Here is a 121,896-nt window from a genome sequence, read left to right on the forward strand (position 1 = left end):
CCTATTTTCTTACCATTTTCGCGTCGGTTTAGGGTTAGATTACGCAAAATTAAACAGTGTACGCGAAATTAAACAGTGTACGCGAAATTAAACAGTTGTCACCTGGCGTTGGGGTTAGAGTTAGGTTTGGGTAGGGATGTCATTATGTAAATCTAACCCTAAACCGACGCGAAAATGGTAAGAAAATAGGAGAAGAGAATGCAACGGACGTAATAGTATTGAAGTCCCCAGTTCGTCTGGGTTGTAGTCACAGAGCAAAGAGTGCAATTATTTTATTGCAGCTTTATCACCATAATTGTGTGTTTTTGACTTGGTTTTATGAAGGGGTATCTATCTAAACTTGTGTTTTGAAAGCAGTTCTGCTTACCGCAACTCACTTCTCCCTCGTCTCTCTCTCCCTCTCCTCACTGACATTTTGCGTGCTGGTGCTGCCAGTGCCACGCGCCACCATCATCATCATCACCAGCGACGCGAGTTGAAGAAAACAGTTGTGTTATTTTCCAGCGTCTGCCTGAAGAGTCTGTTTCTTTTTGTCGCGCAGTTTTTCTGCACCTCCCTTGAGTTTTTTCTCCATCTCTCTCTCTCTATTTTGACACGTGAACTGACCGACGTTGCACGCTCGCTTGCACAGAGACCAAAGCGGTGATTGGGCCAGCTTTATGTCATTAAAAAAAATAACCAATTGGCTGCTGCTTAAATGTGAGTGGGCCGGTCTATTTAGGGTAAAAAAAGGACGATGCCTGGGCTGGTCCGTCATTGGGCCAGCTTAATGTCGTTTAAAAAAAATAACCAATGGGCTGCTGCTTAAATGTCAGTGGGCCGGTCTGTCTAGGAAAAAAAAGACGCTAACTGGGCTGCTGAGACAAAAATAGGATGAGATGGATCGGCCCAAAAAGTACGTCGGCCCACCGGGAAACTGCCCGGTCTGCCAGATGGCCAGTCCGCCCCTGAACGGACGTAATAGTATTGAAGTCCCCAGTTCGTCAAAAAATGACGCGAAAGGTATACCCTCCGCGTCACATATTGACGAATGGTCAAGTGTCGTCAAATATTGACGACATGGGGTGAGACTGTGTTAGTGACTACGAGAGTGTATCTGATTCGTAGATTTTTCATTGATTGTCTGTTTCAAAACGTGTCATTTCTCTTCAAGCAAAATCAAACAATCCAGGACATCTGCTTACAGACAAAATATATGTTTATTGTATATAACAACACAATTGACAGATAATGTTAAAAAGCTCTATTACTGTAATCACACAAGTTTAGTTCAGTGAATGTAGTTGTGAATACTTTCCTGTAAGTACTGCAAGTAATAATCAGGTTTTAATATTACTGTAAGCAGCACTTGTATTTTGTTAAAAGTCAGCAATTCAATGGCAAATTTTGCCAATTGCACCATCTCTGGTGTCCTGTTCTTCATCATAGGGTACTCTTCATCTGCCTCTCAGACTGTTTACAATCCACACAATTGGTAAAGAATACCATTAGAAAAAAGCGTGTACAATTTTGAGTTGTTGTGTTTGCTTGATGACAACTGAGTTGTAGTTGTGTTCATCTTTAGCAGCCTGCCTGTGTTTAGCATTTATAAAACAAGTTCATTGCAGTGTAAAATGTGTGTTTTACTCAGAAGTTTGTTTAGAGTTTAGCCAAAAGAGTGCATGACGAATGTGTTTACGCCGCTATGAATTTGGTTCAGAGATTGGGGTTTAGTGTTTTAGCAATTCAGAAAAACTGTAATCAACATATAATATGACAGTTAATCAGATAGGAATATTTTTGTTGTGTTCATTATTTATTATAGGCTACGGTGTGTAGTGAATAGTGTTTTTAGGACCTAACAAAAATGTTTACAAATGTTTGAAGGATGAAGCTTGTTTAAGGATTCATGTGGATTATACAGTTTTACTGCATTAATAAATAACACGTTCTAGAAGTGTTTGTTGTTTTATGGACTTGGAGTTGCTATTGCTTAAAGGCGTGCAAAGATTAGTGTGGGCCGGTTTGGGCCAAAATGCCAGGGCCGAATTTTTGTCCCAGTCCAGCCCTGCACACACGTGCATATATAAACCACAGGTTAATACATTAATGTCTTCCATTCTGCATCACTTTTTTTTATTTTGACAAGTGAAGATTATACAGACAGTTTAATATTTTTTAAAATCACATTCGTTGCCCTAAAGCATTAGACATTCATTGTGTGTGTGTGTGTGTGTGTGCGTGCGCGCGCGCGCGTGTGTTTCTTGTAATGACTTGCTCCGACATATTTTTCATGGGTAATTTGCGGCGTCTTTAAACTGTGTTAAAACCACATTATTGCATTTCCTACAAGTTCAAACCATATCAGATCCCCCAGGTCAAGAATTTTTACAAACGCCAAATTTGTAATGATTTCAAACTATGATTACCAAGTTTGAAGCATTTGTGAATCTGCTGTAAAGTCCATCAAATTTTGGAACCTTAAAGTTTGATTTTAATCTTTAAAGATATCAAGATGATATTTTCACAGAATTAATTATGATGATTTATGCAGTAAATGGTAAGCCACAAAAAAAGAATTCTATGTCTAGGTTTTCACAGACGTCGGGTCACACGTAAAATCTAGATATCATGATTACACTAAGTACGCAAATAGATACATCTAGATAATGCAGAGGGAAAAAACACATTCATTAGTAATATTATTATTATTAATAGTATTATTATCAGATTTTGTTTTCTCTCTACATGAATGCTATGCATCAAAACTCTCAGATAGGTGAAACTGTGGAAATGCCAGACTTGAGTCATTGGCCCAGCTGCAAACTTATATTGAGATATGCCTTGAATGCTGTAAAATTGTCTCCTATGACCACATGAGCCCCCTTGAGGACATTTAGTGTAGATGCAGTATGAAAAGCTCCACGTGAGAGAGATTACAGCACTGGGTGGAGTTCAGGTCAACGGAAACTCACAAGGGAAAGTCCAACTACAGCAACTTTCTATTCACGATTTTCCTTTTCAGATCGTGATGCAATACGTGGAAACAGAATGGTACTGTATGTCAGACACGCACATGTGAGGTTAAAAACAAAACGAGTTTAATAATCTAATATTATGTAATGTATTATAGCTAGTTTAATTCTTCAATAATACACTTAACATAAATAGTTTGAGTATTTATTTATTTAAATCAATATATTCTTTTTTATTTATTTACAGCTCACTTGAGACATGAAACATGTATTATTTGTGACCATGCCTGTGAAAATCCAGCTAAATTATTTTTTGTGATTTACTGCTTTCTCCATAAAATCATCATAAATAATGTAAAGAACATTCTATGTAAATATAACTTTGATATCTTTAATATTGATTAATAGATTTTGAATTAATCATGTTTTTTATGTGGTTGATTAAAAAAGGCCACAAATTGATTTTTTTTATAAAATAACCTGATCCTGTTTGATCAAAGAATGTGACTGCATACATTTTCAGCATACATTTTTCATCTTAATGCATCAAAATTGTATTGTATTTAACATAATTAGAATATTAGAGATGGGTTCTGTTTTAATGTACCCAAGTGCAGTGGTTTTCAAACTGGGGGCTGGGGCCCACAGGGGGGCCACGAGATGGTGTCAGGAGGCCCCCAGTTTTATGACATTTTATAAAATACATTAATTTATCATGAATTCTGTGTAATTAAACTTAAAAAAAAATAAAGCTACTAACCAAAAGCACAACTTTTTTGTATAATTTAAAGGAATGGAATGCACCGTACACAAGGTGGGTCGCACGCTGAAAAAATTTGGGAACCACTGCCCAAGTACCTAAAATAAAAAAGTGTAATATACAGGTTGGTGGCTCCTAATTTCTTTTTATTAATAACCCCCTTCATTGAGATGAATTGAGAATCATGTATAAAAATCGGTCTAAGAACCGTAATCGAACTGAGATCAATACCCACACTGTAAAAAATACTTTGCTGCCTTAAAATATTTTGTTAAATCAACTTACAAGTCATGTCAACAGAGGCGAGTTGTCACAACTTATAAAATATAGTTGAGAAAAGTCAACTTAATTTTATAAGTTATAACAACTCACCTGTAGTTATAACAACTCATATCTAGTCAAGATAAATAATAGTAAGTTTAAATCCGAGTTGATTCAACAACAAAAAAATTAGCAGCAAAGTATTTTTACAGTGCAGCCCTAATATTGACTGAGTAAGGTCATGTCAAAAGTTGAAATTAAAGTAAAATCATTGAGTGAAATCAATATTTGATGCTCCGAATATCATCATTAGATTATGAGACTGGATTTCACAGACAGGGTCACATTTTTGTTGTTTTCGTTGTTTTTCAAGACATAGGCTACTCAAAATTTCTCCTGCTTTTGCCTCTTGATCCATCTTCCTATCTATCTACGAATCTTAACCCCCTGGTTTCAAAGACAAGGCTTAGGCCTAAACCTAGTCCTATACTCCAAAATGTTTTAGCTGTCAATTAAAAATAACTTGCACTGACATATCTTAAAATAAGAGAGGGCCATTGATTTCTCTCACCGGTAACATCTTTTTCTAAGGCATGTTTATTAAAGATGCTTAAACATCTTCATTTTCTTGGCTTTAAGCCTTGTCTGTGAAACCAAGCTAAAATAAAGTATTTCACCGTATATCACAGATCGAGGTACAATGATAGTATAAAGCATTGCACGCAACTGTCACAAGACATTCCAGCGCTGGTTGTGAAGAGGTGTTTGTTGATGCTAGGTGTCCAATAGGACACAGGCTGGAGTCCATTAAGAGCACAGCTGCTTTGCCATTTTCGGTCAAAGCACATTCCAAAGCAGCAGAGGTTTTGTCCGGCATCCAGAAGCAAACTCTCCGTGCCCTTACTGTCTGTCCATATACATTAGCTCAGTTGGGAGAGCATTGCATTAGCAGCGCCAAATGTCATGGGTTTGGAACACACATACTTATAAAATGTGTTTGTAATACACAGTGGATAAAAGCATCAGCTGAATGCATAGGTAATATTACAGCTTTCTTCCAGGTCCAGCTTAAAGTATCTACATTTATTTAGATTGAAATGAGTTTAGGTTATTTTTTAAATCACTTCAGGTGACCTGGACTCTATTCAGGAAAGCACCGTTAATTTTACAAGGTGTGATGCGACTCGTAAAACAAAAGAAAAAAAAACAAGGAAATGTGTATTGTGTAATTAGTACGCAATAAAAGCTATATTTAGTTCAGTGTATATTGTACATCAGGCGTCAGCATACATTATATGAATTTCTATGACGCAAATGTGTTGCATTCAAATAATTATGCCGGCGTGCACTCCATGTTAAAACTTGTTATTCACATAAGGAGGAGGTCCTGGTACTTCAAATCCGCATGCTATTCCACGTCAGAGTCGGAAGTCACGGCATTGCAAGAGAACATATCTAAACATGGAAATAAAGCTGTGAGTAGTAAACCATAGGGTTGCATGAAGGATATACACAGCTAAAGTGGTCTTCCATCAGGCCCCTATTTGAGAATAAGAAGAAATTCCACTTTCCCCATTTGAAGGGCCTTTCCCTTGTGCAAACAAAGACATAAATGTTTTAATGCACCACAAGTTGTATTTCTCCAGAGCATAACTTGTTTTGTGTTATTTCCCAGCCAGACCACACCTTCAGCGGGGTCATTTCTTTCCTTACATGCCTCTAAGTGCATCGGCCTGCCAATACTCTCCTTATTTACAGAACAGTTCCTTTTTTGGTCTGATAAGGCCGCGCATACTACAAAAGGGGAAGGGAAAGCCGAGCTCTATCCTTCAGCTGAGCAAAAAAAAAAAAAAAAACGACCAGATCTGTTTACTGGGGAATAATACAGACTGAGGTTTTCCTAGTCCGGAAGGTAAAAAATATATATATAAAATATTTAACCCTACTTAAGGTGAACCGGTGCAACTGGTAGGGTGTGTGTGCGTGTGTTGCATCACAACCCGCCTTTCATTAAAGACTAATTGTGATCGTTCCACACATTTGTCTCGATGTGTCATAATTAAACAGAAGCATACCATGAATTGCTTTAATACTGGGCTAAAACTGTACTGTAGGATGTGGACAGATATATCTAAATATATTGAAACTGCGGTACAGTAGCAGTTAGTTCCTTTGAAGTTGATATCATACAGTGAAACTCAACTCTTGTTTCCTCTCGGATTATGTAACGCCGAAGAGGATACTGTATGTGGCCCTGTCAGGCTAAAGTCTCATAATCTTTCCTCACAATATTCATAATATTTTCTCACATTATAATTTTATGTAGCAGTAAATCACAAAGTTATGACTAGCTGGGTTTTCACAGGCAGGGTCTTTTATTATCATTGTTAAGTTCGCATGTAATGGTCAGAACACAATGACATGCCCGTCTTCAGTTGAAATATATGTTGAAAATGCACATTTAAAATTGGGCTTTTATTATATTCAGAGAGGAAACAAACAGATTTAATCACTCATTAATAATAGTGATAGCTCCACCACTGTTAAAATAACAGTATGACCATTTGGAAAATGGACCACATTTAGGTGTCATTTGTCTATGTATCCAACGCACCATAAATTGCATTCTTTTCTCATTTGACAATGATGTTAGAGACATTAGCTGCATCCGAAACTGCCTACTTCCATACTATATAGTAGGCGAAAAGCAGTAGGCGAGGCGAGTAGTATGTCCGAATACGTAGTATTTCAAAAATAGTATGCGAAAAGTACCCGGATGACCTACTACTTCTGGTTAGATTTTGAAGCGTGCATACGATGGACACTTCACTATCCCATGATGCCACAGGAGCGGAGTTATGCAACGAAGAAAGGCCCTGTCCCAAATAGGGATGCTTAACGATTAATCGCGATTAATCTATAGCAGAATAAAAGTTTTTGTTTACATCATATGTGTGTGAACTGTGTATAATAACTTTGTATAAATATATGCACACAACTGCATGTATATATTTAAGAAATGTTTACATGTGTATATACATTTGTATATTTATGTATAATCTATTTTATATATAAAAATAAATACTTAATATATAAATACTTTTTTTTCTTAAAATTATACATGAATGTGTGCATATTTATTTATTATACACAGTTTACACATATATATGATGTAAACAAAAACTCTTATTCTGCTATAGATTAATCGCGATTAATCGTTAAGCATCCCTAGTCCCAAATGGCGTACTTCATGTGGACTTTCGGTCTCGTGGCCTTAAATAACGCATTGCTCGCAAAGTCTACGAGTCCGTAGGGTGTCCCATCTGTCATTTTTATGCTCCTAAGTGTGCTCATCAGCGCTCCCTTTGCACCTTTGATGCGATCTTCAGCTGAGCCGGCATGCAGCAGGCTTCGTGCACTTTACCAACCCAGAAGTCCTTGCGAAAGAGCAATCAGACGACGGATGGGAGGAGTTCACAATGATGGGCAACTTCTCTTCCTGAGGAGGTCCACAAGTCTGGAGTGTGCCATTTGCGACAGGGCCAAAAAAGGCGAAAGCAGCGATGTGGCCGTTGTCGCGCTGGTATAACATGACATGATGATGATGTATGTCACATGATGTATCAACATGGTGGATGTAGTACGTCCGAATCGCATTCATACTACCAGGATTCATATTATACAGTACCTACTGTTTAAACGGTCAGTAAGTAATCTCATTCAGTACCTACTGAACAGTATGCGGTTTCAGATGCAGCCATTGGGAATGTAAAGAGGTTTAATATGACAATTTTTACCTTAAAATAACATTTCCAAAAAAGTTTCAGTCGTTCATCCACTCGAAACAGGGTGAGCGGCACTTTTACATCCGCTTTGCAGCCCTCTATCGGCTAAAACCGCACTAAAGAAGTTTCCAACCGTCGGGTCGCGGTCCTGTAGTTCAATTGAAAAATACAAAAACTTGCTTTACGGCAGACATACAATCCAATCAGAGCCAGCTTTGCTGCAGTAGGCTAAATTATTGGTAATGGACAATTCCGCTTCCAACCTGCAGGGGGAGCAAAGAGCAAAAACTCTTTAGTGTTGCTTTAAACAAAATATATCTCTTGACAGTGAACTTTCAGCTTTATCATTTTACATGTATTATTTACGCTCTAACAGTAACATTACACGCCAACTAAAGTTTGAAAAATGGGATTAGGAAGAACGTGACCTTTAACACAGATGTTATTTGTGTTCTGTCTTTGATACGGATTAATTGTTAATATGACAACAGACCTACACCAGTATTGTGTAATGACCCATAAGATTTCTTTACAAAGATTATTTTAGTCTGTTTGGTCCTGGATATGACTGGATCATATACAGATTTCAGTGTCTTTGTGTTCAACAAAACACGGACATTTATAAAGGTTTGTAACAACCTGAGGGTAAATGATGACAGAATTTTCATTTTAGGTGAACTGTCCCTTTAAAACATTTATTACATAATAACACACTCAAAAAAAAAAAAAAAATGCTGGATTGTTTTTCAACCCTGAAATGCTGGGTCAAAAAATTAAACAACTTTTAACCTACAGTATGTTGGGTTGTTTCAACCAAAAAATGTTTGGTTGTTTTAACCCACTGTTGGTCAAAAACAACACTTTCTTGGTTAATGTAACCCAATGCCTGGGTTTGTCCATTTTTGACCCAATGCTGGATTTAAAATAACCTAGCACGTCTTGGTGTTATCCAAATTCTATGCTATTTTGAATATTGTATGCAGGTCATGTAGGGCTATTCAAACATATATTCAAATTGAGGGGACGTGGATTTTGAATGTTTTAGTTTATAATTATGATTGCCATGATTTTTTCAGTTATTCTGTGGCAGAAATTGATCCTTTAAATGTCTAAATGTGGTGACAACTGTTGCATTAACCACCATCCAGTCAAAACTGAACCTTGTGAAACACAAAAAGCTGCTCTTTTACATGCAACATGAAACATTTATTCAGTTTTTGATTCACCTATTTTGTAGGTGGATGACACCCCTTGTTTTAATATAGCAAGGCCTAACTGTATGTTTATCTTCCTGCGTGGTGTGATCCCCAAATTTTCAGAAGAAAAAAGGAAAATGGCCATTGGAATGCCCTGTGATGAGGTAGGCAACCGCCCTGCAGACGCCCGGATTGGAGTGTTTCTCTCCCAGTCATCCCTATAAGGCTTTAGTGGAGTAAAGCTACGGATCTGAGTGCAGCCCAGGCTCCTTGTTTGGGATGTAGGAGGGTGTGGTGAGCAAGGATGGGAGCTACATAAGAACATCACAAACCAGTGAACAGCACACCATCACCAAGTGGCTAAATCCCCCCCGCCCCGGCCAGCACTGTCAGGGTAAGTGTCATCCAATATGTCTCAGATTATTGACAGCAAGTATTATACAATGCAATCTTTCCCATACTGCAGTAAGGTTGAGAGTTTAGTATGATTTAAGTATGGTGTGTGGGGTAAAATGGTAAGGCACAGGTGCATGCTGGTTTTGATATGTTTTGTAGATAGGGTCTGCATGTTTTTGAGTCAGGAAAAATTACTGTAATCTTTAACACTAAAAACCAAAGTTTCAGCATTACTGTAAACATTTGTGAATTTACATAATGTAAAACCATGCCTTAGGTTATTAGTAATGAAATCAAACTTTGATGCTTCTAATCTCATACTCATCTCGGATTTCACAGGCAGTGTCACATTTGATGTTTATGTGTAACTACTGTAGTATGCATGTATAGTACTGTATAAAGTTGTCTATGCTCTTTATATTGCTATCAAGCATGTGATTTTATGATGATGATGAAAGTTATCCCAAGAGTCTCTCTGAAGGCCGTTGTGTGTTTTAATATACAATGCAGGTGAAAGCTAAGAACACAGCAAGGCTGTGAATGACCATCTGATTTGTGTGGTTTATGACTAAATATGGTTCTTCTGGACCAGGGACCAATCCTCTCATTCCTCTCACTTTTTTATAAACTGTTGTAGACAGGACAGAGGGAGGGTGAGCTTGTGAAGTCCAAAGACTGACATGCCTCCCCATCATTTCCAAATTAGGAAGTTTTCCCATGGTGCAATGTTCACACAGTAGAGACAGCAGGACACTGGAAGATGACCTTTAGAAAAGACATCTTTTCAATATCAAGGGATTTATGTTTTATTCTAAATCTTAACAAGATAAATTTTTTAAATTATTGCATTTGAATTTGGAGATTCCAAAGGTCAGCAAAGGTTAAAATTAAGTTTTAAATCAAGTTCACTAACTGCACAAAAGGAAATAAACAGGTGAATATTAGGTACAACCTCATGAATGGACTTTCCAGATTCATAATGTACTTTTCACATTCATGTTTCTACGTAGTAGGGTGTGGTGCAGTAAATGCTTGCATCTCAAATACTTTGCACAGCATCACAACAATTCAATTCAATTTTATTTATATAGCGCATTTCACAATTTGGTAATTGTATCAAAGCAGCTTTACATAATAGATGCAGTGAAAAGCACAGAAAATCGACAGATAGCACAACATAATACACGATAGGACAAGCAGCTAAATTTGCTGTGGCTTTAAATCAACATTATAAGCGAACGTATTACTAATGTGACGTATAGAAGTTAAGCCCAAGAAGGCTGCCATCCCGGGTTGAAAAACCCCCTAGGAGAAAAAAACCCCGGATTTTTAGCCGGGGAAGGAAAAAAAGTCCTAGGAGGAAAAAACCCTTGGGAAATATATATATATATATATATATATATATATATATATATATATATATATATATATATATATATATATATATATATATATATATATACACATTGAAACGGATAAGGAGATAAAGCGCATAGCATATTAAGCGGGTTCTGCCGGTGGTCATTGGTCAGGCATCGGCTGGACATCACGTTGAAGAACAGCCAGTAGATCAGAGGTGTGCTGACTTTCACATTTACCGGAACTGGATCTGTTTGTCTCATTGTCCTCGGGATCGAGGACGAGACAGGGAGAGAGAAACAAAATCTTATTAGCGTAGGGGCCCATGCTTACACAAACACTTAAAGGTATTATTATTGTACAGTATTTATGTTTTTAATGTTTCTGGTTTATCAGATGCAGATGCTTTCTACAGACTGCTGCAAATCTGACCGAATGTGAAAAATTGAATATTGTCTAATGATGTGTTTGCAGTGATTGTCTCCTGTTGGAGTAAGGAAGGACATCCGAGTTGAAAATGTGTGACGACGAAGAAAGCACCGCCCTCGTGTGTGACAATGGATCAGGTCTGTGTAAGGCAGGCTTCGCCGGGGATGATGCTCCCAGAGCGGTGTTCCCCTCTATAGTGGGACGACCCAGACACCAGGGAGCATCGCTCGACCACTCCAATCACTCGAAGCAAACAACAATGATATTTCACAAAAATAAATGTTGCAAAAATGTACATTTAGGTAGTAATAAAGCATTTCTTCTCAACCAGAGGACCTTAAAGCGATACTCCAGCCAAATATTTTAAAATTACCCCATAATGCACTCACCCCCCTCAAGCAATCCGAGATGCATGTGTCCATCATCTTTCAAACTAACACAATAGGAGTTATTTTAGTAAATGTCCTTGCTCTTTTAACTATCTTTCGGTAACGACGCCATCTTGTACTAACACGATTCACAAGAGAGTTTTTAGCGTAGTGAGTGCTCATTGCCAGCCAGGGTACATTGAGTAGCCTAGTGTCTCCTGTCAATCACGTGAGTTCAAAATGGCGTTGTCACCGGCATCGTATCCCTTTAAGATGACATAAAAATATTTCAAATAAGACATGGCAAGCATTAAAATAAGCTAAAACAACAAAAATAGGTTACACTTAGTGTTTGTTTGTTTTTGCTTTACAAACTGTCAGAAAAAAAGATCCCTAGCTGTCACCTTTTCAAAAATTACACCTTTGCACCTAAAGATTTCATATTAGTACCTTTAAGGTACATACTATTAACATTAAATGTAATGTTAAATGTAGCCATTATCTGTACTTAAATGGGACATATCATTAAAATCTGACTTTTTTCATGTTCAAGTGCTATAATTGTGTCCCCAATGCTTCTATCAACCTAGAAAACGTGAAAAAGAACAACCTAGTAACATTATTTTGGTAAGCCATTTTGTGCGTGCATGTGAAAAATTAGGTCGTTCAGATTTGGCCTGTTTTGTGAGGTAGGTAGCAAGGCGAATTACAATAGTACCACCCCTTAATCTGCACTATCCAACCAGGGCACTGCCATTTAGTGCAGAGAGAAAGAAAGAGAGAAAAATAATTGACAGCACAATTAAGTTTTAATTGCAACAAAGCACCATTGCCATAAAGACCCAACACCCAAAAACGGCACACTTTTGCTCAGGCCTACAAAGTGACAATTTTAACACGCTATAGTAAATTATCTATGGGGTATTTTGAGCTAAAACTTTACATACGCACTCTGGGGACACCAAATAGCTGTTTTACATCTTTAAAAAAATCTCATTATATGACCCCTTTAAATTGTACATATTAGGACCTTTTAAAGGGTACTGTCCCAGTGACTTCCCATGACCATTTTTTCTGACAGTGTAGAGTAGAAATTGTGAGAAGGGTGACCTTTAAGGTTGTTTTCACATATAGTTCATTTTAATAGAACCAAACCCAGTTCATTTAAAGTGAACCAGAAAGAGAACAAGCCGAATATGACCTCAGTCCTTTTGGTGTTCACAATATAGTGGACTCAAAAGAGGACCCAGTTCTTGTGATCTCAGACCCTTTCTTGTTCACATCACAACTTCATAAAAACTCAGACCCCAGCTTTCTGTGCAGCAGTTGATTTTGATACAACGACACGCAAAATGGGCCGTGACCTCATTGATTTTACATCTCAAAAAGAAAACGAACCAAAAAAGAACCCAAAAGGGTCCTTTGGTTCCTTTTAGGGGGGTCTGAGATCACTTGGTTTGTTCACATATACACCCTGAACTGCTCTAAGAGCGTTTGGAGGGCTCAAACGAACTACGTGTGAAAACAGCCTAAAACTGTTTGTGGACGATGAAGTCAAAATAGTCCAGTGTAGAGTTTACATAGCCCAATTTATATTTTACATATACACATTTGGCAGACCCAAAGCAATTTACAGTGCATGCAAGATATACATCTTGTGTGTTCCCTGCTAATCAAACCTACAACCTGTGCACTGCAAACACAATCTTCTACCAAACAAACTACTTACAAGAACACATATTTGCCTTTCAAATTATGTCTTTAATCTCTTATCTTGATCTGACTCATGATATACAATGGAAACTGGACGGCTTCCCGGAGGTTGAGCTCGCCAAAAAGATTAGGATGCAATTTACGGGAAGCGAGGTTGTGGATAGGAAAGTCTTTTGACTGTGTTAATAACTCTGTCTTTAGGGAGTGATGGTGGGAATGGGGCAGAAAGACAGTTACGTCGGTGATGAGGCGCAAAGCAAAAGGGGAATCCTGACCCTCAAGTACCCCATAGAGCACGGCATCATCACAAACTGGGACGACATGGAAAAGGTATGAAGATCCTATCAACCAAGCCAACAGATAACAAACACAAGATACGGCCAAATGCGGGAGAATTCCAAACAGTTCACTTAAATGACCCACAATGGTCTTTTATTACGTATTATCCAAAGTTATACCAAATGTTTGAATACTGGCAGATAGCCTACTACTTTTCGGCACAAAGGAAATTAAAACAGCATTTCCTTTTAAAACGCCCTCAGGATCTTTGTGTAAGATACACCTGCAATAGTTTCATCATGTGCAATCTTTACACCTACATCCATCACAAATACTTTTCCGGATAAATCCGAACCGTGTTGATGATTCACACCTGAATGCAACACTCATATCAGGAATTTCAAGCCTTGTGGTGTCATCATTCAACAGATGCACGTAGCAGAAGGTGTTATTTTCTCTCAGCCGGCCCACACGAGACTTCATTGTATTTGTTTGTTTAACATGCAATTATGAGCATCAGCTTTCACCCTCCACAAAAGAGCGCAAAACTTTTCATCCGATTATCTATTACACAAATACACCTTTTGCCATAACCAAAGTTTGTTTGATTTGTTTTTGACAGATCTGGCATCATTCATTCTACAACGAGCTTCGTGTGGCTCCAGAGGAGCATCCGACATTGCTGACAGAGGCTCCTCTTAACCCAAAAGCCAACAGGGAGAAGATGACCCAGGTTGGAAACAGAACTTAAATGTCCTATTTCTTTAGTGTTTATTTGAGTGACCATAAAACAGGAAGACATTTCCTCTTTCCGATTGAAAGCAGAAGTACGAGGGATTTCTGAAGACATGTGTCTCATTTTAAATAGCCAAGAGCCTTTAGTTTACTTACTAGCCATACACGTGATGTGATAATGAGAAGTATAGACATACAGACAGCATTTACCTTGAAAAATAAAGTAAAAATAAGTTTCTGTATCAGCTGCACTGTAAAAAAATTGATTTGTTGGTTCAACTTATTAAAGTAAGTTACCTGGTTGCCTTCAAAATATTAGTTAAAGGTGTAGTGTGTACATTTTTAACGGCGTCTCGTGGTGAGGTTGCGAATTGCAACCAACGGCTCAGTCCACTGCTCACCCCTCGCTTTTAAAACACATAGAGAAGCTACGGTAGCTGCCACCGGACAAACATGTCATCGTCGGAGACAACTCAGTAAAAAAATTGTCCGTTAAGGGCTTCTGTAGAAAAATGGCGGCACAAAATGGCGACTTCCATGTAAGGGGACCCTCAGTAGATAAAAAGGTCTCGTGCTAAGGAAATAAACACATAACGGTTCATTATACACCCCTGATAATATAGTTTGTATATTATTTTGCATTTCTGTCAAGAGATCCTTCTAAAAATTACACACTGCACCTTTAACTAAAAAAAGTCAGCTAATATTTTTACAATGTGTAGTTTACATAACATACAGGTGACCTCAAAGCTACTATAGATATGACCTAAATCTTATAAAACATCAATTCTGATTTTATGAGATCTTGTAGACAGGGTACTTACTAGAAACACACCTACAAAGTATTTTTTACATAAAATGCTGTGTTGTTTTAACTGGGTCAAATATGGACATTTAGGTTTATTTAACCCAACGATTGGGTTTGACACAAACATGAATTAAAACCACCCAGCATTGTTTAAAGTGCATTTCACTTCATATCATCTTTATATGTAAGCAAAATGCATATGCATATGATGATGTGAGTGTACATTTCGATCGTAAAACTGAAATAGCTGGTTGATTCTGTCCAACTTTGCAGATCATGTTTGAGACCTTCAATGTTCCAGCCATGTATGTAGCTATTCAAGCGGTGCTGTCCCTCTACGCTTCTGGTCGCACAACAGGTTAGTAAACCCATTAAACAAACCATGCTTTTGACATAAACCCCTACCCATCAATAACATATTCTACGTCTCGGACAGGCATTGTTCTCGACTCTGGTGATGGTGTCACCCACAACGTGCCCATTTACGAGGGCTACGCTCTTCCCCACGCCATCATGCGTTTGGATTTGGCCGGCCGTGATCTCACCGACTACCTCATGAAGATCCTAACTGAACGAGGCTACTCATTCGTCACCACTGCTGAGTTTGGAGATGAATCGGACGTATAGATCCGGCATGTCTGGCACGTAATAGTGAGATAGATACCAGACACAAATCTTAAAAAAAAAACTCAAAGACACAATCTTTACTCTTTGGCAAAAATAAAAATAAAACTTTTCTTTACATTACTGGCAGATACAAATAATCACAAACTGGACCCTAGCTGTCACTGGTCCAAATATGTATCATTTAGGTATATACATATGCATATCTGAGTTACTAATATGAACTCTTTTTCATATAAATAAGTGCTAAGATGACAAATAGGTGCAGTTAGTGTATGCACTGTATAAACTAATCTTTATTACTATTTTTGACTTGTGTTCCAATACAAATGATCTATTCATCATCCTTAAAATGAGATTACAACAAAAAAGTGGCTTCTCAAATATATTTTAAGCATGCAGAGATCATGTGTCTGATTTCCATGGAAAGGCAAACTGATCAAATGTATATCTGGAATGCAGAGATTTTGAAAAACAAGATCAAAATACTGATTTAACTTTTTTATTTAGTCTAGTCTTAGTTTATTTATCTGTATCTATCTACCCTTTATAGCTGAAAGAGAAATTGTCCGTGATATCAAGGAGAAGTTGTGCTACGTCGCACTGGACTTTGAGAACGAGATGGCCACCGCTGCCTCTTCCTCTTCCCTGGAGAAGAGCTACGAACTTCCTGACGGACAGGTGATCACAATTGGCAACGAGAGGTTTCGTTGCCCTGAGACGCTCTTCCAGCCATCCTTTATCGGTGAGGAATCCGTCATCTGTTATCTTTCAAATGATGGATTTGTAGTTTATAGTACCTGCATGCTCACTGTTCTGCTTTCCACCTTAGGAATGGAGTCTGCTGGCATCCATGAGACCACCTATAACAGCATCATGAAATGCGACATTGACATCCGTAAGGACCTTTATGCCAACAACGTGCTGTCTGGTGGTACCACCATGTACCCCGGTATTGCTGACAGAATGCAGAAGGAGATCACTGCTTTGGCACCCAGTACCATGAAGATCAAGATCAATAAACTAAAATGCACTTACTGGGACTTCATTAACATTCTTGCTTCATATATTAATCACTCTTCATCAATCCTTTTTTGCATGTATTCAGATCATTGCCCCACCCGAGCGCAAGTACTCCGTATGGATCGGCGGTTCCATCCTGGCGTCCCTTTCCACCTTCCAGCAGATGTGGATAAGCAAGCAAGAGTACGACGAGGCCGGGCCATCCATTGTGCATCGCAAGTGCTTTTAAGCGGCACCTCTGACCCCTTCTGGTTCCCTAATTCTGCTATTGCTTCATAGCCTGTAAACTGTGAACGTACCTTTTACTTCCCCCTATTGTATTGTCTTTGCACTGCCCACATCTGTTTGAATGTTCAGATTTTATGGTGTCCTCATGATATAGTGTTATTTCCGATGGGTCAGAAAGCTTAATGCGCTGTCATAATGAAAGATTGGGGTGATGTAGCAAGACTCCAGAGATGAGTGGATCTTGAAGAAGTTTTACAATGGAGGAACAAAGCTTATTTAACCTCAAGTGTTAAAAAAATCTTGAGGTAACACTGCTGTGGGCTTTCAGGCAGTCTGTATGGATTTCGTATCATATGATAATGCCATGAAGGAATAAAGCTCTGCAATAATAAACAGCGTTCGAATCATTTCATTTTGGTCAATGGCACAGACTGAGCTGCTTTGAATTTGCTTTTGCACTTTGTTTTATAGCACATGCACTAAGCCCTTACAGTGTAATTACCTTACAAAAAACTGGTCAATCCATGTAATTAATGTGGGTTAGGATTAGGGTTAGGTTAAGGACTGGTATAGTTACACAATGAGTACTGTAGTATGGAATTGGACTGTAAAATAAAGGGCTACCAAAATAACAACTGAAACTAAATATGTAGAAAGGGATAATCCAGCCAAATATAAAAATTTCCCCATGGTTTACTCACCCCAAAGCAATCCGAGATACATGTCTATCATCTTTCAGACAAACACATTTGGAGTTATTTTAGTAAAAAGCTTTATAATTCAGTGATTCTTGGGAATTTGGATAAAACAGGTTTAAATTTTGAAAAAAAAGTTAAATTACAAAATCTGAAGTTATATCATTATAGACCAAGGTCTTGGCTGTTCAGAAATTTACTGGTGCAACGTCCTCTGTTCATATTTTTTTATAAAATAGGCGTTTTTCCAGTTATTACTCATACAACATTTACTTTAAGCCTAAATAGAAAAAGTAAGGATCTTTTTATTTAATAAACATATTTTTGTATTAATAGAGACTATTAATTTAATAACTCAACAGCACTGAAGAAACATTTTCATTTAAAACACCGTCTGACGGTGGTGACACTAATCTGACGGTGGTGACATTGGCCTCATTATTACAAAATGTATACCACTAAAGTCAATGGCTTCGTGCTTATACTTTATATAAATATTTAGTCCAAAAAATAAAAATCCTGAGCACTGTGATGAAAAAATATCAAATCATAACTTCCGAAAATACATAAAACCTGACAGAAAAGACGGAAAACCTGACGGTGGTGACATTGACAACACATGAAATAGATGAGTTGTTCACATTAGCCATCTTGTTTCCCCTCTGTTGCTCGCTACTTCAGACCTCTTCTTAAAAATTATACATTTATTTCATAATCTAATCTAATATTTTTTATGCAAAGATGACGGTGTTGACATGTTATGGTTGTCACAGTAGCAGTGTCCAAAAATATGAAGTTGTTTAAGAGAAAATAGCAAACATACAGGAGCTTGAGTCATCTTGAAGCAGCTGAAGGTTTGAAAATGGGGTCCTCAGGAATGCAGTTGACCCTGTAGTTGTCTGATTTTATTGCTTTTTATAAATATCTTGCGGTGGTGACGAATATGTGGGACACATTTTGAGCAATCACAAAACAATAGTAAATATCGTTCAAAACTCACTGTTTGTAGTTTTTAATACATATTACAATGTACTCTTTCATGCGGTAAATATATTATTCAATTCAATTATTACTTTTGGCTTTTTTAATCAAGTTGAAATGATTATCTCTTAACCGAGGACAGCTGATTTTGTAGGCAATGGGCCAGCTTATAATCATTAAATTAATAAAAAATTAAAATAAACCTATAAAAGAACCTTACATATGTGCAAAGGACCCCATGATTATAACATTGATTCTTTTTCTTCATGAAAATGTTTCCAATTTCCAACAGAATTAGCACTTTTCTTAGTGGGACATGTTTTTGCCAAAGTTTCAAGAATCAGTGAATTGTAAAAAACAGGTATCAAGGAACAACTTAACCCCCCCAAAAGTGCATTCATCATTCACTGAGATAATCCACATGGCTCCAAGGGGTAAATAATGGTCTTCTGCGGGTAATCGATGCAATTTTGTAAGAAAAATATCCATATTTCAAACTTTATACAGGGTTCCCACACCATAGTTAACTTCAAATTCAAGGACCTTTCAAGGACTTCCCAGGTCCAATACCCTCAAATTCAAGGACTAAATGTGGGGACACATTTTAAGTGAGAGCAAGGTTACATTGTGTTACCTTTAAGATACATTGTTACAGTTCCCTTTCAAAGGGAACTCACGCTGCGTCACTTCGGTGACGCCTCCAAACGTAAGTGCGTCCAAATGTGTATATCAAATTCAACCAATCGTGAGGCTTAATGACAAAGACAGGGTGACGCAGGAGCCAGGAAGTATATCGCTATCTGAAATATTGCCAAAGACGGCGTTACAGGGACGCAGGAAGTATGGCAAGAGAGACGCAGCGTCTCGTTCCCTTCTCAGGGAACAACAGTTACATACGTAACCCAAGACGTTTTTATGTGTCAAGCACACCTATGCAAAAAAAACATTTTGGTATGAATCAACATTTGCATAAAGAAGATACTGTATAAGCATTTAAAGCAAACAATTTAGCACGTGTGCTTAAAAGGCTAGAAATTGTATGATATTATCCTACACTACACAGGGAATAATATGGATTTTTCCAGAAAACTTGCATAAAATAGATACATGTCATTGAAAGTGCTTAAATCTATGCATGTATATTTTCAAAAACTTCCCAGGGCCTTGAATTATTTCCCCCAGATTCACAAACTTTCAAGATTTTCAGGGAACCCTGTTTAAAAACTATAATAGCTATTTTCCGGTAGCGACGCCATATTGGACTCACGTGGATTACTTCTGTGAAGGATGGATGCGCTTTTGGGGGTCCAAAGTCAGAAGTTGTTCCCCGATCCCGGCTTCCTACCATTATAAAGCTTGGAAGAGCAAGGACATTTACTAAAATAACTCCAAGGGTGAGTAAACAATGGGATCATTTTGATATTTGGCTGGAATAAGTTATTGTTGAACAGATTACTACACTGCTAGTTTCAGGTTTACAGTAAACAAAGGAAATGGTTCAATAATTAAATACACACTAGAGACTACATATCTGTAAAATGTTAAAACCATGAGTAGTCTATCATGCATCAGCCTAAAAAAACCTACAGCCTTTTATTATAACACATGATGTGCATACTGTAATGTAATGTACAGCAGCTGCATTTCTAAAACCTTCCATGAGGTGTTTCACTCTAAATCAAACACAGGTAAATCTTTAAACACAGGTTTCTTTAATGAACAAATGGGCCGATATGTTGCTTGTACAGACACATCCTTATAGTTTCCTGTGCACAAAGAGCAACAAGAGCACTGCAGATTTCAGAGGAACCAATGGCACACAGCCACAAACTTATGACACAATCCAATCCACATTTTACATGACACACACGGTTTACTGAACGCTATCTGAATCACACGTGCCAGCTCATAGCTCTTCACACATTTGAATCATCTGCTGGTGAGACAACTTCAACCGTCTCAAAACTAGAGGAGACCAAAATTCACATCAGTTTCTTAAAATGAGGAAATGTTACCCTGAGATGACAGCAGTCAAGGCTCTAATGGCAAAGTTTTGTTTGCAGTTGTGGGACCTTTGGTTTTTACTTTATTTTTAAGCAAAGATTCAGTTTGAATCAGATCCACATTTTACAAAACAGGCTTGAGTTGGTGAAGAAAATCAGCTCAATAACCAGCACAAATATATTGCCTTGTTGGATTTATGTTTGAAAGACTTAAACAGTCTCAATTGTATTGAAAGTCAGATTCTTTGTGTATTTTGCACTATTGTGAGTAAACCATTAACTATTTTAAACCATTATACTATACATTTCCTCACGTCCCTACTGAAAAGTAGCATGGTGTAGCAGGCTGGATTTTGGACACTTGGTCTTACTGTAGTTGGTCAGACCAGCAGACCCAACAGCTTGACCAGGCTGGAAGCTAAGCTGGTTGGCTGGTCTTAAGCTGGTTTTGATGGAAGTAGCTGGTCTTCCAGCCTGGTCAAGCTATTGGGTCAGCTGGTCTCCCAGGCCTGACCAACTAAAAAAATGGCCAAAACCCCTCTAAAACCAGCCTGCTACACCAACTTAAGCAGCTAAAACCAGTCAACCAGTTAAGGCTGGTTTTAGCTGGTCCTTTCAGTAGGGCTGTTATAATAGTAATTACTCCAAAGTCATTGAATCATATTTTAAACCGACTAAACACGACAAGAATTTTCTGTTATTTGTCATTTTAAAAAGCAATAAATCACTTTTCAGCATCTACTGTGTTACAGTGAGCACTGCAAATGATATAAGCGTTTATCAAAAAGGTGAAACTTTCTTACAAAAAGTCCAGGAAACAGTTGGCTGCAGTCTCGCACTATGCCTTGCCAAATGATGCCACCTTGAGGACAAAGAACCAAAAAAGCCATCTGCTCAGTAGAGACGAAACCTCTGACAAAAGGTTTTAAAAACACCTGGCCACAAACAAAAAGCCAACAATGATCTAAAAAACACAAAACAACATAGGAGCATCTTGATAGTTTCAGTTAACCTGCTCACAGCAAACTGCTCGGCTGAAAACTCCCATTCCACAGTACTTTTATGTGAAATAAATAAATACAAAAAAGCCTTCAAGTAAACACAGATCGTAGCAGATCTTCTCAATGGTTTTCGGAAGTATCCGATTCTCCTGTCACCTGAGGTCCAGCACTGTCGTTTTCAAGTCCTTCACCACAACGTGCTTGCAAATCTGCAAACAGAAACCGCCATCTTTCATTTCTCTAAAAGCGTTTCACTTTTGCGACAATGAAACAAGCCAAATGTGCTGATTTTCATGTTAAAGGAGACATCTGGGCTCTTACAGTGAACAAAGGCGGATCTTTCGAGTGAGGATGAAAACCTTTCAATCTGCAACCGGCCACTTCTCCCATTCCAGTGCTGGTCAGTCTAAATACTCCTGTGCTAAAAAAGCAAAAACATCACAATTGTAAACACATTATTGCCATTCTGTCATATTTCACTAACTTAGCTGCCTTCTTACATGCAAAACTATAATAATAGTACTGTTATATATTATTGTAAGCGTAATGTTTAATTCATGCAAATATGCATTTTAAAATGTGTAAACATTTTCTGTGGTGCTTTTAAACATTACTCAAGAGCCTGAAACCACAACACTAGCTCATCTAAGCTGTTCACCACAAATCCATAAATGGGATTGTGTTGAATTTCTAAATGTTATTCATGAACCCAGAGATGTGGTTCATAGGTGTATTAATGCATCTATTGTTAAATAATAAATTAATTATTAATCGCTGTAAATTGAAAAACCTTGAGGTATTATGGGCACAATGGAGGGTGTGGGAGGTTTGAGAGCATCATACTCATTGTGTTTAGGTGCACAAACAATAGCGATGGCCTCCGGTAGCATAAGCTGATAAGAGCTGTGTGTGTGAAGATCCACGCTGGATAGAAAGGCCGTCTGTGTCGGATGTGTCTGTGGGAGAAACAAGCAAATTTATTTAAATTATTATTATTTCTTCTCATTGCTGATTACTCCCATGTGGGCACCGAATGGTTTATTATGCCGTTTCCAAGTTGATGCCCCTTAAAGGAAAACACCACCTTTTTTTATATTTTATTATGTTCTTACCTCAACTTAGACTAATTAATACATATCTATCTTTATTCAATGCGCGTGCTTAATCTTTGTACAGCGCATTGTGAATGTGTTAGCATTTAGCCTAGGCCCATTCATTCCTTAGGATCCAAACAGGGATGAATTTAGAAGCCACCAAACACTTCCATGTTTTCCATATTTAAAGACATGAGTAGTTACACGAGTATGGTGGCACAAAATAAAACTTTTAAGCAGATAAAAACATCATCACTCCTGACTCATCCCCCTCTCGCTCAAACTTCTGTCAATATTACTGCGCCAAAGGTCGAAGTGCTGCAAACTAAGTGCTCCTCCACCATACAACACAGCTCTCACTTTTTATCTGCCCAAAAAAAATCGACATCTTTTATTTTGTGCCACCATACTTACTCGTGTAACTACTCATGCAACAATCTTTAAACAGTGAAAACAGGTGGCTCCTAAATTCATCCCTGTTTGGATCCTAAGGAATGAATGGTGCTAGGCTAAATGCTAACACATTCACGACGTCCTGTACAATGATTAAGTGCACGCATTGAAAAAAGCTAGGGATGTATTAATTAGTCTAAGTTGAGGTAGAAACATAGTAAAATATAAAAAAATGGTGGTGTTTTCCTTTAAAGGTGCTGTGTGTACATTTTAGCAGCATCTAGCTGTAAGATTGTGAATTGCAACCAATGGCTCAGTCTCCCTTACAAAATGCATATAGAAGCTACGGTAGCCGCATCGGGACAAACATGTCATCATCTGAGACAACATAGAGACAAAAAACATTCTGGTTTGTCTGTTTAAGGCTACTGTAGAAACATGCCGGCGACTTTCATGTGGTGTATGTAGATAACAACAACAGATTTCATTTTGTAAGGTCTTTATATATTACTGATAATATAGTTATGTATATTATATTGCATTTCTGTCAAGAGATTCTTCTATAAGTATATACACAATGTACCTTTAAAGGTATAGTTTACCCACAAATTAAAATTATGTAATTATTGACTCATCCTCATGTGGTTTTTCTTTCTGTGGAGCACAAAATGACAAATTCTACCAGATGTATTCTGAATCATGCAACAGCTTTGCGTGAGACACTGAAATTAAAGCTGTTATGGACAACTTTGTGGTTTTATAGTTCATTTGTGACCTTTTAGGGCATTCATTGTCATTGCACAGAAAAGAGTAATCAACATTACTGTCAAAATGTCTTCTTTTGTGCTCCATGGAAGAAAGAGAGGGGTTAGTCATGAGGGTGAGTAAATCAGAACAAAAAAATAATAATTTTTGAGTGAACTATCACTTTACTATTTGATTATGCAAAAAATAGATTAATACATTAAGCACATGGTCTACCACTCCTTAAAGGAATAGTCTACTCATTTTCAATATTAAAATATGTTATTACCTTAACTAAGAATTGTTGATATATCCCTCTATCATCTGTGTGCGTGCACGTAAGCGCTGTAGCGCGCTGCGACGCTTCGATAGCATTTAGCTTAGCCCCATTCATTCAATGGTACCATTTAGAGATAAAGTTAGAAGTGACCAAACACATCAACGTTTTTCCTATTTAAGACGAGTAGTTATAGGAGCAAGTTTGGTGGTACAAAATAAAACGTAGCGCTTTTCTAAGCGGATTTAAAAGAGGAACTATATTGTATGGCGTAATAGCACTTTTGGGAGTACTTCGACTCGGCGCAGTAACACCCTCCCTCTCCCATTATGAGAGGGAGAAGGGGAGCGGACTTTTCAGGCGAGTCGAAGTACTCCCAAAAGTGCTATTACGCCATACAATATAGTTCCTCTTTTAAATCCACTTAGAAAAGCGCTACGTTTTATTTTGTACCACCAAACTTGCTCGTATAACTACTCGTCTTAAATAGGAAAAACGTTGATGTGTTTGGTCACTTCTAACTTTATCTCTGATTGATACCATTGAATGAATGAGGCCAAGCTAAATGCTATCGAAGTGTCGCAGCGTGCTCCAGCGCTTACGTGCACGCACACAGATGATAGAGGGATGTATCAACAATTCTTAGTTAAGGTAATAACATATTTTAATATTAAAAATGAGTAGACTATTGCTTTAATATATCATTCACCAATTCAGTGCTTTATTAAAAATTGATCATCATCATTGTGTTTCAAGTGCAAAAGGTGTGAGAGGATACATTAAATGTACAGCTAAATTGTATTATAGAATAATAATATAGAGATAAAGAGAGACGAGAGACACCCACATGGATCCAGCCGAGGGTCAGAAGGTTGTGATGGTCCTGGTAACTAAACAGCTCTTCTACATTCTCCATGTCACAGTAATCTGGGCCAGCAGACTGCTTAGGGACAATCACATGGGTGAGCATGAACTCATTGTGAGTCTGTAAAAAAATGCAAAGATTTCAGTTCGGCAGGAAGCACATGTCGTCAAAGCTAGGCACAAATGGGAATTAGCAGCTATATCAGCCAGCCAGCCAAAAGCTTGTGAAATTTTAAAGTAGCTGTGGTAAATATGAGACAAATGAATATATAAGTGACTCTTGAATTTGTCCTTTAGTGGTTGGCAGTTTTCCTAGTTTTAAAACGAGTATCTTCCCTTGGCTTGGCTGCTATGTTAAGTGTATACGGATTATGACGTTAACACTCGCAGAAGCTTACGAGCAAGGACTAGTGTCACCGTGAATATGGACCCTTTTCAACAGAGTGATGATGATGCATTTTAACGGTCCTGGAAGTTTTTTTTATATTTTCAAAGTATGTATTTACATTTATAACAACATACTTTATATTACATCATCTTTTTATAAATGTACAAAAAACTAGTTAATGCTGCACTAGTGGTCCGCCAAAGCCCCCAGTGGTCCGCCAAAAGATGACCTAAATAAGGCAAGTGTTACTCCGTCACTTAAGTAAGTCGATTTTTAATGTTGATTAATTTAACTGTGATATCAGTTCTTGCCTTTCGGTTTTAATAACGTAAAAATGGATCGGTTGGCTAAACCAAAGAGGAGTCAAATTAAAAGATCAAGCGTCAACTGAAAGCAGCTAAAATCCACAGATCTATTAGTTTTGTAATGTACTAGTTTTTGTTGCATGTGTAAAATCCCTGTAATTTCAGTGATTTTGGACAATAAAGGGAACATAGTTACAACCATAGACTTCATATACCCACCACCTCAGTTTTAAACTAATTCCTCTTTGGAATGACATAAAGTGGGACCTAGGCTATTACAGTATGTTTAATTGCATTTTTTTTCCACATGTGCAGTTTGTTGTTCATATTAAGCTGTAACTCATTTCACATTTACTTTTTCAAATGAAATAAAATTCATATAATAATTTCTGAACATAGCATTGCATTTGTTTTTAAAAAATTTGTTTTTGACTTGAAACAGTTGCATATTAAACTTAAACTTAGCTTATCCTTCCTAATTTGTTGTTTTTTGGGGGAGTGTTAGAGTGGGATTCTGTTAGGTGGTCCTCAGAAAAAAAATGGAAGATAAAGTAGTCCTTGGGCTGAAAAAGTTTAAGAAACACTGACTTAGAATGACATTTACTGATACCAATAGACACCAATAGTTTTGCTTTTTACTCCTTGTTTCAAAGTATTATGTGAACTCCTAAAAGTGCAGAGAGTACAAACTGCAATTCGGTTGTCACCCAATTCAAAATCATCACACATAATGAGATATGATGCATTTTTCCATACCCATTGATTTTAATACTGATTTTAAGCCGATATATATCGGTGCATCCCTTACAAATACTATGCAACAATGTAAATGCATAAATGCATTTAATACAGTCTAAATGCAATTTGCATGCTTTCATGGCAGGGATAACACTCAGAAGTAAAATTCAATTCTGTTCACATTTACTTTATAAATCTGTGTGACTTTCTTCCACAGAATACAGGAAATATAAGACACCTCTTGCATTCCACTAAAGAAAGAGGGTGAGTCACAGATGAATAAACTTTCAATTCTGTGTAAACTGTAAACTGACACTTTAAGTAGGTTAAGTACAATATGAGGAATTCCTCTTCATGGGTCACATCAACACATCTTATTAACACCAATTGTGCAATGCTTGTGTTCTAACAATGAGTTTGAAAAGGCGATGATGCATGATAACAGGATAATAAATGACTTTTAAATACTCCACAACCCATATTCACACTTACTCCCAGAATCATGTCACAAAACCAGGAACTTCAGCTTAGTCACTGTTTGAAAGTCTATTCAAAAGAATATCACTCCGGCAAAGAGGTTTGTTTGCTTTAAGATCTTACCAGCTTTCCACAGAGCACTCCACACGTCTCAACCCCTCTGGCTGTGTTACTGTCAGCCAAAAGAAGAAACCTGTATGTCAGGTCTCGTGGGATTAAGACTCGCCTCAGGCCTTCCACACGCTGATCTAAAACCAGACAAGAATATATTAGTATGGCTAATAATGTGAAATAAATAAATTAATGAGCTACAAGCAGTCTGATATTTAGCAATAAATAAATACCCTGTGAAGCTAAAGGGATTTGTATCACACATATTGGTATATTTGGGGTCTTAACTGAGTGGCTTAATACAATAGTAACTATATTTATATGTAAGAAAAAGGTGATTTTCAATAAACAAAAATATTTGAACGCTGCGACTAAACAATAAGAATCAAGTGGAGTCGTATAATAAAGCAAAAAAAGGACATGTGAAGATGCTGATTTTGTACAGCTGCTAACGTTGCTGCCGGTTTAGGGACAGGGACGGCTGGTTTATTACGATTGGGGTCAAGGCGCACATGGTTTCTCTGGGTCTGGGATAAGCAGGACCCATCGGTTTGTTCAGGCACTTTGGGGACAGCCTCGTCCCTGCGACTGGCCAGCTCTTGTCTGCGCAACTGATCCTCAAAATAGCGAAACTGCTCCGACTCGATCTGCATCTTCCTGAGATGCGCCACACGTTGCCTCTCCTCTTCCAACAGAGACATCTTCTGTAGCCGATCTCCACACATCTCAACTGCCCTGGCTTGGCTCTGTCCACAAACACACAGTATAATGGTATAAACTACAATTTGTGATCCTGTTTGCGAAATCTAGGCTAAAGTCTTATAAAATTAAGAGCATCAAAATTAGATTTTACACTATCATGACCTTACGGTACATTCACACGAGGCATGAACATTAACGCTTCCCATTCACTTTTAATGGGTAACGTCATGCGTTGCCAAACTGAATTGTGGATCCATCGGCGCTGTGTCAGTGCTGTTGCTCATGGCAGAAGTTGAACATTTCTCAACTTTTCAAGCGGCAACGCGTGCGTCAGCCAATCAGATCGCCTTATGCAAATAACCTAGGCAGAGCCAGCCAATTACGTTTATGGAAGACCGGAGCATGGGTTGCGGCCACTGTGATTGCCTGTTGGCCACGCTTTAGACAAGCCTTCTGTCAAGCGCTAACGCTTTCGCCCCGTGTGAATGTACCGTTAGTCAATAATATAGATATCCAGGTTCTAATTTCACATTACATGATTTCATGTAGAAAACAGTAAATCACCAAAAAATGACTTTCACAGGCTCCCATTTTACTACATTTATCTAAACAAAATGAAGTGTACATTTCCATGCCAATTCAAAGTCTATATCCAGAAGTTTATTCAGTAACACATGAGTTTGATACGACCGACTAATATTACTGCAGTTGGATGGGTACCTGACTTTTCAGATATTCGCTGTGTTCTTTGTTGTATTTTTCATGGAGAAGTCGCTTCAATTGATCCTTACGTGGAAAAGCCACCTCCTGTAATTTCTAGAAATGTTGAAAGGATAATGGGGTAAACATTAGGGTTTGTGTTACAGCGAGTGCCGAATCAATAAGAGATAGCTAATGCTCTCGGGGAAAAATGTAATGATTCTTGAAGGCCGTCTGGATGAAAGACACTTAAGCCAATTACTCATATTTTGCATTCAGGGACTTCAGCTCACTCCACAAACATCATGTCAATGTGCTTAGACTTTCAGGTGACTGTTCAGATGACACTCAAAATGAAAGAGACAAAAGCGTTTTTGTTTCAAAAGTATAAAGCAAAAAAAATACTGGAAAGCCTTGACTTGAAAATCTTTACCCAAAACAAGAAAAATGACTGTAAAGCCTGAACTAAAATCTTTCTATATATTATAAACGTACGAATTGCCATGAGACCAAATTACATGGTCTATGTAATTTGTATTTTTTTGTATTTGTATTTGTATTTGTATATATATATATATATATATATATATATATATATATATATATATATATATATATATATATATATATATATATATATATATATATATATATATATATATATATATATATATACACACACAAATACAAAAATTATTTTATGCTCTGCAGTATAATTACAATTTTTGCAGAATTGGTCATGCCTGAATTTAATAGAATCATCTACTAACATAATTTGGAGTAAATTGATACAAATTTTATTATACAGAAAACTTTCTGCTCCACAACTTCTATATTTGGCAGGTCTGCAGAGTTTAGGGGGTTGAATATTGTAACATTTTATATCTTGAGTGACCAGCAAAAATGTGTTCTAGTCAAACCTGTTTTAATCAGGAATCTGATACATTACATAGACCAGAATGATCAATGCTATCTCATGGCAATTCGTATGTCCAATTCGGGCAATCCATATATTATAAGTTGGCTAATTTTTATTAATTTGTTTGTCCCCATGCACACATTTTTGTACGATTTGCTTTGGCACCTGTGATGTTGACATCAGGGGTGGGGTTTCTTATGTTTTTCATATGATAATCTTATGTTTTTGAAAGATTCACTTCGCACAAAAACGAATTAGCCAACTCGTAAAATGCATACGAATTCTTGTGAGATCAGGCTGGAATGACCCTTTGGGCCTCAAAGTTGGTTTCATTTCACGCTAAATGCCTAAATGAAAGCAGAACATGCGCCCAGACAAGGCAAACCCACCGTATGAGCAGCTGTGAAGCTGACAAGTCCTCTAGCCACCATAAATGAGTATGATGTTAATTAATTAGATTTACAGTACCGTGGCTAAGCGCCACAGGGCTCCATCAGAGTCATACGCCGAGGGCCTTACCTTCATAATCACTTGCTTTTCAGGGATGTTGCACTGCTGATAGTCCCTGTGAGTGGGGAGCTTCTCAACAAATAAACTGTAAGGATGTGAAATAGGAAAACACTTAGTATTGGTGGCACATAACTATACAATGGATATTATGACAAAGGATAGAGGAATACATTTTTTAGATGACTAAATGTTTTATAGAATAAATATTATTACATTTTTATTAAATGACAATAAAATGTATTTAAAAAATGACAATAAATTTAGATTTAGTAAATGTATACTACTGTACCAGTCAAATGTTTAAGCACAACTTACTTTTTTATAATATTTTCCATATATGAGAGTAATAAAACTCATCCAAACTAGGGCCTTTTAAAAGGGTAACGTTCCGGTGACAGCTTTTGTAATTTTTTTCTGAAGTGCAGGTATCTGAAATGCTACTGGACAAATCTGTTAAAATCCCCCTGTGGAGAAAATGTTTTAAGTGTTGTTTATATGTCTATGTGATGTTTTATTGTAACCAATCACATCAACGCAGTTAAATGTGTGGATCAGTAGTTCGAGTCATAGATATTATGTATTAATGCCGCATAAACTCAGCGCTGAAACGATTGCAGCACAGCTCTTCAGCTCTGCTTCTGTGCTGCTCACACCTGTTAGCATCAACGCTAAAAGATTAGTGACGCAAATGTGCAGTTCACAAATGCATTGTGTGAAACTGAACTTAGCAGTTATGTGTTTAAAACTGTAACATCTATTTATATATTTGGCTACTAATTTGCATATTTACAGTGAGGAAAATAAGTATTTGAACACCCTGCTATTTTGCAAATTCTCCCACTTAGAAACCATGAAGGGGTCCGAAACCGTCATCGTAGGTGCATGTCCACTGTGAGAGACACACTCTTAGAAAGGAAGTGTTAATTTTTTACACATCATTGTGCGGTAAGCTTTAAACACATTATGTGTCATTTTAACATTTTGTGTTGATTTTGTGTTAAAGTAACACAAAATGTGTTGTTTCAATAATAACACAGAGATGGGTGGATTCTGGGACAACGCATTTAGTGTGGGAAGGAGGTTGTTCTCCCAAAATCTCGCAATACATGGCCCCGGTCATCCTCTCCTTAATACAGTGCAGTCGCCCTGTCCCATGTGCAGAAAAACACCCCCAAAGGATGATGCTACCACCCCCATGCTTCACAGTAGGGATGGTGTTCTTGGGATGGTACTCATCATTCTTCTTCAAACACATTTAGTGGAATTATGACAAAAAAGTTCTATTTTGGTCTCATCTGACCACATGACTTTCTTTCATGACTCCTCTGGATCATACAAAATGGCAAACTTAAGACGGGCCTGGACATGTGCTGGTTTAAGCAGGGGAACCTTCCGTGCCATGCATGATTTCAAACCATGATGTCTTAGTGTATTACCTAGTAATACGCTAAGTGTATTGTATTACTTAGTGTATTGCTTCAACAGTGGACCTTTTTTCACCAAGCTGCTTGGCAATTTCCCCGTAGCCCTTTTCAGCCTTGTGGAGGTGTACAATTTTGTGTCTGGTGTCTTTGGACAACTCTTTGGTCTTGGCCATGTTAGTAGTTGGATTCTTACTGATTGTATGGGGTGGACAGGTGTCTTTATGCAGCTAACAACCTCAAACAGGTGCATCTAATTTAGGATAATAAATGGAGTGGAGGTGGACATTTTAAAAGCAGACTAACAGGTCTTTGAGGGTCAGAATTCTAGCTGATAGACAGGTGTTCAAATACTTATTTGCAGCTGTATCATACAAATAAATAGTTAAAAAATGATACATTGTGATTTCTGGATTTTTTTTAGATTATGTCTCTCAAAGTCGACATGCACCTACGATGACAATTTCAGACCCCTCCGTGACCTCCAAGCGGGAGAACTTGCAAAATAAAAGGGTGTTCAAATACTTATTTTCCTCACTTTATCTAAATGGCCTGAGCTATGCAATTGAGTAGAGGCGAGACTAATTCACATATTCATAGATCTGCATATACTAAATGAGGCAAGGGTGTAAAAATGAAGAAATTACTGTGACAGGTAAAACTTTTATATATATGATATTATGATACTTAAATAGGCGTTTTAGCTGATAAAATTCTTGACTACAGGGAGACTTAAAGCAATCCAAATTATTGATTTAAAAATAAATTCCTCTATGATCACAAAAAAAAGAATTCAATCAACCGTGTACAAACATTTGACTGGCAGTGTACACAAAAGGGCTTTTCACACTGGAAATACTTAATGGAATAATCTGGGTTGCCTGTTTCACATGGGTTAAGAAATAACCCTGGGCATTCACAATCCGACGCCCCACACTGCGCACTCCCAAACCCTAGGCCAGGCGTCCCCAACCCTGCTCCCACACCCCCGTCTGCCATTATCAATCATCCCTGAACACCTTCATTAGCTGCTTCAGCTGTGTTTAATTGGGGTCATAACATTCGAACCCTGCTTTGTTTCACACTGCGTGCATTTGGCACCGCAATACGAGCTTTACCCGACAAAAGCAGGGCCAACCCTGGGTTAATTTCAGGGCTAACCTCGCTTCTAAATTACAAGTGTAAAACGATCCTTAACCTAGGGTTAAAAGCAGGGTTTGAAACAAAGATAACTCAGGGTTAAGCGCAGTGTGAAAAGCCCTATAGAGTAACAATATGCTAAAAGACAGTACGTGATGAATTTGTTGTAGAGGACAAAGGCGTTCTCCAGACTGCCCTCTTCAAGATAAACGGCTGCCATACGCTCCATCTCCACTCCGGAGCGGAAGTAACGCCATGGCGTGATGTCTTCATTTATCTCGATGTTAAAGCCCATTTTGCTGAGGGCCCGAACTCGCTCGACCGCCGGTAGAGTGATGTCGGTGTAGTCCGGCTCGGCCGCTAGCTTTTTCTGTAAAACACCAAAGATGCGGAACGTCATCACAGGCCTCGGATACACACAACATAAGCTCTATTCATCGCCCAGCTTGAGCGAACCGGAACACCCGGCACCAATGGCTCTCATACTAATCACTACAGAGAGCCTCTGTTTTTTTGTAGGGTGACTGAAAAGAGTGGGCGTCTTATCAACATGCAGCAGGACACAGAAGGACTCCAATAAGGGCCTGTGGAGCTGTTACCATTGCTGACATGACAGTTTGCTTGACTTTCGAACAGTATGCGTACAAAAATCTGTGAATACTGGTGGAGGGCCAAACTTAATGTTTTTGGGTGGCCGGAATAAAAGACTGCGTTTGATCACAGGGGATGCATAGTGTATGTGTGTGTGTGTGTGTGTATGAGGGTTTATATCCGTTGCATCCCTCCCTCCCCTTCCGGGATCTGAATGACAGAGCAGCTGCAGTGGGAATGCTAATGGAAATGAGTCACAGGACCTTATCCATCCCTGAAAGTAAGATCAGCTGTCCCCCACCACCCCCTTCCTCCCACACTGCCACTCACCAGCGTGCTGAAACTGAAGCCCTGGTCCATGGTAAGTTTATGATGTTTGCTGGCAGGCTCCGATCCTCCCTAAGCATCCATCTGTCATCTCCCAAGACGATTCCAAGCTGAGGAGCAAGAAACATTGTATCTGGCAACACGGCACCACTTAATAGGCCACCGGGTCGATGCAGCCTTTCCATTTAAGAGCAGACAACAAAGACACGATGCTTTCTGCACATTCAACACTTTCACTTTGTTTTTATTTCCTACTAGCGTATTCATCCTAATCCATTTACACGGTTACCGTGCCTAGTGCATTTCCACAGGGATTATCAAATGAATTTTTGTATTTCGGTCCAAATAACAAGGTTATTCGGTCCAGAATCTGTGCTACAGTTGCTATGACAGCTTGTTACCATGCAGCAAAATATTGTGACTCATGGATATCTTCAGCTGTGAAAAAAATCCTTGGTCAGGGTTTTTTACCGAGCACAATGCTGGATACACATTGGACAGTTTCTCACTTTGAGGTCTATTACTGTTTGAAAGCTTACAGCCGTGGCACACTTTCGCAAATGAACAGAATTAAATGAAAAAGTCTCACCGCCATAGAAATAAATTCACAGATTAATGCTGCCATGGCAACTTAAATCAGATGCACTGTTAAAATAAAAGCATGGGGTAAGAGAGATGTGAAATTTAACACTGAGCAATCACTGATAATGAGGGCTCCAAATAAAAATTATAATGTAAATTATTTGCATTATGGAGAAAATAATTGCATATAAAATAACCATATAAAATATTTATATTAATGCCCCACGTTTTCTCATCAGTAAGTTTACTTGTTAAAAAAAAGGTGGTTCAATTAGATTATGAATTAGCTACTGTCTACCCACATCGATACTAGCAAAGGGATTTAGGCGTCATATATGATCCTGTCTTTGAAATCCAAGATAGTCTCCTAAACTAATTATGAAATTAGGAGCATTAAAGTTTGATTTCAATCATTGATTTCACTTTAATTTCAATCTTTAATTTGGTTTTACTCAATTACTATTAAAGATATTGTCTAGATCAAAACAATAATCCTGTGTGTAGATTAAGATTACTATAAGTGCGCTTTGTTGGAGTTTAAGGAGGGTTAATACAGTAAAATTTAAAGCATTTTCAAAAAGGGCTGAGTGGTTTTTCAACATTGTTGTGTAACTAAAATACAACCTGCAATTTGCAAACGTGTTTTTTTTGTGAAGTCAGATTATAAACTATCAACAAAACATATGACTGTTCAAATATACAGTAATAACAAATTGACCATTGTCCCCATTACAGTGTTTTTGTATGTGCTTAAAATATATTGAATATACAGTTATTTATCTCTCTACTGTAGTATGCCTGAAGTGTGTGATATCAACGTTCACATAGAAATCAACTTAATTTATATATACATATACATTTAACAGTTTTCCATCTTCTCTGGTTGAAAAAACTTTTCATGAGTTACATTGCATGCATAACGTTACTTTAAACATACACATACGATACAAGTAGCCTAGATCAAGATCTACTGTATTAATAAAACTAGAGAATTAATATTAGACATGATGCTTTTGACTAATGTGACAACATTCTTAAGTAAAACTGCGGTCCAATATTTAAAATAATATAAAAAAGAAACATTCAATGACATTGAGCAGGTCAAAGATTCATTTCCAATCTGTGGCTTCGTCGTATCCATTACATACCGTATAAGCAGGAAATAGCATTGATACAAAAACAACCCTAAGCATTATCTAGTTGTACAAACATGTAATGTGTAAATTTAATAAAACACTTACCTGTAGGTGATGGGCTGTTGTGAACTCATGCTCCACATTCCTACAATCACATGTGGCACATACTAGAAATCAGTGCGAAAACAAGCAACTCGCGGAAATGAAAGACCCTGGTGGTTTTTATTATTGTTTTAAACTGTCACCCTTTTGCTTTTGTTCCTCGTGATAGCTTTGTTGTTTTTGCATTGATATACACACAGGGCTAAAATGGCTGATTTGTTGCTTTTGTCAGAGCGAATAACCTGTGATGTCAGATGGTTTGCCCGGAGCAGATGAATGCTGCTGGAATCGGCCGCGGCTGTAGCGCTGCTTTCAGCGAGCGACGCGGGCGTGTTTTAAAAGCTCGTGAGCAGCCTATCTAGACAGCATTTCTGATCTCTTCCGAGTCAGATCAGTCACAGGATCCACAAATGCTGTCTAGCTTACTAGGTTTTTAGACACAACGGCCGTTTATCAATCCGAAGGCTGCAGCCTGCGGAGGTCGCATGTGCTGCCTGCATACGTCACCAAGCCTGGTTTATTTAAGAAGACTGAGCATTACATTCGCAAGTCATAAGCATATTACAGCAATATACGATTAACTAAGAAAAATAGTCAACTTTATAATTGTTAATATTCGGAAATAAGACAGTCTTGATGACGTATGCACCCTGGAAATGTTACCTTCGCAGGCTGCAGCCATCGGATTGGGAAACGGCCAACCTGTGACAGCTCAACGAGTTGGGATTGGCAAGTGTCAACCGAGCGCGACTGTAGGAATGAAAGTGTAACCGCAGCAAATCCCTACATATTTCTCAAATACACAAACCGATATCCGGATGAACCGACGTTTTTTAAACTGAAGATATACTCAGAGATTAGATACATTTTTAATCGACCATCATTTAAGATACGATTGTAATTTTAATCCACTAGATGGCGCACGACTCCTTTAAATCCCAAAAGACCCTTGTGAGGAAGTGAGGAAAAATAAATAAAATTGGAAAAAATAAGTCTTTTAAATTACTGCATTTTTACTATGCAAACGCTAGTATTCATAATAATGTTATTTTTTTTTTACATTTCACGAAACCAAACACTGTGCCTTAAAATGTTTTTTTTTTTTTTACGGGAGCTTTAAAGGTCCGTAACTATTTAGTATGCGACAAGTTTTTATTATTGGCAATCTGTTTTGTGATTTACGTTTTGAAAATGTTAATTGTAAAATATAAAAGAGTTTTGCAAACGTAATACTTAATAATAATTTTTCAAATATATGCGTCAAGTTTTCACATACAGGCTTTTAGGTGTAAATACCAACACCACTTGATAAAAAGAGGAAATGCTATTAAATGACACAACAAAGGTTTACGTCAATCGAACTGCACTTAACCGCTTCCTCGTATTTTATCTGTTTTAAATATTTTAATAGTACTGGTTTAAACTGGCATCGGGTCGGTCTGGTTTAAAATAATTAGAAATGAATGTGGTGACGAATCCACCGCAACACCTGAACAGCCGTGATGACGTCATTGCGCCAGCGTCATCATTAAATGGCCACACCCTTATCTGAGCTATGATTTGCAGACACACCACAGGCGGACGAGTCACGAGAGGATGTTAATAGTTTAATATTCCTAAATCGGATAAAGATTTTGAGTTTCATTTTGTGACGTATTGCTTAAAACAAGCCAAATGGGGATATTGTATTCGGAGGTGAGTAACGTGCTGTCTAACCCGCCTTCTGTGGCGACTGGGTATTTATTTACTACGCCAGTATCCTGTATTTACTGCTTTGTGTCATTCAGCCAAAACACCCACGTTGTCTATGTTCAGTTTGCAAACTGATAAAAACGTAAGAATAACAATCGAAGGAATACATTAAAATGGAGAGGATGTTTACTATTATTAGTACAGTAGTAATAGTTAAAGTAGTAGTTGTACTGCATTAGTATAAGTAACAGTTTTCATACACATCATCTTAAAAGATAGTTTACATAAACAAATAAAGGAGTTGTTGTTTGGTTTTTGCCACATGCTCTTACACCTTTATGTGCATTGTTATGTAAAATAAACTTGGCACTCTTTTGGTTATGTTTGGAAAGGGTGTGTGCATGTGTGGTGTCCTGAGTGTCTGTCAATGGGATGTCACCAGACCTGTTTTGCCTCCCACCTGGGTCGCATGTCACTCATATAAACTGCTAACTTTCATGGTTCACGGATGTGACACTGAAACACCTCTGTGCTTTTTTCTTTCTATAGCCCATGTGTCAAGCAGCATATGAAGATGATCTCCTCAAGGTACGAGAACTGATCTTGACCGAAGCTGGAAATGTAAACAGTCAAGATGAGAGAACGGGAGACACACCGATCATAGCCGCCTGTAGAAGTGGAAACGTCAGGATGGTCAAATACCTTCTAGATCACAATGCTAACGTATCCATTAGAAATAAGGTATTTGGTCAGTTTCAGGAAAATAAAAAGTACTGTCAAAAATTCACAGACCATATTGTTTTACCATTGTAATCCAGCACCTACTTTCAGAACCACATGCCAAATTCATACACCAATATATTTATGTTAAGACAACATGGGCAGGAGAATTAAATAAGGCTGTGCGTTGTTTCACCTCAATGTGCTGTTTTTTTTTCCTTAAAGTGTGACTATGTTTTATTGACGATTGGTTATTTTGTCTGCTTTTTTCATAAAAATATCTATGTGTGTATTCTTCCTTTTAGAAAGATAGGACTTGTTTGCACTATGCTACAAGGAGAACATTCACCTTCCTGGACTACCTGATGATCATTATTTTGATGCCCATTCTGTTAATTGGCTATCTTATAATGGTAAGTTACCCAGTTGAGCTACAGAAAAGCTTTTTGTGTTTTATTACAATAAAACAATGTACCTTTATTCTCCATTAAGGTAGAGAAGCAAAAAAAGAATGTGACCCTGATGGAGCTTCTGTTGACCAGTAAGGTGGACATAAATGCTGTAGACTATGTAAGTAGAATATTTAATGCTCATACAACACACAATGTTTTTTCCTTATATCAGGTTAAACTTGAGTATCTATAGAGTAGTATTACATCCTTTTATATATCCAAAGAGCCTTTAGTCTTATCAGTTTTTAAAAGATTTATCCCGAATAAACCTAAGCTCCTAGAGGCATATAACAGGTGGAGCGAGTCGCAATCAAGCAACGCACACAAAACATTATCCCACCATCTCTGGATAGCTTATGATTCACTGCATGTTCGTGTTGTTTACATTATATGCACTTACCTAACAAAACAGACGTTTGATGCAGTTTTACTTATTGTACTGCCTGCAACTCATGACCCGGTTGGGCACAAATGATCCCATTTTAACAAAATCCAGCATTACACAAACACACATGCACTCCGCTGCTCTCCCGGATCATCAACAAATATCCATTGTTTTCATAATGCTGAGTTCTTTGGAAAGCTGAACAAGTTTACATTTCCCTCACAAACAACAACACGCTTCTTCTGTGATGTTGATTTCTTGTCAGCACTATTCACTATTCCGGTTAAAGTGCCCATATAAGGACTTCCACTGTATTTCCTGCACTGAAATTGCCTATAAAAGAAATAAACCAAGATTGTTTAGTATAAATCTTTTTCCAAAACCTATACGAACCTTGGTGAAGTGCATTCGGCAAAGAAATACTCGCACGTCACACGTCCAACTTCTTTTTTGACACTTTGCCTATGTTTAGCATGAGGAATCTAACTCTTAAACGGTGTTAATAAGTCAGAATGCATGAAATAGCTTTAATCCCCCCCTTAACAGTTATACTTTATTTAAATCAAAAGTCCATTGTGCTGCCACAGGGGTTCGTCTAATAATTTTTTGACATTGCAATCTTTTTTTTAAAATGAAGAGTATTAAAGCTCACGTAACACACGCTGTTTCTGCATTTCTGATATCAATCTGGAGTACCTATAGAGTAGTATGACATCCTTTATATCTCTGAAGAGTCTTTAGTTTAATCAGATTTATAAAAGAAAGATTAGCTTTACCGAATCTTTCCGATAACGTACGAAAAAATGAAGAAGGAGGAGTTATAACACGGGAGGAGCGAGTACGAGTCATGCAACACTATACAACACTTATAACGTATGATTCACTACATGTTCGTGACATTTATATAATATACACGCGCCTATTTCCAACATAAGACAGAAGTCTTACTTACCACGTGTAACTCGTCATGACCCGGTTCTGAAAATCCACCGCATCAAACACACACGCAAAACTCCGCTGCTAATCCGGATAATAAACTATATCCATTGTTTCCATAAGGCTGGATGTCTTCTCCTTACATCCAAAAACACACTTCTTGTTGTGCCATTGTTGACTTTTGAAATTAAACAAAGCTGAGTGGCGTGATAAGCTGTTAGCAAGCTCTAGCGTCTCCCGCTGACTGACGGCTGGGCGGGGTTTTCCGGGGGAAGTTTTCCGGCGGAAGCCCATATAAAGAAGTGATACGTCTCGAAAACCCCTGAAACGTCAGTTAGAACCGTAATCGAAAAAAATTAGCCGAAACTTGTACGAACCCTGGCGAAGTGCATTCGGCACAGAAATACTCTGAAACACACCCAACTGCATTTTTGACACTTTGCCTACGTTTAGCATGAGGAAACAACTCTATAACTGTGTTAATAAGTCAGAATGCTTGAAATACCATTACACCCCCCCTTTAAAATCTATTAAAGGCGGAGTGCATGATCTCTGAAAGCCAATGTTGACATTTGAAATCACTTAAACAAACACGTCCCTACCCCAAAAGAATCTGGACCTTTTTTGATAGACCCGCCCCACACATATGCAACCCAGGCAACAATGTCTGTTAGTAGACGCGCCCCTTACTGCTGATTGGTTACAAGTGTGTTTTGGTTCTCGGCCCTACTCCCTTTTCCAAAGTGTTTTTCAAAAATCATACACCCCGCCTTTAAGTAAAATGACAATAATTGTAGTTTGTTAACTGTATATGACTTGGCATGACAAAAATATTTTTTTTATTTTGTAATGTAAGCATTATATCAAAATATTTAAACCTATTCATAGTGTACTATATGCATGTTACTATAGGCCAGGCTTTATACATGCAGTATATGCTGGGATTCCCTATCCATTAGCTATCCATCTAGGGGTCCTTGGCAAGCCCGGATTAACACAATGTAGTGCCCCAGGGTGACCACATTTGAAGTGCCCCCCCCCCCCCAAAAAATGTAAAACTCGTCATTTAGGGCTCCAGACTAACTTTTTGGTTATTAGGAGCACTGTAGCCCCTGATTAAAAATTTTAGGAGCACCAGCAGAAAATTTATGGCACACCTTAAATCAACCTGCAATGCAATTATTTACATTTTCCCAAAATAACTGCATTACTGAAAAATACTAAATCAACTTAATTCTATGCAGTTCCTGCACATGACATTATGCACAATTGATTAAACTTTCAGAATAGGAAGTTATGAACCATAATCAAGAAGCATAATCCCCTTAACTAAGTTATATCCAGATAGCATATTGTAATGAGTTGCATGGCAATATACATACTTGTATCCTTTACACGTTTCTCTTATACAGTTTTCCTTAACTGGGCACTGATGTAGACCTTTTATTTTCATATGTTTTTGATGTAAAGGTAGGCTAAAAGTTCTCCCACTATCTTTATCTCTCATCTCTGCAATGTCTAATTTTAAACACGCGTGGACGCGTCTTCTTGCGGTTCTGAGTGAGATGTGTTGACTTTATCCGGGCTGAGCAGTTAAAACCCGATTGTGCATTCCGTATTTTTGTCATGGGTGTCCGCACATGCGCAAGTAGGCCTACTTGTAAGAAAAACATTTTGGTCGAAGTCTGGAGCCCTTGGTGCCCCCCATTGCCTGGTGCCCCAGGGCACTCGCCCAATCCCGTCTATGGATAAACCTGCCCTGGTCCTTGGGCTGAAAAATGTTGAAGACCTCTGATTTACATTCATTTTCATGTCATTTACATTCCTTATCTTGCCAAAAAAGGAGGTTAATATCTTGTGTACATTTGCATATTTTCAGAAAGGGAACACAGGACTTCACTACGCTTGCCACAGAAAAAGTCAGAGAATCATTCCATTACTGTTGTCGAAAAATGCAGATGTTTCAATAAAGAACAAAGTAAGTAAATTAATTAGTTTAGTTTAAATATTGTCAAAAGTACTTTCGTTACTATGCATCAATAAATGCATGTTGTGTATATGAGTGATGTGTGAATTTTTTTTTACAGAAGCATGAAACACCACTAGATATTGCAAAGAGACTAAAATTCCACAAGATTGTAGCAATGTTAACAAAATCAATGTAAAAGTATTAAATGGTGATATTAGAAGGCTTGTATGTTACATGATGTGCAGCAGCAGTGTCCTTCTCATCTCCCTGGAGTTTTACATTGGATCAAAGTCAATACCCACATAAAACTTGCACTTTATCACATTCTCACAGATTGCATCACACTTACTGTTACAAAAATACATTTCTCACATAAATTATGTTGCTATACTGATTTCTATTTAAACATACTTGTGATTGACTGATTGTGGTTTTGTTAAGAGCAATGAAGTTTTTCATATTAAACATTGAGAAAAGTGTACTGTGAATTCAGTTTTTTTTTAGATGTTACGCAGTTAAAGTTGGTTTTACTTACTGTAATAATAAGAATTTGGTTTGTGCTATATTGTTGAAGTTGCTAATAAAACAAACACATTTGTAGATTTGTATTAAGACAATAAAACTATGTAAGTTTTTCTGTATGATGTCTCTTTCATTGTTGCATGTTTATTGGGCTTCATGTCATGATTTACAAACGTTTTAATTCTTTGACCAACATATGATTTCGTTGTTCAGTCTATTCAATTATCCTTACACAAAATAAGTAAAATCAAAGATGAACATAAAAACATGTAATAATGCCATTTACATTAATAGATCATAAAATCGGCAATAAAATGCTATAGTACAGCCAAAACGAGTAGTGGTTAGTAAAAGCTAAGCAAGAAAACATAGTTACCATTTCTTTGGAAAACCTCTGTCTTTGGATGACAAACTTTTAAAAGGCTCAGACTTGCAATAACATTCATAAATTGCAGACTAGGTTACCAGCCCCAAAAACAAAATAAAAATGTTACAGCACAAACAGTGAGGTAGAACATTAGTTTCAGCTCACAAGATACAAACCGTAATTAATGCTTGAAGCTAACGCTGCTGTTAAAACCTGACGTTCAAACAAAATGTCCCCGTCATGCATTCTGTCTCATGAGTTCTATCATTTTGTTGTACATTTCCTGTGGGGCGTCCAAGCCCCAGATGAAGTCCAGATGCTCCCAGTGTTCGATGTTGCGGTGATACACCAATTTAGGTATCTGTGTAAGCAACACAGCCACGTCCTTAGGATCTGCCAGAGTGTCCTGTCCACCCGACCACAGAGCTGTGGGTACCATCATGTCCTGTATGTTGTACACAGGAGGGGTCGACTACATAGAGAGAAAAAAAAACATTGAATAGGACAAGAATGAAACTAAGTCTCAGTGAATGGGACACGTTAAATGTGCACTGTAGTTAGTGGGGGAAATAGCTTGATTACCTGATTATAATGTGCCATATTTCCAGCTTTTCCATAATCGTACGCCATCAGTTTACCATATTTCACAGCCTGTTCCAACAATACAAGCAAAGCATTAAAAATCAAATTAAAGTAGGAAGTAAGAAAAAAATCGATATACTTTAAAATTTATATGTAAAAGCAAATGTTGCTGTGTCTAATTGACATCTGTGTTAATAAATGTTGGCAATGTGTAGAACATAATGTGTTTAAGCTAATTTTCTCTCTTTATAGGTTCCCAACATTACCTCATCTTACAGGAATTCTCATTTATTTTATGAGGTGGCTAATCTGTATAAATCCATACAACACGAATCCTACAAATATGTATGATGATGATGATGATGATTTGATCTTAACCAAATGTCATTCTCTAACTCCAACCATCAGTCTTTAATTGCATTTAAAGGGACGTTCCACCTTTTTTGAAAATATGCTCATTTTCCAGCTCCTCTAAAGTTAAACATCTGAATCTTACCATTTTGGAATCCACTCAGCCGATCTCCGGGTCCGGCGCCAGCACTCCCAGCACAGCTTAGCACACTCCATTGAATCTGATTTCAATATTTGAAATCTGAGTTTCAATATTTTTCCTATTTAAAACTTGACTCTTCTGTAGTTACATTGTGTACTAAGACCGACGGAAAATTAAAAGTTGGGATTTTCTAGGCAGATATGCTAGGAACTATACTCTCAAACTGGCACAAAAATCAATGACTTTGCTGATGTAACATGACTGCAGCCGGCGTAGTGATATTACGCACTGCCCGAAATTAGTCCTATTGGTTACTTTCAATAGCAGGGGACTAATTTCGGGCACTGCGTAACAGTCAATTGTCTGTCGGTCCCAGTACACAATGCAACTACAGAAGAGCCAAGCCTCAAATAGGAAAAATATCGAAACTCTTTGGGTATTTTTTGGTGTGATGCTAATGGTCTAATCAGATTCAATGGATTGTGCTAAGCTATGCTAAAAAAATTGCTAGCGCCAGACCCAGAGAGCAGCCGAATGGATTCCAAAACGGCAAGATTCAGGGGCCTCATTTATAAAATGCTGCGTAAAAACCATCCTACATTTGATCTTACGATCATTTAACAAAAATGCGTACGTGTGATTCATAAACCGAACTTATGCGCAGAAAACGCACGTACCCCTTTCCAACTTATAAATCGCAAATGAACTTGTGCGCGCAGCCGAGCAGTTTCAGATCTCCGCCTTTACACGATGCGTAATTAATGTCAGACATATAAAAGATCGCTTATCAATGTTTAAACCCAATTTCAAACAGCAAGAATGGCTTATATTTCCAAAAACCTGCAGCAATCAGACAAGCAAAAGTCCGTACGTCTGCTCAGACCATGACGTGGTGCTAAGCACTTTTCCACGTCAAAGACAGTTTTTATAAATATGGACTTTGTGATTTTTTGCCCACGCACACTTTACGATCAAATCTGTGCGTATGCACGCTTTATAAATGAGGCCCCAGATGTTTAACTCTAGGGGATCCGAAAATTAGCATATTTAAAAAAAAGTCCCTTTAAGATATATTTTTGTCACCCTGTCTATGAAAATCCATCATAAAAGTCATTTTATAATGATTTACGGTTCCCTACATAAAATTATCCTACATTATGTAAAGTACAATCAAAATATAACCTTGATATCTTTAATATTGACTAATGTTGATATCTTTACTATTGCCTGGATTTTACAGACAGTGTCACATAAATTGGTTGCGCAGCCTACAGAGATGACCTGTATAACATTTCACAACAGGTTGTATATGAATATAACTGTGTATGTAAGTGAAGCAATAATGAAGGCCCACCCCTAAACCCAACATCAGTGGGGTGAAAGCAGATTTTACGCTATGTACTAGTCACGCCATAATAATATTATATAATGCAATGATGAGACAAGTGTTGAAAGACAAAGTTACATGGAAAACAATGTTTTATCTTGAATTGAATTTGTTAAAAGTGGTAAACCGAAACCAGTGCATTAACTCTTTCGCCGCCATTGACGAGATATCTCGTCAATTAAGAGAAAACACTTCCCCGCCAATGACGAGATTTTCCGTCTTTCCGCAATACCACTATTATCCACCAGGCGCACTTCCACAACTTATACAACCCGGAAGTAGCGCCTCACGTGAAAGAGAAAGAACTCTGTGTTTGTTTTAAAGATCGCTCTGCATCTGATCTCTATCAAAAGTCCTTTGCAAAAATGGAATTATCTCAGCTTTTTGCTTAAAATTGGGTGTTTTTGAAGAAACCTACCCAAGTTTGAGAGGTGATTACAAGAGAACTAATGAAGGTAGGATGAAATGTTTTGTTTTTTTTTTAAAGCAAGGGTCTGTTCTTTCATCTGATATATTGTTTGTTTATATATTTAAAGAAGAACATTTTCTGGAAGGCATTAAACTTTTGTGAAAATCATGAAAAATGCTGGCACTGGCTGGCAACTTTTTTTTAAAACGCTGGCAGGGAAAGAGTTAAATTGGTAACCATTAAGCAGAGTTTCTTCCCAGACTAAGACGTTTCCTTTAAAAAGAAATGAAACTAATACATTGCATGTCCCCTTCAAGCATTAAAGTAATGTTGCAGAACAGGTCCAGTAAAATGTTAAACATCTGAACAAAGACCTTATGTGACATCAGAGAGGCTCTTCTTATCTTACTCTGATACTATCAAAAAAACATCACTTGTTGGTCTAATGTGAAAACCCTGACTTTAAAAGTACTGCAGATGGAAAAGAGAGTAAAAACACAAAGATCATTTACCTGAGCCCACTGAACCATGTTCTGTACCGAGGTTCCGGCTGGGCAGTGTGTCGTGTACACGGGTGTTCTGGTCTGAAGACAATAGAAAAATAAACATTCTCAATAACACCAGGATAAAAGAGCATATTGAAAGTTGGCATTTTTGAAAGTTGAACACAGTCTTTGTGTCTAAAGATATATTAAAGCTTGAGTGGTATGTGTATAGATTGGATATACAATAAGCATTTACCTGTAAAAAGGGATAGTTCACCCAAAAATAAAAATTCTGTCACCTAATGTTGTTCCAAATCTGTACAAATTTCTTTGTTGTGCTGAACACAAAGAAAGATTTTTGAGCAAAGTTTGTAACCAAACAGTTGGAAGTCACCTACTATGGAAGTCAATGGTGCACTTGCTTCCTGCATAATTACAAATATTTTATTTTCCGTTGTTCCACAGAACAAAGAAATGTATAAAGGTTTAGAACAACATTAGGGTGAGTAAATGTTGTACTATCTCTTTAAGACATAGGATGTTGCTATCTGGGTGTTAAGGTGTCCGGGTGGTTGTTAAACAGATATCGTATGACTTTAGTAGACTTGAGAAATAATGCATGAGTTGAAATTTCCCTTTTGGAAATGTTGTCATACCATGTTTAGGTTCTTCTCATCGAAACCGCACAGGAGAAAGAAGACGTTTCCACAGAGCACGCTCAAAGGCTTTCTACTGCAGAACTCAGTGGCAAAAAACTTGATCAGGTAATTCTGAGGAAAGAAGTCTTTCTGTCCAAATAGATCCCAAATGTAAAGAAATGTGATTGTGCTGATAAAAATGGTAAATGACCATCACATTAGAGTTGTAATATAAATAAACTGCTCACCCAAATCAGAAACTCTGGAATAACAGCTAACTTGGTCATTGGGCTTTTTGTCATTGCCACTGTGGCAACAGGAGCCAGAGCGAAGAACATCTTGATTTTACTGGCCAGCTCCGGCATCGTGGAGAAAGCCATGAAGGCTTAGATACAAGAGTGAAGAACAGCAAGTAATACATCAACACTACATGTATAGACACTTTAATTCAGAGCTACCTACAATCCATATTTATTTTTCACTCTCTTTATTTAGATACAATCAGAAAGTACCGGACAAATGTACAGTAAATTATAGGCTGTTATTTTACTGCGTAAACGCTCACTTTCGAATGCACAACCTTGTAGAGTATATACGTTTATTTGATTCAAACATGTACATGGATGTCCAATATGGTGTAACATTATGGTGTTAGTGTAAATCAGGGGTCACCAATCCTGGTCCTGGAGGACCACCTTAATTAGCTGCTTCAGGCGTGTTTGATTAGGGTAACTTGGAGCTAAACTCTGCAGAGACACCGGCCCTCCAGGACCAGGATTGGTGACAACCGGTGACTTCTTTTTTTTGAGGGCGCTCGATACGAAGTTTGTCACAACATGTATGTAGCCCGTCATGTGTGTGGTTCCTTTTTTCATGTGCGCTTTGAGAGATCGTGCGTGCATCACGTGTCCTGCCAAAACAAGTGCCCGCTGCAGACGCGCCCAAAGGGTTTATGATAAAAGAGACGCTCGCATTTGCCAGATCTCATGCGTAATCAAAGTTTAATGTTAAGGGAGTGTCTTGCGTCTCTTTTATCATAAACGTCTTTGACGCGTATGCAGCAGGCACCCACCCTGATAAAACACGTGATGCACAAAGGATCTCTCGACACGCAGGACACATATTTTGGAAAAGGGAACCACACACATGATACTCCGAACACTTATTTTGAATTGGCGCCCCTCGGATGAGGAGTCACGAGCCGCCACTGGTGACCACTGGTGTAAATACATACATAAATGCATAAATTAGTTAATAAATGTAGAAATGAATGTAGTATAACAGAAATGGTGCAAAAATAATAACATTAAAAGTTAATGCTTTTGACCAAATTTTATACTATTTAATTATGTAGGCATTTATTTATTTCTGCATTTATGTATTTATTCATTATTTTATTTCTATATTTATTTATTTATTTCTGCATTTATGAATTTATTCATTATTTCACTTCTATATTTATTTATTTATTTATTTATTTATTTATTTATTTCTGCATTTCTGCATTTATTATTTTACGTCTATATTTACTTATTAATTTCTGCCTTTATGTATTTATTCCTTATTATACTTCTATATTTATTTATTTATGCATTTATTCATTGTTTTATTTCTATATTTATTTATTTATTTATGCATTTATGTGATTTTATTCATCATTTTATTTCTATATGTATTTATTTATGTATGTATGTATTTGTTTATTTATTTATGCATTTCTAAAGTTATTTATTTACACTTTTTTTGTGTCATTTTTCATCCAACATAGCATACGTGTAAAAAATGGAGCATACTTCGGCCTTAAAAAAACTAAACAAAATAGCTTCTTCAGGCAAAAGTCAGTATTTAGTGTGAATACTGGCAGTAAACACATCCTGAACACTTCTGAGGAGACTGAAGTCCTGATGTCATTAGATTAGATTTAGAAATTAAGATTTAATTTCATTTAGGTTAAGAGAGCCTGCAGGTTCCTGCTATTCCTTAAGTGTATGGGAAGGTCACACCTACAACGTACTGCATACAAATTTCCTGTATTTTCTGTCTGTATTCTAATAAAGAGACTGATATATTATTATATATGGTCACTATACCATTGCAAAAACAGCACACAGTATTGTACATTTTAACAGTATGTGTGCCCCAAGGAATAAAACCCATAACCTTGGCATTGCTAAGATTCATGCTTAACAAGTTACAGGTAATACAGTATACTGCATAGTACTGATACTGATCGCTAGCAAACAGAAGTTACAATGCTTGAAATATTATGCAAAAGTATAGTGGCACCTGGGACTTACTCCTTTACAAAATAACAGATCCAGCAATTCAACAGTCAACACAAGAGGATGCATAAGTAGGATAAGCATATTTTGTAGACCACTGATTTAATGAATAGAAACCCAGTCTCCCAATTCAACAAATAAGAAGAGAATGAGTGATACCAATAGTGGTTCCCTGGGAATGGCCAACGTAAAAGATTTGCTTCTGGCCAGTGGTCTCTGTAATGAAGTTTATCACTGCAGGAAGATCCTTTTTAGCCATTTCATCGTGACTGCATTGCACAGACACAGCAACAAACAGAGAAATACAAATTTTCAGTTCTAGGTTCTGTTTCATATGTTATTAATCCAAATGAGAATTGAGCATGAAAACTATTATGTGCTTTTCCAAAATTAAAATGCTTTCAAGGGAGCAAATGAATTGTGTTCAAATTAAACACAGGTTTTAGGCTTTGCATTTATTGGGACCCAATCTGGATATGCATGCATGTTTAAGATTGGTTTGTGCAAGACTATGATTTTAAATGTGCTATAAAGTTATTTTTGTATAAAATTTTAATTTCGAATGGGTGTTTAATATTTAGGGTTTAATTTTAAAGACCCTCATGTGGGTCTTTTATTCTGAAATGCTGTGCATTGCTAGCACTGTAATAAGTGTTTTTAACAAGACATACTAAAATAATATGATGTAATACACCCTACTAATAAATATCACACATATACAGTACCTGAACTCCCAGTATTCATTTTTTTTAGGGTTAAGGTGCTTATGTTTTCTGGACCAGGTGTTCCCACGACTGTTGCCGATCCACACATCAAATCCAGCATCTGCTAATACGAAGCCCAGGCTTGTGTTGGGAAGGTTTGTTACCCAGTTACTTCCAGCAGCAAGGAGACCATGTTGAAGGAACACCACAGGTTTGACTTCTGCAATAAAACATACTGGATTACCAGACCGATAAAAAGTTAAAGTTGCACTAAACCAGTGGTTCTCAATCCTGGTCCTGGAGGTCCACTGCTCTGCACATTTTGAATGTCTCTCTTATCTGACAGACAATGAGATCTCTGCTAATGAGCTGATGATTTGAATCAGCTGTGTTAAACAAGAGAGACATACAAAATGTGCAGAGCAGTGGACCTCCAGGACCAGGATTGAGAACCACTGCACTAAACCTTTCAATGGATGTGAATTGAATCATCTTGTGACGTTGGCCAGCAGAGGGGGCTTGTGCATAAACTATCGTCCCATCATGCCATCCTTTCTTTTTTGGGAACTTTATCGCAAATATCTGTCAAACACAGGATGTGAGCCGGTCCTCTTAGTAGCACAAACAGACCTTGGGCTGATAGCATTGTTTTACTTCATACCAGCCATTCCTTATACCCCCCTTAAACCCCTCAACTCATACAGCAAGATTTGGGCAACGGTGCAGACACTTAACATTTTACATAACTGCAGAATAATCCCACGAGTGTTGCACAATGGTTCACAGTAGGGTTTATAGGAAATAAAGTTCATAGGAAGGAAATTACTGCTTTAAACGTACTATCATTAAATCATTAAAGTGAATAAATTATTAACAAAAATCTATGTAGGTTTAACCAATATGCACTTTCCCAAGTGAGTCTCTAGCCAACTGTCTCACTTGGTGCTAAAAACATTGCAGTCCCCTGGCGTTTCTTTTGAGTCGTGCAGCACAACGTCCCCTATGACTTGGAGAAGTGGGACAGCAGGAAATGAGATGCATCTTCAGTGCACCACCTTCAACGTGCTTATCACGTCACAGTGCTCGTCGCCAGCCATCCACTGAACGACAGATTGATGGCTTTTTACTTATTTATCACGAATCAGAATGCATTATTTACATCCCAGCGAACATAAGCGCACCCACAGGCCGCCTTAAGAGGGCTGTAAAACAAAAATGGCACACGGTTCATATTGTTAAGATGGTCTTCAAAATTCCCCAGCTTCCTGATTAAGCACGGCTGCAAACGTACCGAACGCATTTCCTTGCATTCATTTGCATAAGCCAATTTCCGATTTATTCTGAAGGTCAACTCAAGAACCCAGCCAACAATAGTCTGATACAATGACTAAAACTAGAAGATGCGCGAGGCCAAAGTTTCTCAAAAGACCTCAAATCCTCTGGCAGAGGGATTTGTGTCTGAGAAATTCTCATTTAAAATAACACGAGAAATTGTGTTAGCACAATGAAGGAGGGTGGAAGCTAATGTATGACTGCTGAATTGGTTTTCCGCTCCAGTGGGATCCCTGGTGAGATCAGCACGAGAGCACGAGCTTTAGAGATCTCTTTGCTCATTAATGAAATATGGGCAGCACTAAATAACAACTGAATACTGATGCCAGAAACAGACTGATTCCTTAGGGTTGCGAATATTATACTATATCATGCATTCAGCTACATTGTAACTGAACTGATTTCAACCTGCAGTATCATCACAGACTTTCTATTGAAATTAGTATATATCTGAGGACAGAGCAGGTAGAATAACATCAGGGGCCGTATTCACAAAGAATTTTAAGGCTAAAAGTAGCTCCTAACTGGCAAATTTTAGGAGCAACTCCTAAAAATAATGGGCGTGTCACTCCTAACTTTAGGACTCCTAATTTTTTTCACTAAAAGTAATTCACGAAGCATTTTAGCCCTAAAAGTAGCACCTAAGTCTGGGACAGCTTAAAAGAAGTCGAGAGGACTCCTAACTCACTAAGACCTATTCACAAAGAATCCTAAAGGCTTAGGTGCTGTCTGATCCTCCTTAACACGGACAGTTTCACCAACTCAAAAGCTTTGCCTAGACTTAAAAGCACACTTTAATGTAAGCATATTGTTTATGACATTTGTTTTTTACAATTCATTACATTCATGACAAGCAGGAAGTTTTTAGAATTACATGAAACAATAATGATATTATGATATTATATATTTAATATTGTACACCAACGCCATGCTTGCCCGTTTAAAGGCTGCAATCTCAACCCTTGACTGCGATTGTAATGCATACCACCGCCTCTCGCAGTCGTCCGAGTCCGCGACATAAGCGGGAATGCTGCATTGATCTGCAAACAAATCCTCTCCCCATGCGCGGGTTGATCCGAAATGAGCGTGTGCCTGCGGTTACGAGTCATCCAAAAATATTTTTTATGATATTCGGGTCGCGGTCGGTCGGGTCTTTGAAATAAAAATGCCAGTAAACTATTTTAAAGAAGTACTACTTAAAAAAAAAATGGGGGCCAGGGAGCGGGTCGGGTATATATCATATAAATGTATGATCCAGCGTCTATTGGGCTTTTGGCGAGTTCATAATCCACCGTCATTTATTTATTACATTAGGCTTCTTCAATATGGCAACAGTTCCTTGCTTTAAGTAGTTTATTTAGGCTAATAGGATGTAAATTAATCAAGCAAGTGTTAATGCAATGTCATTTTTTATTATTAGGCAATTGGCGATCTTAATTTGGGCTACCTTGATTTAATTTAATTTCATTTATGACTTTTCTTTTATATATACATTTCGATGGCATTACTATTATTATTTTGTGTAGGACACAGACATATTTTGATGTTGTAATTCCATGATTTGGTGCGTCTGTGTTATGTTCCGCATGACAGCCTGTCACCAATCACCGTGGTCATTGCGAGGCAGCTCGTGCATGAGAATTAACGTCATCCGTAGCGACGGAGACTCACTCTTAGTTTAGGAGTTATCATTTTTCCTTACTAAAAGTTGGTCTGAAAGGCGTTGTGAATAACTTTTAAGAGAAAACTCCTAGCTAAAATCTTTTAGTGCGATTTAAGAGTACTCTTAGTGGTAAGATAAAATTCTTTGTGAATACGGCCCCTGATCTGTAGGTAATAGGTAGGGATGTTAACTTATTTACTTTTTTCCAGCTTCTATGGGCCCTATCATACAGCCGGCGCAATGTGCAACGCAAATGTTTTTGCTAGTTTCAGCCTGGCCCAGTTATCATTTTCACGTCTAGCGCAACGCTATTTAAATAGCAAATGCACTTGCAGCCATTTGGGCGTGTTGGTCTGAAAACGCATTGTTGGCACATTGCTATTACTTTTACTTTATTAACTAATACATGGTCTAAAGTCAAATTTTGTTATTTAAAGAGCGCGTTAGTACTATGCGTCTATAAATATTATATCATTAAAATGTAAAAGATTATTATTGAGTCTCTTGGACAAAGATGAGGACAGTTTACAGACTTTAGAAGTCATGAAGCTAAGATCAGCTGGCAGAAGAGCTGCTTCACCTTTAATTTTTTGAATATTTGTAAAGAAAAAAATGAGAAAACTCGTCAATTAAGGGAAAACGCTTCCCCGCCAATGACGAGTATTTCCGGCTTTCTGCAATACCGCTTTTATCCACTCATGTGAAAGAGAAAGAACTCTGTGTATGTTTTAAAGATCGCTTTGCATCTGATCTCTATCAAAAGTCCTTCACAAAAATGGAATTATTTCAGCTTTTTGCTCAAAATTGGGTGTTTTTTGAAGAAACCTACCCATATTTGGAAAGTAATAAAAAGAGAACTAATAAAGGTAGGATGAAACAGGTTTTTTGTTTGAAAGCAGAGGGTCTGTTCTTTCATTTGATATATTGTAGGTTTATATATTTAAAGAAGAACATTTACTGGAAGGCATTAAACTTTTGTGAAAATCATGAAAAATGCTGGCGCTGGCTTGCAACTTAAAAAAAAAAAAACGCTGGCGGGGAAAGAGTTAAAGAGAACCAAAGCTTTTATTACAAAAATAACAATTTCTATAAATAAAAAACATTAATCTTAAACTGGCTTTTACGCTGGCAGTTTTTACACTTACAAACTCTGCTATGTTAATAGAGCACCCAAAACATACCCATTACTCATAAGGAGAATAGGAACAACCCTTTTAGACTGTGGGGCAGGCGCATAGACCATTTGTCGCATCGTTGAACTAGCAAAAGTGGATTCGGACACACCTTAAGGGGACACTCCACTTTTTTGAAAAAAAAGCTAATTTTACAGCTTTAAATTTACAGAGTTAAACATTTGATTCGTACCATTTTGGAATCCATTAAGCTGATCTCCGGGTCTGGCGCTAGCACTTTTAGCATAGCTTACCATAATCCATTCAATCTGATTAGACCATTAGTATCGCGCCTAAAGAGTTTCGATATTTTTCCTATTTCAAACTTGACTGTTCTGTAGTTAAATCGTGTACTTAGAACGATGGAAAATTAAAAGTTGCGATTTTCTAGGCAGATAATTTCTAGGCGGATTACTACTTTATAATTTTCTCTCTGCAAATATTAATATTTAATTAATCATCATGTTTTTGCCGTTCTATCAAATAATCTGATCAACATTTTTTATCAAATAACAGCCATGTCAATTAGCTAAAAGTCACTCATTTCTAAAGGCCGAAGTATAGTCCATTTTTACGTGTACGCGAGAGTCCGCATAAAGTGCGCATTACAAAATCTCTGTCATCAGAGTGTGCGCGTACTGTATGCGCACTGCTAGATTTTTAAAACCTTCCATACATTTTGTGCGTACAGGAGTATGTAGTACGTAGGCCACGAGAGATATGCAATTTCTCGCAATTTGCATCCTTCGAACGTCAGCGCACGTGTTTGAGTCGAACGAACTATGCTTTGCAAGGCTGTGTGTTTGACTATGTCTATGCCCATATGCCCGATTAATGGGGCGGTCACACTAGACTTTTCGCATGTGTATAAATTGAAGACAATGGGGAAAAATGTGTCATGTGACCACCCATTAATCCACATTTGATCAGATAGGTCAGATATTTTGTGTAAACAAATTTCTTGTGTTAGATTTTTATATCCAGTTTAAAAACATTCTTATTTAGGCAAGGTTTTATGTAATTTTATTTTGCTTGTATTTATGTTTTTTTATTTTGTACTCTTTTTTTATTTAAATTGTTGTTTTATTCTGTTGTGATTCAACGTTCTTGGGTACAGCACTTTGAGAAGCTGCTTTTAAAGGCACTACATAAAATAAAGTTATTGTTAAAGTGGTGGTTCAATGGTATTTCAAGCATTCTGACTTATTAACAGTGTTGGGGAAAGTTACTTTTAAAAGTAATGCATTACAATATTAAGTTACTCCCAAAAAAAGTAACTAATTGCATTACTTAGTTACTTTTCATGGAAAGTAATGCTTACGTTACTTTGTTACTTTTGCGTTACTTTTTCTTGGTTAAAGCTTGATCTCTTTCAGGCCTTGCTTTTATGACTGAAAAGTTCTGCATTCAGAAATTGCATATTTCATCACAAAAATGTTTAGCTCTGGCCTGCCATCTCAGTTTCTGACTCAAACTGTTTCCACACAGGCACAGAGAGTGCATACGTTAAGTTTAATTCAGTACATATTTTTAATCAACTTAATTAAACTAAAAAAGTAACTTGAGTTACTTTTTTGAAAAAGTAACTCAAATATTAATGTGTACATTTAAAAAGTAATGCGTTACTTTACTCGTTACTTCAGAAAAGTAATATTATTACGTAACTCAAGTTACTTGTAATGCGTTACCCCCAACACTGCTTATTAATACAGTTATAGAGTTGTTTCCTCATGCTAAATGTAGGAAAAGTGTCAAAAAAGCAGTTGGGTGTGTTACAGAGTATTTCTGTGTCGAATGCACTTCGCCAGGGCTCGTACAAGTTTCGGAACGTTTTTTTCGATTATAGGTCCTGCTGACGTTTCAAGGGTTTCTATACGTATCACTTCTTTATATGGGCACTTCCCCCGGAAAACTCCGCCCACCCATTAATCGGCGGGAGACGCTAGAACTTGCAAACATCATCTCACGCGACACAGCTTTGTTTAATTTCAAAACTCAACAATGGCACGAAAGAAGAAGTGTGTTTTTGGATGTAAGGAGAAGAAAGCCAGCCTTATGAAAAACAATGGATATAGTTTATTTTTCAGGGTAGCAGCGGAGTTTTGCTTGTGTGTTTGATGCGATGGATTTTCCCAACCGGGTCATGAGTTGCATGCGGTAAGACTTCTGTCTTATGTTGGAAATAGCCGCGTGCATATTATAAAAATGACACGAACATGTAGTGAATCAAAGTTAAACAGTGTTGTATAGTGTTGCATGACTCGTACTCGCTCCTCCCGCGGTAGTAACTCCTCCTTCTTCATTTTTTCGTACGTTATCGGAAAGATTCGATAAAGCTAATCTTTCTTTTATATATCTGATTAAACTAAAGACTCTTCGGAGATATAAAGGATGTAATACTACTCTATAGGTACTAGGGTTGTGCCGATGGACGATATCATCGTCCATCGTGATGGTTGACTGACATCACGATGGAGAGACACCATCGTGATGCCACGCCCCCTCCCCACTCCGCTGCGAGTCGACATACACTAACTCTCTTCTATAGTCTAGTTAACCTAAAATCTTTGTGGGAATTGCTCTATAAATTAAATTGAAAATATAACTAATGCATATATGCTATTTTAAATACTGTAGTCTATGCCTGAGACGTGTGTAAGTCTGTGAAAATATCCTGTCTGGCATTTGATCTTGACATTGCTAGAATCTTGTCTTTTTATGTTGTACATTTAACTTAAAATAATTAATTGTGTACAAGAAAACAGCCCATATTAATCATTTATTAGTAGCCTTTTGTAGTGTCTCGGGAGATCGTGCTCATCGTTACATAGCTATGAGGCTATACTGCACTGAAGCGGCGGTTTAAGATATAAACCCAGAATTCAGCGAACGCCAAGAACAAGAAAACGGGAACAACACTCCGACCCAAACGCGGGATTTACATCTACAGACCATGTTTAAATTTCGATGTTTCTGGCCAGAAATACCAACTTGTTCACTTTGTCTAGTTTTAATAAGCTGCAGATTGGAGTGCTGGCTGCTCCCTGCGGTGCTGAAGACCCGCTCTGACGGAGTACTGGTGGCAGATATGCACAGATATTTAGCCTATGTGCAACCTATTGGAAAACGCGGAGGAGTCATTTGGTTAGTAAAATAACGAATTATAGCTTTTAATTAGAAGAAAAAAATATTTATGTACAGAGATATTTTAAAAAAGTGCACAACTCTTCTTAAGTGAAATAAAGCTACTTTCCCCCCTTATGTGCATCCTATTAGAGTCATTAGTTGGGTTATAAAAGAACGAAATTATAGCTTTTAAGTACAAAATAGTATTTATGTAAAGATATATTAAAATAAAAAGTGCACAACTCTTATTAAGGGGAAGTAATGAAGTAAAATAACGAATAATAATTATATAATAACAAAAAATTAAAATACCCCCCGCCTAACGATATCATCGTCCATCGCGATGGTTTAATGAAACCATCGTCAACTGCCAATTGAGGGGACATCGCCCAACCCTAATAGGTACTCCAGATTAACATCAGAAATGCAGAAACAGCGTGTGTTATTTGAGCTTTAAATATAATTCATTTAAAAAACAGGATTTTGCCATAAAAACACACGTTCTTACAAAAGGTCATGAGATCAGATTATTCATGAACAGAAAATACAAAAACCACATGTGGGTTGCGTTTTTTGTTCTGCAGCGGTTATGTAAGTGTTACAGGAGATCCTCCTCCATGCAATCCAAAATGACTCATCTGAAACCACTTTCCTCTATATATCACTACATGACTATAAAAAACCACGGGAAGCTAAGATGTGACATCCCGACCGGTTCATGCATGTGACAGCGTGTGTATTTATGTATGGAAGCAGGATCTGAATCAGTGAATGGTGAAGTATCACACAGAGATTCCACTTTCAAATAGCCACGTCAGTGCAGACAGCAAGCTCCTATATTTAATAATTCATGCTGAATCGAGCCGGACAGAAGCATGAATAGGCTCATTCAAATCTTTCTTTTCTGGTGCACCTTTCTCAAACCCTTACCTTGCCAGTACTTGTTTTTGACCCCATGTGGGATTCGGTTGATGCTCAGGATGTACCCATCCTCTGTGACCACTTCGAATTCTTCAGCCGGGTAGCCCCAGTGTCTTATGATCTCGCTCTACAGGAAACAAACACAGTGAATATGGGTTCAGCGAGCACTGAGATGCCAATATAAACAAAGTTCCAAAAGGGAAAAGCAATTATACAGAACAACACACATTTAAAGTAAGTCAATCTTTCAGAAATACAGCTGTTTAAAATGGCAAAAGCATTGTTTGGTGTAAAATAAATAGAACAGAAGTTAATACAGGCATTGCAAAGAATAGCTGTCATACATTTAATGAAGTAAGTTTTAAGAATAGTTACACTTCTTCTTTTTTTAACCCATGGCACACTAGAATTTCATAACACGATTCCTTATCCCCATAACGGTTTAGCATGCCAGTATTTTTGAATGTACTATAAATATAAAACACCACTTCAGCTTAAATTCTTAGTTTAGTCATTTGTCATTTCAAGAGCATAATTATTTCGGTTGCATGGCATCACACTGTTACCCCTCCTGCAGATAGAGAGATAAATAATAATCAGAGACTTCAAAGAAACTGTATGAGCCTGTTGGTTCCAGACCCGTCATGCAATCTCCCCATGCATAATTAAAGGCACCGCAATTTCTCACTTCCCTTGGGTCTTCAGTCTGCTCATTCTAAGGATAAACCCACTGCTGGCTCAACACACATTATGGTGAGGGCAAGCACTGGGGGACGCGTTCCTCTCTCTCTCTTTCTCTGTGATGGGTTTTTCCCTCTCTCTCTCTATGAAGATATGTCTGAAATGTCTGAAATGAAGTGTTTCAAGAACTTCATAGTAAGAGAAATAACAGCACAAGTCTGACAAAACACAATTTTGACCAACAACTTAAAATACACGCCCATATTTTAAAGCCGTGGTTTTCAACCTTTTTCAGGTCAAGGACCCCTTAATGGATAGAGAGGAGGAGCAGGGAGATGTACATGTAGCAAATTAAGGCTGGATTCACATACTTTTATGATAGTTAGGGGTGTAACGGATCTCAAAACTCATGGTTCGGATCACATCCATCAACATTCATAAAAAAGAACAAAGTTGCATATTAAGTAAGGTCTAAAATTGGCATTAGGTACAGAAATTGAATCAAATGAATAATAACACTGTATTTATTGTATAAATTAAATATAATTATTATTTTTTTAGAGCTACAGTTGTGATTTCTTTTTTTGTCTTGGGTTGTTTGATTAACATTTATGACACAGACTTAAGTAGGTTAATTGAGGTTACTGTCTCTTTAAGATTAGCACGGACCTGGGGTGGGTTTCATGAACAATGACGTAACTCGCTGCTGAACCAACATAGTACAATGCATAGTTGGAGAAACTAACTACCTGGTCACGACTGTTTCCCGAAAGCATAGTAACTTTGTCACACATTCGTCGTATAAACCATGTTGGTTTAACCAGAGTCGTATAAAAATAGAGTTACGACACTCAGATAGATGACCGTTGTAAGAATGGAATGCGGAAGAAACAGCGTGTCATGTAGTGACGCATAGTTCCAAACGCAGCACTGAAGCCCATTCATTTCAATGACACCTGCTGGTAAATCGATAAAATTACTGTTTCTCTTTACATTTTCAGACATTTTATGAATATAGTCAACAGTGATATTTTCTGATCTCTGCTGTAGGTAATGATTATCGTTCATAATAACTAGAAAATTATTTATATTTTAATGAGTTGTGTATAATGTGTGAATAATATAGATTTAATGGTTTAATATTTTATTACTGGTGGCCATCTACTTTATACTTATCTTTTTTTATATATTACGAGTAACACTAGGGGGCAACAGCGACAAGCTAAATGCCTGAAAGTCACACTGCTTCACAATGAATGCTGCTATGTGTTTCATTGTGTTTGGTAAGTAATACGAGTGATGTATCCTCGAAAATCATGTATGATTATATTAACATTTAATGTGTACTATAAATACAATTAAATATGATTTAGTGTGTTTCTGTTATGCTTCACTGTTACAAATAACCGCGTTGGCGATCTTTTTTGTGATTTTAATATAGTAAAAGTGTAGGAATTATGTTTTTAGCAGATTGATAGCCATTTATATAGCCATATTTTTGCTATAAAAATAAAAGATAAACTGTGTTGCTGTAGTTGGTATAGATAACCACAGTTATCTTTGGGTCATCATTAACTGTTTATCTTTATTAACTGATTTACTGTATTTCCATCACTCCCTAGTAAAAAAAAACGTTATAAACATAGTAAGTATAGTGATCAATTCACATTACAAGCTAATATTTACCTAAAATAGCTGAAAACCTATGCAAACAGATTGACAGCCCTGCTTGGTTAGGAACTGTAGAACGTTACATGAATCACGTGACCGCGCGGCAACGAGATCAAAGCGTTTCGTAACTCTCTCTTTATATGACTCTGGGTTTAACAACATAGTTGATGATGTCACGTGGGAGTTGAAAAACTCATTAATCTGTGCAAATCGATTTAATGTCAGATTATTGCTGTAAATAACATAAATTGCATCGAAAGACTGATTTTGTAATCGTGATTTAGTAATCTGTTGTAGTTTTTTTCAAGATATTTAATTCTTGCACAAGTTTCCTCTTACGTCACTTCTCCCAAGGATTCCCCAGGGTCTTAAAGCTCGTAGGACTGCGCACATGCACAGTTTTTAAAGGCTCCAGCTAACACAAATACGTAACCGTTACGTAACGTCGACGTAACATCATGACCAAACTTACGTCGTTGCAACTGGAAAAGTACAATTCCTGGATTCGTCGCCTCAGCGTAACTTCGCAACGTAATTTGTCTGTCGTGGGCACGTCGTGGCAACGTAATGGATTAAAAGTTTTGTGTTGAGTAGTTTTGTGTTTAGGTCTCAGTTCAGAGAAGCGACCGGTCCTGTCAGATGGCGTGCTGTGCATGCGCGGTCACGCGCTCTGATTGAGTTCAGCTGATGGCGGGTGCTGTTTTTTGTTTACCATGTAAAAAGCAGCTCACAAGGTGGTTGATATCTATTCTATTTTGAATTATTTAAGGGAAACTTTGAGACTGAAAAGTTTTAACAAGCTAACCTAAATAGAAAATTAAATGAATGTTTATATAATTGCAATGGTAATGATATTACCTCCCTGGGACGTAACAGTTACATTGCCAGTAAGTTATGAAATTACCAAAATAGTATGAATGTATTACGTAACTGGAACGTACATGATTATTTCGCGACGTTAGGAGACCGTACTGGCGACATAGTGATTTGGTACTGTAATGGTAATGAAATTACCTCCCTAGGACGTAAAAGTTACGTTGCCAGCTGGTAAGTCATAAAATGACCAAAAATGACCAATAAATTACGTAACTAGGACGTAGTTGTGTTAGCTGGGGCAGCGCTTTAATTCTGTTTACAAACTTAAAGACGTAAAATAAACATTTTATATATTTAGAAAGATGGATATAGAATGTACTAGAATGTTTTTTGCTTATTTTGTTCAAAAGCATGATCAACGTAAGTCTACATATTATAATAACAAGGACCTATGCTTATAACAACAGGTGAAGAGCTGTCGTTCTAACCGCACAAGTTTGCGATGCAGCTTGCGAATGTTCGTTTGAACTATGGTTTCGGGAAACACCAAATCGTTGAACTTTGTCAATAACGACGAAACTTACGACAGTCGTTGGCTAACAATGCTTTTGGGAAACGCACCCCAGGTTTCTCTCTCTAATCTATAGACCTTTAGCGAGTAGACGTTACAGTGGAAATTAATTATATAGTAAAACGGGCAAGATAACCCACTAGAAAATGTCGCGTTGTGCTGTTGAGTGTCAGAATAGGAATGCCAAAAAAGATGGCCTTCATTTTTATAGGATACCGTCGTCGAAGACACCAGTTGAAGATAAACGTAGGCGTTTATGGTTGCAAGCCCTTAAACGGACAGACTGGAGTGATTAAATCATCCTGAATTCTATTAAAAATTTGAATAAAAAAATAATTTGAGAAGGTGTTCGGTTTTCTGTCTGTTTCCTATTTGTGTTTCTTATAGCGTTTTCATCACGTTACGTTTAATTTATTTAGAAAGACTAAAGACTTCAATGGGTTATACTAAAAAGCAAAAATATCATGTATTATATAATACCACTTATAAAATATTTCATAATTTTTCCGTTTTATATTATATGATATATATTATTTTATATTATACCACGGGGTTGTTGAATGCTTTATTCTGATAAGTGTTGATTACACCTAACTTGTCAAATGTCTTCAAAATGTGCACCAGAGCAATGTTTTGGTAACCGTGGTATAAGCAGAATTGACTCCGGTCCTTTGAATTATTTGAAAATAATGCACACTCCGCTACGCGTCGTGCTGCATTACCACCTTGGGTGTGCATTATTTTTTTTATAATTCAATTATTCATCAATTATTCCTTAATTATTTCTTTTTGCCCTTATAGCCTTCTTCCTTTGTCCGTATACTGTTTGTTCTAAAATTATTATGTTTACATACTTAATAAATATATAAAGGAAATGTAAAATGGTGAAAATCGTGACCATTGGTGCTCTTTAAAGGCGGAGTCCACGATGTTTGAAAAACGTATTGGAAAAGGAGACGGGCCGACTACCAAAACACACGTATAGCCAATCAAATCAAATCAAATGCCAGGTTGCGTATGTGTGGGGCGGGTCTATCAACAGAAGGTCCAGATTCTATTGGGGTAGGGGCGTGTTTGTTTGGGTGATTTCAAATATCAACATTGGCTTTCAAACATCGTGGACTCCGCCTTTAATATAAAATTATTTGTTTGTGTTCAACTCAATAAAGGAAGCCATATACATATGGGATGGCATGAAGGTGAGTAAAATATGAGGGAAGTAGTAAGTTGTTTGGCCCGATTTAGAACTAACTAATAAAAACGAACAAATACTATAACAGCCTTATCAGTATTTCTGCAAATAGATTTCTGACCTGTGTAAATCGTCAAACAATGATTATGAGATATCATTGTTTAAACCAAAAACTCAAGCAGTTTGTTTCATATCTATCCCCACCTGAGTGCCATTTAGATTTTAACTTCCTTTCTTAGTCAGAGGGATAAGAGCGGTCTAATCACTACTACTGTATGAAAAAAAATGCTGAACTGGTAAATAATCTATCTGTCCTGGTTTCTCTTCAAGTGAAAAACTTTGATTAACTTTCTGGAACAACAAGAGCAAATATACACTTCAACAAGAGATAACATTTTTTCACGATAATGTGCACCCAGTGAGCCATAGTGAGTCATGGGATACATAGAGAACAAAGTGCAAAATTTGGTGTATTACAGAAATCAGAAGCATGTGGTAAAATAGGGAACTGGAAAAAATATTGCAAATAATTTGCAAAGTTCACTCCAGGCTTAATGTGACAATACATTTATGATTTAAACAGTTTGTTCGGCCAAACAAAGCTGCCAAAAAACACAGGGATAAACACTTTGCTATAGACGGTTTCATCGGACGCACGTGCGGTGACGCGATATGCGTCTGGTTGGAATTTTACTTCTGGTTTCAGTTTTTTTTAATGGTCTGACTAGTTGCTAAACTGAACTCTTGATTAAATACCTTGGCGAAAATAACAAATGTTTTTGTTTCCTAGGTAATCTACGTGTTGTTTATTTTGCTTGTTATATAAATAAACTATGTTTAAAGTACTTTGTTGTTATTTATTCTTAAAGGAGTTTACCGTAAGTTACGTGAGGACTATGAAAGCTGCTTGTTTATGTTGTTACTGATGAAACCATCTATACAAGAGAAGTTTGATAAGAAACAAATTAAAAAATTATATATATTATATAAGCTACTTACAATGTTCATATTGACTTCAGGGTCCAGTTCTGGGTTGTCTTTGAAGGATGGCTTGCCATCAATCATCCCAAATGTGATCAGTGCCAAAGAAAACACCAGCCATGCCATCTTCCTGTTGATTCACAAATGGTTAATTCATGGTACTATATGATATGCACCCAAAACACCCTGATTTAAATCTTCTTACTTGCATGAACCTGATCATAGGTAGCCCTATTTATTACCAAATGATGACACAAGCATCACGTGACTCCACAGTACACATACAGTACAACACAGATTATGCAAAGTTATTTTACATTTTATAGTATGTTCAGCCGAAACAAAGGTGAATTTCTACAAGTTATTGACAATAATGTTATACCAGAGCCGTTTTGAGATAACAAACAAAAAAGTATGTTTTGCAAATATACATAAATTCAATATGAATACATTAACTATCATTGCCACCAAACATACGATATGCGTATTTATATCTAATGATACGTGTATATTTGATAAACGTATTTATAATGTATTTATAACATTCATATACATTATGTAGTTTTACTTTTAAGCTTGCGTTTTCTCAAAAGTAAAGGCATTGTTTACATACACTGATACAGTGGTTTTGAAGGACAGGTACTGCAGACAAGCCATGTGTTGCAAAAGCATTCCGATATTTCCGTCAGTGCAAACGACACGTTTATTCACATGTAATTAGGTACACAACTTCACTCACTTCATCGTAAATTCGTTCATTACTGTCGATTCTTTGCAACACGTTTATGTGCACGTTATGCAGATTCACGATTTGATATGCGAAGAATACATCGAGGTTTCAATAAGGGCTTATTGAATGGTTATTATATAGTCCTTACAAGTTCATTTCGAAAACAAGCAGTTAGTGAAACTCACCCAACTTCGGCTAATATCTCCATAGCACCGAACTGAACTCAGTCGCGAGGCGTCGGTACAAACCACACTGATAACGATCAAAATGCTTTGACATCAGCTGACAATGAGATCAGATCACAGTTCTTGAACAGCTTTAATCAATCAAAGTTTGACATGCCCACTTCCTGTCGACATTTGTGTCGTTGGCTTTTGTCTCGAGTAACTTACTCCTTAATAATTTTTTTTAATAGTGTATGAACCTTTCATTCATCCCGTGATTACTTTAAATCTAATAACTTACCAGATAATGAGAATAAAAGTTAATAAACTCTATATTACAGTGGTCACATGAGTGTAAGACACTTATTTAAATACTAACTTAAAGGTTTACAGTGTTTAAAATGACAGCATTATTATTTTGAAGTTTTTATACAGCTTATGTGAAGCGATTAACCCAGGGAGTGTTTTGGTTGGCCAACACAATAGGCAATACCGTCAGTCTGATGATTCTTAAAGGGACAGACGTGCTAAACAGTGCGAGATCCTTTAGCAACAAGGATTGCTTTGCTAGTGTACTTTTTGCAGCAGTTTATTTCCTAAAATGTCGCGGGTTTTAATTGTTGGCGCTGGACTTACGGGCAGTATATGTGCTTGTCTGCTGCGGAGGGAACTGCCAAACAAAGTTAATATAGTCGTGTGGGATAAATCCCGGGGTGCAGGTTAGCGTCTTTTGTTTAAAATAACACGCAATGTCCATTTTATACACGGATATTAAGTGACAGTGTTTTTTATAGATTGAAAGCTCCGATTTAGTGATTTGGTCAGCAAACGTTTATTGATTTAGGGTAACAGAAGTCAAAACACTCCTCTAAACTATTAACCTGCTGCCCTGAAGGACGGAGGTCTGCATTAAACCAGATGTTAGCTAATTTAATGCACTGTTAACTTTAATGCACTAAAGTTGTCGCCAGTACTTCAGTATCGTTATATTAAACGGTACGCTTTGCAAACAAAACAAGCAAATCCTCTATAATACAGAATTATGCAGGCAACTCCTGAACTTTGGCCTTTGATTGACAAGACACGCCCACCTCAAATTGATTAGGTTGTGGATGTTTATAGCATAAAACTGTAACAATGTAAAGTTATCCAAGTATTTTACAATTATTCGAATAATTGTAAAAGTTAAATGTAATGTACCAGTGAATGTTTACTATCAACTATGTTGGATACAGTTGTGTGTGTTTTATTTAGATGCTTTGTTTAGTTCATATATTTGGCTATGAACTAATGATATTATGAATATATGATAAAACAAATACTTGTTGTGACCTGAATAGAAAATGCATTAATGTTTATATTATAGGGGGGCGAATGTCCACAAGTCGAAGCCAAAGCAATCCTTCATGCACGGTTGATCTTGGTGCTCAGTACATAAGTGCCACACCATACTATGCCCGTATTCACAGCAGGTGAGCTACTTTTACAAATTATGTCTGGTCTGTTTGTGTTTAATCATGTGAAAATTAATTTAAACTGGGTCCTCATTCATGCTTTCTTGTATTTCTAGTTTTTACGAAGAACTATTAGCACAGGACATTTTAAAACCTCTCGTTGCCCCTGTTGAAGGCATGATGTTAAAGGATGATGGAATTGTGAACTATGTGACGCCTAGGGGCGTCTCCTCCATCGTCAAACACTACCTCAATAAGTCAGGTAGATCATTTCTCTTTAGCTCCAGCCTCTTTACTATCAATTACTCCCTTTTGCTTCTGGTTTTGCTGCAAGGCCTATTGGGTTGATTTTTAGTAATTGATGCTTTCCTGTTTAGGTTTTTGTTTTGGGTATGACAAATGCAAGGCAGTTTATTATATCAACATGTCTGAGTGATTGTAATGCAAAATGCATAAGTCTACATTTCAGTGTTAAAATACAGTAGAAACAAAAAACAGCCTTATGATAATTTTACACAAAAATACTTATGTGTTTTCACAAATTCAGTTAAACATGGCAAGTTTAAATAACCAGTTTTCTTTGTTCATAACGCAGCTGTTTTTCATCAACTGTTTAATGACATAAAATGTGCTGCCAGAAAATTATTTTTGGGTCAGCAAGACCCGAGCCGTCCAGCTGTTGTTCCTTCTAAATGTTACCTATTTAGAAATATGTTCAGTAATTTCCTAGAGAGAGTGCATTTAAGAGAAGAATTTGGCCAGGCAAACTGATTTATGAACCCTAACATCAGGGGGTTTAGTCAGTAATCTGACCGGGCTATTAGAAACAGATCAGGATGTTTTGATATTTTGCATGTGCTGGAATAAAGAAAAAAGCAGGCAGATGAAAGTCCTTTTAATATGTTTAATAAACAACACAGTTACTCAAAGATCAACACGTTATGCATGAGATTTTAATTTGAGCATATGTGACAATGAATATGTGAATAATGGGATTAGGAGCATCAAAGTTTTATTTCAATCATTGATTCATATTATTCATGTTGATATGACCTTACTCAGTCAATGTAAAATATATCAAAATTATATTTTCAGTAAGTATTCTTTTGTGTAAAACTATATGGGGTGGTTTCCCCGACAGGGATTATCTAAAATCAGGACTAGGCCTTAGTTTATGAAATATGACTAATTTTAACAAACATGCCTTACTAAAAACATTACTTGTGTTCATTTCAGAACAAAACAAAGGACACTGATGTATTTTAAGATATGTCAGTGCAAGTTGTTTTCTGTTTGGACAGCTCTTACATTTATTTTAGTCTAGGACTAGTCTAATCCCTGTCCGGGAAGCCGCACCTATATCACAAAAAATACTTTAGCTGTTTCTTAAAGGGACACTCCACTTTTTTTTTAATAATTTTCCAGCTCCCCTATAGTTATACATTCAGCTGTTATGTCTGATATGTCTGGTCTGGCGCTACCACTTTTAGCATAGCTTAGCATAATTCATTGAATCAGATTAGACCATTAGCATCGCGCTAAAAAATAACCAAACTTTTGATATTTCTCCTATATAAAACTTGACCCTTTTGTAGTTACATCATGTGCTAAGTCCGATGGAAAATAAAAGTTGAGATTTTCTAGGCCGATATGGCTAGGAACGATACTCTCATTGTGGCGTAATAATCAAGGACATTGCTGCCGTAACTTTGCTGCAGGAGGCGCAATGATATTACGCACTGCCCGAAAATAGTACCCTTGGTAACTTTCAATAGCAGGGGACTATTTTTGGGCAGTGCGTAATATTATTGCCCCTTCTGCAGCAAAGTTACGGCAGCAATGTCCTTGATTATTACGCCAGTGTAATGCTAAAGGTCTAATCGCATTCGATGGACCACGCCAAGCCACGCCAAAAGTGGCACCGCCAGACCTGGAGATCAACTGAATGGATTCAAAAACAGTAAAAATCAAATGTTTAACTATTGGGGAGCTGGAAATTTAGCATATTTTCAAAAAAAGTGGAGTGTCCCTTTAATCCATTGATATGATGTGCTATTTCTCATATATTTTCCATGTGACTACTGTATGCTACATTCTTTCAACTGTTTTCTTGTTTCTAAGCAATTAAAGGTATGGTTCACCCCCAAAAATGAAAATTCTGTTATAATATTCTCACTTTCATGTTTTTACAAACTGTAATTTTTTTTGTGATAAACACGAAGGGAGATATTTTGAGGAATGTTTGTAACCAAACCATTCATGAGCCTCATTCACTTTCATAGTATTCTTTTTTCCTACTATGGAAGTGAATGGGGCCCATGAATGGTTTGGTTACAAACATTCCACAAAATATCTTCCTTCGTGTTCAACACAAAAAATAAATGAATTTTTTTTAATTTAGTACAGAATTTTAATTTTGGGTAAACTATCCATTTGACACAAAATCCGACCTTTTCCTTCGTGTGACTTTCTCTGGAATTCTCTTCTCTCTTTATTTCATTTTCATCTGGTGTCTGCAACATTGCCAACTGTGCCCCTCCGCCCTCAAGCAGGAGCAGAGGTGCTGTACAACCGACAAGTCACACACATATACCGGAAAGATGCTGGCTGGGAAGTTTGTCCCAATGAGGGAACGCCAGAGCAGTTTGACATAGTAGTCCTTACCATGCCAGTACCACAGATACTCCAGCTGCAAGGAGACGTGGGATCTTGTGAGTATATTACCATACCGTTTACATACGCTTTGGCCTTCAGGAATCGAAATTCAAGTATGGATTTTGGTCTGCTGTGCACCATTGTTTCAAATGTGTTTAAAAGTTTATGTTTTACCTCTCAGCATGAAGCTACAACTGGTTTGTTTTCATAAAGAATATGGGCAGGCTTGCAAATCTTTAACCCTCTCTTGCCTGAATTATGAAAGCACAACATAAAATGGGATATTCAGTAATCCGTTCCACATCTCTTCTACTTTAACAATACATCAGATGGGTAAATAGCCAAATGGTTAGTCTTAGATTTTTCAGATGCACAAGTACATCTCTCCTTAAAATTAGCCAGGGCTCCAGACTAACTTTCTTTACTAGGAGCACAGTGGCCCCAACTGACAATTTTAGGGGCGCAACCAGAAAATTTAGGGGCACACACTGTAAATCATCATGGTAACCAAATATTCACATTTCTACTAATTTCCACTGTATTACTAATAAATACTTTAATGATAGATGCAGAAAGTACAATGTGCTGTTTCAAATTCAGTGTCACATCACAATAAAAAGGTCAAATTTACTGGTCGCACATGTGCGACTTGATGTAAAATTCAGTGGCACACTCTCAAATTTTGGTGGCAAAATGGCACCATTTGGGTGCAGTCTGGAGCCCTGTAAGCAGATTGTTCCAATAACTGGCTGGTAAGCTTTTGAGACCCCATATTAATATCTTAAATTGGGCTCCAGCTATCCAACTGAAGCAGTTGTGTGACAGGTTTTAAGCCCATCATTCTTCATTTTAAAATGGTAATGTGTAAGTCGAAAATTCTGTCAGTATTCACTTACCCATATACACTCACCTGAAGAATTATTAGGAACATCTGTTCAATTTATCATTAATGCAATGGTGTAATGGTGTGGGGGATGTTTTCTTGGCACACTTTATGCCCCTTAGTGCCAATTGGGCATCATTTAAATGCCACAACCTACCTGAGCATTGTTTCTGACCATGTCCATCCCTTTATGACCACAATGGCTACTTCCAGCAGGATAATGCACCATGTCACAAAGGTCGAATCATTTCAAATGAATGGCCCCCACAATCACCAGATCTTAACCCAATAGAGCATCTTTGGGATGTGGTGGAACAGGACTTCGTGCCCTGGATGTGAATCCCACAAAACTCCATCAACTGCAAGATGCTATCCTATCAATATGGGCCAACATTTCTAAAGAATGCTTTCAGCACCTTGTTGAATCAATGCCACGTAGAATTAAGGCAGTTCTGAAGGTGAAAGGGGGTCAAACACAGTATTAGTATGGTGTTCCTAATAATCCTTTAGGTGAGTGTATACATACCCTTATTTCAAGCCTACGTGACGTTTTGATATGGACACAGAAGGTAGAATGTTAGTGACTGCTAGCCTCAGTCCCCATTCACTATCATGGTATCTTATTCTCTATACATTAAAAGTAAATGGTGACTAAAACAGGCAGGCCCACAACACCTCCTTATATGGTCAAAGAAGTCATGCAAACATGCCACACATTGACTAAATTAAAATTTTCTCTTTAAGTACAAAAATATGGAAATGGAGGAGTCAGTTCTGGGTCTTCTGGGTGTTAGCGATTCTGAGAAACCGTGAATAATGGAGAGCGCGAGGAGAAAGTCACAGCCTCTGAATAAGAGCTGCATCGCAAATTAAAGAATGAATGAAAAATGAAATGAAACAGCTGAAATGGTAGAAGTGTTGCTAGCTAAAAAAAAGTAAATGGTTGTGGTACAGAGCACAAAAGTAGGGCAGAGACACACGGTTCTCTACACTGTCTATATACTATGAAAAAGCTACACCAGTGCAGCAAAAAATGAATGTGAAGTGTTCTGGATGAAATAGAGGCCATGTGATCAGCGTCACAGTGCAGTTGTACAGGACTTCAAATAAGCAAATGAAATCTGGAGAGGGGCGCAAATGTAAGAGGCCTTATTCTAGCAGGCTTAAGATCATGCACGAGACGAAAAAAATGCTGGTTTGCTTGTTGATTTATTTTCTGGTAGACTCCAGTGAATGTTGGACCTCATTTGACAGGTTTTTTATCAAATCATCAGGGTTTTTTTGAAAACCACTTCAACAAGACAAGGCTCTTTGGACTCTTTTAAGTGTTACATAGTTTTGTGTCATGGCTGGTTTTATTGTGAGAACGTCCATGTGTTCGGAAAAGCACTGCTCCTCGGAGACACATTAAATCAATTTCCTTAAATTCCTTCAATCTTTAGATCTTCCATTTCTAGTAAGTATGTTTTTCATTTATTTACTTCATTTGTTACATTTTCATCTCACTACAGCTTTGTTTTTGTAAAAAGTTATTCACAATTTTTAAAACTATATAAATCTTCTGAGGGGGAAAAAAAGCTTTTAGGACTTACAGTATATGATAAGCATTATATTTCACATATTATGTTGCCTAATGTGGCACTTTAACTCGGCAACATTTATCCATGATTGACAAGTGCAATTTGTTTAAATTTTCCCATGACTGCATACCTACGTTGCAGCTAACATCATAATGCATCCATATGCTATTACGTTCATATTCTGAAAAACAATTGTGTAATACCAGCACCTAACATGTTTTATTTTGTTGTTGATTTTTGTCCTCATTGGAGCCAAGCATTAGAAGGCCATAGATCTCTGATCTAATTTTGCCATGATGTCACCATAAAGTGCTTTTACATTTGTAGTGGCATCTGCTGGACAGTTGGTGGCAGCAGGCAGGTATGAGCCACTGCCCCTTGCACACTTGCAATGATGCCATCTGGAAGTAATTTTGACAGATTCAAGCTGCATGTTTGAAAAAAATCAAGCCTAGACATCCTGATTCATGACAGCTTGATTCTAAAAGAAATCTTATTTTGTATTTAACATGTGTGAAAATTAATTATTAACGCAATTAAGTAAAATTGTTACAGTTAAAGGAAAGTATGCAACACACCATATAGAAAAACTTTTTTATTCATTTTTCATTCCAAAATTTGCAAATAATATTTTGGTACACAAATAATGTAAAAGCATCTATAAGTACTGTTCATTGTTAGTTCATGTTAGCTAATACATTAACTAATTATAACAAATACAACCTTACTGTAAAGTGTTACCAGATACTGTATTGTCATTGTAATGTTTAACAGGGCTCCAGACTGCCACCAAAGTTTGAGAGTGTGCCACTAAATTTTACATCCAGTCGCACATGTGCGACCAGTAAATGTGACTTTTTTTGTGATGTGACACTGAATTTGAAACGGCACATTGTACTTTCTGCATCTAGCATTAAAGTATTTATTAGTAATACAGTGAAAATTTGTAGAAATGTGAATATTTGGTTAGCATGTTGATTTACGGTGTGTGCCCTACATTTTCTGGTTGCACCCCTAAAATTTTCAGTTGGGGGCCACTGTGCTCCTAGTGAAAAAAGTTAGTCTGGAGCTCTGTTTAATGTCTGATTATAAAGTAAAAGTATGAAGATAATTCTGAGTGATCAGTGTAGCAGAATAAGATACTGAAGATGAAATAATAAAGTCTCAGTCTAGTCGTTAACTTTCTTTTCGCTGATTTTTGGCTTTCAATGTGAATGGGAAATGTGTGTTATTTGCAAAAGATAAATGAACTCTATTGCATGTATCACGACTGATTTGTTGTTGATATTACTGAACGTTTATGGGTTAGTGCTTTGAACAGGGCCGTGGAACGCAGGGTTACAGGGGGTTTGTCGGTTTTCACACCATAGACTGTAAAAAAAGATGGACGACGCGACGTCGCCTCCCAATGAATTGAAGCAAAAAATGTCCGACCACGGTCGCCGCCATGTTACATAAAAAGGTCAGTTTGGGGCCAAGGCGTGCGCAGAAGGAATCGTCCGTTGAGCCAGAGGCGGAGCCGCGGTATCAAACTTCCGCTCAAACGCTCGCATGGCCAATTCAACCACGCCAATCATAATGACACGCCCCATTTCTATAGCATCAAATTACAAGCTAAAATGAAACTTATCACAAAAATGAACACTTGAACATATATCAGCGTGATAACAACTACTTGAAAGGACCAAAACCATCTTTCGAAAACTTTTATTGGAAGTGTAAATATTTTTTTTATTTAGAGCAGAGTCCCATTCATTTGAATGGAGGGGGCGGGGTTATGACTTGTACTGCAGCCAGCCACCAGGGGGCGATCAAAGAGCCAGAGGCTTCACTTTTCAAGGCTTATGAGGCACACCCGGTTTACACGTGCAACTTTGCACAACTTAAGTTCCAAAACCTTAATGCATTTTGTTGCAAGACACTTCCTGAAAGATTTGCTTGGTTTTTATATAGAAATTTCCCACCTTACTGTTCTCATGCTTTTCATCACACGCTGCAACAATTTCTTCAGCTTTTCTTTAATTCTAGCCTTTGATGTACCAATATTGTACCAGCAGCCAGAAATTCACATAAGTGATTTGAGATGGAGTGACTTAACAACGTCCTCTGGTTTTTCTCCATAGTAATTCACCAATAAAGAAACAGACACCTTTGGCTCGGGAAACATGACACACACATGCAGGCATACTGTATACACACCCTTGGAACAAACACAATCTAAAAGTAGTTTAATGTAAAACACTTGGCCTATGTATTTAGGGCAAACTGTTAGCCACAAGTGTAGCACTGGCTTTTGGTGCGCATCAGAGGATGTAATCTGTAACAGGTGGTCAGTTTTGTTCCCAAAGATGCAGTAAGAGGCTGAATAAGTACATTTCAAAATTAGAATCTGATAAAAATTCACTTCCACTTTGGCAAGTTGCTCAAGCTTATGTTAACCCATTTCTGCTTTTGCGGTTTAAGACTGAGAAGATCTAAATGAGGAACCTGTCCCTATGCCTAAAAAAACTGAACAAGCATTTCAGTCAGCTTTTCTTTTGTCTAGTATACAACATTGAGCATGTGCTTAGCCCCTGCTATATGAATATAAAATGTGAATATGTTAGCTTTGCTTATCCTATTTGATTAGTTATTTATTCTTCATTTCATACAGCATAATAATCACAGAAAAAATGCCTCAGATCTGTAGACTGCAGTTTACTTTCCTTTTACAAGCATTAGACGATCATTCCTCTTTACAGTATTTGACATTAAACCTGGGAATCTTGAATGTAAACATTTGCATATCTCCAGATCGCAGCTTGATGGTATCGCAGTCCTTTCAAAATCATGCATCTCTATATTTTGGATTATTATTTTTGTCATAAACCATTATTATTAATCACACTTTATGTATGTCGGTAGGTTTTGCAAATATTTAACCAATAAAGCATTTCTTGAAAAAGAGTGAATTTGGACATACAAGCTTTCGGAAGGAGTGCGACAATATGTAAAGACCCCAATAAATCTTTTAACAAGTGCACTGTAACTCAACTACTTGGGGCATTGCGTTAACTGCTCAAAAGGTCATGGGTTTAATGCCAAGAAACGCACATATTGATTAAATGTATGGGTATTTTAGATGAGGCATAAAAAAGTCTCAACCTTTATTTAAAGGGCCAGTAGGCTTTATGTGTGTCATAGCTATGGTCTGTGATTTGCTACTCTAAATCATTTTAACTGTAAAGCATTTGATTGTTAGCCTGGGTTTCCTGATGCTGCCTTGCACACAAATTTATTTGCATGGAAACTATGGACTTTTTTGCCCCTGAAATAGGGAGCCAATCACAGAATGGGGATGGGGCAGCGAGACGATGACAACGTCTATGCGACACACCCAAGCAGTTTTGTTTATCCAACACAGCAGACGCTAAGTTAATTTTTGATGCAGCCTTAGATAGTTTTCAAAGTATTTTTAACGCAGGTAAAAAAAAGAGCAACTTTTGGCGTTAAACAATTTCATATCCAAAAAGGATGTTTGACATGATAGCCAAATGTTTGACATGATAGCCATGGAGTTTTATAGGACCAACCTGCTAGGCATCGTCGTCGACGAAGTACAATTAAAGCAACACTAGAGTTTTTGCCCTTGCTCCCCCTACAGGTTAGAAGTGTAATTGTCCATTACCACTGTCGTAAATACTGCAGCATAGCTGGCTCTGATTGGATTGTAGGTCTGCCGTGAAGCAAGTTTTTTTAGTTTTCACTCGAACTACAGGACCGCGACCCGACAGTTGGAAACTTCTTTAGTGCGGTGTTGGCCGATAGAGGGCTGCAAAGCGAATGTGAAAGTGCCGTTCACCCTGTTTCGAGTGGATGAACGACTGAAACTTTTTGGAAATGTTATTATAGGGTAAAAAAAACCTCTTTGTTGTTGCTTTAACTTATAAATGGTAAGTGGTATTTATTAATATGATATTGTCATTATGCCTGTACTGTGATTGTCACAGTGCCACTAAATTGTGTTGCTTTTCAATATCAATATACAGCTACCGGTTCAGTAGCATAGCTTTCAGCGTTGTGCACGCCACCCGAAAAAACGCTGTTTACGTTTGAATTGATGTCGCTCTACATACGTCATCTGGTATAATTGAAATGACTGGTATGACTTTGAGCTACGTACAGACGCATTTGATAGACATTTGTAGTGCCCAATAAACGGCTCTGGGCATTCGTAAACCCCGCCTCAAATAGGAGAAAATGAGCATGTGGTTCCCAGACCAAGTCTCATTCTCTATGAGACTGGTCTGGTGTTAGCCAGGCTATTTGATTGTGTATGGCAGGATGAGTCGTCATTATTTTTTGTCTGATTTATTTTGGTGCGATTCATTTATAAATGGCCTCAAAGCTGACACTTATTGACTAAAACCCACACACCTCATGTTTTGATTTCATGGACATCTGTAGCAGATATCTTTGTAGCAGCCTGAGCCATCGACTCGTTCAATTTCTCTCAATGAGTAAGGGTGTGTCCACACCCTTTCCCATTGCAAAGTCCATGCTTTTACTTCCTATCCAACATGCTGACGGGTCTGTCCGGGTGCACCAAACTTAGCAAGCCTTTGTGCTGAAAGTGATTACATCATTGCGATGAAACATGGCATTTTTCGCAGCTAACCTCTGCGAGGACTTACATTCGTGTGAATCTTTTCCACAGCTCGGATCCCTGATGTCCTTGAAACTCTGCTGATGTTGAGAAACATGATTCTTCATTTCTAATGAAATTAAAGCTCTATATTTGGCAGACTCGCTCTCTCATGTGGTAATCAGTCTCCCCGGCTGTGTTATTTGATTTGGGGCCTGGCTGCGCGAGATAGGTAGCACGCTGATTGTTTCGCCTTTTTCCGTTCGTCTTTTAAGAGCGGTTGTTAATCAGTGGATATGATAAAAGGTATGACAGTATGCATCATTAAACCTAAAATGGAGCCCCTTTTGTTTCCCGTCACCAAACATAAATATCCGAGCGTATCATTTTGCTTGCAATTACCTCGTGCTCCATCCCATGCTGGGAATACAATAAATGTGTCGAGTTACATCATCCCTTCTCTCGCTTAGAGATTCTCTTTTTGTCTCCCATTGAGTGGCTGTCTGGGTTGGCTGCTTTCAAGTCTGTGAGTCTGGCGTGATGTAATGCCTTGCACCGACTCCTGACAGAAATGCACGCTTATTTCCCCTGCACTGTCTGGACGCTGCGTGCTAAATGGACACTTAGTCCTTTTCTCTATACAGCGCTCTCAAAGGCACTCAAGAGTCCAAACAATAGAAGGATAGTTTTTTCCTATGTTTATAATTTGGTTGCTTAACCCTGTCAAAGTAGCACTCAATTTTTGTTGACACTTGATGCTGTGCTTTTGTTCTGCTGTTCCTTAGTGTCACATGTTGATGTTTAAAACCGATGGCGTTGTTTGACAGATAATGTCAGTTTTAAATGCAGAAGAGCACTGGAGATAATGAAGTATTTACCATTAGCAATTCAATTTCATTCGTTCTGTCAGTCAAAAGCAAAGAGTACTGAGCTTATGGATGTTAGCTGTAAAATATCACAGTTTGATGTCTCTTCAGACAAAACCTCTTTCAGGAAACTATGCAAAACAGGAGGAAGAGGTAACATGCACAAAACTACTAAAATTAAAGTCACACCCCAATATAGCATGTGAGAAATATCCAAACCGCAGAGTTGTGTGTGTAAAACCTGACTGAAGAGGCTCGAAATAATCCCACCAACGGTGTGCCAAGAAGAGCAAATGTCATTTTTTTATAGTGCCATGATCTGTAGTTGGATTAAAATGGATGATGAATAAGGAGCGAATAGTTCACTAAATTAAGAGGAATTTGTGGTTCATGTCTCTGACTTGGAGAAAAAGAGGTTCTTTTGACAAGGCCAGGAAAGGCCTGGGCTAAGTCGTACTCCTAATAGCACTTCCCTTGCCGAGCCATCTCTTCAACTGGAATGGTCTTTTATAAGTGATGGCTTCTCTCGCGCATTTGCATGCCAGTTCTCTGCATGATCTGCTTTATCGTGCACTGCTGATTTAACTTTAGCTACACCACACAAAGAAATGAAACTGCCTTAAAACCAGTGCTTTTGTAAAAATAGACCTTGTCCTGGAATACCAAAGGTTTCTCGCTGAACCTGGTTTGGTTTCACACCATTTAGTTGTACATTCGAGGATGCCCGAATACATTCGAGGAAGCTTACAGTACTACTTTTCAAAAGTATTGTTATTATTATTATTAATGTAGAAGCGCTCTGAAAATTTTATTGATGTTTTGTAACGTGTTCAACGTGTCTTCCTAGGCTAGCTGTGAACATTTACTTTGTCTTTAGATGTAGTTGTCATCAATTAAATTACCTTTTCATTTGAAAAACCAATTACAATCCTGCAGACAATTATTTTTATCATTAGCATCACTAATATGAAAAATATTGATATGTATATTTGCCAGTGGCGGCCGGTGACTTTTTTTCGAGGCCGCTCGATGCGAAGTCCGTCACAACATGTATGTAGCCCATCATGTTTGTGGTTCCTTTTTTCAAATATGTGTTCTGTGCATCGAGAGATCATGCATCACGTGTCTTGTCAAAATAAGTGCCTGCTGCAGATGCGTCTAAAGGGTTTATGATAAAAGAGAGATAAAATTCTCGCGTTTGCCAGAAATTTGCATAATCTCATGTGTAATCAGAGTTTACTGTTAAGGGAGTGTCTTGCGTGTATTTTGTGAACGTGAGCGTCTCTTTAATCATAAACGGTTTTGACGCGTATGCAACAGGCACTTATTTTGACAAAACACGTGATGCACATGGTTCACATGACGCAACAAACACATTTTGAAAACGCAAGCAACACACATGACACACCCCAAACACTTATTTTGAATTAGCGCCCCTCGGATGAGCAGTCACAAGCCGCCACTGATATTTGCTTAAAGAGGGAGTCTAATGGTATTTCATGCATTTCTGACTTAACACAGTTAAAGAGTTGGATTCCTCATGCTAAACATGGACAAAGGTTCAAAGAACCATTTAGACGTATGATGGAGTTTTTTGTGCCAAATGCACTTCATCGGGGTTTGGACAAGTTTCGGAAAGTTTTATTCGACTACCGATTCTGTTGCATAACGAGTGCTGGAAAACACACTGGAAATCCTTATATGGGCACTTCACCTGAAATAGCACACACACGCCAAGAACTGACATGAAATCAACGTCACCAAAGAAGTGTGTTGTTGTTTGTAGGGGAATTTAAGCTTGTTTAGCTTCCCAAAGAACCCAGAATTATGGAAACAACGGATGTAGTTTGTTTATCCGGGATAGAAGCGTAGTTGGGCAAGTGTGTTTGTTTAACGCTGGATTTTGTAAAACAACCAGGGCATAGGCGGTAAAACTGCATCAAATGTCTGTGTTTTGTTGCCAATCGGCACATAAGTGCATGTAATGTAAACGACACAAACATGTCCTAAATCATAAGTTATCCAGAGATAGTGAGATAATGTTTTGTGTGTTTCTTGCTCATGACTCGCTCTTTCCGCGGTAGGCTAAAAATCCAGGAGCTTGGCTTTTTTGGAAAGTAGCAGTATAGTTGATCTGTCTATTATAGATCTGATAAATCTAAAGACTAGATCTGATAAACCAAAGGCAGATATGAAGGATGCGATACTACAGATTTTAAGATTAACAGGAGATTAGCAGAAACGTTGTAGTGTTATTTGACCTTTAATAGGACTATATAAATATTTCATTATGAAAAAAAGTTGATATTACAGTTAATATCGCTAATATACTTTTTATGAAAAATCTGATATCCAATGTTTATAATAGCACTATGAATTTAATAAAACATAACTGTGGTGTATGACACCTGAGTTCAGTTTCTCTAGCCACACCAAGGCCTGATTACTGCCACACCTGTTTGCAATCAAGAAATCACTTAAATAGGACCTGCCTGACAAAGTGAAGTAGACCAAAAGATCATCAAAAGCTACACATCATGTTGAGATCCAAAAAAATTCAGGAACAAATGAGAAAGAAATTGAGATCTATCAGTCTGGAAAAGGTTATAAAGCCATTTGTAAAGCTTTGGGACTCCAGCAAACCACAGTGAGAGCCAGTATCTACAAATGGTGAAAACATGGAACAGTGGTGAACCTTCCCAGGAGTGGCCGGTTGACCAAAATTACCATAAGAGCGCAGCGACGACTCATTCAAGAGGTCACCAAAGACCCCACAACAACATCCAAAGAACTGCAAGCATCGCTTGCCTCAGTTAAGGTTAGTGTTCATGACTCCAGCATAAGAAAGTGACTGGGCATAAATGAGTTTCAAGATGAAAACCACTGCTGAGCAAAAAGAACATAAAGGCTTGTCTCAGATTTGCCAGAAAACATCTTAATGATCTCAAAGACTTTTGGGAAAATACTCTGTGGACTGATGAGACAAAAGTTGAACTTTTTGAAAGGTGTATGTCCCATCCCGTGTATGTAAAAGTAACACAGCATTTTAGAAAAAGAACATCATACCAACAGTAAAATATGGTGGTGGTAGTGTGATGGTCTGGGGCTGTTTTGCTGCTTTAGGACCTGTAAGACTTGCTGTGATTAATGGAACCATGAATTCTGCTGTCTACCAAAAAATCCTTATGACTGCTTTTCCACAAGTTAAATAGGTGTATGAGTTTCATAAAACCCGTTTCAAAAGTTGTTTGCTCGAAATAGCTTGTAGGAAAAGATTGTTACCCATCTCTAGTAGCCTCTGTTTCAGTGCGTTTTGAGGTGGTCATTGCGCGTCATGTGCGCATGCGCAATGGTATCGTGAGCAGTACAGACCATACTGTGTTATTATTTTTATATATTATTATTAACGGTTTATGTTGCCAACAGACAAATCAAGCAAAAACGTATTACTAATAAGTACATTCCAGGAGAAGAAACTCGTGACACATAATGATTCCAGAGTAAATTGTGATGTAGCAGTCTCAACAATACACTCGTTTTGCCCTGGAAAACGCTAACATATTCCCGTTATAAAACCTTTTCAAACGCATTATTTTGGCAAAACTCTTTTAGTTTGGCAAAGCACTATTACTTAGTTCATGTTGAATTGTAAAATAAAGCAGTTACATTTTTTTAAAAACTTTTTTAGCGAAACCATGCTGCAAACTATCTAGCCTGCAAAAAAATCTATATAGCCTACTATCTACAAACATTAATAGTATTAACATTACTATACATCGTTTAAAAGGTATAACTTACGGGTTTAGCATCAGTATATGGTCTCTGTTTTGAGATACAGATGCTCTAGCATCATAAATGTAGTATTTTGTTACAGAAGATGACAACATGCAGAATATAAACGTGACTTCTTACCTTTGTGTTGATATAACGATCGCAAATCGAATCCAGTCTGTTTCAGATGTGTGAATAACCCATGAAAACCGTCTAGAATACATCCAATGACCATTTTTGTCCACAAATGCGTATAATCTGTGAAATATAGATATATAGTCTGTTGTTTACATCAGATTTAGCATGAACGTCTTGTAGTAGAATATAATATACAATCTGAGGACTATTTACGTTGTAACTGTATATGAGATTACACTTTAGGTTCCAATAAACACGTGTTAAGACTTTGTTTTTAAAAGTAAGCGGGAGTATAATACATAATATCCAAATAGCCCTTTTATTTCCATGAGACATGATAACAGTATAGAGGATATCAGCGAAGTGACTGCTCTCTAGATACCTGGTGGGTGGAGACCTGGGTAGTGGGGTGGTGGGCGGAAAATGAATGACGACAAGGCTAGTTACGTCACAACGAAGCTGATTTTGAAATGGTGCAATCTGAGACTCAAGGCAGAGGACATTCAAAAATCTGTCTCTCACTCAAAACAGCATGGATGGATTTTTTTCCAAGTTTATATGCATGTGGAAGCACCAAAGACACAAAAGAACACTCCAAAACCCAGAAAAAGTTCTAAATGAAATGTTGTAAACATAGTAGGTGTTAATGTACGTTCCCTAACTCAGACTTAGTATAATCACAATGTTAGTGTCATTGTAGCGAAATAACTAGCAGTTCGGTCAGGCTGCTAAAGACGCCATTTCAACATACGTCACACACTCCGTTGCTCTGATTGATCGTAGGTCTATATCCAATTGAGTGCAGAGGCATTTTTGGTTGAGACACGCCCCATAATCATAACCCAATGGAGCGGTATCAGACTCAAATTCTGACTAGAATTGAGTATGACAACGTCAGGCTAGTGTGAGAAACATGCCAAAAAAAAATAAATTAGGAAGGGGGCCAACACTTTATCACACCACTATGTCTATAGCATTTTGCTAGGCTGTGCTTTCGACAATGCGCGTACATTTGCATAGGCTACACGTAAAAAAACAGACTATACTCCGGGCCTACCACATACCTACACTTAAACTCTACAACCACTGACTTAATTACTTATTAATAAGCATGAAATTAGAAGTTTATTAAGGCATAGATTATGTTTTTCTTCATACTAAATTGTTACCATGTATACCATGTATAAAGCTGCTTTGCAACAATGCAAAACTGTGTTTGAATTGAAACAAATCTGCAATTTTTTAAATAATGTCCCTGATCTGCCATTGTTCGGACAAACAGGTAGTCCTTCCCCATACTAACACTATTGGTTGAGCTTCTATAGTTGTGTCGTGCAGGTCAGGATGCTAAAGTAAACTGAGCAACTGAGTGTTTTAATAGTGCCACAGAACTAATGTTTACTCCCTTTTAGGAAAGCAACCATCCAGTGGCTTATTTGTAGCAAATTATTCTGGCATGGGGAAAACATTTTCACAGAAAATTAAATGAAACGCTCTACTGTTGCAGATCTGACCAATTCCAGATTTTTTGCTAAAATGTTGAATAGCATCATGAAATCTGAGTTTTTCTCTTGATGTAATTTACTATAATTTAGATAACTGATTATGTTGCCACACTAAAGCAGCTCTTATTTGCTCTCGAATGAGTCTGAAGTCAGAAATGGGCCATATTGATTTCCTATACCACACCACTATGCCAGATAGCTCACACACCATCCAAGTTTATGATGAAAGCTTTTCACATCGCCCATTAGTTAAAAGCGAGGTCTGCGCTTTAACACAGGTTTGAATGTACAACTCATTCTGTTCAGGCAACATTCTGTGAAAGAAATAGGCCACCTTTGACCCACTGCTTAAAATAACTTGTGGCTTGACGTCAGTGCTGAAGCCCTCAGGTGGCTGCCCTAAATGTCTCTGTTTGGTCCCAAATTACACTCGAGCTATCTATAAAACAGACCGCTTGGACGTTCTGGCAGTCGCCTTGTTTATTTACCAGATATTTTAGACGACATCACAGTGGATTCGTCTTCTTTTACCTGGCTGCACAAAAGTGTCCATTATTGCCCTGTTTGTGGGAAAAGGTGAAAATATGTCCCTCCAGTGAAGACATTAATAAACATCCCTAAAAACATGTGCAGCTTTAAAGTGGCCTGCAGCGGTGGAAGCGTATCCGTCTTTCCAGCGGCCAGGGCTCAAACTCCGGATATAAAGAGCTGAGATGTTTTCATTTATAGTATCGGCCAAAGCCAGCAGTTTATGCCTAATCTGTAGCTGGCCTCAAAACCTGAATGTGTGATATAGTGGGAACCATTATAAGTAATGTGTGTCTTCTGTCATAATAATGAGCTTATTTGTTAATAGCTAATGCATTAGGTATAGTGAACATGTTTTGATTTAATTTATATTGTTTTATAATGCCAACGCAATCTCATGGCAATTCATATACTGTATGTTTTATGAGAGGGCTAATTTGTATTAATTCATATGACCAAATTCGTACATTTTTGTTAAGATTTTCCTTCTTGTTTGGTTTAGGGGCGGGTTTAGGGTTGGAGTTTCCTTAGAGAGATAGTTCACTTGAAAATAAAACTAGTGTCATTAATGACTTGCCCTCATGTCGTTCAAAACTCGTAAGACCTCTGTTCACCTTTGGAAACACAGTTTAAGATGTTTTAGATTTAGTCCGAGAGCTTGTTGACCCTTCTTAAAAATCTACATACGGTACACTGTCCATGTCCAGAAAGGTAATAAAAACATCATCAAAGTAGTCCATGTGACATCAGTGGGTCACGTGACTGCAATGGATGACGTATGACGCGGCTGACGTGTTAAATGGTGCGCCCTAGCTGTTTTTTTTTGTGCGCCCGGGCTTCGTTCACAGTCTGAGGGAGACGCACGCTGTAAGTTTGAGAAAAAAAACTTCGCAAACATGTCTGAGGATAACACGTCATCCGCAGTCACGTGACTTTAGTCTTGCGCATGCGCTTTTTGCTTTTTACGATAATTGTTTGTTGTTGCATGATTAATTTTAAACGAATTCATACGAATAAGCCAACTCGTAAATTTATATGAATTCTCGTGAGATCAGGCTGATATTACATAACTGTTAAAGCGTTGGTTCACCCCAGAATTAAAACTTTTTTCATTTATTACTCACCCTCATGTCGTTCCACACCCGTAATTGCGGATTTGGTTACTGTGTTGTGTGCTTTTTGCGTACTTTGTTGAGCTATTTGTATATGTACAGACTTGGCATGTGTTAAAAGTTATGGCACATTCAAAATCAGAAGTGCCGTCAGTTGAGGTTGGGTTTCTTTCACAACCAAGCACACCGAATCCAACTTGAAAGGCTGTCATGAGCTAATTTCAATCACCTTTAATGAAATCACATGGCAAAATAAGAGGGGTGATTTATCAGTGTTTGGATACATCAAATGTACGCCAAATGTTTTCAGACAACTTGGAGGCATCTGTACTTTTGCTGGCCTTGGCTGCTTTAATTGCGTACATGAGATAAAGTGCTCTTGCATCCAGGTGGTTTGGCAGCGCTAGCTTCAGCTTGCCTTGGCACCCACAGCGCAGATCTTAATGGCTAAGGCACTGCTTTATTTTTCCAAGCGACTTGAATATAACCTGGCACTCGGTGAGCAGTTGGAAAAGCAATTCAGGTCTCTTCCCTCCTGACATGCCGTAGATCAACATCATCGCATGTCATTTCAGCAAACTCATGTTAAAACGGGGTCCATTAGGAGCCACGGCTAATGATGGACCTCGCTCCTGTGCGAAGCCGGACTCGGTCCCCCTTCACTTCACCCGGACTAATAAATACTTCTTATTGTTGGATAAGTTCACCAACAAGTGCATTAAAGGTTAGCTAAGCAACACTCGACTCCCTTTTTTGTTTTGTTTTTATTTATCTTCCTTTTTAGTTTTGGGAAGTCTTCCAGAACCTCTCAGGCAAATATTAAATCAACCTTTAAAGGGCTGAGGGATCATAAATTGGGAAATGGCTCAACTCTCTAGTGCACTCTATATAGCCTTCCAGTATGCTACTCCACTGTGCAGAGTCCCAGAGGGTAGCAGCAAAGGCCAGCCCTTCCAGAAAACAATGATGAATACATGGGAGTTGGTGTGCTTGCAACAATGTTGCCTCAAACAATCGAACAATGCCAACCCAAAAAAATGACCACCCAGATTCAAAAATAAGCTTGTTTTGAAGTCCTGTGCATGCTCGACGTGGTTTTTTCATTCAGTATTTCAGCTTGAATTAAAATCAGCCCAGTTGGCCGTCTTTGAGAATGCCAGATCGATACCCATTTGACATTGCCATTTATTCTCAAAGTAAAGAAGACAGGCAAGGACATAAGTGAACAATGAATGATATAGCGCTTTTCCATTGCATAGTACCCCACGGGTTGGGTCAGGTCAGCTTACTTTTGGGTACGTACGTAGTATCCGAACCTTTTTTTAGTGCCACCTCGGTTGGAATTCCAAGCGAGCTGTGCTGATACTAAAACGTGACGTGAAAACACTGTAGATCACTCATTCATCTAAAAGAATCGTCACAACCTGCATCACTGCTTACACAATATTAGCTTTATCTTTGTGCTTACGCTGTCTCGAGATGTCATCTGTGCTTTGTTTTTAGCTGTGAAAAACATCCACAGGGTGAGAATCAGGAATACCACCAGTGTTTTCCTTGCAGTTTGTTGCGGCACATCCGACTGACGTCACGGAGTTCTTGCAGACACTCTCATGTGAGACAGAGGTAGTGATAAATGTGATATGCAAACATTTTTTTCTAGTGGTTAATTTTGATTTTGTGGCGGACTGACAAATAGATGAATATATGTATGGGAAACACTGCCCAACCATGCTCACTCCCACTTTTTGTATGATGTCACAGCAGAAGGCAGCGCAAATATAATGACACGCTTATAATCCCTCCCACTCTGAAGTGGTACTAAACTCAATGGTAAAGCTAACCAAGCTAAAGTAAGGTCAGCTGACACGACCTGGCCCGTGGGGTACTATGCAATGGAAAAGCGCCAATACTAAAAGGGCTTTAGTCTGATTTTGGCCCCTTTTGTTTTTTACATTTCACAAATGTATATGTATATTTACATGAGCTGTAGGAATAGTTTACAATAATGAAAACTATTATTACTCACCATCATTTTATTCAACATTATTTTACTCGACATCATTTGTTTCAAATTGTATGCTGATATTTGTTTCCATGGAGCATAAAAGGATTTTGAAAAGTCTTAACAGGGCTGTTTTTTTACATAAAGACAGTTGTAGTGACCATATATTGTCAAGAAGTCCATACAATTAAACATGTATATTGAAAGCTGGTATATTGAAGCCAGATAGCTTTGTTTAATGAGCTTCTCCTCATTTAAAGCATGTTATTCAGCCTTCCATAGCTTCAACTGTATTACAACTGCCAAGATTTGTTAAAACATTTCTGCTTTTGTGTTTTGCTGAAAAGAAAACTACAGGTTTGGAATGACTTTAATGTTAGGAAATAATGACAGAGCACTAAATGTTCCCTTATTTGTAACTCGCTTAGAATAAAAAATTGGATTAAAAGATTATTTATAACAGATTTATAAAAAAGATTTAGAATATTATGGAAGTTTTATGGATTTTACAATAATTAATGGTGTTTTTTGGTCTTTGTCGTTTTGTGCTGTTAACGCAAAGCTCTTAGCCTGACGTTGTCATACTCAATTCTATTCAGAATTTGAGTCTGAAACCGCTCTATTGGGCTGTTATTATAGGGCGTGTTTAAACCGAACCAGGACAATGGCCCTGTCCCAAATGGCACACTCCGGACTTGTGGTCCTCCTCAGAGTCCACACTTTGATGACATCATGTGGTCCAGACTTTAGGGACCCTTGATGCGAGTCCAAGAGGGTGCACCGGAGATAGGAAGAGAAGTTGTCCGTCAGTGTGAACTCCTCCCTTCTGTTGTCTGATTGGTCCGATTGCTCCTTCGCAAGGACTTCTGTGTTGGTAAAGTGCGCAAAGCCTGCTGCAGTGCGGGCTTTGCCAAAGACTGCATCAGTGGGACAAAGGGGGCTCTGATGAGCACACTTCGAAGCTTAAAAATGAAAGATAGGACACCCTATGGACTCGTGGACTAAGCGAGCACGTGCAATTTAAGGCCACAAGACCGAAAGTCCACATGAAGTGCGCCATTTGGGCCAGGGCCAAAAATGCCTCTGCACTCAATTGGATAGATCTACAACCAATCAGAGCAACCGAGTGTGCGACGTATGTTGAAATGGCGTCTTTTTCAGCCTGACCAAACTGCTAGTTATTTCGCTACAATGACACTAAAATTATGATTATACTGTCTGAGTTAGCGAACGTACATCAACACCTACTATGTTTACAACATTTCATATCACAACATTTTGAGTTATTTACTAAGTCATACAGTCAGACGACCTCATACCATTCGTAAGTTAGATGAACTTCATCCACGGGTTTCCGAAAAGAAGCTGGCAATGACCGCTAGTTACATCCACATTGCCATGCACACTGAGTTTTAATTAAACTTTTGCCGAACCCCAGAGGAGGGACGGCAAAAACATCTTTCCGATCAACAAATGTATTAATCGCTTTTCCCTGTTCCCCTTTAAAAATCAATGCGCCATCGATATCTTTTAGAACAGACTCGATGGTAGAATGTTCACATTTCAATTTTCCAGCGGCAGCCATCTTTGTTGTAAACGGATTCAACTCAAGTGCTCTTTGGTCACGTGGTTGATTACGTTACTGTTGATCATCTGTCCATCATCGTATAAAGCCCTCCCTGACAAGTTGATTGGTCCGACAGTTTTTGTTAAAGCATAGTAGCACCACAACGGAGCGACTCCAGGCTAAATTTCCCCAGCCTACAATGTTGTGGACGGGGCTAAATGCAACTGGCACCCAGGCTACAAAGCTCTACCACAGAGCTACACTGCAAAAAATTATTTCTTACTAAAATATCTAAAAATTCTTAAATTAAGATGTTTTTTCCTTGATGAGTAAAATGACCTAAAAAAATAAGTTATCTGCCAATGAAGCAAAAATATCTGCCAATGAATTTAAGCAAAATTTTTCACCCCATTGGCAGATAATTTTGCTTGTTTTAAGCACACATTCACTTAAAGGAACAGTATGTAGGATTGTGGCCGAAACTGGTATTGCAATCACAAAACTTGTGGCTAAAACTGGTACTGCAATGACACAACTGGTGGCCAATACACAAAATGACAACATAAACATCAGTTGAGGGCTGCAACTCCACTTTTTAAATGACAATATCCTGGCCGGACCGCTGTTGTCAGTGATATAAGTATTTGAAATGAAAATGATTTCTTAATGTCTAGTGACATAACAGGGCCATTTTATGATTAATTTATATAAATTTCTTACATACTGTTCCTTTAAATTGTATTGTTTTGTCTAAAAACTAGACTTATTTTGCTCATTAAGAAAATACATCTTGATTTAAGAATTTTTAGATATTTCTACTGAAAACAAGACAAAAATACTACGTAAGAAAGTTATTTTTTGCAGTGTAGCTCTGTGGTAGTGCTTTGCATTAAAGGCACAAAACGACAAATAGACACGCGGCAGTATGTGACCCCCCTAAACCATCCTTTCTGTAACTGACGAAAGACCGATTACGTGAGCTCCACTGCTTCACTCGCATTGGTAATTGCTCCCAAAAGTCTGTCAGCTTTTTTTTACTTTGTCACGTAGCTGAACACGCCCACTTCCTGTCGCCAACAGTCACTGTCCCTTGTGTTGCCGTAAGTCGCCAAGCTTCCATTGAAATGAACAAGATCACGTCGCTCTGCTGTTGCTAAAGTGCACTTTGTAATGCTTGGTTATTTTCCAGCCAATGTTGAGTCAAAAGGGACCAACCCAACCCACTATTATTATTTAACATACGCTGGGTGGTTTTAACCTATTGTTGGGTGGAATAGGCTTTTTGGCTAATTTTGGCTTAATTTACATCAAGGCTGGGTTTATTCATTTTTAACTCAGCGCTGGGCTGAAAATAACACCAACCTTTGTAGTCACTGGTGGTGTGAAAGCAGCTTGAGATGTCATTATATGGCCAACATTTGTTAAAACCTTTCTGCTTTGTGTTCGCTGAAAATAAAACTACAGGTTTGGAATGACTTTAATGTTAGTAAATAATGACAGAATTTGCTTTTTTTATGAGGGTCGCAGAGTTCAGATATTGTGATGAACAGTACAAAGCTTAACTTCGACATTGCACACCAACTACAAGGCCTAATGCTGAAACCCTACTTGGCCATGAGACAATCATAAGTTATAAAACAGGAGAATGTTTAAATCACAACCCCTGACACCCTTCACTGGTAGCTCCAGTTAGGCCAACTTCTAAGAAGGAAAGCTGGATCCTGTCCCTCTTGGGAATATTCACATATCCAGAACCACTGTGAGAATAGCCCTGGTTGACTTTATATTTCTACAGAATTGACACATTGGCAGTCAAAATGTGCACTTTGTTTTGTGGGAAAATGCCCTTGTATCATTATTCATCACCTTTTCCCTTTAACCCCCCATTGATTGCTTGTGAACCAGAGAGCGTGTTGCACAATAACACTGGATTTCAATTTCACTCCAAGAAGCTTTTATGATGTGCAACCAGCCCTGAAAATGACATGCCAGTCTGCATAAATTTCACTGACCCGTTGTTTACAACATGCTGATAGCACTTTCCATGGCCTTGATGTTATTTAATTATTGCTAATTATGCCCACACAAACTTCATTAATAATCACACATTTTCTCAATATAGAGGTCTTCTGATATAGGGCTATTGTTTTAAAAACTGAGGCTCTGTTCCAGGTAGTGAGATACCTTGCTGTCCGGTGCCTATGTAGACAGCTGCCATCTTTGTAGACAGCGTCCTAACTCAATTAAAATCTCACAAGTAACTGATTCATAGGTGAATGCTTTGTGGTGTGCATCATAGAAATATTAGCATGCAAAATTGTGTACTGTGACGTATGTACTGAATTGGATTAAGTACCTTCTGGTTTATAGGGCTGGCCGATATATCGAGTGCACTGAAAAAAACAACTTGTAAAATTTACTTTAAAAAATCCTCGTAACTGTAATGGTTTTGTTCTGTGTTTTTCTTGTATTCTGTGTATTTTTGTATTTTGGACTTTTATTTTGACATCTGTTTGCCGCCTGCCTTGAACTATCGCCTGTATTTGGATTACGTTTTGTGGATTAACCCTGTTTGGATTTGTTTGCTGGCCCTTATTGGGATTTTACATAATAAACACCTTTTGCACATATATTCACCTTTTCATCGCTTTCATTAAAGCAACCCGTTACACGTAACAATTTGCACGGTTTTTGCAAGTAAAATTTACTGCTTTAAGTAAAACTTGCCTACTAAAATCAAATAAAATTTACTTAATAATGCATGATACGCCATATGTTAAATAATTAAGTGAATGTTACTTCATTATTTTTTTTAGAAGTTAGATTTATTTTAATCGTTTAGGTAAAGTCTATTAGTTTTTTTTTTTGAAAATTGAAGCATTGCTGTCCTAAAAATATTAAATAAATCGTATTTACTGTTTTTTTTTCTTTAACATATTTCTATGGACCTAGTCATTTTTAGTGTTATAAATGGCATTATAACACAAAATTCATGACTGACTACAAGTCATTGAATAAACTTGACTCTGAACAGAAATGCACACAAACTGCGTTACTGACATGCAGTGTGGAGAGAATTACAATATAATGTTCTGAACAGGGTTCATGTACGGTGACTTCACAAAATTATCATTTACAACAAAACAACATCAATAGTATAAGAGCTTAAACCTTTATGACATATTACTAACAAATATTTAAGTAGTTAAAGGTCATATTCTGTGATAAAGCTTAAAAAATTAAAAAATATTCAGGCGCAAAGGATTGTGGGTATTCCTTACAACATGTGCAAATAAATTTAAGTAAATTTTACTTTACTTATTTTTTTAGTTTAATGGATTTAATATTTTTAAGTTAAATGAACAATTTTTTTTTACTTGAATCTGCTAAAGTTTTGATTAAAATTTACTTAATTATTTTAGGACTATGTGCAGTGACTATAAAACAGTTAAATAATACAAGAAAATATCTAATACAACTTACTATTTCCACAGTTCATTTTCTACATGAAATAATTGTGTATTTATCATCATTTTACTTAGGAAAATCTAGTTCTCAATAAATGTTAATATTATTATGTAGAAATTATGAGAGTTAATCTAATATATATTACTACAGCAAAAAGTTCGTTTTTTCAGTGCGGGATTGTTATGCGCATCTCATTAGTAAAGCCGGTTCTGTATAAATTAGTAGTAAATCTCCATCACCTGTTTTCAAGTGGAGTGGCATTTACTACACAGAGCCGTCGCTTGCAGCGACAAGCTAGGCAATATCGTATTAATGATCGTGAACAAATCATATTTTTTGTTACCCTTTTGGTGTCTCCTCAGCTCGCAAGGCCTCATGGGACAGTAAAGTGTCCATCACTTAAAAATATCTAGCTGGAAAAGTACATCATCTTGGGTACTGTTTTTCAAATACCATGAATTGAGACATATACATAAATATATTATGGAAGTAGGCGATTTTGGACATGGCGAGTGTTTTGCACATCTAGAAGGTGCCAGAGGTGTGAAGTATTTTTGCCCAGGATTTAAGTGTTTGTATGTAATCACTGTTTTTCTCTGGCAAACTTTTACTTCACTACATTCTGATGCATAATATTGTACTTTGCACTTCACTACATTTCATAATAAAAATTGTGATTTTTTTGTTGTTGTTGTAGTGCATTATGGGATTTCCATGTCACTGAGAAATGTATGAATTTGGCAAAGTAAGGCATGTTGCCTACTTTATACAAACACTCTTTGTGTCAGGAACGTATCCATAATACCTTAAAATCCTGTCTACAAATGCTGTTTTATAGGTTTTGGAACAGAGCCTACATGAAAATATATTAAGTGGATGTTATTGGGAACATGCTGCATTATAAAAAAATTAAGAGGATTGTGATGTCTGAACTGAACTTAAGGTTTTAGTGTGAAAAAGTTTGAATGTCTCTTTAAGTAGATACTCCTCTTTATATCCACAGCATTACTGTGTGTGAGTAATCTGAGAGTGTTTGTGTGTGTGTGCGTCTGTGTGCGTGTGTGTGCGTGCGTGTGTGTGTGCGCGTGCGCGTGCGTGCGTGTGTGTGTGTGTGTAGATGTTATGCAGATGTGCATAACTACCTGGGTTTGGGCCAGACTCACTCCTACATGTTCTCTTGGGTCCTTACTTTTCTAATAACCCTGTAGCTCAGTAATTCTTCACCACTCTTTTGAACACACACACACACACGTGCACACACGCACATGCTTATGAGAGGAAGCTCTAGAAGGAAGCCTCATATCTCATGCTTTAACATGAGCCCACCATATCTCATGCTTTGTGGTCGTTCACACAACTTCTGCATTTAAGATCTAGATTTTGTTTCAGAGTTAATTTTGATGTACAGTGGTGCTTTGTGAACATGTGAAGTCTTCGATAAAAATGTAAACCTTCCTGCACACACTGCACATTTTATTCTCTTTATTAATATTTTAATAGATAATCGGCCTCTTGTTGTCTTGTAAATTATTGTTTTTCTTGTAATAAGGGTTAAGGGCTATTCACATTCTATTGATAACTCTATAACATTAACCTTAACGATAACTTTATTGGCGTCCACATCACCGGACGAATCGATAACAACAACTTTATGCTAATTCGCTCGCGAGGCGCAGTACTCGCGCAAATCATTTACCTTCAATGGCATTAACTAATATTGCATATTTCCTTCAATAAAATGGAAATATTTATGTTATTTTATGTTATGGGCCTCTGCAATGAGCTTCTCCACAGTGTCATCTGTCTTTTCAAATGCACGTGCACTTACAAGTTCAAATAGATTTGATTGGCTCTGTCATTAGTTTATCATTATATTATATCGCCCTAATATGTACAATTAATTTAGATATAGAAATTTATATTAGATAGATATTTGAAGAGTTTGGTTCCAAAACGCAATAAATCCATTTTGACTAATTTGGGTAAAAACGTGTTTTCTATACCAAAAGTGACCAGATGAAAACCACTATTTTTCTGGTACAAACTCACATAGCATGTTTAGGTTATAATAACATAAAAAATTCAAATACATAATTAGATTTTCAAAGATTCATTATAAAAACAGATTTTTTTCCCACAAAATGCAATAAATCTATTTAATCAATATATTAATGTGCATTCTACTTTACATCTTTAAAATAAACATTAATGGCATTAATCAAAACACTTACTTTGTCAAAGAACACTGTCATTGCGGCTGTTATACTTGGGACGTCGTCGCTAAACTGTAAAATGTTTTGGTCCTGCTCGATTTTCGTTGGCTTTGAGTAAAATAATGGAAAGTTTTTCATAAGATCCCCTGGGGTCAATATGTTAGCATGACAAAAGCTTGATGCTGTCGGGAGAACAAGCAACATTTTTCCTTCGTCGGAGTGCCTCTCGTGTAAAGTATTCAATTTTGATGGCTTATGTTTCTTCCACGTCACAGAAAACCATCACAGGTTTATCAATGCCAACAAAATAATTATTTTGTTTTTGTTTGTTTGTTTATTTGTTGGTCACGAAGTACAAAGTAGATGAGGAAAACTAGGATTCCGTGTGTGTTCAACGTGCCGCCATTGTTGTTTACAGTGCGTGGAATGGTGCGCTATGATTTGTTGAGCGGATTTATTGCATTCTGCAAAGAAGGAGGAGTGGCGCTAATCAAGTTTTGGGGAAAAATTAAGAAAAGATTACAGAATAATTAGATATTGGATTTTGCGTAAAATTAAGAGTTTACTTTTTAACTTCTTTAACTCTGGGACCCTGTAACGTGTCCAGAATTATCTTATTTTGACTTAATATAAAATATTCCTGTAATTTGTAATGATCTGTCATGGACCCAGTACCACATATGAGATACTGTTTGAAAGCTTAGAGTCTCTACTTTCTGCAGATATGCATCACTTTGAGATATGTTTTACTGTAAGAAAGTTAGTTACACTTAATTTACACTATCACCCCCCCCCCCATATTTTTTAATACCATTTAATATTCACATATTTCATATTTTTCAAGTATGACAAACATGGGCAAGTCTTATATCAAATGAAAGTTCTCACTCTCAGCGTTATTTTTGTTCTATTGTCATCACATATCCAACAATCGTCGAATGAATTATGAGGTAAAAAATGGTCTTTTGTAAACATATGGGAAACTTGAGTGTGGACTGCCTCAGATAGCACAGATAGCCACAAATGATACACCATCTTTTCTCTTAGGTCCTACTCTAAAAAATGAGTCCATTCACAGCATTTTCTTGGGTTGTGTGCATGAATAATCCCTTGCTATTTATTATATGTGCAAAACAAAAAATTAATATTTGAAAAATATATTTTCGCACCCTTCAGTAAAATAAGAATATCTTTTGAATGCGACATGCTAAAGAGATCATTCTTTTTTTGGGTGTTTACTGTCTGCTGCTGGTAACAACCAGAACTGTCTGCATTCTGCTAGAGCACCCAGAACCAGAGTTATACACTATAAAAGACATATTTACAACATAAAAAAAGAAAATTTGGTTTTTTATCATATGAAAAACAACATAAATAACACTATTTGTCACAAACAGCAGCTTTTTCTGTAACTTCAAAGGGTTTTCTGCAAAATGATATAAAGATATTGCATTTATTCCACTGTATGTGGGTATGGGAGCACTTCAAATATGTTTAGGCTGAAATTAAATACAAAAAGGGTATTATTCCTCCCTTCAGTAAAATAACTTTTGCATTTATAATGATAGAGAAAAATCCTTCTTCCTCTGTAAGCTGGCAATAGCTGGAATCAAACAAAACTGTCTGCAGGTTTCGTTACCACTCAGGGCCAGAGTTATACACTTTTAAATACAGACTTTAGAAAAAAAAAACATCAAAAAGCGCCTATTTATTTTTGTGTTTATTAGAGGACTTACAACACATACAACCATGTTGAGCACTTTCAACAGTGTTTTATGTCATTTCAAAGGGTTTCCTGTAAAATGATACCAAACTTTTGTATGTGCACCTCTGCTTGTGGGTATAAGAAGCTTTTGAAATTGGGTAGGCCAAATCCAGGCGAAAATCCCCAAAATAGCCTCAGAGTGTAAGAGGTTAATACTGACCTGATACAATATTGATTTTGGCAGTAAACTATTTTTTTTAAATGGCGTTTAACTCTTCATTTACATTTATACATCTGGTACGATTACGAATATATACCTCTGAGGTACTAATAGAACTCTTCATGTGCAAAGGTGTACTTTTTGAAAGGTTACCACCCAAGTGACAGCTTGGATCGTATATTGATAAAGAGTATACTTTCCAGTGCAGTTCTTGTGTACCCTTGTGCGATCAAATTAAATATTCATTAACATTAAGTCATGCAATGAAATAACAGGAAATAACAATGTTTAATTTAACAGCTTTCATTCATCTTGATTCGTATAAACTTGTTAAGTTACCTTACAAGGTAAATAAACAAACATTAGCGAATGAACGAAGAACACCTAATATAATTACAATTGAAATGAACAATAAACCTAGAAAGACAAGTAGGTAACTGTAGGACTCACTGTATGTTGTAGCCAGCATTGATTAAGGATTGCTCTGTCAACATGCTGAGTTAAAGTGAACATTTTACCCACTCCCACATCAAAGATCCAGGGGCCGCAAGCACAGAGTTCAAAACATGCCCCCGAGCGGCCAAATGGAAAACGTTAACCTTCTCATCCCTGAACTACAAGCACACACGCTCACAGATACTAATGTAGTCTGTCTTAAAGCCCAACACGTGTCGGAATAGACTTGAGATGTAAAACGATTTGCTTTTTCTGGGTAGATGAGGCAAACGCTCCCAGACTAATGATGGCTGATTTGCAGGCTTATGCTGCTTGGGTATTTACTAATAGTAATATGAAATGTATTGTTTTACTGACACTGAAATTGAATGGTGACATAGCTGTCAAGCAAGATTCTGGAAACAAGCAGTGTAAATATTCTCCAAAACAAACTCATTTTGTGATTTATTGATAAAGTAATGCAGAGTTTTAAGTGAACTGTTTTTTAAAACCATGCAGGGTTTGCATCTTCCTCCTTTTATTTTTCTTTTCTCTCATCTTCTCATGTGAGGCCTGTTCTTGCAGATATAGCACAGCTGCCCAAAACCCTCAACTCCGCTTACACAGATTGAAAATTTATATAGACAGATGCAAAACAGACTCTGATGACAAGCGTGTGCAGAGGAAGAGGACATCAGGTGTGTCTGTAAGGCCCTGCATGAGAATGTGGTTTAGTAAGATATGTCTCGTGTTTGATGCTGTGCAGCGTTCATGTAAGTGTTTGGCAAAAATTTGGCTCAGTCTTTCAACTTGAGGATGTCTCATGGAAAAAGGCTAAAGATCACAGATGTGTGTAATAAAATCAAATCCCTCTGGTCCGAACCAAGAGGAAATTTTTACCGAAGTGCTCACCAATGCTCTCGTTGCGCATTACTGCCATTAGTAATCATCAATACAAATACAAAAAATCACCATAAGAGCACAAAGGGTATGCATCTTTTATAAAAGTGTAGGCTATAAAATGTAAAATGGCACATTTTAGAGCTTAATATGTCACTTAAGTAAAAGTGATGGTGTCTCTGTGGGCTGAGGATGATTGGGAGAGAAATGTAGAAAAGGATAAATGTTCCTCAAGGTGAATATCATTTTTTGTCTGTCAGCACAATATCATGTCAAATTAGCAACCAAAACATTTTGAGAAGTCATAATTTCGGAGAATGAGTCTTGACAAAGATGCTATAAAGGGAAAGCAACACACTGGTCACTCTGGGAATTCATTATTCAACTATGCTGCTCTTTTCAGAAGCATTTCTAACTTTATCATTTGCACTCAAAAGTCGTTTCTTTAGATGAATGTACAAAAATGCAGTTAATGATGTCATGCATTTAAGCTGACATGGACTTGATAAAACCCACTGATCTATATCAGTGGTTCTCAAACTGGGGCCCGCGAGATGGTGCCAGGGAGGCCCCAGTTTTATGACATTTTATAAATAAATTAATTTATCATGAATTCTTTGCAATTAAACCTAAAAAAATAAGACTACTAACCAACAACACTACTTTGTATCATTTAATATGTTTTGTTTAATTAAAAGTTGAGTTTCAAAACAGTTTCTTGTCATAAATTTTCTTAAGTGGGGGGCCGCGAAGGAATGCACCATACAAAAGGGGGGCCGCACGCTGAAAAAGTTTGAGAACCACTGATCTATATAAATGACTGGATTGCGCATAGAACGCTTAACTTAACAGCGTGAGGTGAAGCCAGCGCAGAGTTCGAGCCGCAATCTTGGTATACCCAACCGGCAGACGGCGTCATTGACTTCCATTCAAAATCATGTTTTAAATTCACCCGCTTTACAACGTATCAGTCACGCAAGATTATTTTTAGGATATGTGAAGGTAAATTAACTGTTAATTCTGGTGTTATTTGCAATGTTTATGTTTTAATCGGGCAGGAAACTGGATTTATAAAAAAAAACGTTAATGTGAGTGTGTCTGCTGCGTTCTGTTAATGACACGGGTATAAATAAAGTTTTTTTTGACATTCAGCTATACGGTCAGCGTTATTTTCTAAATAAGTTTAGGTAACTTGTAAGTTTAGATAACATAAAACCAGCAAATTATTGCATGCACATATGGTACAAAGTATGATTATTTATTTAGATTTCAGAATGAGCACGTTTGTCATTAATACTAAATATGCTGCGGTCTGTCTGCTGATCTGATACTGTAATGAAGATGAATGTATAATAACTGATTATAAACTAAAATGTACAACTTTCAGTAAATAACTATGTACATGCTTAGGACGTTTGTGTTGTAATAATGTACAGGGTAACTTCAGATATAAAAACGAAGACTAGTAAAGTGATGTTTTATCATTAAAATCCGATCGCGTTCATTGATTTAATAGAATGTTTGGGTATACCAACATGGCGGCGCGGTGGCTTCACAGTTGTGACGTCATGCGCAATCCAGTCATCTATATAGATCAGTGATAAAACCTGATTATCGGTGTTATCACAACATGATTTGGGAATGTTCCAGTGTGTGCTTCAGAGGAAATTTGACCTTTTGTACTAAGAATAAAACATCGACAATGTCACAAATTTGCTTATTTGATTAGTGACTTAACAACAGTGCCGCATTTTAGTATTAATTTTACACATTTTTACCTTCTTATTTTAGAAAATAAGACGATAACTATAGTCCTTAAGCTTTTCAATGTGGCCTCAGACTTTTAGATCCCACTATAATCGAATACCCAAAAACTATATAAGCATAATACAATATGAAAGTATGTGAAATGTGAACGTTTAAAAATTACTTCAATTGGTAACCTCTAAAAAAAATTCACTTAAAGTGGGAAAATTTAAAAACATTTTTGAAGTGTTAACAGTTGAAGTGATTTTTTTTAAGTAGATACGGCTGTTAACTACAGTGTACTTACATAAGAAAAATTTAATACGTTATACTTATTGGGGTAGTTTCCCAGACAGGGCTTATCTTAGTCCCAGAATAAGGGTGCTTTCACACCTGCCTTGTTTAGTTCGGTTGAATCGTACCAGAGTTCGTTGGGCAGGTGAGAATGCAGCAATCGAACTTTGGTGCGCAGCAGAAAAGGTCAAAACAAGCGGACCGAGACCTCCTTGAAGAGGTGATCTCGGTACGCTTTCAAACGAACTCTGGAGCGGTTCGTTTGTGGTGGGAACACGATCCGAGATTGAACCGACCTAACTGCAAAAGAACTGCGCATTTTTGGACTAAACCAGCTGCCGTAGTCAGCTGCGATGTGCATTATGGGATAAGGAAGTGTTTGTTGACAGTTTCTATTGGCAATGTTGCCACAATGGCAGATCGTGGACCAACCTGGAGTTCAAGGAGGCGCGGAGCCTCAGAAATTTGGTGGCTTCCCTGTTTGCAGTGCATCAAAGCATTGTTTTCAAGCCGCATCCGCGCTTCATTCTGGAAATGAACCGTTTGTCTAGAGTACTGTATACAAACTATGTATAACAACCATGGACATAATTACAGCACGCAGCCGTCTGTCTATGGTGTCTGCTGTATTTACCTTCTTTTTTTTTTACTTCCGGTATTCCGTTGGAATTTTGCGCATGTTGATTTTGACCAACAGAGAAGCAGGAAATACATTCAAATACATGTGGCCAATGAGTGATGTGAATTATGGTTTGTTTCAACTGGTGTTTACCAGAGCCATCAGTGTGGTATGAAAAGGAACCAAAACTGCTAAAAAAGCTACAATGTATAATTTTTTGCTTTTGGTCCGGACCAACTTAGAGTGTAATAACAGAAAATAAACAGAAACAAATTGGCTAATTTTTATTTTGGGGTGAACTATCATTTTCAGGACTAGCTATCTCATGATGAGATAGAAGTTTAACCCCATATTCTAAGAAATATTGGTGACCCGTGCTGTCTTAATGAGACGGAATGCGCACATTTTAATTTTGAGCTACAGGCAAAAGAAAGTGAACATTTTGATTTTGGTCGAAATTTAGTTTTAATTTTTAAAAATAAGTACATTAAGCCCTCGTCTTGCGATCTCAATGCTCTAAATAGTCATCAAACATCTAAAATGATCTTAATTTGTAGATTTTCTGGGAGGTGTACCGTCCTAAATAATACAAAGGATGCATGTCCATCCACTTGTGCGTCAGACATTTTGGTTGCGGTTTTAAAACATAAAGTGAAGGACTTGCTTAATGTTAAAAGAGTTATAATAATTAATTCATTATATTTATATAGCGCTTTTCTCAGTACTCAAAGCGCTTTACATATGAATGGGGGAATCTCCTCAACCACCACCAATGTGCAGCATCTACCTGGATGATGCGACGGCAGCCATATTGCACCAGAACGCCCACCACACAACAGCTTATTAGTAGAGAGAAGACAGACTGATATAGCCAATTAGTATGAGGGATGATTAGTAGGCCAATGGGCAAAATTATTAATAGGACAAACAATCTTCCTTGCGCTTACTGACAGATCCTGAGTTCCCAACCCCAATATATACACATATACACAGAATACACATGTTAAAAATATCTCTTTTTATAAGAATAGTAGATCAGTAGATCTTAAAGCTGTCTGTCTCAATGTCAATCAAACAATAAAAGAAAGAAAATAGTTGAAAATTTTTTTTTTTCCTATAGATATTATTTTTGACTTTGTGTGTACCAAGTCTATAGTTTTACCAGTGATTTCAATGTATGGATGCAGTGATTTTGTTTTTCAACCTTCAAACATCTTTAAATCGATTTTTCTCGCTTTTTTTCTTTTAGGTTCATAGAGGTGTAGCTCTGTCATTTTAGCAGTAGATTGTTTCTTTTCATTTCTTAAATCAGCTGGTTTGTAAAGCATGTGGCGTGCGGTTGAGCTGAAATCAAGAAGACTCACAGTATTAACCTGTCAGTGGTAATCATGTTACCAACCTGAGCCGGCAGTAAAGGGGTCGATGGTGGTGAGAGGTAATGTAGAGCAGAATCCACTTAACACCACGACTCAGATCTTTGCTTTTTAAAGCAGCCTGAAAAAAGCTGCATGTGTAGCCTGTGCTTTTCTTTATCAAGGCACAGTTCCAAAAACATTTCAGTACCTGTTTCTTAACTCAAGTCATGAAGACCACCAAATAGGTTTTACTTTAAATAAAAGTCATAGCCTGTTGATAGTGGAATGACTCATTAACGTAGATTCGTACTCATTGTCCAGCTCTAGTGAAAGTGATTTTTGACAACTCAATGGTTAATATGGCAAAAAATGTTCTCATATCTGTTTCATTAGATAACCATCCAATGTCAGGATCTTTTATGCTGATTACAATGCCGTGTTCTGTAACCAGATTCCATTAGCATGGAAAACAGAAAGTCTTTTGGATTCAGCTGACAGAGTTTGTATTATCCCTAGGCTTTCCATGCTCAAGTGCCTCACCAGATTGCCTGTGTACCAAGAGGCACATACATGCTCCTAATCATCCCCAGATGTTCCTCTATGACACAGAAGGTGATAAAGGGACGTATCCAAGGATAGTCATGTGACCGTCTCCCCTCTGTTGTCATAGTACATCATCATTTGATGTACTTTATTGAAATAGGTATAATCAGATTTAATGGATTGTGCTAAGCTATGCTAAAAGTGCTAGCGCCAGACCTGGAGATCAGCTGATGATTCCAAATGGTAAGAATCAAATGTTTAACTCTAGAACAGCTGGAAAATTAGCATATTTAAAAAAATTGAATGTCTCTTTAAAAAGCTGTAAAATTAGAATATTTGATAAAATAATCAAAATTTGGTGAAAAAATAATTAAGTTTATATTGAAGTCTTCAATAATATTGACTTTATTCTGATTCAGACTTGGCCAGTTTGAGCTCAGTTGTGACATTGTTGAGATCTCTTCTAAATCTGTAATGGAGACTTGAGCAAAAGTCCCTATTTGATCCCAATTTTATCTCATCTAGGAGAAATAATTGAGATAGTAATTCATCTGTGATTTTTTTTATATATATATCACCAATCAAACAGGCTATAACGTGATTATTACCCATTGAAAGGTTGTCTGATCATTGCATTATGCCATATAAAGCATGTAGCGTCTGACAGTGAAACTTGGCAAAAATTGTAGGTGCTACAGGAATCTGTTACCTATTGATTTAATCATTAGTATTTAAATGGCTAACACATGGAAATGCAATGCTTACTAAGAACAGAAAATCCAAAACAGATGAACACATGTGCACCCAAAATAAACACATTCATCATTAAAACACAATTATTTGATACTCCAATTTGATTTTAAGGGGATCCACTGTGCGGACAAATTTCCTAATCCTGATGCTTCACATGGCTCACATGTGCGTAAAGGGAAGTTGATGAGTTAGTGTTTTTGTTCATCGATTTTGACCAAACATCTGTCTGTTGCTTCAGATTTTGCTTAGTACACAAATGTTGATTAGATCCCACTCATTCCTCTCTGTTGCTTTTCCACAAAAACCCTTTCTTCCTTACTGAAAACAGGAGTGTCTTTGAGCCGAAATATGCATTTGATTCCACAAGCTTGACCCTTGACCTCCAATACACTCAGTACCTGTGGGCCCTAAATAACTAAAGCAGGCCTTAGTGTGACTGCTTGTTTCCAATAAATAACAGATGTTCAAGATGGGAAACAAGGACAGCATTTTACAAAAAAATAATCTGAAGCATGTCTATTCATTACATTAAAGGAATATTCCATTTTCTTAAAAGAAAAATCCAGATAATTTACTCACCACCATGTCATCCAAAATGTTGATGTCTTTCTTTGTTCAGTCGAGAAGAAATTATGTTTTTTGAGGAAAACATTGCATGATTTTTCTCATTTTAATGGACTTTAATAAACACCAACAATTAACACTTAACTCAACACGTAGCGGTTTTTTTCAACGGAGTTTCAAAGGACTATAAACGATCCCAAACGAGGCATGAGGGTCTTATCTAGCGAAACGATTGTCATTTTTGACAAGAAAAATAACAAATATACACTTTTGAAGCACAACTTCTTCTCTAGATCTGGTCGTGATGCGCCAGGTGACCCCACGCAATACGTCATGACGTCAAGAGGTCACAGAAGACGAACGCGAAACTCCGCCCCAGTGTTTACAAAGTGTTTGTGTTGAAAGAGGACCGTTCCGACGTTGTTGTGTGTCGGCTGATACTAATTAATGTCTTTGTGTCAGTTTATTGTTTACAATGGTCCGCAAATTTGCGTTTTATGTATGTAACATGTGACCTCTCTGCGTCACTACGCTTTTACGTTAGGTCTGAAAAATGGTTTTTGAAAAATGACAAACGTTTTGCTAGATAAGACCCGTATGCCTCGTTTGGGATTGTTTATAGTCCTTTGAAACTCCGTTGAAAAAAACTGTTACGTGTTAAGTGTTGGTGTCCATTAAAGTCCATTAAAATGAGAAAAATCCTGCAATGTTTTCGTCAAAAAACATAATTTCTTCTCGACTGAACAAAGAAAGACATCAACATTTTGGATGACATGGTGGTGAGTAAATTATCTGGATTTTTCTTTTAAGAAAATTGAATATTCCTTTAATTCTCGTTGAAGGGCACATATTATGCAAAATCCACTTTTACAAGGTGTTTAGACATAAATCTGCGTTGGTACAGTAGTGTGTGAACACAATAACCCTTATTAGACATGCTGTTTTGATTCTCTTGTTAATGTGATGTCACACTGATAAAGCTCCGCCCACAGCCACTGACTAGCATGTTGTAGCGCTAATGCGGCTAAAGTTACTATTGTATCAGACTGGAATCAGATCTTTCTTAACCAAGTTAACTCGCTATTTGTATTTAAGGGAGTGGGGAGCTGTATTTGCATTTAAAGGTACACAAATGAAAACAGCGCTTTTTGCTTCCACCCAAATAGGTGTATTTTAGACATGCTATAGTAAATGATCCATGGGGTATTTTAAGCTGAAACATCACAGACACATTCTGGGCACACCTGAGACTTATATTACATCTTGATATACATAATATGCGCCCTTAAAGTGCAACTTCAAACTTTAACTGTGTTTTATTGCCATTATGCATCAACTGTTTGCTCTACCTTCATGCTCTTGTCACATTAACCCAAGTGTGTTATCAGACAGATGCTGTGGAAACTCTGTGAGTTGGCAACACAGCGAATCTCTCATCTGATCTTTGTGATCTGTCTGAAGCGTAGATGAGATGCGCTGACAGCAGCCCATGGGTTTCATCCACAACTGTTGTGTGTTTCTGTGCAGTGATGGGGGAGAACCAGCTGAAGGAACTAACGGCTGTCAGTTACTCTTCCCGCTACGCGCTTGGGCTCTTCTACAAAGCCGGCGCTCGGATCGACGTCCCCTGGGCGGCCAAGTACGTCTCTGATAATCCCTGCATTCGCTTCATCGCCATAGACGATAAAAAACGCAATTTGGGTCAGTGCCTTCATTTTCTTCTGTCTAATTTTGCTCTCACTTGCATCTTCCTTGTTTCTGTTTTTTGAAAGTTTCTGCTTTTGAAAGTCTGTCTTTCACTCACTGTGTATCATGTTTCAAGAGCTTCCTAAGGCTTTGCTCACACAAATCTGATTTGGTTTTTAAATCCGATCTGTAGGACTGACAGTTAGCACCATCATTTTGTGAGGGATAAAATCAGATTTTGTCTGTGTTTACATGAATTGCTGTAGTAATGATGTAGGCATCAGCATGATATCAGGACAGTAGCTGTCATAGTTGAAAGAAAATGTTTGTCTTTGGTTGTGTCTATCATGCTCTGTTTCTGAATTGACAAAGTGCATTAAAGAACAAATGCAGTTTTAACACAATCTCATGGCAATTCGTAACAGAGGTTACTTGTTTCTAATAATTGTACGTTTTTGTACGATTCACATTAAAATACTTACTCACAGGAGATCAGACTGGCATTGTATGCATTCATGGATGCATTGTATCAAATGCACTGATTTATTCACTTTTCACCGCTTGATGCATACTTTGTCATACATGGAAAAGTACACTCACCTAAAGTATTATTAGGAACACCATACTAATACTGTGTTTGACTCCCTTTCGCCTTCAGAACTGCCTTAATTCTATGTGGCATTGATTCAACAAGGTGCTGAAAGCATTCTTTAGAAATGTTGGCCCATATTGATAGGATAGCATCTTGCAGTTGATGGAGATTTGTGGGATGCACATCCAGGGCACGAAGCTCCCGTTCCACCACATCCCAAAGATGCTCTTTTGGGTAGAGATCTGGTGACTGTGGGGGCCATTTTAGTACAGTGAACTCATTGTCATGTTCAAGAAACCAATTTGAAATGATTCGAGCTTTGTGACATGGTGCATTATCCTGCTGGAAGTAGCCATCAGAGGATGGGTACATGGTGGTCATAAAGGGATGGACATGGTCAGAAACAATGCTCAGGTAGGCTGTGGCATTTAAACGATGCCCAATTGGCACTAAGGGGCCTAAAGTGTGCCAAGAAAACATCCCCCACACCATTACAGCACCACCACCAGCCTGCACAGTGGTAACAAGGCATGATGGATCCATGTTCTCATTCTATTTACACCAAATTCTGACTCTACCACCTGAATGGGTCAATAGAAATGGAGACTCATCAGCTGTTACGTTAAGCGTTCTATGCGCAATTTAGTCATTTATATAGATCAGTGATTGTATCGAATGCACTGATTTATTCACTTTTCACCGCTTGATGCACACTGTACTTTGCCATACATGGAAAAGTATACAAAAAGATGCATGCTTTTTGTATCCAGAGTGGCAAAAAAAAAGATTGTGATGGTGGTTTATATTGGTTTGTGAACATTTGTATTTAATCCAGCTTTAATTACAAACACATGGCTCTGCTCTTGCACCCTGCTCGTCTATTCGTTTTGCTAGACCATTATCTCCCACTTTTCTGTCTTCTCGAATTACGCAACATCACTGTCCAATTGAGTTTGTCTGCCTTCAAGTGTGTCATCAATAGCACAAAGGGCTGTGTCTCGAAATTATGCTGAATGCTCAATTGTCTATTCACACGAATGTTGAAGAGCTGTCTGCGTGATTATGTGTGTATGTTTGTGATGGTGTGCGTGTTATGTAAGAAATAATAGAGAATGGACTGTTCAATTATTGAAAATTACACGCACATGTGCTTGAAGACAATTTTCAGGTTTTCATTCACAAAATTAAACTTCTTTGTGCAAAATCTTTCTAGGAAGCCCAAGCCACAATTACTCTTTCAGTGAGGTTAGCCATCAGTTATATAATCCAAAATAAATGCACACTGTCAGAAAAATGTGTCCGTTGCTATGGCTGGGGTAGTACCCTTTCAAAATGTGTTCATATTAGTACTTCAGAGGTTCATATTGTTACCAAAGACTGCATATTAGTACCTTAAAGATAGTACCTCAAATTACATATTGGTACTAAATGTTGTACACTGTCAGAATAAAAGGTACAGAACTTGACCTTTTCTGTCGCTGGGGTTATACTGTCAAAGATTCATTTTGTACCTTTATGGCTATACAACACACTGAAATTGGGGTACCTTTTGGGGTACAATATCTCACCCTAAGGACCTATTGTGTACCTTAAGGAAAAAATGGTACCACTTGAATTTTAGGGGTAAAACAGTTAACTGTACCTCTAATGGTGCATTCACACCAGACGCGGAAGAGGCAGCAAGCTCGAGTGATTTACATGTAAAGTCAATGCAAAGATACAAAGAGCCATCCTGCAGCGCAAATGGCGCATTCCGCGCAAATTAAGTGTTGACGCGTGATCTGCGCGAGTTAAAAAATCGGAACTTTGGCGGATTTTCACGCCGCGTTAAACAATCAGGAGCTTGCTCTAGCAGTTACGTGATTGCAGGAAGCGAGCGGAGGCAGAAAAACAAAACAACAATGGAGGACAATCATCGCTATACGAGACATCTTCGACTTTTACAGGAATTAAAAGGATCTTGTTTGGAAGAAAATGATTGAGGAGGTCGAACAATGTGGTAAGTTAACTCAATTTGAGCAGTAAAAAAGCTGGCAGTCGGTGTCTGCCGGGCGTTTCAGCCGAGTTTAAAAGCTTTGGTGTGCATACCCCCTAAAGGTACAAAGTAGATCCTTAAGGTACAGTAATGTACCCAAAAATTTTATTATGTTTTATATACCTGTAAAGGTACAAAACGGAACCTTAAGGGGGCCGCACACCGGACAAGAAGTGCTGCGTCGCGCCATGAATTTAAAAACAGAACACATTATTTTCAGGGAATGTACGCACAACGGCGGTGCCTGGCGGCTGTCCACTGTGACTCTGGACACTGCTCAAATCCCTGTCGCGCCACAAAGCACCACTCACATAGTTTAACATTAAATAACATCATATTTGTCCCAAATCGTTAGCGATGAACATTGGCTGCAATTTGGTACCTTTTTTCTGACAGTGTACCTAAATGGTACATATTAGGACCTCAGAGACAGATTGGGACTAGTTTTTGACCATTTGTCTGACCGTGTAGGTAAGTAATATGCACCGACAATCTCTGAACTACATTTTATACTTTACACTTTATGTGCATTTATTAATCAACACCCTTGAAACGGCGCCTTTAAGTGTATGTTATGCATATTCGATATAAGGGATAGGTTTACAGTTAATGTGAAGTTTAGGCTTACAGCATAGTTAGATGCTTCTGCATTATTGTTATTCATCCTGCCTTTGAATATAGGGAAAAGTTATGGTTAGAGTTTGGGGCAACAGAAAACGTGTGGTTTCACAGTCAATAAACAACGTTGATCTCTCACTTGGCAAAATCAGTTCAAGCTTTTAGTTTCTTGTCTGAGACTTTTATGCATCAATGAAAAACAAAGTTTAAAGTTTATCCTCAGAAAGGTTGTGTCAGTTCACGACCGCATATCTACAGAAGCCCAATAGATTCAGCCCCATAAAAACAGCCAGTGCACCTGTCACCTTTCATCCGCTGCAATGTGTCTGAGGGCAACATCATAATTAGGAGAGCTGTTAAATTTTGCATTCTGCTATGCTGTTCTTTGAGGCCGAACGCTCCTTCCAGCCTCCACAGCCGTCATACGGCCACGCTTTAATCTTCATTTTCATTTCTGTAATGTGTTTTGCTTGTACTTCCAGTAAAGTAGGTCTGAGTCTGATCTCGCGCAGCACCCCAAGCTCTCTTTGAAAACTTTTTGGCAGGCCGCTAATTATAAGCTATTACTGTGTTCCTGAGCGTCTGGCACGAAGCACATTTGTGCAGTTCGCTTAATGTGGAGTGAGCTATATCGGGACTGGATGATGGTTACCAAAAATCAGAACTGGTTCATAATTGATGCGAGTTTGATTACATAAGTAATCTGAAACTTATTAAAAAAGTGTTGTGTTTACCAAAATGACTGGGATGAATGAATTTCAATCAAAAGCACCATTCGGATGGGACTAGTTTTCTAACTTGCATGCTCTAGATGTGAGTCATAATATAATTATAACATTATGTGTATAATTATGGGAAGGAATTAATTAAGGCGAGAATCTTACCTCACTCTGGTACTACGGTAGGCTTTCCGTGCACAATTCGTTTTGACGAATGGGATCCCAGCATGCAGTACATGAGGCACCAACTTTATACCACCGAGCAATTCCATACATATATAAACTGTACAATGAGAAGATTTTACAAAAATAAATTTTTACCAAAAGTACAAAACACTGTACATTTGAGGGGATAGTCCACCGAAAAGGAAAATTCTGTCATCATTTAGTCACTCATGTTAAAAACCTGTATAACATGTTTGTAACCAAACCAATCAGAGGCTCAATTGACTTCCATAGTAGGAAAAATAAATCCTAAAAATAATAATAAAAGCCAGTGGGTCCTCTGATCGGTTTGGTTACAATGATTCCTCAAAACATCCTTTTTGTTCATCAAAACAAATAAATTTATACAGGTTTGTAATAAAAGTGTCTAAATTTTGACAGAATTTTCATTTTTGGGAGAACTATCCCTTTAAATCTGTATTATATTGTATACGTGTGCTTTAGCAGAAATGTTAATAAAATTGCATTGTGTGTCCACCACATGAGGTGAGCATCAATGGTAATATAACATTTTCAATCAATCATATTTCATACTTTCAAAATAGTGACTAAACATCTTTTTTCTATAATTTGTATGCATTTTGCATAAAGATAAATTCACCCAAAAAATTGGAAATAAATAGGGGAGAGCGGGACACAACCTAACGCTTTTTGACTTTGGCTCTATCATTCAAAAAATATTTAAGTTAGATTAATATTTTTTACACAATCAACACACACACATCTCTGCTACAAATAAACACTTAAAGTTTGTTTGTGGGACCTACCGTTATCATACAATTACACTGAAAGTGACAGAAGTTCAAACGTTACAACTTACCCCATAGTTGGAGTTCATTGTAAAAAACAGAGAGTTTGTTGTAACACCTGCTAGAAAATCGAGTTTAAACACAAATAGTTCAATACAATCTGTCTATATACTAAAGGTGTTTATTGTTTATATATGTGCCTACAATAGAAAGATATTCACAAAATCATTCATCCATGATCCTTCATATAACCATCCTTGTATTAAGAAACATATTGGTGTTTTTTGAAAGGGCTTTACAATTAAGACAAAAAAGTCATATTGTGAGTTATTTCCCCTGATATTGTATTAACAGTTATCATCTTGATTTGTAGTATTTGTATTGTTTTTATTTCAATATCATTACTGGAGGCTTAGTGTAACACTGTGTTTCAACTAACCCTGCTGTGTAATTTTTTTTAAAATCCCAGCTATCAGTAGGAGTAGCTGTCATGTTTTTAAATGGTGTTATGTTTTAGGTAACACGACCCACATGGATGAGGTGACCCACACGCTCAATTCAAAAATCAAAAAACATAAGACGAAGAAATGTACTTTTATGCCTCTAAAACCCTCTCTGTTCAATATCTTAACCAAAACACATCAAAACTTTTCACAAATTCACAGGAGATCATCTTCTGACAATAGAGGAAATGACCAAAAGCACAGATTGCTCAGCCCAGTATAAATATGTAATGTAGCTGCGTTACAATTAACCCCGCGGTAGTTTGTGTCGCGCTCTACACTTACTTTGTCATAAGAAGAAGTCACAATGCTTCAGTGTGTCATGTGTACCATTGTAAAGATGACCTTTATTTTGCAATTGAGCAAATATATGATTCATATCATATTAACAGATTATATTATATTTCAATATTGCGCATTCATTTTCTCACTCTAGGTGTTATGGGTAAAATAGTCAAATATACAAAACGTGTGTATAGACTGATATTTTTCTGATGTCAGGACTCAAATAGCCTGCGCGTGCATTAGGAATGAATGGGTCAAGGCTAAATGCTAACACATTCACGACGCGCTGTACAGTGCACGCATTGAAAAAAGATATATGTGTATTAATTTGTCTAAGTTGAGGTAATAACATAGTTTAATATGGCAAAAGGGTAGACTATTCCTTTAAAGGTACATATTGGTACCCATTTACCTAATGGTCCATATACTGTAAGGACCTTTTTAAAGGGTACTGTCCCCATGACAGGTGGGGTATATATTTTGACCTCTTTTAACACTGTATAGTCAGAAAAGTAGTGTGCAATACTGAAATGTAAAAAAATGTGTTACCAAGAATCCTAAGCACATTGGCTGAACAAATCAATAGCCCTGACTAAAACTAGGTTTATTGGTTGACTAAAGGGGACAATCACATCAAACGTGTTTTAAACGCTTGGAAACGCAAGGTGCGCCGCACCATAGATATGTATAAAGGCTAGATGTGTTACGCCGGAGTCTCTAACGTCATCACCTGGCGGCCATCTTACCACAGGCAGCTCGCTCACTCGTAGCATCGAGTTTTAATGGTGCAGGTACTTGACCATTAAATGACCATAACTTGCTCAATTTTCTAACGGTTTGGTTTCTTACAAACGTTATTAACGTGGCTATAATTCTGGATTTAACTTGTTTCATTTTCATTTTTTATAAGTATGCAGTGTCATAGGTACATCTTTGACGTTTATAACAAACCAAACCGTTATTAAGCAAGTTATGGTCATTTTAAAGTACCTGCACCATTAAAACACAATGCTACGAGTAAGCGAGCTGCCTGTGGTAAGATGGCCGCCAAATGTGGATGGTTCCACTCAATTGGCCAGCAGCGAGGGCGAGACATCTAGCCTTTATACATATCTATGCGCCACACTGCCTTTTTGGGTCACTTTAAAAATGCAGTGCGTGCAGATTTTTATATTGCTAGGCAACCACCGAGGCAGCTTTCCTGTCAATCAAATATTGAAGCGTGAGTGCTCTTTTGCGGTTAAATGTCATATTAGCAAAAACTTTAAAAATAGGCCGCTTGCTCTGACCTTGATTGAGAGTGAGAGGTGCAAAAACACGCAGGAGTCAGTGAGTAAGTGCAGTCTCCGGTTTTTCCAAGCAATTATAAACTTCTGTCATCACAACGAAAGGCCCGCCTCTCCCCTCATTGGATTGGACAATGGAAAAATGTGTTGGGCGCTTCTGTAAAAACGCGTGGCGCAGGAGGCGGCCAAACCACAAGGCGTTCGGCGCAGTTAAACAGCGCACATAACGCTCACTGCCCATAGAAAATCATTCAAAGGAGGCCTGCCACTGCCATAAACACATTCTGTGTGATTGGGCCCCTAATGTTGTTGTAAGATGCTCAAACGAAAGGATCAGAGTTTTGTAACACCACCACTTCTGTGTTTGCAAATAAACCTGCAAATGGCTTTATTATAGTTATATGTGCATATTAAATCAGATTAGGAGAAATACTTGCAATGCATTCATCTTTGATTTCATATAATAACATTTTTTAATTAGAAATCCTAAAATTGAAATAATTTTCTGTCCGGCATTACACGCAGTTTCCTGTTCATCTTGTGAACTTTGCGACAAGCTCTGCCCCCATCAAAAAATAAGTGACTCAACCAGTGGGCACAATGCCAGCCCTCTACCCACGCTAAATGACCTCTCTCTCTCTCTCGTGCTCAGTCACATTCTGGCACATGCACACATAAACACTGTAACTCTCTTTTTAAGGAAGGTCTCTCTCTCACCCTCTGCTTCTCCTTTTCCTCTCCTCTTTACATGGCACTTTGCCAAACACGTATATACTTTGACTGTTCTGCAAATGGAAAATGACCGTGCCTGTGTTTTTAACCCAGTACTCACAGTTATAAGTATTGAGCTGGCCACCTCATAAGAAAATCATTTTAGTATACTATTTTTCAAAAATGACCTTTTCTATGTTTGAAGTTTTGGCGTTCTGTCACTGATGCATTCAACTGATGCACTTTTATGTGCAGCACAAGGTTTAGCTGAAAACCTCATAAACTCCCATATAGGCGAGTGAATACAGCTGGAAGAAAATGACTTCCTCTTTTCCAGAAGCATGCCAGTTTCACAGCTAATATTTAAAACCTTTTCCTAGAATCATACATCCTCCATGTTCTTGCGGTGCATGCCAATGGACACCATTTAAATGACTCATTGTTCCCTGTTGGTCCACAAAACCCTTCTTAATACAATTGATTTTAGTGAATCGACTGCATTAACCAAAAAACCCCTCCTCACAGGTGGTCATAAAGCCCTTGTGTAAACCGTGTGAATCTGCCAGCGGCTTTAATATTATGAATCAGCACACATTGGTCTTATTCAAAACCAGTTTTTGTTTCTCAGGCACTGATCAGCGATGCTTTATTGCACAAATCCAAAATTCACTTACTCTCCATCCATTCATCCAGCTGCTCAAGCCCATGTTTATTGAACCCAATAAAGGATTATTTCCTCCAATCATGTTAAATATGTAAATATTTAAAGCAGTGTTATTGGAGCGTTGACTACAGTATGTGTAAGGTTAAGATCAGGACTGGCCTCGGTAGGTTGCACCTCTGCCGATGAGCTTGGCCCGTAAAGAATTAGATCATAGGGTTTGGTGTGCCCATAGATGACATCACTGAGAAACCGGGGTCTGATGATGAGATGGCTGGACAGTGTTTGAAACAGTTCCTAAACTTCACTCACGCTAACCCTCCCCGAGCTCACCGCAGTACTGGGACTGACAAATAAAGGTGTTTATGTTATTTTATTTATTATCTAATATGCTCCAGGTCGCATCTCGAAAATTTGACTCGGTCTGTAAAAACCCAACCAAGTCTTCTTTTGTGATTTGCATGAAATCATCCTATATTGAACATTGTATGAAAATATAATCTCGACTGAGTGATGCCAAATTTGATTATGAAATTTCAACTTGGTTACAAATGTGCATCTCACTCTGTTAAAGTTAAGCTCATAATAAAGTCAAAGTGACCTGTGTTGAAGCATACTTCATCTTTCAAGCAGCAGGGGCATCCTGTTTTATTGTTAAATCTATTAGCTTGACTTGTACTGTATGATGCTGTTTATGTAAGAATTTTCCCCCAAACAGATGAGGAGACTTATCAGACAGAAAGCAGAAGCAAAATCAGGAAGCTGTTTGGAAAAAATTAACCTGGAACAAATCATTTTGAATAAATGGGACACGTGCAATCCCACATAAACCTCAGTGGATACTGAATTCATGTCTAAAAGCATTCTCACAAAAAAGTTTCATATGTTGCCATGCCTGCACCATCCACTGATCTCATATGATGTCATCATTATATGACTCTTCTCTTTAAACTACACAGTTCTCCACATTTCCACATTTTTGTTGTTGTGAGGGCCATTTATCTCCATCTGGATTTTGAAATTACTCGGTCCTTGACTCATCTCTTCATGGTGCAGCACACAATCCAAAGCCTGTGATCTGTGCATTGTCCATGTTTGTATGACCTCGTGATTTAGTAATAAAGTGTGTGCTCATATCTCTCGACAGCATCAAAGGACTTTGGGCCTTCTGTGGTGGTCCACACCAGCGTTCCCTTTGGCCTCCAGCACCTAGAGGAGGAGAAAGATGAAGTACAGACTGTCATCCTGAAAGAGCTGGAGAAGGTGATGCCAGGGCTTCCTCAACCTGAGAGCATCAAGTGTCAGAAGTGGCGATATTCACAGGTAAGATGAAGAAGATGTTGGGAATCGATTTGTTGGTGGATAATTATATGACAATGTTGATGGTATTTTTATGCATATAATGTAGGTATTGTTTGGGTTTTAAGCGGGGTAACGTAAATCTCTTTTCTTGGACTACAACAAACACACGGATTGCAGGCAACAGTTTACTTCCTGGGTTTGACATAAACAAGGACTCGACATTATCATAATTCCTCCCGGTTCGGACTCATAGCCTGTAAGTTAACTCCTGTTAGCATTGCATTGTGACCGAATCTTTCAAACATGGTAAGGAGCGTCACATTTCCGGCTGACGTCAGAGGTATTCAGAGCAATCACAACACACAGATTAACTGGCCAATCAGAGACACAGCGCTTTTCAAATCCTTGCGTTTCAGGAAGAGAGTGAAATCTGGAGCTACAAAAATGTACGGTATGTGGAAAATAATGTGTTTTTTAACCATAAACCACATGAATATATTGTATTATACCAAATACACAAAATAACATTGTTTTAAAGATATCATAATTATATTCAATGAATGTTCTTGATGTTATGTAGGATGGTTTTTATGTAGAAAAAAAATTGACTTTAGCAGGCATGGTCACATATTATAAGACTAACAGTTTACTGGTGTAATTTAAAATAACATATAGTTCAAGATATAATCTCTTTTTGAGGTTTTGCTGTTTTTTCACAAAGACGTTCTTTTATTACATAAAAAATGCATTCAGAAACACCTTGTTGATGCCATCGTATATAGCAGGAGCGAAAAAGAGTTTTCAGGCCTTGGCTTATTCAGGCCAGCGCAACTAATAAAAGCCTCCCTGCTATACAGCGAAAGGCATTCATTTTTAATAAAGCCGCTCTACAGACCGCATTGGTGAATAGAGAGAATGTTCTAGTGGGAAAAAAAACTAGTCTAACTTTATCAGAAGAGGGGTTGCTAGATTCAGTCTCTCTCTTTCACACACACGCACACATACTGATCCATCCTCTCCCCCCACTCGCTCAGCTCACACAGACACACACGCATACTTACAGTAGTACTTTATGCATTCGCACACTGCGTGGGACAGCGCCCTTTCTCGCACAGTTGCATTCTCTCGTGTGCGCACGCGCGACGCACACACAGACATTTTGTTTTTGGGCCCCCACGCTGTCGGCCCCTGTGACACGCAGCGCTGGGGCCCAGTTGAGGTCAAAGGACATAGAACATCTGTGTGGGAGCGCTGAGGACCAGAGATCGGGCCAAGGCCCGTTTAGACTGCACATGCAGGAACAGAGCACTTGCTGTTGTACACACACACACACACACCTGTGCACGTGCCAGATCCCGGTCAAACACATAGAGGGTATGGAGCACGAGTCAGTTATTCTCATTGGCCACATCGCAGTTTGCTGAGTATAAACCAGCACGCACACACACACGTATACTGTACATCACACCACATGTCAAAGTCATTGACTCCTCTGCACTCCTGGAAAGACTCTTCATGAATCATGACTCTTAATCTTCTGTACATGCATGCTTTTTCAACAGTACGTTTCCTTTTATCACACATGCTTAATAATAAATAACTTAAATTCATAATTAATAGGCGTTGTGGATGGCGCTCGCACCACTTCGGTCATTAAAACCATCCAGTGTGGTCAGCGTGTCACAGTATTAAAACTGTAAAAATAAACATAGGTTGCTATCAAGAGACTCTCAAGGATTTGTTTTAGTGATGGTTTCACATTTTTTTTATGTGTTTCAACTCATGGTTGAACAAAATTAAACAAACCCACACTGAAAATGATATCAAATCAACATATATTTTTTATGTTACTTTAATTTAAAGTGACACTTTGTAGTTTTTCAACCTTCATAATATATTTTCAAGACCCTTGTGATGGTACATTGACTTAAAATAGGTTGAATGACATGTCTACCATAGCCTGACAGGGTCTGTATCGCTTTTACTCATACTTTTATACTTGGGGTTTCGGGTAGTAAACAAAAAACTAAAAAAATCTGCTTTACGGCATACGTCACTTCCTCCACCCCTGAAATTCAGATGTGAGAGCTCAACTATTTATTTTCCTGTTGTTTTTGTCATGGCCAAAGCAGCAACTAAGAAAAAAGAAACCCAAGGTTTTGTCGGAGGAGACCAGAAAGAGAAAACGGGAGAGTGACAGAATAAAAAGGAGGACGAGGATCAATATTGGGCCAGCGAACTGAAGCCCGAACACTATTATTTTTTTCGAACACGAATTTCACCGTGGTAGCCTCATGGACCTACAACATGGCGCACACTTTGTGACCTAAAGAGTTGTCTTCTTTTCCTTTGCGACAGTGCTGTGGCGCTTGTGGCCCCTAGGGGCGCTAGACGTGAAAAATACATGTGGCCAAAAAGTTCTGCGGTGTGCCTTTAACATATTAATTTAAACAATTTTAACTTGTTTTTTTAAGTTATGTCAACTTATTACAATTTTTACTTGTTTTTCTAAGTTATGTCAACTTATTAAGAGTCAAAACTTAAAAAGTAGGTTGAATTGATTTGCATTTAGTTGTTTGAACTGATTTTAATTTTTTTACAGTGCAACTGTTGGGTTTAAAGAGGACCTATTTCATTGCTAAAAAACAATGTTATTTTGTGTATTTTGTATAATACAATGTGTTTGCGTGGTTTATGGTTAAAAAAACAGATTATTTTCCACATACCATATATTTTTGTAGCTCCATATTTCACTCTCTTCCTGAAACGCACGGATTTTGTACAAAACTCATTGATCTGAAAAGCGCTTTGTCCCTGATTGGCCAGCTAATCTGTATGTTGTGATTGGCCTGAATACCTCTGACGACAGCCAAAAATGTGACGCTCCTTACCATGTTTGAAAGATTCGCTCAAAATGCAAGACTAACAAAAGTTAACTTACAGGCTGTGAGTCAGAAGCGGAAGGAATTATGACAATGTCGGTCTTGTCTACACTGGAAAAAATGATTTTCAAGAAAAAAATTCTTAGTATTCTTGTCTTGTTTTTAGTAAAAATATCTAAAAATTCTTAAATTAAAAGCAAAACGATCCAAGAAAATAAGTCTAGTTTTTTTAGACCAAAAATATCAAATGATTTGTGCAAAAAACAAGCAAAAAAATCTGATTTGATTTAAACTTACAAAATTAAGGCAGCAAATAATTTTTTACAGTGTTTACTGAAGCTGTGTGATGTGGCTGTCTTTACATAATGATAAATCTTCATGTTTGGGTCATGACCAAGCAGTTAGGAGCCACCCTTGTAAGAGGTATAAGAAAAATTTAACTCTACAATTTTACATGTGCCATTTTAATACTTTAGTCTGTCCTCAGTGCATTAAATGGAGACCAATGAAACACAAAGTAAAACAGATTTAGGGAGGTGAAGGAGCTCAGCCGTGCTTACATCAGCTTACCTCTTAAATAAACCAAACAATTTGTTCTTGGCTTCGTTTCAGGCCAAGCGTTTATCAATTGATTTACACACAGATTACCATTTAAAGATACAAGAGGAAGGGGAGGTTTGGACAATATGATAATAGTGCTCGGTATGTAAGATGACTAGCCTAAGCCTCAGGAAATGGACACTATTTCCTCGGCTCTTGCGCGCTGCACCTCGATGTTTATCTGGTTGAGCGTCGAGGCAGCTGAAGCCTTTTTAATGGTCCGTGCACAGAATGTGTTTACTCTTAGTAGTCGTTTATGTGCAGCATATCTACATTTAAACATTGGGACTTGTAGCCGTCGTTGTTTGTGACTTCTATACAGGCAAAGGTCCTGATTCTGACTGTGAAGGGATTTACAATGAATACTTTCATCATTTACAGTTCATTGTTAAATGCATACATCATTTTAATGAGCCACAGAGGCGGTTCATAAAAATGTTGGATAGATATTTAGTTTTAGTTTGCAGTGCGACGTCTGTTTTATTTAACTTACATGATGTTATATAAATATATAAACTATACTTATAACACATCTTATATATATATACAGTACTAGGCAGCCACATAACATGTAGCTGATGAACATAAGGAGAGTTTCTTGCTGTTTGCTTTTAAGGTTTTTTTTTTAGGGGGTATATTGCTAGATTATACAGAGTTTTGTAACCCTGGTCACTTACTGGTCACAAATACCACTTTTGGTCTACAACACACAGAGGAAGCGAGTATCATCCAAAGTCTACTAATTTTACCATCAGCTCTATTCTCGGCTCTGTTTTGACCCAATGAAGACGTCTCCACTGCTATTAAAAGCTCTGCATTTAACCAAATATATTAACAGCCACTCCCTTTCAAACCTCGTATGAGAAAAATAAGCTACAACTTTCTGGCATGTAGAAACTTTACCCGAACTACAGGTGAAATATTTTAGTGTTGCAACAATACACTAGATTTAGGCTTCTTTAATGATCTGCATGATTTATTTAAAAAGTTTATAGCTTAAAACTGAAAGGTCTTAGTAAGTAAACTCAAGACAACAAACTTTTTATAAAATAACACTTACAGTGGGTAAAATAAGTATTGTATGTCACCATTTTTTTAGTAAATATATTTCTAAAGGTGCTATTGACATAAAATTTTCACCAGATGTTTTTATTAAACATAACTGAATTTATGGACATCTATAGTTTAATTTCTTGTAGGTTGCATGAGTTCTTACCAACATCTGGTGAAAAATGTTAATAGTCTCTTTACAAATGTATTAACTAAGAAAAATGGTGAAGTGTTCAATATTTATTTTTCCCGCTGTGAAGTGCACTGTATTTTTGTATATGCAAAAGCCATCTCCACACCAGCTTGCGGTCCAACCATTGATATCTGTGATCTTCTGAGGCATTTCAAAACATCACAATTAGCCCACCCTGTACAGCGAGGCTCCGCCCTAAGTCGCTAACCAGAGCTATGGTAATTTTTTTTGTAAATGAGCAAGAGATAAGATAGAGAGGATTTCCTGACTTAAACATTATTCTTATTGAATGTTCACAAGAAATGTGTGTAAATAGTATATTTTAATAATTAACATACATTATATTATTATGACACTTTACATTTTATAGACTGGCTTTAAATTAAGGATCAAAATTAAATAAAAGTGCAATTCCAGCCTTATGGGTGTGACATTTTCAGTAAATAATTATAGTATAATTTCTCAGAAAATGTTTATTACCAATATACTGAAACATCTGTTTTTATTTTCCTAAACATGGATAGAGTCCAGAGATTAGAAAAAATCAGTTTGTTCTCATGTTTACTACTTAAGATAAGAGAAATACATGATGTATTATTAAGTTTTTGGGAGACAACATTTATACACTGCAAAAAATGACTTTCTTACTTGGTATTTTTGTTTTTAGTAAAATTATCGAAAAATTCTTAAATTAAAATGTATTTTCTTGATGAGCAAAATGACCTAGGAGAATAAGTCTAGTTTGTAGACAAAAAATATCAAATGTAAGCGAATTTGTGCTTAAAACAAGCAAAAAAATCTGCCAATGGAATAAGAAAAAAATTATTGAATTAAGTGTTTATGAAAAAAGTTAACTTATTTCAAGAATTTTTCTTACACAATTGGCAGATTTTTTTTGCTTGTTTTAAGCATCAATTTACTTGAATTAGTAAGTTGAAAAAAAAAGGTTATATTTTTTGTCTGAAAACTAGACTTATCATTTTAGACTGGGTCATTTTCCTCATCAAGAAGATACATCTTAGGGGGAGGATAGGCGGGAGTTATCTGGGAATACTTTTTTGCAAATTTGTTATGTCTTTATATACCAATACATAAATAAAATGTAAGTACTCTGAAAAAGAGAGTATAAAAATCGAGTGTCTGTAGACCTCTCACGACTGTTTTAAACACAGCTAATTTTTCCATTCAATCCACCCCCTCCCTTCTGGGTTTCTTCTAAAGCCACGCCCCCAAAACACATGAACGTGTGACGCTGACCGGCTCTGCTGGGAGAAGCATTTACCTCAGACGAGCGGAGAGGAAGGAGCGCGGTGCATGTAGTAACATCATGTCACAATCACATGTAATAATACACCTAACTTTATCACTATGAATATAAACAAATAGGATGGCTTTTAGTACTCACTATTAAGCTAGCATATCGATACTGGTAAAGTTTAAAATATATTTAGTTTGATTCGGTAACAAACAAGCTAGTTATATTTATAAGATTGCAAAGCTAAAAACAGATTGCATTGATACAAGTCGAGGAAAAGCCACGGGATATTTACTCTCGTTTGATTGCTTCGTTTATTCCTTTTTTTGCCTTGTTTGCCTTCGCTGACTGGATATGCAGGTACTGTGAGTTCTGAATGCTCTTTCTCTGCCGTACTTTTGCTCTTAGAGTGCCTCGTGCACGTTCAAATCAATCGGGTGTGCGCATGTGTGGGCAGATCCAGTAGCAACAAGGGTGGTGCCATGGTCGCGAGAGAGAGTTATAGTCGCGCAAGCCAATCATTTGTTTCATCCCGAATGTCATGAGAGGTCTACAGACACTCGAGTTGTATACTCTCTTTTTCAGAGTACTTACATTTTAATTATGTATTGGTATATAAAGACAGTTTAAACAAATTTGTAAAAAAAGTTTTTTAGATAATTCCTGCCTATCCTGCCTTTAATTTAAGAATTTTAAGATATTTTTTACTGAAAACAAGCCAAAAATGCTAAGTAAGAAACTCATTTTTTGCAGTGTAGGAATTCTGTGAATTAAAAGACACAATCCAGAAGCAATAATGTCAACAAATGGAAAAGGGATGGCTCTTCAAATAATAAATTATATTTATTTTTTAATTTACATTTTCGTGTGCGCATGAGGAAGAAACAAGTCCAGGAAGAAACAAGCTGGACTTGCCTATAGAAATCATTTGAAAACCTTTTGAAAGCTTGAAAGTGTTTGATGACGTTGCATTGGTATTTAAGCCACTAAATATTGACATCTTTTACTTTACTTTACTTTACTTTACAACAGATAACAAATTTTAAAAAACAATCGTACTTATATCTTTGGTTAAAATGTTAAATATTTATGTTAAAATCTTTTTTTCATGGTTTTTAGGTTGATATTTGCATGGATTGCTCAAAAGTTATTCAAAATTGCTTTCTGGATGCTTGCCCATTTGTCATTGGTCTGACAAACATTTAGCCATGCCCCAAACTCACACTAGATGAAGGAGTGGTTCTCAAAGTTTTTGGTGTGCGCCCCCCTATGTGTGGGATGCATCCCTTTGCCCCCCCCTCAAAAAAATAATGTTATAAAACAATCTCAGACTAAGAATTTGAATTAAATAAACATATTTAATAAAACAATGAATTGCGGTTGGTTAGAGACCAATTCTCTGGGGTTTAATTACACAGAATTTAAAATAATGTATTTTATAAAATGTCATTAAACAGGGGCCCCCCTGGCATCATTTTATTCCCCCCAAGAGGGGCCTACATCCCAGTTTAAGAACGACTGTGTTAAAAAACTATTGGTTGTGTTCAAACAAACAGATCAGTGTAATAGCTGCACAGTGTTTATATGTTTTATGGAAATGTACTAATGCATAGTTCTAATTTTAAATATATAATTTAAATAATAAATATAAATATTTTCCATTTAGTATGAAAAAGTTAGCATTAAGGATGTCTACGACTAATGTGTTCCACAACACTGACAAAATGTACATTTATTAGATCAAAGCATTTAAAAACTCTCTTCCACCAATAAAGATCAACAACTCTTGTTAACTATTATCAATGTAAGAATGAGGTTGCATTAGCTATTGGAAGCCCAGTCACTCAATTTTGTTGTTCTCTAATTAGGTGACAAGATCGGTGGTGGATTGCCCCGGGCAAATGACACTACTCTCCAAACCACTGCTGGTGTGTGGGGGGGACGGCTTCATGCACTCAAATTTCGACGGTTGCATCGAGTCCGCCCTGAAGGTCTTTGAGGTTCTAAAGTCTTCGCTTTGAAAGGGGGGTTGGAAAAGATCGCCTATATTTTGGGTTTTTGTTATGGATGCCAGCATTGATTTTAGATTTGAGCCCCTGCACAGGAAGATTGATGTACTGCACAGGGCACGGTAAAGCTGTCTCGCCTGTGTCTGCAGACACGCATTTTGTTACAAAAACCAATTATACCGTCTGTGCCGGATGCTGAGGATTAGAGGACAAAGAGAACTGCTCAGACTGATGTCTTATACACGACCTACAGACGGCACAATGCAGCAGTCTCCAACCTCAGTCTGACAAAGTCTAGAAAATACTGTGTGTTTTCAATGTGATTTGACTCCTGTCATCATTAAAATAAAAAGAACATGTTTAAATGTCTCTGTTATATGTGAAGCTGAGATGTCCTGCTTATACTGTACACTGTTAAAACTACAAAGTTAGAAAAAATTGTCAAAATATGTACCCCAGCTGTCACTGGGGCAGTACTTTTTAAAAAATGTCTGAATATGTACCATTAGGTACAGATATGTATACATTTGGTACCAATATACTAGAACTCTTTAGGCGCAAAGCTGTACTTTTTAAAAGAGTACTGCTGAAGTGACAACTGTGGTACATATTTTGGCTAGAGATGCACCTATATTACATTTTTCCTCTGAAACAATGACTGATATCTGCCGATACTGATGGCATTACCGATAGTTTGGTGGTTATATTAACGTGCGTTAACTCAATTCGGAAGATTCGTTCATATAATGACCATTAATATTGAACATTAAACGATTGATGTTTCTTTGCATTTTCTATACACAGAGCTCAAATTCATTACATTTTCCTGTTCTCTTTTAGTTGACAGGATATATCGGCCATGACTATTGGCTGT

At 37.5% G+C, this 121,896-nt stretch overlaps 5 protein-coding genes across 12 annotated transcripts; 3 read left to right on the top strand and 2 right to left on the bottom strand.

The window, feature by feature from the left end:
- Nucleotides 1-9,191: 9,191 nt before the first annotated feature.
- Nucleotides 9,192-17,311, top strand: acta2 (actin alpha 2, smooth muscle). Its single transcript, XM_073866795.1, has 9 exons — nucleotides 9,192-9,350; nucleotides 11,186-11,355; nucleotides 13,421-13,551; nucleotides 14,123-14,233; nucleotides 15,317-15,401; nucleotides 15,480-15,640; nucleotides 16,220-16,412; nucleotides 16,500-16,679; nucleotides 16,774-17,311. Exons 2-9 carry the CDS (start codon nucleotides 11,229-11,231, stop codon nucleotides 16,917-16,919), a joined length of 1,134 nt encoding a protein of 377 aa, XP_073722896.1. The 5' UTR covers nucleotides 9,192-9,350; nucleotides 11,186-11,228; the 3' UTR covers nucleotides 16,920-17,311.
- A 2,974-nt stretch (nucleotides 17,312-20,285) lies between these two features.
- stambpl1 (STAM binding protein-like 1) lies at nucleotides 20,286-35,567 on the bottom strand. Of its 4 annotated transcripts, none has more exons than XM_073866798.1 (12): nucleotides 35,361-35,564; nucleotides 35,122-35,161; nucleotides 33,302-33,408; nucleotides 32,533-32,750; nucleotides 29,829-29,904; nucleotides 28,412-28,507; nucleotides 27,420-27,735; nucleotides 27,002-27,120; nucleotides 24,954-25,091; nucleotides 22,442-22,554; nucleotides 21,920-22,019; nucleotides 20,286-21,807 (listed from the first exon to the last, which is right to left on the bottom strand). In XM_073866798.1, the coding sequence occupies exons 3-12, from the start codon at nucleotides 33,329-33,331 to the stop codon at nucleotides 21,751-21,753; spliced, it is 1,263 nt and encodes a 420-aa protein (XP_073722899.1). In that variant the 5' UTR covers nucleotides 33,332-33,408; nucleotides 35,122-35,161; nucleotides 35,361-35,564; the 3' UTR covers nucleotides 20,286-21,750. The 4 variants fall into 4 exon arrangements, with proteins under 4 accessions (XP_073722899.1, XP_073722898.1, XP_073722897.1 ...); XM_073866797.1 differs by having other exon boundaries at nucleotides 35,262-35,564; XM_073866796.1 differs by having other exon boundaries at nucleotides 35,122-35,564.
- Nucleotides 35,568-36,646: 1,079 nt separating this feature from the next.
- On the top strand, nucleotides 36,647-41,913 carry ankrd22 (ankyrin repeat domain 22). The gene is made up of 6 exons (XM_055175575.2): nucleotides 36,647-36,813; nucleotides 37,360-37,551; nucleotides 37,836-37,943; nucleotides 38,023-38,100; nucleotides 41,183-41,281; nucleotides 41,391-41,913. Exons 1-6 carry the CDS (start codon nucleotides 36,793-36,795, stop codon nucleotides 41,466-41,468), a joined length of 576 nt encoding a protein of 191 aa, XP_055031550.1. The 5' UTR covers nucleotides 36,647-36,792; the 3' UTR covers nucleotides 41,469-41,913.
- Nucleotides 41,900-64,587, bottom strand: lipf (lipase, gastric). 2 transcript variants are annotated; one of them, XM_073866801.1, is made up of 10 exons: nucleotides 64,463-64,587; nucleotides 63,286-63,397; nucleotides 57,365-57,482; nucleotides 49,163-49,361; nucleotides 48,597-48,706; nucleotides 46,403-46,540; nucleotides 46,174-46,319; nucleotides 45,545-45,616; nucleotides 42,744-42,812; nucleotides 41,900-42,633 (listed from the first exon to the last, which is right to left on the bottom strand). In XM_073866801.1, exons 2-10 carry the CDS (start codon nucleotides 63,391-63,393, stop codon nucleotides 42,400-42,402), a joined length of 1,194 nt encoding a protein of 397 aa, XP_073722902.1. In that variant the 5' UTR covers nucleotides 63,394-63,397; nucleotides 64,463-64,587; the 3' UTR covers nucleotides 41,900-42,399. The 2 variants fall into 2 exon arrangements, with proteins under 2 accessions (XP_073722902.1, XP_073722901.1); XM_073866800.1 differs by lacking the exon at nucleotides 64,463-64,587 and adding an exon at nucleotides 64,183-64,409.
- Nucleotides 64,588-64,636: 49 nt separating this feature from the next.
- Nucleotides 64,637-121,387, top strand: rnls (renalase, FAD-dependent amine oxidase). 4 transcript variants are annotated; one of them, XM_055175572.2, is made up of 7 exons: nucleotides 64,645-64,880; nucleotides 65,528-65,633; nucleotides 65,732-65,877; nucleotides 68,168-68,326; nucleotides 103,189-103,362; nucleotides 112,879-113,054; nucleotides 120,882-121,387. In XM_055175572.2, the coding sequence occupies exons 1-7, from the start codon at nucleotides 64,763-64,765 to the stop codon at nucleotides 121,032-121,034; spliced, it is 1,032 nt and encodes a 343-aa protein (XP_055031547.1). In that variant the 5' UTR covers nucleotides 64,645-64,762; the 3' UTR covers nucleotides 121,035-121,387. The 4 variants fall into 4 exon arrangements, with proteins under 4 accessions (XP_055031548.1, XP_055031549.2, XP_055031547.1 ...); XM_055175571.2 differs by having other exon boundaries at nucleotides 64,646-64,880; nucleotides 68,165-68,326; XM_055175573.2 differs by lacking the exon at nucleotides 103,189-103,362 and having other exon boundaries at nucleotides 64,637-64,880; nucleotides 68,165-68,326.
- The last annotated feature ends 509 nt before the right edge of the window (nucleotides 121,388-121,896 follow it).

Source organism: Misgurnus anguillicaudatus, chromosome 4 (assembly GCF_027580225.2).
Source record: "Misgurnus anguillicaudatus chromosome 4, ASM2758022v2, whole genome shotgun sequence".
NCBI lineage: Eukaryota > Metazoa > Chordata > Actinopteri > Cypriniformes > Cobitidae > Misgurnus > Misgurnus anguillicaudatus.

Bases quoted from the DNA above. Each gene is read 5' to 3' on its own strand.
- acta2 (XM_073866795.1), top strand. From the start codon at position 11,229: ATGTGTGACGACGAAGAAAGCACCGCCCTCGTGTGTGACAATGGATCA. The intron at 15,402-15,479 runs GTTAGTAAACCC...CGTCTCGGACAG, and splicing joins CGCTTCTGGTCGCACAACAG to GCATTGTTCTCGACTCTGGT. The intron at 16,413-16,499 runs GTGAGGAATCCG...TTTCCACCTTAG, and splicing joins CTTCCAGCCATCCTTTATCG to GAATGGAGTCTGCTGGCATC.
- stambpl1 (XM_073866798.1), bottom strand. From the start codon at position 33,331: ATGGACCAGGGCTTCAGTTTCAGCACGCTG. The intron at 29,905-32,532 runs GTACTGTCTTTT...ACATCCTTACAG, and splicing joins CTCTACAACAAATTCATCAC to TTTATTTGTTGAGAAGCTCC. The intron at 22,020-22,441 runs GTATGATGCTCT...TTGCTTTTTTAG, and splicing joins TGTGCACCTAAACACAATGA to CACAGGAGTATTTAGACTGA.
- ankrd22 (XM_055175575.2), top strand. From the start codon at position 36,793: ATGGGGATATTGTATTCGGAG. The intron at 37,944-38,022 runs GTAAGTTACCCA...TTCTCCATTAAG, and splicing joins TAATTGGCTATCTTATAATG to GTAGAGAAGCAAAAAAAGAA. The intron at 38,101-41,182 runs GTAAGTAGAATA...GCATATTTTCAG, and splicing joins ACATAAATGCTGTAGACTAT to AAAGGGAACACAGGACTTCA.
- lipf (XM_073866800.1), bottom strand. From the start codon at position 64,205: ATGGAGATATTAGCCGAAGTTGG. The intron at 57,483-63,285 runs GTAAGTAGCTTA...TGTTTCCTGTAG, and splicing joins CTGAAGTCAATATGAACATT to AGCGAGATCATAAGACACTG. The intron at 46,541-48,596 runs GTATCACTCATT...CTTGTATCTAAG, and splicing joins TTCCCAGGGAACCACTATTG to CCTTCATGGCTTTCTCCACG.
- rnls (XM_055175571.2), top strand. From the start codon at position 64,763: ATGTCGCGGGTTTTAATTGTTGGCGCTGGACTTACGGGCAGTATATGT. The intron at 64,881-65,527 runs GTTAGCGTCTTT...TTTATATTATAG, and splicing joins GGATAAATCCCGGGGTGCAG to GGGGGCGAATGTCCACAAGT. The intron at 113,055-120,881 runs GTAAGATGAAGA...TTCTCTAATTAG, and splicing joins AGAAGTGGCGATATTCACAG to GTGACAAGATCGGTGGTGGA.